The sequence below is a fragment of the Papio anubis genome, chromosome 2, assembly GCF_008728515.1.
Source record: "Papio anubis isolate 15944 chromosome 2, Panubis1.0, whole genome shotgun sequence".
NCBI classification, from domain to species: domain Eukaryota; kingdom Metazoa; phylum Chordata; class Mammalia; order Primates; family Cercopithecidae; genus Papio; species Papio anubis.
The window spans coordinates 88,530,627-88,667,648 of record NC_044977.1 but is presented as its reverse complement, the minus strand read 5'-3'; the positions used below and the strand labels follow the sequence as shown (position 1 = coordinate 88,667,648).

Here is a 137,022-nt window from a genome sequence, read left to right as displayed (position 1 = left end):
ACCTCATTGTGAGCACACCTCAAGTCAGAACTATCCTAAGTCAAAAAAAAAAAAAGGCAAAAAGGTAGCTTAGTGACTCAAGAACCTTGAAGTATGAGGCTATTCTGTTAGAAAAAGATGATTTAACATTAACCACTGAAAATTCCCTTAACCCAGCAGATTTCCTAACAGGGGATCTAAATCTCAATTATCATACAAAGGTCCGACCAGACCTCCAAGGAACTCCTTTCGGGACAGGACAATAGATGGTTCCTTCCGAGTGATTGAGGGAAAAAGACACAATGGGTATTCAGTAAGTGATGAGGAAACTCTTGTAGAAGCAGAGTTAGGAAAATTGCTCAAACCTGCGAGCTGTTTGCACTCAGCCAAGCTTTAAAATACTTACAGAATCAGGAAGGAGCCATCTATATGAATTCTAAGTTAATATGGACTGAACGAGGTCTTATTAATAACAAAGAATAATTGAAATCCCAAACTTACAAGATTTTCAACAAAAGTAAAGTTTGCTAAAAGTTAACAGTGTAACATGTATTATAGTAACTTCTAATCTTGTGGCCTTAGGCAGTCTAGTCCATAGACATGAAGGAAGTTCACTTTGGAAAAGAATGGTTATCATCTTCAAGAAAAAAAAAGCCGGGGGAGGGAGGGAGGATTTATGTAAAAAGGAATGTTATATGATAAATTCTTGTCCTAAAATAAATTAACTGGTTGTTTAAAGAAAGGGATGTTTGCAACAAGTCAGAAAATTGAGGCATGTCGAAGAATTGTCTGTGAAAGTCATGGAAAAAAAATGTTATAATAGGGAATTTGTGCAAGAAATGTTGTATAATTTAAAAGTAATTAGGCCTCCTGAATGTAAAACTATTGAAGAAACAGTTTATGTGCAAGGTGTGTAGGTGTGTAAGGAAAGTAAAATATACCTTTGGTGAAAGGATTATAAGGAGGTATAAGAATGTGGATTTTTACCTACATTAAAAGGTTTAAAATTTTTTTTGTTTTAAAGGTTTAAGCAAGTTTTGAAATGTTAATTGTAAAGGAAGTTCTGCGTGTAAACATATTGGCTAAAGTTAAAGGGGCATCATCCAGTTTTTCTGTGAACTGGACTTTAAAATAAAAGCACAACAGGTTTTTCTTAAAACACTAACCTGCTGTTTAACAAAAATTATAAAAGGTTAAAAAGAGTCTATAAAATTCTTACCTTATAGTCAGACATTAAAAATTGGATAAATATGTCTACAAGGTTTTATTAAAATTAAGTTTAACATTAATAACACACTAATATAAAGGTTAAATTTAGCTTATCTGGTATAAAAGTCATATAGGAAGCTTTGTCAAATATAAAATGGTGTTTGACTTTCTTTGGTCTAAAAACTAATAAAAATAGGTGCTAAAGGAAATTTCTCAGTAAGAAGTTACAAAGGACTATAAAGTCCACTGCTGATGTCCCCACATTTAAAACAAAAGGTCAATTTCTTAGAAATTATATACTTGGTTTATCTTCTATTTTCCTTTCCCTCAAAACAAAAAGTCTTTTAGCACAGGTACCACCCCTAGAATTTCTGGTAAACCAGCACCAGCCTGAGGATCACATTCTCATCAAAGGGTAGAAAGAAGGAAAACTCATAGATATGAGTTCTAAATTTCTCTTCAAAGAATCAGTATGTCAGTATGTTCAATTCTTTGCCTTCTACTTTTAAACTTAACTTCCTTGTAAAGCAACCTTTTTCAATTACCTGCTCCACCCTGACTCATTCTGATTACCTGCTCCACCCTGACTCATTCCGATTACCTGCTCATTCTCCACCCTGACTCATTCCAATTTCCTGCTCCGCCGTAACCATTTTTCCCACCAAACCACTCACCCCTTCACTCTCTTTAAATTAGCCAATCAGAATTAGTTTAGCCTGTGTGTCTAACCCTAGTCAATAGGGGAATGACACAGCAGCAGGGGCCACGTGCGTCAGGGATAAGAACGCCTTCCCCTCCCTTGTCCAAGTGTGTGCTCACCATTGCTCCACCTGTAAGGGTACACCCTTCTATAGAACTACATTGCATTGCTGGGAATTAAAAAGAAAATTTTATATTTGAGTGCTATTTCTTTTGTGGCACTAAAACTTTACTTATAACAGCACCATGCAAAAGACACTAGCCACAAGCACTAGGACATAGGATCAATGACATCCAAGTCAGGGCTCCTCTTACCTCTGCCTTCGACTCTGCTTCTAAGGACAAATGGGTCAGCGTCTCCTTCTGCTGAGGCTCATCTTCTTTTGAGGGCTCCTCTGTCTTTATGGGCTGTTTCTCCTCCTGCAATCAGCATTAGGGGAAAGGCAAGAGTGAGGTTGCTGTCCCTCCGTCTCCATTCAGTATGGCATGCATCCCCAGCTTCTAGGTCTTCTCAGAGTCTTCAGTGTCAGGGGGTCCCTTCACCCTGAGAGATCAATGGGACACCCCTAACAAGCCTGGTGTGTTTGGCTCTTACCATTGGTCACATATGGATTGGTTGTAGATGGTTCAAATCCCCTCACATCTGTGTTCATCCAGCCATGGCATAGGCAGGAAGGGTGGAGGAAAAAAGGCCTGTGATGTCATAATGGCACCTGTGACTCAGGCACCAGATGGTTCCTAACAAGTGAGCCCCCTCCAAGGGAAAGACAAAAGCGCTGCCCATTCTTTTCTGCCAGAAATGGACAAAGCCCTGACTTCAAAGGCAAGATGCCAGAAATCCTGGCCCATTGCTGTAAAGGTTTATAAAAAGCCAGTCATTGGTAATAATATTTAATTGAAAAAACTTGGCCAGGCACGGTGGCTCAGGCCTGTAATCCCAGCACTTTGGGAGGCCAAGGCAGGCAGATCAACTGAGGTCAGGAGTTCGAGATCAGCCTGGCCAACATGGTGAAACCTTGTCTCTACTAAAAATACAAAAATTAGCTGGGTGTGTTGGCTGTCACCTGTAATCCCAGCTACTCAGGAGGCTGAGACAGAATTGCTTGAACCCAGGAAGTGGGGTTTGCAGTGAGCCAGGATCATGCCACTGCACTCTAGGCTGGGCAAGAGAGCAAGACTCCATCTCAAAAAAAAAAAAAAGAAAAGAAAAAACTTAAATAGCCCACTTTAATAATCAATAGGGGATTAACTTAATGGTGCATAGTTCATTCATACTATAAAATACTACATAACTATTAAAAATAATGAATTTGATCTATATTACTAATGAGGAAATATATAAAAATGTATTTATAAGTAAAAAAACTAAAGTTCCTTTTGATCCCACTATGTAAACAAAACTAGGAACATAATTCTACACATAAAATTGAATAATTTATGCCAGAAGTTATTATATGATACACATTTTATGTTGTAAATTAATATAAAGAAGAAAAAAGGTATATATACCAAACTATTACCAATGATTACCTCTGGAGAGGCGAGTTAAATTGCTGACTCATGCCTAACACAGTCCCCAAGGAACCCCATGAGGGTCGAGGACCAGCCTGGACTCCATCTGAGGTTCAAATGGGTTCAAGTGCTCTCCTGTCTTCCTCTGTCCCTGTGGTCTCAAGGCCACAGTCAGATAGACGAGGGGGGCCACTGCACAAGCACAGCCCCTTTCTGCCTGACCTCAGCCTCTGAAAACCCAGCTGGACAGGGTAAATCCCTGAGAGGCACAGCCCCTGGGATCACTGAGGAGTGCACTTGAAATGTAGGGTGAGTGTGGGAGAGGCCAATGTGGATATGTAGGGGGAATGTAGGGAAGAGGAGGAGGCCATTTGAGGCTGGGATGTGAAGTTAATGGGATGAGGGGGTGGGGAACATGTAAATATATTGAAAGATACGGGAAGTTGTGGGTGTGATATGGTTTGGCTCTGTGTCCCCACCCAAATCTCATCTTGAATTGTAACTCCCACAGTTCCCGTGTGTTTGGGAGGAACCCAGTGGGAGGTGACTGAATTGTGGGGGTGGGTCTTTCCTGCATGGTTCTCATGATAGTGAATGAGTCTAATGAAATCTGACGGTTTTAAAAATGGGAGTTTGGGCTGGGTGCAGTGGCTTATGCCTGTAATCCTAGCACTTTGGGAGGCCGAGGCAGGAGGATCATGAGGTCAGGAGATCAAGACCATCCTCACTACCATGGTGAAACCCCGTCTCTACTAAAAATACAAAAAATTAGCCGGGTGTGGTGGTGGGCGCCTGTAGTTCCAGCTACTGGGGAGGCTGAGGCAGGAGAATGGCATGAACCTAGGGGGCAGGGCTTGCAGTGAGCTGAGATTGCACCACTGCCCTCCAGCCTGGGTGACAGAGCAAGACTCCATCTCAAAAAAAAAAAAGGGAGTTTGCCTGCACAAGCTCTCTCTTTGCCTGCTACCATCCATGTAAGACGTGATTTGCTCCTCCTTGCCTTCCACCATGATTGTGAGGCCTCCTCAGTCATGTGGAACTGTAAGTCCAATTAAACCTCTTTCTTTTGTAAATTGCCCAGTCTTTGGTATGTCTTTTCAGCAGTTGAAAATGGACTAATACAGTAAATTGGTACCATTAGGGTGAGGTGTTGCTGAAAAAATACCCAAAAATGTGGAAGCAACTTTGGAACTGGGTAACAGGCAGAGCTTGGAACAGTTTGGAGAGCTCAGAAGAAGATAGTAAAATGTGGGAAAGTTTGGAACTTCCTAGAGACTTGTTGAATGGCTTTTAAAAAAGCCTAATAGTGACATGGACAATAAGGTCCTGGCTGAGGTGGTCTCAGATGGAGACGAGGAGCTTCTTGGGAACTGGACCAAAGGTGACTCTTATGTCGCGAAAAAGAGACTGGCAACATTTTGCCCCTGCCCTAGAGATTTGTGGAACTTTGAACTTGAGAGAGGTGATTTAGAGCATCTGGCAAAATAAATTTCTAAGCAGTAAAGCATTCAAGATGTGACTTGGGTGTTGTTAACAGCATTCAGTTTTATAAGGGAAACAGAGCATAAAAGTTCAAAAAATTTTCAGCCTGACAATGTGATAGAAAAGAAAACCCCGTTTTCTAAGGAGAAATTCAAGCCGACTTCAGACATCTGCATAAGTAATGAGGAGCCGAATGTTAATCCCCAAGACAATGGTGAATATGTCTCCAGGGCATGTCAGAAGGCTTCACAGCAGCCCCCCATCACAAGCCCAGAGGCCCAGGAGGAAATGGTTTCAGTGCTGTGTGCAGCCTAGGGACTTGGTGCCCTGTGTCCCAGCCACTCCAGCCATGGCTGAAAGCAGCCAATGTACAACTTCAGAGGGTGCAAGCCCCAAACCTTGGCAGTTTCCACATGGTGTTGAGCCTCTGAGTGCGCAGAAGTCAAGAATTGGAGCTTGGGAACTTCTGCCTAAATTTCAGAGGATGTATGGAAATGCCTGGATGCCCAGGCAGAAGTTTGCTAGAGGGACTGGGCTCTCATGGAGAACCTCTGCTAGGGCAGTGTGGAAGGGAAATGTAAGGACAGAGCCCCCACACAGAGTCCCTATTGGGGCACCACCTAGTGGAGCTGTGAGAAGAGGGCTACTGTCCTTCAGACCCTGGAATGGTAGATCCAGCTTGCACTGTTTGCCTGGAAAAGCCACAGACACTGGATGCCAGCCCATGAAAGCAGCTGGGAGGGAGGTTGTACCCTGCAAAGCCACATGGGTGGAGCTGCCCAAAACCATGGGAACCTACCTCTTGCATCAGCGTGACCTGGATATCAGACATGGAGTCAAAGTAGATCATTTTGGAGCTTTAAGATTTGACTGCCCCACTAGATTTCCGACTTGCATAGGGCCTGTAGCCCCTTTGTTTGGCCAATTTCTCCCATTTAGAATGGCTGTATTTACCCAATGCCTGTACCCTCAATATATCTAGGAAGTAATTAACTTGCTTTTGATTTTACAGGCTCATAGGCAGAAGGGACTTGCCTTGTCTCAGATGAGACTTTGGACTGTGGACTTTTGAGTTAATGCTGAAATGAGTTGAGACTTGGGGGTACTGTTGGGAAGGCATGATTGGTTTTGAAATGTGAGAACACGAGATTTGGGAAGGGCCAGGAGTGGAATGATATGGTTTGGCCCTGTGTCCCCACCCAAATCTCATCTGGAATTATATATAACTCCCACAGTTCCCACATGTCGTGGGAGGAACCTGGTGGGAGGTTATTGAATTAGGGGGCAGATCTTTCCTGCGCTTTTCTTGTGATAGTGAATGAGTCTCCCGAAATCTGATGGTTTTAAAAAATGGGAGTTTGGGCTGGGCGTGGTGGCTTACACCTGTAATCCCAGCACTTTGGGAGGCCAAGGTGGGTGGATCACCTGAGGTCAGGAGTTCGAGACCAGCCTGGCTAACATGGTGAAACTCTATTTCTATCAAAAATACAAAAAATTAACTGGGCATGGTGGCTCGTGCCTGTAATCCCACTACTCAGGAGGCTGAGACAGGAGAATCGCTTGAACGTGGGAGGTAGAGGTTTACAGTGAGCTGAGATCACACCATTGCACTCCAGCTTGGGCAACAAGAGTAAAATTCTATCCCCCCCCCCAAAAAAAAATGGGGGTTTGCCTACACAAACTCTCTTTGCCTGCTGCTATTCATGTAAGACATGACTTGCTCCTCCTTGCCTTCCGCCAGGATTGTGAGGCTTCCCCAGCCACGTGGAACTGTAAGTTCAATTAACCCTCTTTCTTTTGTAAATCGCCCAGTCTTGGGTATGTCTTTATCAGCAGCCTGAAAATGGACTAATAGAGGGTGTGACAGAGAAGGTGTGATATGTGTTCATTTGAGAAGGATAATAGGATACAGGCCTTTGTTGTAACACTAGTCAGTATTTTACTTCCCCCAACTCCCAACACTCTCCACACCTCCCCTCCGACACACACACACATACTCATGAAAGCCTTGTGCTTCATCATCTGGAAGAATAAACCCCAAACTCCTCACAACCTAAGTAGTGGGTATCAGCTTTTTGAGAGAGAAGAAGACAGAGAAGGCCACGTGCAGTGGCTCACACCTGTAATCCCAGCACTTTGGGAGGCCAAGGCAGATGGATCACTTGCACCCAGGAGTTTGAGACCAGTCGGGGCAATATAACAAAACCCTGTATCTACAAAATATACAAAACTCAGCCAGGCGTGGTGGTGTGCATCTGTAGTCCCAGCTACTTGGGAGACAGAGGTGGGAAAATCACCTGAGCCCAGGGAGGTCGAGGCTGCAGTGAGCCATGATCGCACCATTGCACCCCAACCTGGGCGACAGAGCAAGACCCAGTCTTAAAAAAAAAAAAAGATAGAAAAATTAAATCAAAAATCTAATTACTGATCAGAATATATGGGGTAACTCACATCCTGTGAATAATAAAAAGCCCTGGCAACATCAAGAAAGGAAATGAGACAGTATAAAGGCAGGTCTGGGCATAGAAGGGCTTCCCTCCGGAGTAGCCAGGAGGAGGAAGAAACGCCACTTCATGGGAATGTCAGAGGGCTCCACCTCCAGTTAGGATGCAGAGGGTCACAAAATACTCCCACAGCAACTGCACAATAAGAAAACACCTGACAAACTTAAAACATCACAAAATAGTAGTTATGGAGCATCTAAATAAACTGAATTCTAAAGTGGCTCTATCCCTCTCTAGGTGCACTGAGGTTAGTGGCTGCTTTCATGCCTGTGGATAGGTACCAAATCTCTGGACACAGGGACCCGCAGGAGTAAGCCCGCCATATGCAGTGAAATGCTGTGATGAGGATAAACCAGCTGAACTTTCAATGGCTGCATGCGAGCTGCAAGACAACTTGGAATCTGGAAAAGACACACACACACGCACACACACACACACACACATACAGTGAGTCCTCTGCTGCCATCATTCCTTCCCGTGGGACTTCTGTTGGATCTACAGCAGCACAGGGAGCCAGGGGCTGGCTTGGACAGCAGAGAGAGCTCTTAAGTCTCACAGTGCTAACATTCCACATTTTTGCTGGAGAAAGGAGTCTGAGCCCAGCCTCAAGACATTTGAAACTGAGGGGGATGCAAACCAACTAAAGTGTCAACATAGCCCCAACCTAACTGAACTCCTGATTAGTTGAAAAATGGCCTACCCTAGTCTCTACTGCTTTTATCTAGTGTTTGCACACAATTTTTAAAATGAGACACATGAAGCAGCAGAAAAATGTGACCTGTAATCAAAAGGAAAAAAGCAATAGAAGCAGACTCACAGATGATTCATATGTTAGAATTAGCAAAGACTTTGAAACAACAGAGATTATATAAATATACATATAACAGAAAAATGATTTAGAGGTAAAGGTAGAAAAAAATGAAATAAGAAAATGGAGAATTTGGGCAGACAAATGGAAACTCTAAAGAACAGAATAACAGAAATGCAATTTTTTTTTTCTATTTAAAGAGACAGGGTCTTGTTATATCATCCACCTTGGTCTCTCAAACTCCTGAGCTCAAGAAACACTCCTGCATCAGCCTCCTGAGTAGCAGGGACTACAGGCACGTGCCACCATGCACAGTTCTGAAATTCTAAAACTGAAAAATACAATACCCAAAATGAATAGTTCACTAGAGAAAGTAACAAAAGAAAGGATTATCAAACTCAAAGGCAGGTCAAAAAGTTATACGAACATGATAAACACAAAGAAAACTACATATAGGTACAATAATGAAATTGATAAAAATCAAGGGAAAAGATAATTGTTTCTAAAAAACCAGGTGGTTCACGCCTGCAATCCCAGCACTTTGGGAGGCTGATGTGGGTGGATCACTTGAGGTCAGGAGTTTGAAACCAGCCTGGCCAACATGGTGAAACCCTATCTCTACTAAAAATACAAAAATTAGCTGGGTATGGTGGCATGTGACTATAATCCCAGCTTCTCAGAGGCTGAGGCAGGAGAATCGCTTGAACCTGGAAGGTAGAGGTTGCAGTGAGATGAGATTGCACCACTGCACTCCATCCTTGATGACAGAGTAAGACTCCATCTCAAAAAAAAAAAAAAAAAAGAAAGAAACCAAAGATGGCCGGGTGTGGTGGCTCACACCTGTAATCCCAGCGCTTTGGGAGGCTGAGGCAGGTAGACTACTTGAGGCCAGGAGTTCAAGACCAGCCTGGTCAACATAGCGAAACCCCATCTCTACTAAAAATACAAAAATTAGCCCCGTGTGGTGGTGCATGCCTGTAATCCCTGCTACTTGGGAGGTTGAGGCATGAAAATCACTTGAACCCAGGAGGCAGAGGTTGCAGTGAGCCAACATCGTGCCACTGCACTCCAGCCAGAGTGAGACTCCGTCTCAAAAAACAAACAGCTGGATGCGGTGGCTCACGCCTGTAATCCCAGCACTTTGGGAGGCCGAGGCGGGCAGATCACAAGGTCAGGAGATTGAAACCATCCTGGCTAACATCGTGAAACCCTGTCTCTACTAAAAATACAAAAAAAAATTAGCCGGGTGTGGTGGTGGACGCCTGTAGTCCCAGCTACTCGGGAGGCTGAGGCAGGAGAATGGCGTGAATCTGGGAAGCAGAGCTTGCAGTGAGCCAAGATCTCGCCACTGCACTCCAGCCTGGGCAACAGATCGAGACTCCATCTCAAAAAAAAAAAAAAAAGAAAGAAACCAGAGGAAAAGGTCACATTACATTTAGGGGAAGAAAAATAAACAGTATAGACGACTTGTCATCAGAAACAAAAAGAAATCAGAAAACAAAAAATGGAATGACATTGTAGAGTGCTAAAGAAATGGGAAGAGAAAAATAAGCCAACCTAAAATTCTATACCCAGAGAAAATGTCCTTCAAAAATAAAGATGTAGAAATAAAACTAAAAGTTCTGCTCTTATCATTTCTACTTAACAATACACTAAACGCACTAGTGTATTTATTAACTAGTGTATTAACAATGCACTAGTCCTAGCCAGTGCAATAAAGCCTTTAAATGGCCTTAAAATTCTGTTTAAAGAAAGAAAACTGTGTTATTCACAGCATGCTTATTTGCATTAAAATGTCCCCAAAAATGTACCCAAAAAACCTTACTAGAGCTGATAAAGGAATTCAGCAAATTTGCTAGATATCCATGGTGATGGTGGCACATGTCTATAAATATACTTAAAACCATTGAATTGTACATGTTACATAGGTGAATTGTATGGTATGTGAATTATGTCCCAGTAAAGCTGTTTAAAAAATAAAAGTCATCAAAACATTTTCAAGATACAAGGGTAATATATGAAAACCAACTGCATTTTATTTTATTTATTACTATCATTATTATTATTATTTGAGACGCAGTCTCACTCTGTCGCCCAGGCTGGAGTACAGAGTGCAATGGCATGATTTCGACTCACTGCAACCTCTGCCTTCCAGATTCAAGTGATTCTCCTGCCTCAGCCTCCTGAGTAGCTGGGATTACAGGCACGTGCCACCATGCCTGGCTTATTTTTGTATTTTTAGTGGAGACAGGGTTTCACCATATGGGCCAGGTTGGTCTTGAACTCCTGATCTCAAGTGCTCAGTTCAGCCTTCCAAGGTGCTGGGATTACAGGCATGCCACTGTGCCCAGCCAATCAACTGTATTTTCATACATCAATGGATGATTGGGGAATTCTTGATATAGAACAAAGTTGGCCAGAGGCAGCGGCTCACTCCTGTAATCCCAACACTTTGGAGGCCGAGGCATGCGGATCACTTGAGGCCAGGAGTTGGAGATCAACCTGGGCAATACAGTGAAACTCCGTCTCTACTAAAAATACAAAAAATTAACTGGGCGTGGTGGTGGGCACCTGTAATCCCAGCTACTCAGGGGGCTGAGGCAGGAGAATTGCTTGAACCTGGGAGGGAAAGGTTGCAGTGAGATGGACAGAGCGAAGCTGTCTCAAAAACAAACAAACAAAACAATTAAGAACAAAGTTGAAGGATTTACATTATCTCATTTCAAGACTCACTATAAAGTTACAGTAATCAAAACAGCATGGTATAAGAAGAGACAAACAGATCAATGAAATGGAATAGAAAAGCCAGAAAAAGACTTACACTTATATGGTCTGTTGATTTGTTTAATGTACCAACACAATTCAATGCAGAAGGAAATGCATTTTTCAATTTAAAATAAAAGAATCTTGATCCTTATCTAACACCATAGACACAAATAATAATTCAAGATGGATCATAGCCTAAATGAAACCTCAAACTATAAAACTTCTAGAAGAAATCCTATGAGAACTATTTTGTGCCCAAGAATCAACAAAAACTGTTTTCTTAGCACACAGAAAACACTAAGTATAAAATATTAATAACTTTGCCAGGCATGGTAGCTCATGCCTATAATCCCAGCACTTTGGGAGGCTGAGGTGAGAGGATTTCCTGAGCCCAGGAGTTTGAGACTAGCCCAGACTCAAACATGTTGAGACCTTGTCTCTACAAAAAAAAATTTTTTTAATTAGCCAGGCGTGGTGGCATGCACCTGTATAGTCCCAGCTACTCAGGGAGGCTGAAGTGGGAGGATCACTTGAGCCCAGGGATCAAGGCTGCAATAAGCCATATTTGCACAACTGTGCTCCAGCTTGGATGACAGAGTGAGACCCTGTCTCAAAAAAAAATTTGATAAATTAGACTTTGTCCAAATTAAAACTTCTGTTTATCAAAAGACAGCACTTAAGCTACAATCTGAGGAAAGAATATTCACAATACCTATATCTGGCAAAGGACTCCTACTCAGAATATAAGAACTCTTACAACTCAGTAATAAAAAGCAACCTAATAAAAATGGACAAAAGGCTTAAACCAAAGCTTTATAAAAAAAGATATTCAAGTGGCTTCCAAACACATGAAATTTGCTCAACATCATTAGTTATCAGGGAAAGACAAAATTTAAGCCACCATCATGATGGCCAAAATTAAAGAAAAAAAGAAAAGGAGAATACCAAATGTTGGCAAGGATGTAGAGCAAAAGAAACTCTCATATATTTTTGATAATACAACCAATTTGGAAATTCATTTGGCTATTGCTTTTAAAATTAAACATATACCTACACCCACTCTCTGACTCAGCGATTTCACTCTTAGGTATTTACTTAAGAGAAATGAAAACATATCCACAAAAAGACTTGTACAGGAATGCTCATAGCATATACTCATAATAGTCAAACATTGGCAACAAGTGAAATATCTATAAATAGGATAATGGATACACAAATTGTGGTATATTCATAAAATAAAATACCATTGGGCAATAAATAGCCAAGAATTAATGATACGTGCAATAACATGGGTGAATCTTATCCATGATATTATATTGAGCAAAAAAAGCCAAATGCAAAACAGAACATATTGTATAATTCTATTTATATCAAATTTAAAACATGCAAATTTGTTGTGGTGGCTCATGCCTATAATCCCAGCACTTTGAGAGGCCAAGGATCTCTTGAACCCAGGAGTTTGAGACCTACCTGGGCAACATAGGAAAGCACTGTCTCTACAAAAAATGTTGTTTTTTTTTTTGTTTTTTTTTTTTTTTTTGAGACAGAGTCTCGCTTAGTCGCCCAGGCTGGAGTGCAGTGGCGCGATCTCGGCTCACTGCAAGCTCCGCCTCCCGGGTTCACGCCATTCTCCTGCCTCAGCCTCCCGAGTAGCTGGGACTACAGGCGCCCGCCGCCTCACCCGGCTAATTTTTTGCATTTTTAGTAGAGATGAGGTTTCACCGTGTTAGCCAGGATGGTCTCGATCTCCTGACCTCGTGATCCGCCCGCCTCGGCCTCCCAAAAAAAATGTTTTTAAAAATAATTAACCGAGGATGGGTGTGGTGGCACACGCCTATAATCCCAGCACTTTGGGGGGCCGAGGTGGGTGGGCCACCTGAGGTGAGGAGTTCACAACCAGCCTGACTAACATGGTAAAACCCTGTCTCTACTAAATACAAAAAATTTAGCCAGGCGTGGTGGCACATGCCTGTAATCCAAGCTACTTGGGAGGCTGAGACAGGAGAATCACTTGTACCTGGCAGACGGAGGTTGCAGTGAGCCAAGATCGCACCATTGCATTCCAGCCTGGGCAACAAGAGCAAAACTCCGTCTCAAAAAAAAAAAGGCCGGGCGCGGTGGCTCAAGCCTGTAATCCCAGCACTTTGGGAGGCCGAGACGGGCGGATCACAAGGTCAGGAGATCAAGACCATCATGGCTAACACGGTGAAACCCCGTCTCTACTAAAAATACAAGAAAATTAGCCGGGCGAGATGGCGGGCGCCTGTAGTCCCAGCTACTCGGGAGGCTGAGGCAGGAGAATGGCGTGAACCCGGGGGGGGCGGAGCTTGCAGTGAGCCGAGATCGCGCCACTGCACTCCAGCCTGGGGCACAGAGCAAGACTCCGTCTCAAAAAAAAAAAAAAAAATTTAGCCAAGTGTGGTGGTGTGCACCTGTGGTCCCAGCTACTTGGGAACCTGAGGTGGGAGGATCACTTGAGTCTGGGAGGTTGAGGCTGCAGTGAGCCAGGATCAAGCCGCTGCACTCCAGCCTAGGTGACAGAGCAAAACCCTGTTTTTTAAAAAATGCAAAACTAATATATCATGATAGAAATCATGAACAGTGGACCGGGCGTGGTGGCTCATGCCTGTAATCCCAGCACTTTGGGAGGCCAAGGCGGGCAGGTCACCTGAGGTCAGGAGTTCGAGACCAACCTGACCAATAGGGAGAAACCCCATCTCTACTAAAAGTACTAAATTGGCAGGGCATGGGGGCACATGCCTGTAATCCCAGCTACTCGGGAGGCTGAGGCAGGAGAATGGCTTGAACCTGGGAGGCGGAGGTTGTAGTGAGCCGAGATCGCGCCATTGTACTCCAGCCTGGGCAGCAAGAGCTAAACTCCACCTCAAAAAAAAAAACACCTCAGCTGGGCACAGTGGCTCACACCTGTAATCCTAGCACTATGGGAGGCCAAGGCGGGTGGATCACGAGGTCAGGAGATCAAGACCATACTGGCTAGCATGGAGAAACCCCGTCTCTACTAAAAATACAAAAAAAAATTAGCCGGGTGTGGTGGTGGACGCCTGTAGTCACAGCTACTCGGGAGGCTGAGGCAGGAGAATGGCGTGAACCCAGGAGGCGGAGCTTGCAGTGAGTCGAGATTGTGCCACTGCACTCCAGCCTGGGCGACAGAGCGAGACTCCATCTCAAAAAAAAAAAAAAAAATCTCAAGCAGTGGTTGCCTCTGGGAGTTGAGATTGATTGGAAAGGGATACAAAGGGACTTTCTGGGATGACATGAATGCTTTATATCTTGATGCGGTGTGGATTTGAGGTATATGCATTTGTCAAAACTCATTTAACTTCACATTTAAGATTTCTCCATTTCACTGTACATAAACTATACCTGAGCTTTTTTAAGGAAGGTGAAATAAAGACATTTTCCAAAAAATAAAAGCTGAGATCGTTTATTACCAGCAGACTCACACTGCCAGAATGCTAAAGGAAGGTCCTGGGTGGAAGCTCAGAGCAGCAGGTGGAAATGAAAGCCCCACAATGATGATTATGTGAGCAAACAGAAAAGATCGTCTTTTAAAATTTCTTTGAAACACCATTGAATCCAGTGCTGGCAAGAGGAAGTAAGTACACTATAGATAATCTTTCCTAGTGATTACAATAGAAAACTCTGGACAGAATACAAAATCAACTAGACTCTGAAAAGTAAACAATAGCAGCCAGGCATGGTGGCTTACGCCTGTAATCCTAGCACTTTGGGAGGCCGAGGCAGGCAGATTACCTGAGGTTGGGAGTTCGAGACCAGCCTGACCAACATGAAGAAACCCTGTCTCTACTGAAAATACAAAATTAGCCGGCCATGGTAGCATGCACCTGTAATCCCAGCTACTCAGGAGGCTGAGGCAGGAGAATCCCTTGAACCTGGGAGGTGGGGGTTGCAGTGAGCCAAGATTGTGCCATTGCACTCAGCCTTGGCAACAAGAGCAAAACTCTATCGAAGAAGAAGAAAGAGAAGAAAGAAGAAAGAAGAAGAAGAAGAGGAGGAGGAGGAGGAGGGAGGAGGAGGAGGAGGAGGAGGAGGAGGAGGAGGGAGAAGAAGAAGAAGAAGAAGAAAAGAAGAAGAAGAAGAAGAAGAAGAAGAAGAAGAAGAAGAAGAAGAAGAAGAAGAAGAAGAAGAAGAAGAAGAAGAAGAAGAAGAGGAGGAGGAGGAGGGAGGAGGAGGAGGAGGAGGAAGAAGAAGAAGAAGAAGAAGAAGGAGAGAGAGTAGCAATAGCACACAGATTGGGGAAGAAAGTCAAATGTGAAGAATTATCAGCTCCGGTTTCCAAGTCAAAGTCAAAAACAGCCTAAAATGCAGAACTGCACAAGTGTGAACATAAATAATCCAAAAGAAAGTCCTTATTTTGGATCAGAGGATCAGAAAAAGACACTTCCTCATGCTAGAGAGTATGGACAGCATCCTTCTTCTTCTTTCTTTCTCTTTTTTCTCTTAGCCCTACCCCAAGGCCAGGTTCCGTCACAGAACCGCATTGTCACAGTGGTGGTGCTATGGGCACCTGAAAAATCATCTCCCTGGCTAGAGGAAATGTACAAAGGGACGAGACCCCTGTAGTCCGAAAGAAGTAATTTTTTCTCATTGCTTTTGCCACTTTGCCCTGAAGGCAGCTCTAGTCACATAGAACTGCATGCAAGTGTAGTGGTCTATAACTCTGAGACAAATCTATATTTCTGGCCAGAGGAACCAAGAACATAATTTCTAGGAGTGGAAGAATGAGGCAAGTCCAGAAAATAAGGAAAAAGGAATCCCCTAATTCTGTGTATAACAAACACATGTCTCAGGTTCATGCCTTAGCTGCACATTATAAATCAAAAATAAAATGCTAAGCCCCCAACCACCTGAATGAACCCCTCCTCTTGGCCAAGGGCACTCCAAAGTTAACCTGTAAAACTAGTTCAGGCTATGCTGGAAAGTGGGAGTCAGACATACCTCATTACTATTAATATCAATACAGACCTTAAGACTGATAGACTCTTTAAGTCTGATAAGAAACACATACAATCTATTTTCTCTAAAGCCTGCTACCGGGGGCCTCCATCTGCATCATCAACCCTTGGTCTCTGCAAGCCCTTATAACCCAGACATTCCTTTCTATTGATTCCAAGTCGTTAGATAATAACCAATTGCCAGTCAGAAAATCTTTGAATCTGCCTATGACGTCGAAGCCCCCACTTCCAGTTGTCCCACCTTTGCAGACCATACCAAGGTACATCTTACATGTACTGATTGATGTCTTATGACTCCCTAAAATGTATAAAACCAAGTTGTAGGTCACCCACCTTGGGCACATGTCGTTAGAACTTCCTGAGGCTGTGTCACAGGCATGTCCTTAACCTTGGAAAAATAAACTTCTAAATTGAGACTTCTCTCAGATGCTTTTGGTTTACAGCATCCTTTGAAAAATGAACTACAACAAAAACCACTTCCAAGTCCCAAACTAACCCCTATATAGCAAATGCAAGGGCAGACCCAAACAGCATAGAAAAGGCTTTGAAAGCTGACACTGACATCAGAATTATCATCCGTGGAAAGCAAGACAAAGCCTCTGGCCTTTACGTAACTGATTTGTCTGCTAAAATAAAAACTAAACGTTGTCCAGAGATGTAATATTTAAACTGTCTAGGATGCAATCCAAAATTACTCAATATATGAGGAGCCAGGAACATCTGATTAATTATCAAGGGAAAAGACAATCAGTTCTTGCCATTCCGAAATCACCCAGCTGTTGGAAATATTGAAGACTTTAAAGCAGTTACTGTAACCATTATCCATGAAGCAAAGGTGAACCTTTTTTTTTTTTTTTTTTTTTTTTTTTGAGACAGAGTTTTGCTCTTGTTGCCAGGCTGGAGGCAATGGCTAACTGCTCACTATACTCGCCTCCCAGGTTCAAGTGATTCTCCTGCCTCAGTCTGCTGAGGCTGGGACTACAGGCCACACACATCTACACTTTTTGTATTGTTTTAATAGAGGCAGGGTTTCATCATATTGGTCAGGCTAATCCCTGACGAAGGATCTCACCAGCCTTGGCCTCCCAAACTGCTGGGATTACAGGCGTGAGCCACAGTGCTTGGCCGAACCCTTTTCAAATGAATGGAAAGATAGGAGCCCTCAGCAGAGAAATAAAACAAAACAAAAATATAACCAGGGCCCTGTCCTCCCTCTCCCTCAGGAGGGCAGACGGGTCCACCAAAAATTAAAAAATAAAGAAATATAACTGAATCAAAATTTTAGAACTGTAAAATACAATCAATATCTGACATAAAGAATCCACTGACAGGCTCATTGGCAGAATGCCAATGACAGAAAATCAGTGAATTTGAATATAGAGCAATTGAAATTAACTAATCTGAACAACAGAGAAATAAAAGATTGGAAAAAATAATAAACAGAATGCCAGTGAACTGTGGAACAGTATCAAAAAGCCTAACATTCATGTTATTGAAGACCTAGAAAGAAAGGAGAAAACGTTTAAATAAATAATGGCTAAAAATTTCCCAAATTTTGTAAAAGGCACAAATCTACAGATTTAAGTATCTCAGCAAACACCAAAGGATATACTCCAAGAAAACCATGCCCAGATACATTATAATCAAATTGTTGAAAACCAAAGGCCAAAAAAAAAAAAAAGAAAGAAAGAAAAGAAAAGACAAAACACCTTAAAAGTAGCCAGAGAAAAAATGATGCATTACTTATAGGGAAATAATGATTCAAATGACCGAACTTCTCATCAGAAATCATGGAGACCAGAAGACAGTGGAACAACATCTTTAAAATGCTTCAAGAGAGCTGTCACCCAGAATTCTATATCCAGAAAAAAAAATAGTTTTGAAATAATGGTGATATAAAGACATTCTCAGATGAAGGAAATAAGAGAATTCATTGTCAGCAGAACTATTCCTAAAGAAATGCTAAAGGAAGTTAGGAAGAAGAGAAATAATATCAGAGAGAAACTTGGAACTTCAGTAATGAAGAAAATACAACAGAAATGGTTATCTAGGTAAATATAATAGACTAAAAGTAGTAATCTTTTAAGTTCTTTAGAATATGTTTGATTGCTGTTACAGTATTGTCTGGTGGGCCTTTCAAAATATACAAATGAAAGGCTGGGCGCGGTGGCTCAAGCCTGTAATCCCAGCACTTTGGGAGGCCAAGACGGTGGATCACGCAGGTCAGGAGATCGACCATCCTGGCTAACACGGTGAAACCCTGGGTTCCACTAAAAAATACAAAACTAGCCGGGCTGGCGGCGGGTTTGCATCCCAGCTACTCGGGAGGCTGAGGCAGGGAGAATGGCGGAACCTGGGAGGTGTGGAGCTTGTGTTAGCTGGAGATCCGCCAATGCACTCCAGCCTGGCTTACAGAGCAAGACCGTCTCAAAAAAAAAAAAACAAAATATACAAAAGAAATGCACATGGCAACTATTACATAAGAAGGGAATATAAAGGGACTTTTGTAAGGGAGCCAGGAAGTTTTACGTTACTTTGAAGAGAGAAAGACATCTAATCGACAGGAAGGTATACAGCAAATATATAGTAATCCTGAGAGAAAACACGAAAAAAATACAAAGAGACACATTCAAAAATCCAAAACGTAAATTAAAATGGAACACTAAAACATATTCAAATAACCCAAAAGAAATCAGGAATGGAGAACAGAAGGGGAAATAAATAACAGAGGGAACTCACAGAAAACAAATGATAAACTGTAGTCTTAAATTATATCAATAATAATATTAAATGTAAACAGTCTAAATACGCCAATTAAAAGAGAGGTATTAACAGATTGGCTTTTTTTAAAAAGACAAATTGTGTGCTCTCTATAATAAATCTATTTAAAACATAATTATATAGGCATGTTAAAAGTAAAACAAGTACTTTATGTACAATGAAAATAGTTCGAATTGTAAACTTTATGTGTATTTTACCTCAATAAAAAAATTAAGTAAAAGGATGGGACTTCCATTTCCAGCCAAGATAGAGTAACAGTAACTGGATTTACTCTCCCACCTGAAACAACCAAAAACTACATAAAATCTAGAAAACAATGATTTTTAAGATTCTAGGAACCAGGCAATGAAGGACAGTAATCCCCAAGAGAAAGGAAACAAATGAGAGTTTACTGCCTGGAGAGTTTCCAGGCAACTGTACAGGAAGGGGGAGCCAAAGAAGATATCTCAATGGTAAATAAGCATATGTACAGATACTCAAAATCCTTAGTAATTAGGGAAATGCAGACTAGGACGATAAACTATTATGGCCCACATATTAAAATGCCTACAATTTCAAAGACTTACGCCAAGTGCCAGTAAGGATGTAGAGCAACTTGAACTCTTTAGATGAGAACGAACTCGCATACACTGCTCATGAGAATTAAAAATGGTACAACTGTGCAAAAAAGTTTGACAGTTCTTAAAACATTTTACATATACCTACCATGTAACCCTCCTATTCCAGTCCTAAGTATTTACCCAAGAGAAATGAGAGCATATGTGTACATAAAGACTTGTACACTAATGTCCACAGCAACTTTATTTGTAATAGCCAAAACCTTAAAACAACACAAATGTGAACGCATAAACGTAGTACACCCATTCAATGGGACACTATTCCACAATAAAAAGGAATAAACTATTGATATACGCAGTAACAGGAATTAATATCAAAATAAATTTTGTTTGAAAGTATACAGATGAGGCCAGGTAATCCCAGCACTTTGGGAGGCCAAGGTGGGCAGATTACAAGGTCAGGAGATCAAGACCATCCTGGCCAACATGATGAAACCAGGTCTGTACTAAAAATACAAAAAAAAATTAGCCGGTATTGTGGCACACGCCTATAGTCCCAGCTACTGGGGAGGCTGAGGCAGGAGAATCGCTTGAACCCAGGAGGCAGAGGTTGCACTCAGCTGAGATCGCACCACTGCACTCCAGACTGGCAACAGAACAAGACTCCATCTCAGAAAAAAAAAAAAAAAAAGTATACAGATGAAAAGAGTATATCTAAAACATGTATCACTTCTTTGTGTTGAGAACATTTCAAATCTTTTACATGGAAACAATAAATTCTTTTTTTTTTTTTTTTGAAACAGTCTCACTCTGTCACCCAGCTGGAGAGTGCAGTGGCTTTAATCTTTGGCTCCACTGCAACCTCCGCCTCCCGGTTCAAGCAGCTCTCAGCCTCTGAGAAGGATTACAGGCCTTCACGCCTATAACACCTGGCTAATTTTTGTACTTTAGTAGAGACAGGTTTCGCCCATGTTGGCCAGGGTTGGTCTCAAACTCCTGACCTCAGGTCATCTGCCCACCTCGGCCTCCCAAAGTGCTGGGATTACAGGTGTGAGCCACAGCACCCGGCCACATGCACTAAATTCTTAACTATAGCCACTCCATTATGCTAACATTTTAACTTATTCCTCCTAGCTAACTGCATTTTTGCACCCATTAACCAACCACTCTTCATTCTTCCTCATACCCAACCCTTTCCAGCCTCTGGCAACCATCATTCTACTCACTCCCTCCATGAGATCAATTTTTTTAGCTCCCACATATGAGTGAGAAAATGTAATATTTGTGCCTGGCTTATTTCACTTAACATGTCCTCCAGTTCCATCCGGCTTGCTCCCAAATGTCTGAAGTGATGGATATCCCAATTACCTTGACTTGATCATTACCCATTCTATGCATGTATTAAAATATTATGTGTACCCATAAACATGTACAACTTTTATATATCAGTTATATATATATATCTCCTGTATAATTTCATTCATATAAAATTCTGGAAAAATATAAACTAGTCTAAAATGTCAGAGAGCACATCAGTGATTTCCTGAAGATGGAGGTGGGGCTTCAGGAGGGGTGAGAGGAAGGGATGACCGAGGAGCATGAGGAAATATTCAGGAGTGATGAATTCTAAACAAAGCCCAGGCTGCACACAGTGGCTCAAACCTATAATCCTAATGCTTTGGGAGACCGCAGCAGGTGGATCACTTGAGCCCAGGAGTTCGAGACTAGCTGGGCAACATGGCGAGACCCTGTCTCTATACAAAACAATACAAAAATTAGCCAGGCATGGTAGTGCGTGCCTGCAGTTCCAGCTACTCAGGAGGCAGAAGAATCACCTGAACCCAGGAGGAAGCAGTTGCAGTGAGCTGCACTCCAGCATACACAACAGAGTAAGACTGTCTCAAAAACCAACAAAAGAAAACCACAGCCCAAATCCTAGCAGATTAACATAAATCCTCATACTAAAGGCATATTTACCTCAGTTCCTATTACCTGATACATGCCCAGCTTTTTTTTTTTTTTTTTTTTTTTTTAGAGACAATATCTTGCTCTATCTCCCAGGCTGGAGTGCAGTGGCACAATTATAGCTCACTGCTGACTTGAACTCCTGGGCTCAAGCAATCCTCCCACCTCAGCTGCCTGAGTGGGTAGGACCACAGGCATGCACCACCAGGCCCTGTTGATTTTTTTTTTAGAGATGAGGGTCTCACTATGTTGCCCAGTGACCTCAAGCAATCCTCCCACCTCAGCTTCCCAAAGCACTGGGATTACAGGTAGGAGCCACCACACTCAGTCCATGTCCAGCTTTCAACACAACACTACAAGCATGCTAAAAGGCAAAACATACCACACATACACACAATTTGAAGAGACAAAGCAATCATCAGAATCAAACCCCGATGTAACACAGATATTGAAATTATCAGAAAATTTTAAGTAACCATGATTATTATGTGAAGGGCTCAAATGGAAAAAGTAATGCAAGAATAGATGGGTAATATAAGTAGAGAGATGGAGACCCTAAGAAAGCATCAAAAGGAAAGCTAGAAATTAAAAAACACGGTAACAACAGAAATGAAGAATGTCTTCAGTGGGCTCACCTGTGGCTTGACGTGACTGAGAAAAGAATCAGTGAGCTTGAAAATATGCCAACAGAAACTTCCCAAACTAAAATGCAAAGGGAAAAAAAGACAATGCATCCAAGAACTGAGGGACAATTTCAAAAATGTGTAACATATGTGTCATTGGAATACCTAAAAGAAGAGAGAACAGAGCAGAAGAAATATTTGTAGAAATAATGGCCAAGAACTTTCCAAATTAATGGTAGATACCAAACCATCGATCCCAGAAACCCAGAGAACACCAAACAGGATAAATATCAAAATCTACACTGATGCATATCATATTTAAACTGCAGAAAATCAGCAATCAAGAGGCAAAGTTGAAAAGCCAGGGGAGTGGAGAGGAACACCTTACCTACAGAAGAGCAAAGATAAGAAATACAGCAAACTTCTCATCAGAAACCATCTGAGCAAAGGAGAGTAAAGTGAAGTGTTTGGCGTTGAAAGGAAAAAAAAAAAAATGCTGGGATTACAGGCATGAGCCACTGCACCAGGGCCAGGCACAGACGCTCACACCTGTAATGCCAGCACTCTGGGAGGCCAAGGCAGGAGGATCACTTGAGGCCAGGAGTTTGAGACCAGCCTGATCAACACAGCGAGACCCCATCTCCACAAAAAATAAAAATAAACAAATTAGCTGGGCATGGTGCTGTACACTTCTGGTCCCAACTGAGGTGAAAGGAACTCTTGAGCCCAGGAGTTGCTACAGTGAGCTATGATTGCACCACCTTGGGTGACACGACCTCATCTTAAAAAAAAAAAAAAAAGGAAAAGAAAAGAAATTGACTTTTATGTTTAAAACTTTCTAATAAAGAAAATCCCAGATAAAGATGGTTTTGCTGGCATATTCTACCAAAAATTTAATGAAGAAATAGCACCAATTCTATACGATTTCTTACATAAAATATAACAGAAGGGAATCATTTTCAAATGGCTTTAGACAGCAGAATTACCTTGATATCAAAACCAGACAAAGACATTATAAGAAAATTAAACTATGTTCCTCATGAACATAGAAAAAAAAATCAGCAAAATATTAGCCAATTGAATCTAGCAATACATAGAAAGAATAATACACTACTACCAATGGGGATTATCACGGGAATGCAAGAAGGGTTCTACATTAAAAAAAAAACAATACAATCCATCCTATAAACAGATTAAAGAAAAAAAAACTATATAAGCAGGCTGGGCGCAGTGGCTCACGCCTGTAATCCCAACACTTCGGGAGACCGAAGTAGGCAGATCACTGGAGGTCAAGCATTCAAGACCAGCCTGGCCAACATGGTGAAACCCTTTCTCTACTAAAAATACAAAAATTAGCTGGGCGTGATGGTGGGCACCTGTAATCTCAGCTACTCAGGAGGCTGAGGCAGGAGAATCACTTGAACCTGGGAGGCGGAGGTTGCAGTGAGTCGAGATTGTGCCACTGCATTCCAGCCTGGGCGGCAGAGTGAGAGACCCTGCAAAAAAAAAAAAAAAAAAAAAACCATAAATTGGCCAGGTGCAGTAGCTCACACCTGTAATCCCAGCACTTTGGGAGGCCAAGGCAGGTGGATCACCTGAGGTCAGGAGTTCAAGACCAGCTTGGCCAACATGGTGAAACTCCATCTTCACTAAAAATGCAAAAATTAGCCAGGCGTGGTGGCACATGCCCGTAATCCCAGCTACTCGGGAAGCTGAGACAAGAGAATCACTTAAACCTGGGAGTCAGAGGTTGCAGTGAGCTGAGATCACGCCACTGCACTCTAGCCTGGGTAACAGAGAGAGACTCCTTTTAAAAAAAAAAAAGTATATCAATTGATTCAGAAAAATTATTTGACAAAACTCAACATCAATACATGATAAAAACTCAGTCAGGCACAGTGGCTCACGCCTGTAATTCCAACACTTTGGGAGGCTGAGGTGGGCCGATCATGAGGTCAGGAGTTCAAGACCAGCATGGCCAAGATGGTGAAACCCCATCTCTACTAAAAATACAAAAATTAGCCAAACGTGATGCCAGGTGCCTGTAATCCCAGCTACTTGGGAGGCTGAGGCAGAGAATTGCTTGAACCCAGGAGGCCGAGACTGCAGTGAGCCAAGATCACGCCACTGCACTCCAGCCTGGGCAACAGAACAAGACTGTGTCTCAAAAGGAAAAAAAGGCCTGGCGCAGTGGCTCACGCCTGTAATCCCAGCACTTTGGGAGGCTGAGGCGGGTGGATCACGAGGTCAGGAGATCGAGACCATTCTGGCTAATACGGTGAAACCCCGTCTCTACTAAAAGTACAAAAAATTAGCTGGGCGTGGTGGCGGGTGCCTGTAGTCCCAGCTACTTGGGAGGGTGAGGCAGGAGAATGGTGTGAACCTGGGAGGTGGAGCTTGCAATGAGCCGAGATCGCACCACTGTACTCCAGCCCGGGCGGCAGAGCAAGACTCGTCTAAAAAAAAAAAAAAAAAAAAACCTGGCAGGTAAAATAATTGTTAACGGGGATAAACTAAATGTTCGCTCTTATGATTGGGAACAAGACAATGGGTCCACTCTCACCACTCCTGCTCAAGATTGTACTGGAAGTCTTAGTGCAACAAGGCATGAAAAAGAAATAAAAGCCACACATATTTTTAGTGCAACAAGGCATGAAAAAGAAAGAAAAGCCACACACATTCAAAAAGAAATATAAGTGTCCATATTCACAGTGACTATCTACATAGGAAATCTCAAAGACTCCACCAAAGGCCCTTAAGTGAGTTTAGCAAGATTAAAATAAGGATTTATCTTCATGCTCAAAGAAAAAAAAAGATGTAAGGTTAACATACAAAATTTAATCACATGTCCATATACTTCTATGAATTGTTGGAAACCAAAATTATTTAAAAAATCATTTATAATAGCTTCAAAAATATAATGCTTGGATTTATCTAATCTAATAAAACACATATCTAATAAAACGAGCAGAATACATATTCTGAAATATACAAAATGCTAATGACCAAAATAAAAAGATACAAATAGAAAGATATATCATGTCTATTGATTGGGAGACTCAATATAGCTAAATACTCCCCACATTGGTCCATAAATTAAATGTCATTTGAATCAAAATCCCAGCAGAATTTTAGAAGAGACAAGGTGATTCTAAAATTTATGTAGAAAAGCAAAGGAACTAGAATAGCACAGTTCTGAAGATTAAAAAAAGTTGACTCACATAACTCAATTTTAAGAATTACTATAAAGCTATAGTAATCAAAACAGTATGACATTAGTGAAGATTAGAAACACAGACAAATCGATCACAATAGAATGTCCAGAAATAGATCTCCACAAATATGACTAATTGCTTTTTTTTTCCCACAAAGATGCAAAGGCAATTTAATGGAGAAAGAGTAGTCTTTTTTTTTTTTTTTTTGAGACGGAGTCTTGCTTTGTCACCCAGGCTGGAGTGCAGGGGCACTATCTCGGCTCATTGCCAGCTCTGCCTCCCGGGTTCACACCATTCTCCTGCCTCAGCCTCCCAAGTTGCTGGGACTACAGGTGCCCACCACCACGTCCGGCTAATTTTTTGTATTTTTAGTAGAGGCGGGGTTTCATCATGTTAGCCAGGATGGTCTTGATCTCCTGACCTCGTGATCCGCCTGCCTTGGCCTCCCAGAGTGCTGGGATTACAGGCGTGAGCCACCATGCCTGGCCAAGAGTAGTCTTTTTTTTTTTAAATGGTGTTGGGATAATTGGACATCTATCAGAAAATGTAAAAAGGAGGACTCTCAGCCTAAACTTCATACCTTATAAAAAATTAACCCAAAATGGATTATAGCTGTAAATGTAAAATGTAAAACTTTAAGAAGAACACAAGAGAAAATTTTCCATAATATTGGAAGAAATACTTCTTAGATATAACATTAAAGCATTATCCATGAAAATGAAAGAAAAAATTAATTTACTTCAAAATTTAAAACTTGGGCACAGTGGCTCATGCCTGTAATCCCAGCACTTTGGGAGGCTGAGGCAGGCGGATAAGGTCGGGAGTTCGAGACCAGCCTGACCAACATGGAGAAACCCCATCTCTACTAAAAATACAAAATTAACTAGGCATGGTGGTGCATGCCTGTAATCCCAGCTACTCCAGAGGCTGAGGCAGGAGAATTGCTTGAACCTGGGAGGCAGAAGTTGTGGTGAGCCAAGATCACACCATTGCACTCCAGCCTGGGCAACAAGAGCAAAGCTCTGTCTCAAAAAAAAAAAAAAAAAAAAAAACTTTTGCTCAGTGAAAAAAACCACTAACAGAATATAAAAGCAAGTCACAGAATTGGAGAAAATATATGCAAATCACATTCTAGAAGGGACTTGTATCAAGACTATTACTGTGAATTCTCAAAACTAAATAATAAGTAAACAAACCCAATTAAAAATGGACAAAGGACTTGAACAAACACAGCATCAAAGAGGATATAATGATAGCAAGTGAATGTATTAAAAGATGTTCCATATAATTAGCCATTAGGAAAATGCAAATTAAAACCACAATGAGATATCACTATGCCCCTGTTAGAAATGCTAAAATTAAAAATCCTGGCAACACCAAGAGCTGGCAAGAATGACGAGGAACTGGAACACTCACACACTGCTTGTCGGAATGAGAAAAATACAACCTTGCTGGAAAATGGTTTGGCAGTTTCTTATAAGGTAAACATATACTTATCTAATCGTCCAGCAATCCCACTCCTGGGTATTTGCCCTAGTGAAATTAAACCTTACGCTCACACAAAAGCATGTACACAAAGGTTCACAGCAGTTTTAATTGTAATAGCCAAAAACTGGAAACAACCCAATGTGCTTCAAAGGGTAAATGGATAAACACGAACTGCTGTAATTCCAGCAGTGAAAAGGAACAAGCTGTTGATACCCCCAACCACTTGTACAAACTCAGAGACATTAGGTTGAGTAATAGAAGCCAGTCTCAAAATGTTATATGCTGTATAGTTTCATTTATTTGACATTCTTTTTTTTTTTTTGAGATAGAGTCTCACTCTGTCACCCAGGCTGGAGTGCAGTGGTGCAATCTTGGCTCACTGCAAGCTCCACCTACCGGGTTCACGCCATTCTCCTGCCTCAGCCTCCTGAGTAGCTGGGACTACAGGCCCCCGCCACCACGCCCGGCTAATTTTTTTGTATTTTTTAGTAGAGATGGGGTTTCACCTTGTTAGCCAGGATGGTCTTGATCTCCTGACCTCGTGATCCACCCGCCTCGGTCTTCCAAGGTGCTGGGATTACAGGCATGAGCCACTGCACCCGGCTATTTGACATTCTTAAAAGACAAACAACATAATATTTAAATAAGCAAAGGATTTGAACAGATACTTCACTAAAGAAGATACACAGATGGAAAATAACCACATGAAAGATATCCAACACCATTATCCACTAGGAAATACAAATTAACACTAAAATGAGATACCACCACACATTTATTTAAATGGATAAAATTTAAAATACTGCTAATAAGAAGTGTTACAAAGGATGTGGAGTGACTAGAAGTCTCATAAATTGCTGATGGGGATGCAAAATGGTACAGCTGCTCCAGAAAATAGTTTGGAAGCTTCTTATAAAGTTCAACATATGACCCAGCAATCTGGCTCCTTGGTATTTAACCTAGAGAAGTGAAAAAGTATGTCCACGAATATTGAGAGTAGTTTTTTTTTTTTTTACTTATTTATTTATTTATTTATTTTTGAGACAGAGTCTTACTCTGTCATCCAGGCTGAAGTGCAGTGGTGCCATCTCGGTTCACTGAAACCTCCGCCTCCTGGGTTCACACAATTCTCCTGCCTCAGCCTCCTGAGTAGCTGGGATTACAGGCGCCTGCCACCACATCCAGCTAATTTTCTGTATTTTTAGTAGAGATGGGGTTTCACCATGTTGGCCAGGCTGGTCTCTAACTCCTGACCTCAGGTGATCCACCCGCCTCGGCCTCCCAAAGTACTGGGATTACAGGTGTGAGCCACCGTGCCTGGCTTCATAGTAGCTCTATGTATCATAGTAGCTCTACATAGTATCAAAAATTTGAAACAACCCAAATTTCTATCACAAAATGAATGGATAAACAAACTGGAATCCATTCATACAGCAGAATACCACTCAACTGGAAAAAGGATGTGAAAATGTGAATGAATTTCAAAGACACTATGTTGAGTTGAAAAAGACAGTCTCGGCCGGGCGCGGTGGCTCAAGCCTGTAATCCCAGCACTTTGGGAGGCCGAGACGGGCGGATCACGAGGTCAGGAGATCGAGACCATCCTGGCTAACCCGGTGAAACCCCGTCTCTACTAAAAAATACAGAAAACTAGCCGGGCGAGGTGGTGGGCGCCTGTAGTCTCAGCTACTCAGGAGGCTGAGGCAGGAGAATGGCGTAAACCCGGGGGGGCGGAGCTGGCAGTGAGCTGAGATCCGGCCACTGCACTCCAGCCTGGGCCACAGAGCAAGACTCCGCCTCAAAAAAAAAAAAAAAAGAAAAAGACAGTCTCAAAATGTTACATACTGTTTGATTTCATTCATGTGACATTTTCAAAAAGACAGTTCAGTGGCTGCCAGGGGTTAGGGATGGGGGACGTCTGACCACAAAGGGGTACCAAGTGGATTGTTTTAGGGTAACAGACTATTCTGTATCTTGGTTGTGATGGTGGTTACATGAATCTATGTGTTATGATGTATACTTCACAGAACTGTACATTCCCTAAAAAAAGTCAATTTCAATGCACAATTTTTAAAAATTTAGAACCCCATATGTCACATGAAAGAAGTTTATTGTGTGTAAGTTTTAAAAACAACTCAAAACAATCATGATCCTCTTTTTTTTTTTTGAGACAGAGTTTTGCTCTTGTTGCCCAGGTTGTAGTGCAATGGCACAATCTCGGCTCACCGCAACCTCCCCGTCCCAGGTTCAAGAGATTCTCTTGCCTCAGCCTCCCAAGTAGCTGGAATTACAGGCATGTGCCACCATGCCCAGCTAATTTTGTATTTTTAGTAGAGATGGGGTTTCTCCATGTTGGTCAGGCAGGTCTCAAACTCCCAGCCCCAGGTGATCTGCCCACCTCAGCCTCCCAAAGTGCTGGGATTACAGGCATGAGTTATCCCACCCAGCATGATCCTCTTATTTGGGTCTACACGAGAAGCAAAGAGATGAAGGTCCTTGCACTCCAACAGCACAGGAAAGATCCCACATTTGGAGCCTAGGGTGACTAGAGAGCTGGAGCCCAGAATGGAGGGAAGCCCAGATGGGAAAGAGACCCAGGGGCTGGGGGATTGGTGGATGAGGTGACCCTAGAGGCCAGGTGGGCACTGGGGCCTTGAGTACCACCAAGACCAGCTCAGCCTCTAGCCAGTGGGCAGGGAGGAGGCAACCCAGGGGCTGAGGAGCAGAGGGAGATGCCATCCAAGGGGAGGTTGGAGGATGTGCTGGGTGAGGGAGCTGGGGCAAGCATGGCGGAGTGAGCCTCCTGGAGCCGGGGTAAGGGGTGAAGCACAGGGAGCAAGACAAGGCCACTGAGCACAGAAGTACCAGCATCCTGGGGTACCATTCTCCCATCCCACCCCCACAATTCTCCACCTCCTCTACCAGAGTTTCCCCCAGAGGTTCTCAGTAGGCCCCTTGAGGGAGGGCTGGAAAAGGGAGAAGAAAGCAGGACTCAGTGAGGGTCCCAGTGGGACCAGCCCTCTGCTTGTGCTCCCAGGCCCATGGCCTGCAGAGGAGGGAACGCAGGTCTCCTGGGAATGGGCTGTTCTAAGGCAACCCTCAGCCCCTGCCTCAAGCATTTCTTCTGCAGCAGCCCCAGTCCCATCCCCAGATAAGTGACCCTCACATGCAGCCCCTGGCACAGCAGCCTCCCAGGAGGACCCAGGAGTTTACTTGGTGGATCCTGTACCTTGGGAAGCCCCATGGTCCCCTTTAAAGATCTCTACCTGATCTATATCCACCTGTGGTCCTCACCTGATCTTATACAGTCACCTTTGCTAGCTGGTCTCTTCCTTCATCTGGCTCCTTGCTGGCAGAATCTGAGCATTTCCCTCGTTTGTGTCCCCAGATGCTAAAAAGTGCCAGCACAGAGCAAGTACTAAATAAATGCTCATTGAATGAATGAATATTATAAAGTAAAAGAGGACCAGATGCTTCTGTAAGGAGACCCAAGGCCCTAAAGTCCCAATACCCTTTTCTCCATGCCTAGGGACAGGTCCTGTCACTGTGCTTCCCTGTACCCAGTGTCCCCAGAAAGAGGTGGGGGTGAGCAGGAAGTGACTGGGCTGGGATTGAGGAAACTCCGCATTGGGGAAGGTGGAGTTCAGCACTGGGAACTGGACAGCAGCCAGAAGAGCCAGCACTGGAAAGGTAGGGGTGGGGAAGACAAATGAGGCAGAGACATGGTAGACTAAGAGGGGTTGAGAGAGGCAGGGCATTTAGCTGGCAGCCAACCCCATCCTGCACCAGCTACCCCTCTGTCTAACCTCTGCCTGGGGTTTCTGTCCACACACTTCTCTAGTCAGGAGGCCCTGGAAAGTGGCTCCTTGAGGAAGATTCTCTTGTATTAGGCCTTTGCAAAGATGATTCCAAGACTGGGGGCGCTCTTCCCCCAGATCTTCCCATCATTCAGGTCTCACTGGATGTCACTTCTCCAGAAACCTTACCCAGTCTCTGTCCTCTCACTCTGCTTGACCTCTTCATAACACTAATCATCTGGATTTGCATTGTATCTGCTTATTTACATGCTTTATACCTTCAGAGGGCAGGCTTCTTGAATGTAGGAACTTTTTCTTGTTCATTTCTGTATCCCCATAGCCTAGAACAGGAGCTGGGGCTTCACTGGAACACAACAAAGTTTTGTTGGACAGACGGATGGATGGATGGATCAATGGATGGATGGATGGATCAATGGATGGATGGATGGATCAATGGATGGATGGAGGGATATGTTACAAGGTGCAAGGGATAGTTTTCCAAGAGAAATTGGAGTTACACTTTCAGAAGGAAATGGGAATGAGTACCTGGCAGACCACACAACAGGTATTGAAGACATATTACTGTCACCATCTCCATAAAGTGGCCTCAACCCTTCTTGTTTGTGGAAAGAAGGTGGGCTGCCAGCCCTATTGCCTTCACCTCCCTGATTTCTAGTTTCCCTTTTGAAGTTAGAATTGATGGTAGATTCCCCCAGAATGACAGTGATTTGGGTGGTTCAGAGGTTCAGACCGTACTCCTAGGCCCATTCTCAGGCAGGAGGGAAGAGTGGATACTGGCTGCTCATCTGTCATGCCAACCTCCTAATAGTGGCCAGGGGGCGGCCAGCTACCGTGGCTCATGCCTGTAATCCCAGAACGTTGGGAGGCCAAGGTGGGCAGATCACTTGAGGCCAGGAGTTTGAGACCAGCCTGACCAACATGGTGAAACCTCGTCTCTACTAAAAATACAAAAATTAGCCAGGTCTAGTGGCTCATGCCTATAAACCCAGCTACTCGGGAGGCTGAGGCATGAGAATCACTTGAACCAGGGAGGCAGAGGTTGCAATGAGCCAAGATCTCGCCACCGTACTCCAGCCTGGATGACAGAGCGAGGCCCTGTCTCAAAAAAAAAAAAAAAAAAAAAAAAAAAATCTTGGCCAGTGGGCTAGGGTCTGGCCGTTCATCCCTGACTCTTCCTGCACCATTAATCAGAGTCTGAGGTTGCCCTCTAGCACATCCTCTGCCAAATCAGCAGTAAGAAGAGCCTAGCTCTGGCAGGAGAAAGGCGGAGTGATGTTCTGGACTGGACAGTAGACTATGTGGATTCCCTGCCGAAATGTCCCATTTCTGTGCCCTTCACAAAATGACATGGCAGTCACTCCCATCAGGAGATGAAGTTTCCTTCCCTTGAATCTGGGATGGCCTGCCATTCACTTTGGCCAACTGAATGCAATAGAAGTGCCATATCCAAGCCTAGACCTCTAGATGACTTGCATGCTTCTCTCCTGGCCTGGGCTAGCCTGCTGGAGAATGAGAAATCACATATGGAAGTGAAGTTTTCCCAGTGTGTCCATTGCCAGTCAACCTCCAAACATAGATAAGTCAAGGCCAGCAGAGCTTCAAACACACAACTGACTGCAAAGCCATGGGTAAGCTCAGCTGGGACCAGAAGAAACTCCCAGCTGGGCTCGGCGCAGTGGCTCATGCCTGTAATTCCAATACTTTGGGAGGCTAAGGTGGGCAGATCACCTGAGGTCGCGAGTTCGAGACCAGCCTGACCAACATGGAGAAACCCCGTCTCTACTAAAAATACAAAATTAGCCGGGCATGGTGGCGCATGCCTCTAATCCCAGCTACTCGGGAGGCTGAGGCAGGAGAATCACTTGAACCTGGGAGGCAGAGGTTGCAGTGAGCTGAGATTGCACCATTGCACTCCAGCCTGGGAAACAAGAGCAAGACTCCGTCTCAAAAAACAAAATAAAACAAAACAAAAAAAAACCCCGTTGGCCTACAGATCCATGCACACTAATGATTCTAAACCAGTTTTAGGATGGTTTGCACCCAGCAATAGCTAACAGATGCAGGAGGCAGGGAGAACACCTACTCAATCTCAGCCTGAGAGCTAGGTGGAACGCAACCCTCCCAGAACAGCCAGATTTTGGCTAAAGCGGAGGTGAGGGGAAGGGTCGTGGGAGAGGCTGAAGGCACCATATTTGCTGATAGCAGCTCCTGCTCAAGAATCCAATAGCAACGAAGCCCTGACGGAGCAAGGCTGAGAATAGAAACCATGGGAGAAGTTATCTTCACTTTGAATCTGGAGTCCTTGTTTTCATTTGAAGAGAATGTACTTAGGAAAGGGTTCTCTCGTTCAGCAGCTTCTCTGTGTTGTTTACAGTGTTCTTCAGGTGTTTATGACATTGCTGAGCTCAATTTGAGACGGGACACAGGAGTGAATGAATTCTATCAACATCTCATCTGTAATAGGATTTTTCAGGCTGGGCACAGTGGCTCATGTCTGTAATCCCAACACTTTGGGAGGCCGAAGCAGGTGGATCACCTGAGGTCAGGAGTTCAAGACCAGCCTGGCCAACATGGCAAAACCCCATCCCTACTAAAAATACAAATATTAGTCAGATGTGGTGGCACGCATCTGTAATCCCAGCTACTTGGGAGGCTGAGGCAGGAGAATTGCTTGAACCTGGGAGGCAGAGGTTGCAGTGAGCCGAGATCATGCCACTGCACTCCAGCCTGGGCAACAAGACCAAAACTCTGTCTCAAAAAAAAAAAAAAATGATTTTTCAGAGGCTCAGCCTGAACCTGATCCCTCTGGCCCCAGGTTAACTGCAGGCACAGGTCAGTCTGAGGGGGAGGCCTCGTGAGCATAGGGTCAAGGGAAGCCCTGTGGCTTCATCTCTCAGGGGACCGCACGACTCCTTCACAAGTTCAGGGCCCCATGGGCACAGGGCTTTCCCTTAATACCCCCTTCTCCTTTTTCCTGACAGGAAGGAACCTCACTGTGCCTCTACACCTCCAGTCCACCTCTGCCTCCTCCTCACTGGCTTCACCCCACAGCAGGAGGGAGCTACCCACTCGGTGAAATCAGAGAGAGTGAACATTCCTTTGACTCGCTTGCCTGGCAGGTAGGTCCTGACTGTGATAAGCACTGTAGCCTGGTTCTGACATTCAGACCAAAGACAGAGCTCTTCCCAACTTGGACCCGTCTCCAAACAGTAAGCCCACGGTGCAGGGTCCCACTCACACTCCCACTCCCGACCCCCACACCTCAGAGGCAGTCTGTCCCCTCCAGCTTCCTGACCTGACCTGGGAGAGGAAGCCAAGCCAGTTTGACATGCAGGTCCACTGTCTAAAGCCCAGTCCTGACCCCTGCGCCAGCCCTTACAAGCGATGGCTTCTGAGCTGAGGGGTGAGTAGCTTCTGACCCCAACCACCCAAGAACAGTGGTGGGCAGCAAGCCTGATGAGGTCGTGCAGGACACGCAGGGACCAGGAGCCAGAGCCAGTTGAGGTCTCCATCCCAAGTTCTTTGGAAAAGGATAACAGCCCTCAGGCTAGCAGAGGGGCAGAGCTAGGAGACTGCTGGAGTCCTGTCCCTCCCCAGGCCGCCTCCCACCCAGTCCCTGATGCACTCCCACCCCCACTCCCCCAAGAAGCTACAAGAGACAAGGCCCAAAAGAGGAGGCTTTTAATACAAAGAGGGTGGGGCATGGCCTGGGAAGGACTTAAATAAGGAGGGTAAGAGTGTCAGGAACCAGCAGCTGGGGGTACAGGAACCCTGCGGAGTGGGATGATGCAGACAGAATTCCGAGCCTCTTTGATTCTCCACCATCGGCCAAGCCTGCAGACAGCGCAAGAAGCAGTTGAGACTCGGCCCAGTCTCCACCCCATTTCCACCCAGCTGTCCAGCCTGCACCACCTTACCTGAACCCTCGAGGGCCACACATACCTGTGCTCTTGCCCCACCCCAGCCACTAGGAAGTCCCCAGAGCTGGAGAACTTGAGGCTGTTGATAAAACCCACCTGAGCAGAGAGAGAGACAACACAGACAGACATTAGAATGCCCCTCCACCACCGTGCTCAGTATCACAGTCAAGGGCCTGGCCTTACCAGGCCTGGGTTAAATCCCTGCTCTGCCTCCTGCCACCTGGTGACACAGGCCAGCCCTTCACCTGTTGGGGCCTCAGCCTCCACATCTGCGAGATGGCGGTAAGCAGAGCACGGGGCTAGCAGTGAGTTTGTGAGGATGAAGGAGGCAGTGTACACCAAGTATGGCCTGAGGCTGGCTCCTGGTGGTGGGGCCCTGGAGACCCCATGACTGTCCCCATTGACCTAGACCCTGCATTCTCAGCACACATCACTGACAGATCCTGCCACCCTCCCCCAGGTCACCCGAGTGTGGACAGTAGGGTCCACACGCTCTAGCCTGGCACCCAATCTGGCACCAGCGGTGCAGAACCCATCACAGGGCCAGGTCTCCATGCCTCTGCCCATGCTGCTCCTGACTTGTACCCCAGCACCCTGGACAGGGCCTAGGATAGGAAGGGGAGCAGAGCGGGGAAAGTGAGAAGGGTTCCTGCCAGGCCCAGTGCTACGAGCTGGCCCTGCCCTGAGAAGGTTCCCTTCTGGCAGGAAGACAGACCTTAAAGAGCTAATTCCAGGGGCCTCAGCAGTGTGGCAGAGACAGGCTGAGCATTCAAGCCCACTTACTCACCAGGGGAATGTCGCAGAGAAGGTCAAGCTGCCGGAAGCCTTCCCCACACTGCCAAAGCCGTACGCAGGAGCTGTGGGAGCCTGGGGAGACAAGAACAGTGAGCAACCCCCGCACCGGCCCACCCGGCGACCGCTCCTCCCTGCCTCTCAGGGCACCCACCTGTAGCCACGAGATCTGTGTTGAGGAGGGCTGCCACCGACGATATCCAGAAGGGTTGCTCCAGGCCTGGTTCTCCCCGCAGCCCGTGAGCTTCACGCTGCAGGGCAAGTGGTCGCTTCTTGGAGAGGCCCCACAAGGCCACAGAGCTGTAGACAGGGAGGGAATACAGCAGTGAGGGGGCCAGAGGCAGAAAAGGCCACACGTGTAACACAAAGGATTAATGCTTGAGGGGATGGGTACCCCATTTCCCATGACGTGATTATTATGTACTGCATGCTGTATCAAAACATCTCAAGTACCCCATAAATACATACACCTACTAAGCACCCACAGAAAATTTTTTTTAATTCTAAAAAAAAAGAAAAAAGGCCACATGACAGGAAGGGATCAACAGCACACAGCCCAGACAAGGTCATCTGAGCTCTCTGCCTCAGCATCCTCATCTATGAAAAGAGGTTACAACAGCTCCCCCACTGGGGGTACCCTGAGGCACGCTCAGGGCCCCATGGGCAGCCAGCGCTCGGGAGCCGAAGCCGTGGCCAGAGACATCCAAAGGAGCTCTTACCCATCATCCGCGCCAGACACCATGTGCTCCTCATTGATTAGGTGGATGCAGTCGATGGAGCCCCTGGAGAAAGGGGCTGTGAGGGGCGTGGCCCAAGCCCACCCCCAGCCCACGTAGCCCCCACTGGCACAGCAGGCCACCTTACTGGTGGCCATAGAAGACAAGCTGGGACTCCTCGGGGATCTTCCACACACGTACAGTCCCATCCCGGCCCCCAGCCGTCACACAGCACTCCCGGCTCAAGGCATCCAGAGCAGCCACTGCGTCCTGGTGTCCAAAGCTGGAGGGCCAGACAGAGCAGGATAGGGGTATTGCGTGAACTCAGGCACGCACACTCACACACCCTCTCCCACGCCATCCACACACCCTCTCCCATACACACTCACAGTGTCTCCACGTAGGAGTTCTCCGCCACATTCCACACCTTCACGGAGCGATCGTGGGATGTGCTGTACAGCTGGTGGGTGCCCCTGCGGAATGCCAGCCCCTAAGGGTGCATGGGGAGAGGACAAAGGGGACCTGGACTACAGCAGGCAAGAGACAGTTCAGGCCCAGGGAGGACTTCCCAAAAACCAAGCCATGCAGCACGTCCTGTGAGGCACTTTTGTGCAGCCCGGCTGTATTGCTCAGGTTGGAGTGCAGGGGTGCGATCATAGCTCACTGCGGCCTCCATCTCCTGGGCTCAAATGATCCTCCATCTCGGCCTCCCAAAGTCCTAGGATTATAGGCAAAAGCCACCACATCCCGCCCAGAGACAGCTTCTCAAGGCCCTCCCTGATTCCTGAGCAAGCTCAGCCTGGTCTCCCCCAGCTCCTCTCCATCCCTCTAGACCACTTATGTATTTTACAGCACCACTCACTACCCACTCGCTACCCCAGGATGCAGGTTCCCTGAGGACGGGGACCCCAGAAGCCAGCACTGAACCTAAAACACTAGCATGTGCCCGCTAAAGATCCACTGGGGTAGATCCAGCTCCTCACCGACACTGCATCACGGTGTCCTGTGAAGGTGTACAGATGCTGGCAGCTCTGGGCCTCCCAAATGAGAATGAGCTTGCTGCGGTCACCTGAGGCCTGCAGGAATGAAGACAATGACCACAGGCACCCACCGTGCACCGGACCTCCCACCTGCCCCCAGGGCCAACCTGGCCTTACAAGGTACTTGCCGTCAGAGGAGATGGCCATGCAGAGGACATGGCTGCCGTGGCCAGGGGGTTTTCCCTCGGCACCCTTCTTGGCTCGAGGAATCACATGAAGCTTCCGTCCACTCTCCATGCTCCCTGCCATTGGGGGTGGGGGAGAAGCTACTGGGATGGGGGAATAGGGCTGGTTGGTAACCTCCCTCAAGGGGCAGCATGGAAACAAGAGCCATGGCAAAGGTCCCGGACTCCGCCAGAAGACCTGGCTCAGCCACCATGAGCCTCAGGACAAGCTGCCTCAGTTTCCTCATCTATGAAGAGGGACATTAGTGCCAAACAGCAGCCATGAAGCCCAAAGAAGAGAAGAGATGCACAAGGGCTTTGGGATTGATGGTGGGAGCTCTCCTGTTACTACAGCGGGTGGAGAAGGAACTGCTCAGCCAGCAACAGATGGGAACGCAGGAGGACCAGGCACTCAATCCAAGGACTGCACAGCCTCAAATGTCTTCTAGTCCAACCACCCACCTGCGGCATTAATTCCCATTAAATCATCTTCCTGACTTTGCCAGAAGGTCACTAGGGACAGGGAGCTCATAAGCCCCACTGCTGGGCAGCAGCTTCCACTGTCACCCAGAGAGCACCTCTAGGGCAGCAAACCTGCCTCCAGAGACTTCTCCACTTCAGGGCTCAGCCTGCCGTGCCCACTCCCACTGCCCTGACCAGCCCTCCCGGATTTGCCCTGAGGGCTGCAGCCCCTCCCAGGCACTCACTCACACTTAATGATGGTGCAGTCTTTGGCGGCAGAGAAGATGGCCGAGTCATCGGGGGTGATGACCAAACATGTGATAGAGAGCTGGTGCCCCCGTAAAACACGAATGTCAGCTGAGGCTGGGGCCTGGATCTGGGCAGACAGGTGCTGGGTCACTGTGGCTAGTGGCATAAAGGCACTACCCCACCAACCCCACCACGCAGTGTTGGCCTTTCCTACCCAGGCCAGAAGGAAAACAAGACTCAAGGCTACAAGGACCAGATCCTTACCTGACCGGATAGGCCCAAGTGTCCATCATGTTCCAAAGCAAAGACTCCCACACACTGAGCCCACACTGAGCCACCTGCCCACCAGCCCAGGTGGGGCCCCCAACTCCCTCTAACCTTATACCAAAGTACCATGCCCACTCACCTCCTTTGCCACCGACTTCTGCAGCCGGCCCCTCTGCTCGAGCTGCACAGAGAAGAGATGGATGAGACCCTGGGAGCAGATCAGCTCCACCCCCGCCCTCCCCACCTCTCCCTCCACTTACCACATCCTCCTTCAGGCGCCCTGCCACCTGATCCTCCTCAAATGCACGGGCCTCAGCCTTCTCCTCCTCTGCGCAGGACAGACCAGACCAAGTAAACTGAGGCTGAGACGCCTCTTTCCCCTTCCATCCCACTGCCGCAGGGCTGGGTAATGCAGGAAGCTCCAGCTGCCTCAGCAGAGGGGAGGGCAGGCTGGAGGGTTTCCTCCTGCCTTTACTTATCGGATCAGCCCCCTGCAGGCTCCCCAGGAGGCCCATGAGAGCTCCTGGCCACCCCCACAGAGCAGCCAGCACCGACAGCCCGGGCACCCACTGGAAACCCATGTCAGTCACCCATCAAGTGGCTGGGGTTGCAGCAGAGGGAAGCAGAACAGCACAGGCACAAGCCCTGCCCATGGCTAGCCTGTCCACTGGCTCACCTTGCTGACGGAGCTGCTCTAGGTAGAGCTTGGCCAAGCGCAGCTTCTTTTCCTGTGCAGTTTCCTCCAGCTCTTCCTCCTCCTCTTCAGGCTTCCTTGGAGCTAGGCTTTGGGTAGGAAGGGGCTGGGTCTGAGGGGCTCACCTTGTTCCTCTGGCCGCTAGGATCGTGCCTTCTGAATGCCCGCCCTGCCATCCAACCTTTCCCATTCCCTGCCAGCCCACATGGCCGGTGACTACACAGCAGAAAACTGAAGGATGTGACTCCCCAAACTAAAAGGCCCCACTCAGTGCCCCACGTAGGGGTGGAAACAGACCCAAATCCCAAAGAGATCACTAAAGCCTCTCAACTCTGGGGGAAACAGGAGGCTTCCAAGAGAAACCAGGCTTCCAAAAGAAATCAGGTCACATACAAAGAGTCAGGAATCAACATGCTCGGGCATCTCAACAGCAATATTGAGAACAAGAAGACAAAGGAGCCTCACACACAAACCTCTGGAGGAATACACTGACCCCTAAAATGCCATGCCCAGTCAATCAATCAACGACGACACTGCCAGGTGTGCAAAGTGCCACATAACTTTCTCCCTCTTTCTTAAGAAGGATAGAGGATGTGCTCCCCAAACAAGAGGGTAAACTGGGAAAGAGAAGGGAAGGGATACCAGAAACCAGAGATGTGACACAGAGAGCAGAAAAGATGACACCATCCCCAGACATGACGGGGGCAGTCTGGATCAGATCCATGGATCCACCAGGCAGACACACCAGGACTGTCATCACCACAGCACCATCCTTTACCCTAGGAACAAGGTTTCAAGTGAACCTTGACTGTTTGGGGATTGACCGTTACTGGTGAAGTTACTGCTTTCCCTTCCATGACCCAGCCCTCAGGACCAGCTGAGAGTACTCACTTCACTCAAAGACAGGTCCTGCTGTGACCCGCTCCTGGGAGCTGGGGGTAGGTCATGGGCACTCAGACACACAGAATCCAGGGCAGCCCACTCCCTCTGATCATGTGCCTGCAGACATCTAGTCTCTGTCCACTCCCCTAACTGGGTTTCCCAGGACTCACTCGTAACCCTGCCCCTGACTTCCCCAGAAGGGACCTCGAAAACTCTCAGCAAAGCCAAAGCTGGACCATGCCCCAGAAATAATTCAGTGCCCTGTGCCTGGCAAGCCTTCAGCCAACAGGGCTAGTGCTGCCCTTCCCTTACACAGCCAAGAGACCTGTGTTAACTTCAGAGTTCTACTCAATCTCGCCAAACCAATCAATCTATTGTTGAAGGATTCATACGCATGAGGCAGAATGCTAAAGAAACGCAAAGGAAGACACACTATGATTCCATTTACAGGACATGCTAGAAAATGCATGACTCCAGGGGCAGTGGTTAGCAGAGACTGGGGGGGAGGGAGAGGGGCTGACTACAAAGGAGCAGCAGGAGTTTTGGAGGGTGATAAAACCCTTTATCTTCAGGGTAGCGGTGGTCACAGGACTGTTGTGTGTTTGTCAAAACTCACTGAACTATAACTTTAAAAAGTGAATGGTACTATATGTAAATTATACCTAAATGGAAAATACTAATTTTTTAAAAGAAGAGCAAAGAAACCAAAAAAATGATTAACTCAAGTTAGGAATGACAGTTGGGGTTTCTAAGTTTCTGCAAATGTTCTAGTTCTTAACCTAAGTGGTAAGTGTACAGAGATTCACCAATTTACCACTACTCTCTGTAGTACAAATATATCTCATTCACTCTTCTGTATCTAACACACTTCACAACACAACATTCTAAAAATATTTAAAAGCACTTAGCCCACGCTAGTTTGTCACACACTCACCCACAATAACCTTCAGATTAAGAAAAGTACATTAATGGATGGGTGTGGAGGCTCATGCCTATAATCCCAGCACTCTAGGAGGCTAAGGTGGGTGGATCACTGAGACCAGCCTGGCCAACATGGTGAAACTCCATCTCTACTAAACATACATAATTAGCCAGGCATGGTGGTGCAGGCCTATAATCTCAGCTACTCAGGTGGCTGAGGCAGGAGAATCACTTGAACCTGGGAAGCAGAGGTTACAGTAAGCCAAGATCGCAACACTGCACTCTAGCCTGGGCAACAGAGTGAGACTGCCTCAAAAACAAAAACAAGAAAAGTACATTAAGTCTTTCTGTGAGCAAATTAAGGCAACACGTACTCAATCTTAGAAGTGAGGTTCTAAAGCCAGCTCACAGGGAAGGCACTAGGATTCTCTGGTCCAAGAGCCTCCCACCCACAGGGTCAGGCCTGACCCCTTGCCTGACCCTTCTTTGAAATCCTGCAAGCAACCATACCCATCCCTTGCAGAAATGAGGGAGGCATTCAAAGCCCTCTACAATTTGCATGCACCTATGACCAGCCCTCCTGTTTGTGTGTGTGTGTGTGTTTTTTAGAGACAGGGTCTTGCTCTGTCACCCAGACTGGAGAGCAGCGCATGATCATAGTTCACTGCAGCTTCAACTTCCTGGGAAAGGATCCCCCAACCTTAGCCTCCCAAGTACTTGGGACTACAGGTGCAGACCACCATACCCAGCTAACTTTTTTTATCTTTGTACAGACAAGATCTCGCTATGTTGCCCAGGCTGGTCTCAAACTTCTGACCTCAAGCAATTCTCCCACCTTGGCCTCCCAAAGTGCTTCGATTACAGGCGTGAGTTACCAGGCCCAGCCCCCTTCCATCTTTCCTAGTGCCCATTCTGGCACACTTACACCTCAGACTTTCCTCTGATCCCTGAATGCCTTCCCTACCTCTCCATGACAGACTCCTCTTCATCTCTCAAGACCCTATTTAAATGTCCCTCCTCTGTTCCCAGAACACACAGCTATAAGCTACACATCTCACCACAACCCTGTCTTCACCTGCCTGCCTACCTTTGCTGTTCCCTGAAGGCCTTCCCTACCTCTCCGTGAAAGACTCCTCCTCATCTCTCAAGACACTATTTAAAAGTCCCTCCTCTGTTCCCAGAACACACAACTATAAAATACACACCTCATTACAACACACTCTCTTCACCTGCCTGCCTATCTCTGCATTTCCAACAGTAAAGACAGTGCCTGGCGCGTTAAGAGACGAGGAGTCCAGTAATTGTCAAATTGCAGGAAAACTGGCAAGTGAAGAGGGATGCAAGAAATACTTGACAGCTTTGTTCTGTTTTCCTGCGATTTCACAATCAGTCCAGTCCCTGCCAAAGACTAAGGAGGTCTCAATGGCCTCGGACTGGGGCCTAGGGTCCTTCACACCCAGAGACCTCGCAGAAACGAGACTGCAGGACCAGAAACTAAAGGAAAGAGCCACGATCTCAGAGCCAAGGGCCAGAGTCTTGGGTTCTAGGCTCAGCTCTGCTAGGACTCACTGAGTCTTCCACACACCATGGGCCTCAGTTTTCCCTCCCACTACATGCAAAAGAACAGCTCACCTCTCGCTCTCAGAGTCGCTGGAGATCTCCTCATTCATTTTGCCGCCACCCTTGGATTTGCCTCTGTCCCCCGCAGAGTCGGCCTGGGAATTATACGGTCCTTTCTTTGGTCAGGGGTCCCGACCACCCTGGCATGACCAAGGGCCCCCCCTCGGGTCCCTCAGAACCCCAGGACTGGGAAAGGCCGTGGCTCCCGGGTTAAGCGCACGGCTTTCTAGGATTTGGCCCGCGGAGAGAGGGACGAAGCTGAGTCCAGCAGGGATCCCGGGCGAAGGGCTGGGGAAGGGCCTGGACCTAGGTCCCTTGGATGGGATGACGGTTGTCCCAGTAGCAGGGCTGACCGCAGGCCTCAGAAGCGCCAAGCTCACCTTTCGCCGCCGCTTGCCGGCCCCCGCGCCAGCCCCGGCCCCAGAGGCCGGCTTTCCCCGCTTACGAGCTCCCGCTGTTGCCGACATGCTGCCTACCAAGAGTGTAGCAGCAGCCGCCGGGGAACTCACGTGGCAGCTGAACCCTCCCAGCTCCCCAGCCGCATGGCAAGATCCCGCGTCCTGATAGGCTTCCAGCGTCCGCCGGGCCCCGCCTCCTGCTGCTCCATTGGGTCCTTAGGCAGGCTCTGCCTCGCCCCCAAGCACCCATAGGATGCACGCTTGTGGCCCCGCCTCCTGAAGTTCCTAGGCTCCCGCACCAGGCTCGAGTAGGAAGCCCGTATCTCCCGGGCGCTTCCGGCCTGAAGCTGGCGCTTGCGCTCTGCTTCTGGCCGACTTCGAAGTCGGAGGAAGAGCCTTCTCTGTGTTTGCGCGCCTTGGCCGCTGGGGGGCGCCAGAGACGCGGAGTCCTTTCGCGTTCTAGAGCGTGACTCCTCCCCTCCTTGGGCAGCCCGGCACTAGATCCAGCGGGGATCCAAGCAGCCCCGGGGAGAGGGAGGCTGCGTACCCGGGCCCAAGATCACCGGGCGACTGGCAGATGCGTGCTGCAGGCCCCGGCCACAGGAGCAGCGCTACGGATGCGACTGCCCTGGCCTTGGATATGCCAGATCGAGTGTCCACCCGTCCATGGGACTGGTCGCCTGACTCGGCCTGCCCCAGCCTCTGCTTCACCACACTGGTGGCCAAATAGCCGATGTCTAATTCCCCACACAAGCTCATCCCCGGCCTCTGGCGATTGTTGGGGAATTCCCTCCCTAATTCACTCCTAAGGCTCATGGAGAGTTGCTAGACCTGGGACTGCCCAGGGAGGCGCACACAACCAGGTGAGGTGGCAGCCAAGACCTCTCCCATGTCCCTGCCTTTCTTAGGTGAGTGTTCTATGGTCCTGCCCACAGCCCTCCGCAGGGCAGGACAGGGCAGGGCAAGGCCTGGTGGGAGTGGCCTTTGCCCTCTGGCAGTTCAAGACCACTGATCTGGAGTTCTGGCTCCTCAGAACTCTTGAGTCCATTGGGAAGGACCAGCCTGGCCTTCCCAGCACTGGATTCTAAGCTCCGGAGGATAAATCTGGCCCCAAGAATCCTGCCCCCAGGAGCCTCTGCCCACCCTCCCCCATAGCTCAGTGACTCAGCCCGGCAACCCTGCCAGGGCTGAACTAGCTGACACAGTGGGAGGAGCCCTGAAGTGGAAGACAGAGATCCTCCTTTCACTTTCCCTACCCCTCAGGACACACAGGTGAGCTGGAGAGGGTAGGGAGCCAGGCAGACCCTGTTGACCCGAGTGGGCAGATTGGACAGAGTCCTAATCTTGCACTTGGGACTGGGGAAAGGGGCGTTTCTGAGTGACAAAGAGCCGGGTGTGGTCTGGGACTGGGAATGCCGTCAGGGTGGACAGAGGACGCAGTGGAAGGCCACCGAAGTGCCAGCCTGGGGTGGGGCAAGTTGATGCTGTGCTGGCCCAGGGCGGGGGTGGGGAGTGAGAGTGGGTGGTTAGGGATGAGGAGACCATGGAGGCCTAAGGGCCTCTCTGTGCCCCAGGACAGCCATGGCTCCAAAGCGAAAGTGCTCGGTACAGACTGAGGGCCCTGAGAAGAAGAAGGGCCGGCAGGGGGGAAGGGAGGAGGACCCCTTCCGCTCCACCGCTGAGGCCCTCAAGGCCATGCCCGCAGAGAAACACATAATCCGTGTGGATCCAACATGTCCACTCAGCAGCAACCCTGAGACCCAGGTGAGCTGCAGTCCCCAGTCAGGCCCAGAGCCTGCCCGCTGATAAGCACAAACACACCGAGGCCACTCCCTCAGGGCTCAGTTCTGGTTTTGGAGCCCAAGGCCTCCAGGTAAGCGCCAGAGCAAGGCCATGTTCTCCTGACCCCAGACATCAGGGCTGTGTCCCATCAGGTCCAGGCGGGTCACGTCTGCCCTTCAGACCCCATGCAGGCCTCCCCCAACCACACTTAGGGAAAGGCTCTGACTACATCAGTCTCCTGGGTGCTCACCCATGTCCCCTCAGGGCAGAGCCATGTCCCTCTCAGATTCCCCCATCCAGGGCCCAGTTGTGTGCCCCCGGAACTCCCCACACCCCCATGTCAGGGTTTAGCCATGTCCTCTCACACCGCATCCCCTACCGAAGAGCAGTGACCACCCAAGCTTCCAAGACAGGGTCCCTTGACTCCCACTGCTGTTGGACTCCTGTCCCCATCAGAGCCCTCTCGGTGTGCAGCCAGGCACCCCATCTGACCCCAGCCAGCCTGCCCCCTACCTCCCCTCTGGCCCAGGTGCATGAGGACTACGACTGCACCCTGAACCAGACCAACATCGGGAACAACAACAACAAGTTCTACATCATGCAGCTGCTCCAAGATGGCCAGCACTTCACCTGCTGGAACCGCTGGGGCCGTGTGGTGAGTGCCCTGCCTGCTTTGCACATACTCCCCAGGGTCCCCAAAAGGCCACAGCTACTGAGTGGGGGGACACCCCCAGCTGTCCCGGGGCACTCAGCACAGGGCCTGGCCCAACACACAGGCCAGCAAATGTTGATGGTGGACATACCCCTGAAGGCTGTCGGTTTCAGGGAGAGGTAGGCCAGTCGAAGATCAACCACTTCACAAGGCTAGAAGATGCAAAGAAGGACTTTGAGAAGAAATTTCGGGAAAAGACCAAGAACAAGTGGGAGGAGCGGGACCGCTTTGTGGCTCATCCGGGCAAGTACACACTTATCGAAGTACAGGGAGAGGATGAGGCCCAGGAAGCTGTGGTGAAGGTGAGATGGCCAGGGAAGGTGGTCGGGCCCTGGGCTGAGGGAGGGGACTGGTTGGAGAGTCCCCATTGGTTGGGCTCTGCCACTGCCCAGCTGCGCAGCCTCAGCCACAGAACTCCCCTCTGGCCTCAGGCTGGCTGGTCTCTGTCTGGTGTCACACCCTGCCCAGCTGCTCCTGCCCACATGTGCCCTCTATCTTCAGGTAGATGGAGGCCCAGTGAGGACTGTGGCTAAGCGGGTGCAGCCCTGCTCCCTGGACCCAGCCACGCAGAAGCTCGTCACTAACATCTTCAGCAAGGAGATGTTCAAGAACACCATGGCCCTCATGGACCTGGGTGAGGGGTGAGAGGCAGGCAGAGTGGCAGGGGCTTCAGGGTGGCAGGGCTGTGGGGCTGAGTCTCCCCACTCCCCTGTCCCTCCAGATGTGAAGAAGATGCCCCTGGGAAAGCTGAGCAAGCAACAGATTGCACGGGGCTTCGAGGCCTTGGAGGCTCTGGAGGAGGCCCTGAAAGGCCCCACGGATGGTGGCCAAAGCCTGGAGGAGCTGTCCTCCCACTTTTACACTGTCATCCCGCACAACTTCGGCCGCAGCCGGCCCCCGCCCATCAACTCCCCTGAGCTTCTGCAGGCCAAGAAGGACATGCTGCTGGTGAGGGCTGGCAGGGGTGCGGGCAGGCAGTGGGGCAGTGAACAGACAGCCTAGGCGAGCGAGATGAGGTACAGGTAGCCGAGAAGGCCCACAGGGATGGGTTGCCTGGGCAGGCTGACATACGGGTGGGGAAGGCCAGGCAGACAGATAGGGTGGGAAGGGAGAGGTGGATACACAGTTTGGGTGGCTGCAGTACCAGTTGTGTGAGAGAGGATAGGGCAGTCCAGAGGTCAAGTGGGAAGACAAGCTGCCAGGGCCCATCATCCTAGGTGCTGGCAGACATCGAGCTGGCACAGGCCATGCAGGCAGCCCCTGAGCAGGAGAAGATGGTGGAGGAGGTGCCACACCCCCTGGACCGAGACTACCAACTTCTCAAGTGCCAGCTGCAGCTGCTAGACTCTGGAGCACCTGAGTACAAGGTGAGTTAGGCCCCATAGAGGGGCCAGGCTATCAGTGGGCACCGTCCCTCTGCCCACCTGCCCTTGAGGTGCCCAGAGGAATACTCACCCTCAGCCTTCTCTTCTTGTGTCTCCAGGGCCTGAGGAGGGCTTGGGACTGGGGAAAGAAAAGAGGGTGATTAGCTCCTGAGCCTCCCACCCTGGCAACCAGCTTCTGCTCTCCCCACAGGTGATACAGACCTACCTAGATCAGACTGGCAGCAACTACAGGTGCCCTACTCTTCAACATGTCTGGAAAGTAAACCGAGATGGGGAGGTGAGGGAGGTTCCTCCACCCCCTTCCCCATCATCACTGTGCCTTAGGAAGATGTCCTTGGCTTATCTGCCCCTTAGCAAATCGTTTAGCAACTCTGGTCAGTTTTTGCCGGCCATGAGTGCGTGTGAGTAAGCAGAGGGGCGCTAGGCCTTGGTCACACCTCTGAGCAGCAGGGCAAGGCGCCTGAGTGCTTGGGTGGCAGGACTCCCATTTCTCACTTTCTCTCCACTCAGGAAGACAGATTCCAGGCCCACTCCAAACTGGGTAATCGGAAGCTGCTGTGGCATGGCACCAACACAGCCGTGGTGGCCGCCATCCTCACCAGTGGGCTCCGCATCATGCCACATTCTGGTGGGCGTGTTGGCAGGGGAATCTACTTTGCCTCAGAGAACAGCAAGTCAGCTGGCTATGGTGAGGTGCCCCTCTGGGCCAAGCCCTGGGAGGGTTGGCACTAAGGTGGATTAGACCCAGTCCTTGCCCACTGGAAGCTCATGGTGAATCCAAGAGAGGAATCCTTTAATGGTTAATGACTACAGTGCTCAGTGGGTTGTCCTGGGCTTTGGCGGTGGGGTTCTTAGAGGAAGTGTCTGATGGTCAGGGATGGCTTCCTGGGGGAGGTGATACAGATAGGATGGGTGCACCAACCAGACCTGGGGGGGGGTAAAGGGGGAGCCTTTGAGCCAGGTGTGGTGGCACACACCTGTAGTTCCATCTACTTAGGAGGCTGAGGCAGGAGGAGCGCTTGAGTCCACGAGTTTAAGGCTGCCATGAGCTATGATCACATTCTAGCCTGTGTGACAGAGCCAGACTCCATCTGAAAAAAATAAACATAAAAAAGAGATGTCAAGGCAAGGGGATGGGCAGAGAGGCTGGGAGGATATGAGGATGTGGCAGGTCGGGGCTTCCAAACACTTCCTGATACTGGAGCTCAGAGCAATGCCTAGTGGGGGCAGGGTGGCTTAGGGGCACAGAACGATCGATGAGGCTTTATCCAGAGAGTGATGGCGAGCCCAGCTGGACTTGTCTGTAGCAGGATCCCAGTGGCTACAGCTGTGGAGACAGGGGCAGCAGCCAGAGGCTGAAGGGAGGCCATGCTCTCATCCAGGCTGGAAGTGATGTGTGCCTGGCCCAAGGGCTGGGAGGTGCAGGGGAGGGAGCCCGTGAGAGGTACATGTAGGAGGTGGGACAGGGAGCGTGTGGGAAAGGGTCAATGCTGTCTCCAGTGACTTCTGAGTTTCCGGCCAGGAGTGTCCTCACCAAAATGACCTCCCCAGACCAGCTCCTCAGCCCAGGTTGACCTCATCATTGGAGGCCAGCTGGCCAAGAGAGCAAGGACAAGGGATTCATCCCAGAACAGATGGGGCTGAAGTTCTAGGATGCCTGAGGTCACCAAGAGCAAGGGTCTACCAGGAGGGCAGAGGAGCTTAGGAAAGAGTGGCGGGGTGGAGGGCTCAGGAGAGCCAGGGCGAGGAAGTCCCAGGTAGGGACTGATGAGGTCAGGAGCAAAGTCAGCAGAGCAGGCCAGGGAGAAAAGCCCTTGCCCTGGGTTTGGTCACTGGGAGGCCATTGCTGACCTTGGTGAGGACAGCAGAGGGTGCAGAGGCCTGGCCATAGGGAGCACAGTAAGGTGGAAGGGAGTGGGCCAGGACAAGGAGGGAGTGACGGCTGGAGGAGAGTGAGCCTTTTCTTGCTGGAGCAGCAAAGCCAGAAGGGATAACATCGCAGCAGAGAGCGGCCCCGTGGGTCAGCAGGAGGAAGGCCGAGCTGCCCACTGGTGCCTCCCTGTGTCCTCCAGTTACTGGCATGAACTGTGGGGCCCACCATATCGGCTACATGTTCCTGGGTGAGGTGGCCCTGGGCAGAGAGCACCATATCACCACGGACAACCCCAGCTTGAAGAGCCCACCTCCCGGCTTTGACAGTGTCATTGCCCGAGGCCACACCGAGCCTGGTGAGTCCTCAGAAGCTGGACAGCCCAAGGAGAGAGGTGGGGCCGAGCTAGGGGCTGGGACATTTTCAGGGAGAGGGCTGGGAAGAGGGACAAAAAGAAGCTTCCCTGCAGTCACTCAGTTTGTCATTTGACAAATATCCACTGGTTCAACAAATCATTCCTGGTCATCCCGGAGGGCTTCAAAGAGAGGAGTCTTGACTGAACATTGAAGGACGAGTACGAGTTTCCCAGAGAGAAGTCGGGGCAGACACCGCAGGCAGAAGCCCCAGCCCCTGCAGTGGTTTGGAGGTGGGCAAGGTGGAAATGAGCAGGCGTGCCCTGTGACAGACGTGGAGAGCGTAGGGGGCAGGACTTACTCATAAGGCCAGGGACCAGTGACCCCTGGGCCATCCTGGCCCTTGCTATGCCCTGCAGATCCGACCCAGGACACAGAGCTGGAGCTGGATGGCCAGCGAGTGGTGGTGCCCCAGGGCCAGCCTGTGCCCTGCCCAGAGTTCAGCAGCTCCACATTCTCCCAGAGCGAGTACCTCATCTACCAGGAGAGCCAGTGTCGCCTGCGCTACCTGCTGGAGGTCCGCCTCTGAGTGCCCGCCCTGTCCCCCGGGGTCCTGCAAGGCTGGACCATGATCTTCAATCGTCCTGCACATCTCTGGTACCCCTATGTCACTCCTTTTTTTCAAGAATACAATACGTTGTTGTTAACTATAGTCCCCATGCTGTACAAGATCCCTGAACTTATGCCTCCTGTCTAACTGAAATTTTGTGTTCTTTGACCCACATCTGCCCAGTCCCTCTCCTCCCAGCCCATGGTAACCAGCATTTGACTCTTTACTTGTGTAAGGGCAGCTTTTATAGGTGCCACGTGTAAGTGAGATCATGCAGTGTTTGTCTTTCTGTGCCTGGCTTATTTCGCTTAGCATAATGTGTACCATATTCACCCATGTTTTCACAAATGACAAGATTTCCTCCTTTTTTAAGGCTGAATGGTACTCTGTTATGTATATGCACCACATTACCTCTATCCGTTCATCTATCAGTGGACACCAGGGTGCTTCCATATCTTGGCTATTGTGAATAGTGCTGCAGTGAACTGGGAAAGCAGACATCTCTTGAACATTCTGATTTCATCTCCCTTTGATGTATACCCAGTAGTGGGGTTTCTGGATCCATATCACCCCTTCTTACCAGGCTCCCCTGTGTCCCAGACGTCAATCCCTTCCCTCCAATCCCTGTTAGCCTTGATGTGGCTGTGGCCCCAGAGTCTTGCCTCCTGAAGTGATGGGTGTGGTAGGGGCGTATTACAGGGACACAGATGCAGCAGCCTCCTCAAGGGGCACAGCTGAGAGTGGCTTGGATCCCACATCCACCCAGGCCGTCCATCCTGGCCTGGACTGCATGTCGGAGCCATGTGGTTACCAGCGTAGGCTAAACTGCAGGCATACGCAAGCAGCTTTACTAAACATGGTATTCTCTTGCCCCAACCTCTGCCTATCTGTGCCACAACTGTGCTGGTCTTGGGCCTCCAGCCACACTCCAGGGAGCGGGTGCTCACATCGGTTGATGTGGATCATGCACATACTCCTTGCCCCTCCTGGTCCATAACTGCAACAACCTGCTTCCTCCAATTGAGGCTTCAAGGGGGACCCCCACTGTCAACTCAGAACTATTTGTCATCTGGGGACCCACGTGGTGATTCTGTCCTTTATCCCAGACATTGCCAGGTGAATCAAGCATTCCTCATGTCTTGGCACCAAACATCCCTTTGTGTCTTTTTTTTTTTTTTTTTGAGCCTGGGTCTTACTCTGTCACCCAGGCTGGAGTGCAGTGGTGCAACCACTGCTCACTGCAGCCTCAGCCTCCTCAGGCTCAGGTGATCCTCCCACCTCAGCCTCCAGAGTAGCTGGGACTACAAGTACATGACACCACACCTGGCTAATTTTTGTGTTTTTTGTAGAGACCGAGTTTTGCCATGTTGCCCAGTTTGGTCTCAAACTCCAGGGCTCAGGTGATCCTCCTGCATCTGCCTCCCAAAGTGCTGGGATTACAGGCGTGAGCCACTGCATGCAGCCTCCTTTGTGTCTTAATCTAAATGTTACAAACAAGTTGAGCATATGTGAGAGGGGCACAGCTCTGCAATCATGAAAGGAGGCAGTTCAGGCAGGAATGCCAGTGATCACCAGGCAGGTCATCCTATCCACAGACAAGGGGTGCCATTGCTGGAGCAGGCCAACATCCAGGCTAGGGTTGCACATTGCATTTAGTTGTTGTGTCTCTTTAGTCTCCTTTAATCTGAAAACACTCCTCAGTCTTTTTTTTTTTTTTGAGACGGAGTCTCGCTCTGTCGCCCAGGCTGGAGTGCAGTGGCCTTATCTCGGCTCACTGCAAGCCTCCGCTCTGGGTTCCGCGCCATTCCTCGACCAGCCTCGAGTAGCTGGGACTACAGAAACGCCCTCGCCCGGCTAATTTTTTCTATTTTTTAGTAGAGGCGGGGTTTCACCATGGTCACCAGATCCTGCAAACCTTGTGATCCAGCCAGCCTCGGCCTCCCAGGCTGTGCAGGCGTGAGCCACCATGCGGCCTTTTTTCTGTTATAGCACGACATTACTTGACGCACTCGAAGAATACAGGCCAGTTGTTTTATAGAATGTCTCTCAGTTTAGGTTTTTCTGTAATGCTTTGTGTGATTAGATTTAGGTATTGCATGACAGGAGCGACATAGATGTCAGCCCTTAGGAAATTCCATCTATAGGGGCATGGCTCATTCTTGGTGATGTTAAATAATTTTAATCATCCATTAAGTGATGTCCACTATGTTTTCTCCACTGTGAAGCTGCCATTTCTCCCTTTTGTAATTAATCTGTGGGAAATACTGTTTGGGTGTAAATGTCCTTTCCTCATCACCTTTCACCCACCCCAACTTTTAATATCCATTGATGATAACAATCGCTACCTGAATCAATTTTTGCTTCTAAGATGATTGCAAATGGTAGTCCTAACTCCATCATTCCTTTATATGTATTAGTTTTACATTATCCTTTCTGCTTTATTATCCAGTGTAGACTCATGGATTTGATTTTATTCAGTGAGTTATAATCCATTACTATTCATTAGTTATTTTGATCCTCAAATTGTCTGGTTGGCCAGCACAAGGTCCTTCTGTGTCTAATCATTTTGAGCATCCTTTCTCTCTGGCATCACAAGATGTTCCGGTTCATCTCATTACAAACCTGGAATCAACCCATTTCTCCAAGGAGCCTGGTTCCCTGGAGCAGGGAAATGTTTAGAATCCAAGATCTGGGCAATAGATGTGCTCCTTGGTACTGAGGTGTCATTGCTTTTAAGTCCTTTCAGCAAAGAGCTAAGGTGTGTATATGTGGCTGGGCAGGGGCTCTCACCTGTAATCCCAGCACTTTGGGAAGGCAAAGTGGGAGGATCTCTTGAGCCCAGAGTTCCAAGGCTGCAGTGAGTTATGATTGCAACACTACATTCCAAGCCTGGATGACAGACTGAGACCCTGTCTCTTAAAAATAAAAAAAGGAGGCCGGTAGCAGTGGCTCAAGCCTGTAATTCCAGCACTTTGGGAGGCGAGACAGGGGCCAGGATCCACACGAGGTCAGGAGGTGAGACCATCCTGGCTAACACAGTGAAACCCCGTCTCTACTAAAAAATACAAAAAAACTACCCGAGGTGAGGTGGCCGAGCCTGTAGTCCCAGCTACTCAGGAAGCTGAGGCAGGAGAATGAAGTAAACCCGGGGGCCGAACTGCAGTGAGCTGAGATCCGACCCTGCACTCAGCCCGGTGGCAGAGCGAGACTCCGTCTCAAAATAAATAAATAAATAAATAATAAAAATAAAAAAGGAAAAAAAGAAAGGGGAGAGGGAATATGTATGTGTGAATAAATAACAAACACATCTCTCTATATCTATTTCTGCAGTTCCAGTCAAACACCACAGAGTTCTTCCATTCTTCCCCAATTCCCTATTTCCTTGATTCTCAAACAGTAAGAACCTGGGTTTCCATCAACATCAAAGTATCTACTTATTTGCTCAATCCTACACAAAAAGGAGTTTCAGAATTGCCATACCAATACCCTGTAAAAAAAAAACAAATGTCCTAAATAGAGCTCAAGATGTATCTGATCTTACTCAGTATTTTTTTTTGTCTTTGGACTGAGGGTCCACGGTCAAAGTAACAGTTTGAATACAGGTTCAGTTGTTATTTGGATTGGTTCTTTCTCTTCAATGTAGTTATATTATTCATTTGAAATACAGGTAGGCTCAGCCATTTCTGTCTACATTCTTCTTTGTTACTTTATTGTTTTCAATATGTGGAACATTAACATAGTTTCAAAAGGTCCACTCTATGCAAGGTGTGCTCAGAAGAGTCCTTCTCTCCCCGTTACTCCATTCCTACTCACCTGCTGAAGGGAGCCAGTTTCATTAGTTTCTGGTATATCCTTCCTGTGTGTGTGTGTTTTTTTTTAACTTTGTTTTGTTTTTTGCAAATGTTGCATACACATGCTAACAAAGTGTTTTAATTTTTTATTTATATTGATGATGTTGAAGGGAGCATGAACTCTGCAACCCACCATAGTCCCCACCCCTCCCTGTCGCCTTCCCCAGTCCACTTTTCTTATTTTTTTTTTTTTTTTGGGGCCGGGTCTTGCTCTGTCGCCCAGGCTGGAGTGCCCAGGTGGCGACTCGGCTCACTGCAAGCTCCGCCTCCGGGTTCCGCCATTCTCCTGCCTCAGCCTCCCAAGTAGCTGGGACTGCAGAAGAGCCGCCACTGCGCCCGGCTAATTTTTCCTATTTTAGTAGAGACGGGGTTTCACCATGGTCTCGATCTCCTGACCTGTGATCCACCCGCCTCGGCCTCCCAGTGCTGGGATTACAGGCGTGAGCCACCAGCGCCCGGCTGATCACACTACTCATTGCCTGTTCCCGCCCAGCCTCACTGGGCTCTCTCAGGCCCTGGTAACGCAGGCTGCCCAGACCTGGAGCTACTGGGTGGGACCAAGCTTCAAAATCCAGCTTCACCTCCTACAGGCAAATGCCCAAGTTCAAGTTGTATTCAAGGACAGGAAGGGACACCTGTGTGGACAGAGCTCCAGGAAGCAAGTGACCTGGATTCCAGGTCCAACTCAGCTGTGTGACCTGGGACCCATTTCTCCACTCTCTGGGCAGGCCCTACTTTTCTCATCTGAATAATGGAGAACTTCACTGGAGCCCTTTGAATTCCAACACAAAATTAGTTAAACCAAGAGGTCATGTGCTGTCTTCACCATCTAGATCTGCAGCGATGCTGACCCTGTGTCTGTGAGGGGTGCTAGGGCCACAGGCACAAGTGAGGCTCAGATGAGGTCCCTGCTCTCATGGAGCTTGCATTTTAGTAAAGCAGGCTCTAATCAAATGTATGCATAAATATGAAATACCATAGCAGGTAGGGAAAGTGCTGGGAAGAAAAATAAAGCAGGATAAAAGGATTTGAGTGATGGGAAGGTGGAACAATTTTAGAAAAGATGGTCACAGGCTGGGCACGGTGGCTCATGCCTGTAATCCCAGCACTTTGGGAGGCCGAGGCAGAAGCCGGATCAGGTCAGGAGACTCGAACCATCTATTCTTCTGGTGAAACCCTGACTCTACTAAAAAAAAAAAAAAAAAATTAGCCAAGTGTGGTGGTGGGTGCCCATAGTCCCAACTACTCAGGACACTGAAGCAGGATAATGGTGTGAACCCGGGAGGTGGAGCTTGCAGTGAGCTGAGATCATACCACTGTACTCCAGCCTGGGTGACAGAGTGAGAACCCATCTCAAAAAAAAAAAAAAAAAAAAAAGGCCGAGGTGCAGTGAGAAGCTCCACCCTGTAATCCCAGCACTTTGGGAGGCCGAGGCAGGCAAGATCCGACGAGGTCAGGAGATCGAGACCATCCTGGCTAACACGGTGAAACCTATCTCTCTACTAAAAATACAACAACAAAAAAAAATTAGCCAAGTGTGGTGGTGGGTGCCCATAGTCCCAATTACCCGGCACGCTGAGGCAGGATAATGGAATGAATCCGGGAGGTGGAGCTTGCAGTGAGCTGAGATCGTGCCACTGCACTCCGGCCTGGGTGACAGAGTGAGAACCCATCTCAAAAAAAAAAAGAGGCGGAAGTGGTCACACTGTTATCCAGCACTTTGGGAGGCTGGTAGTGGATCACGAGGTCAGGAGATCGAGACCATCCTGGCTAACACAGTGAAACCCCATCTCTACTAAAAAAATACAAAAAAATTAGCTGGGTGTGGTGGTGGGCGCCTGTAGTCCCAGCTACGCGGGAGGCTGAGGCAGGAGAATGGTGTGAACCCAGGAGATGGAGCTTGCAGTGAGCTGAGATGCGCCACTGCACTCCAGCCTGGGCAACAGAGCAAGACTCCGTCTCAAAAAAAAAAAAAGGATGGTCGCTGAAGGTCCCTCTCAAGCAGAGACCTGAATCACGTGAGGGAGCAAGCCATGGACAGATCTGCAGCAAGGGTGTTCTTGCAATGGAAACAGCAAATGCAAAGAAACTGGCTTGAAGGGCGGAAGGAACACAAGCAGACTGCTGTGGCTAGAAATACTGTGGGCAAGGAGGAGGGTGAGCTCAGAAAGGGGCAGAAAAGGCAGATAAAAGGGCCTGGTTCCCATCACAGAGGAGCCGAGATTCTATTCTGATCTATTCTGATGACGGGAAGCTCTTGGAGGTATGAGAGCTGGGTCATGCCCCCATCTGCTTTGTTTTTAGAGGGATCCACTTCAGCCACTGTGTGGAGAGTGGACTGTAGAGTATATGTCAGTTAACATCCAGTCAGCAAAACAGAAATTACCCTAGGTATTTCAGACAAGGGAAATTTGATACAGGGAAAGAATTGAATGACCAAATGGGGGATGATGAGGCAATCCAAAGATTAGCAACAGCCGGAAGTCACTACCACCCTAAGACTGGAGAGATAAAGGAAGTGAATGGTGTTCTGATGCCCAGAGGCTAGGGTCGCCCTGCAGGAGCCAGAACCACAGAGGGGGCCACCTGAAGGGAGCCCCTGGCTGAGCTTCAGAGGGCAATAAATCCTGGCTTCTTCCCTCCTCCCATCCGCCAGTCTTTTGCTGGTAGCTTTCATTGGCTGAACATACCCAAAGTCAGTTGACAAAGGAGCCTGGGAAATACAGTTCCCAGGAAGGCACTGGGGAAGAAGGGAATGAATCTGTGGGCAAACAAGGCAGATGGCCAGCACAAGGTGCAGGAGCCAAGGCCAGGAGACCAGCTAGAAGGATGCTGAAATGGTCCAGGTGAGAGGTGGTGGTGGCTGGGACCAGTTTGATGGTGATGGTGAGAAATGGCTGGATTCCAGAGACCTCAGCAGTTTGGATATAGGGCGTGGGGGAGAGGGAGGCATCCTGAGATGGAGTTCACTAAGATGGAGAAGATTCTGGGAGGAGCAGGTTGCTGGGGAGGGGTCAAGAGTCATGGTTCTGTTTTGGACATAGGAAGTTTGAGATGCCCATTAGTGAAAGTCCTGGGGGGGAAATGTTGAAAAGGCAGCTGGATACCCAAGAAAAGAGGAAGAGGCTTCAGATACCAGTGCAAGCTATCAGACTATAGATGGGGTTTTGCCATGAAACTGGGTGCCATACCTGGGGGCATATGCCCTACTGGGGTTACACGGCTTTCCATGAGCCAACCACATTGGGGCAGGGAACCCTGCCATTCACTGATTAGTCAGGACTGGGTTTTGTGCCTAATCAGGAAAATGGAGGGTGAGGATCTTGTTCACCCAAACTTCCTGTCCTGAGAATTGGGGAGGGGTGGTTTCCTAAAGAAAATTCAGGGTGTTTAGCCAGGTGTGGTGGTTTGTGCCTGTAGTGCCAGGTACTTGGGAGGCTGAGGTGGGAGGATCGTTTGAGCCTGGGAGGCAGAGATTACAGTGAGCCAAGATTGTGCCACTGCACTCCAGCCTGGGCAACAGAGACCCTGTCTCAAAAAAAAAAAAAAAGAAAAGAAAAAGGAAAGAAAAAATTCAGGGTGCTTTTACCAGAAGGGCACCTGTTTGCTAGCAGCAAAAACAAAAGCAAACAACAGCAACAAAAAACCAAAGAGCATCTGCCTGCTAAGGCCTCCTCTCACTTATCCCACACAGTATCATGGAGCACCTATTCTGTGTGAAGTTAATATTAGCTGAGCACCTACTATGTGCCATGTCCTATGCTTTTCTCTTACTTTTCCAGCCTTCTTTCTTTCCGAGAGAACTAGCCCTCTTGGGGGGCCAGGGCATGCCTAAGGGTCCTCTTGCTTCAGCTTTTGTCTCACTGGTACCTCAGTTTCCCTTTAATATGAGAGCTAAATGCTGTGATTACCCCCATTGATGAGGATGGGGGAAGACAGAAGATGGGGGCTACTTCTCACCACTGAGAAAGGTAGAGCAGACTCTGGCTGACTCCAAAGCCCACACTCTAACCTTCTCAAGTCTAAGCTCCAGGTCTGTGCCTGCTCTGTCCTCCACCCTGCCACCCTAGAGGCACCCCCAGGCACTTCCACAGCAGAGCCTCCAGCCTTCAGCTGGCAGCTGCTAGGACCCAGGGGGCTGGCGCCAGGCCCTGCCCTCCCTTGCCAGCCCTGTGTGGCAACATCAGAGTGACAGCCAGTACCATCTCCGACAGGGGCTGAGTTGCTAGAGCTGGGCTGGGGCAGGGGAGAAAGACAGCAGACTCATCCTTGCACCCCTCCATGGGCCTGGCCAAGCCCCCAAGAGGATGGCAGCCTGGGCGTCGGAGCCACCTCCTGGGCAGCCAATGAGGTGAGGGGCCGGAAGAGCAAGGGACAAGAGGAGCAGGGGACAGATGATGGAAATCCTGCAGCTGTAGGCTCCATTCTGCCATCTACATCCCAGCGCAAGGTGAAGCCTGAGAGCCCAAATGGCAAACTCCACAGGGCTGAATGCCTCAGAAGTCGCAGGCTCGGTGGGGTTGATCCTGGCAGCTGTCGTGGAGGTGGGGGCACTGCTAGGCAACGGCGCGCTGCTGGTAGTGGTGCTGCGCACGCCAGGACTGCGCGACGCGCTCTACCTGGCGCACCTGTGCGTTGTGGACCTGCTGGCGGCCGCGTCCATCATGCCACTGGGCCTGCTGGCCGCACCGCCGCCCGGGCTGGGCCGCGTGCGCCTGGGCCCCGCGCCGTGCCGCGCCGCTCGCTTTCTCTCCGCCGCTCTGCTGCCGGCCTGCACGCTCGGGGTGGCCGCACTTGGTCTGGCACGCTACCGCCTCATAGTGCACCCGCTGCGGCCAGGCTCTCGGCCACCGCCTGTGCTCGTGCTCACCGCCGTGTGGGCCGCGGCTGGGCTGCTGGGCGCGCTCTCCTTGCTCGGGCCGCCGCCCGCACCGCCCCCTGCTCCAGCTCGCTGCTCGGTCCTGGCTGGGGGCCTCGGGCCCTTCCGGCCGCTCTGGGCCCTGCTGGCCTTCGCACTGCCCGCCCTCCTGCTGCTCGGCGCCTACGGCGGCATCTTCGTGGTGGCGCGTCGCGCTGCCCTGAGGCCCCCACGGCCGGCGCGCGGGTCCCGACTCCGCTCGGACTCTCTGGATAGCCGCCTTTCCATCTTGCCGCCCCTCCGGCCTCGCCTGCCCGGGGGCAAGGCGGCCCTGGCCCCAGCGTTAGCCGTGGGCCAATTTGCAGCCTGCTGGCTGCCTTATGGCTGCGCGTGCCTGGCGCCCGCAGCGCGGGCCGCGGAAGCCGAGGCGGCTGTCACCTGGGTCGCCTATTCGGCCTTCGCGGCTCACCCCTTCCTGTATGGGCTGCTGCAGCGCCCCGTGCGCTTGGCACTGGGCCGCCTCTCTCGCCGTGCACTGCCTGGACCTCTGCGGGCCTGCACTACGCAAGCCTGGCACCCGCGGGCACTCTTGCAATGCCTCCAGAGACCCCCAGAGGGCCCTGCCGTAGGCCCTTCTGAGGCTCCAGAACAGACCCCACAGTTGGCAGGAGGGCGGAGCCCCAGCATACCAGGGGCCACCTGAGAGTTCTCTCTCCTGAGCAGGAGAAAGGAGGGTGGTTTCCGTGGGGGCTCATCCAGCCCCTGCACAGGTCACAGCAGGTGCCCTGCTGGACATCTGGCACTGGAACAGGAGGAGAAAGGGTATCTGCAGGCTTTTGAGGCCCACGGACTTCTGAGAGCCAGGAATCCTGGGGTCTGGGCCCAACACTGCATAGCACTGTGCACAGGCCGACCCATCCTTAGGCCTCAGCTTTCCCATCTGCACCCTGCAGCATCTCTAAGGGCCCCTCCAGCATAGGTGGTTTGTGAAACTCACAGGTGGTCCCCAGGCCAAGGTGGGCAGGTGTTACAGAGAAGAGGGCCCTAAGGGCTCACAACCAAAGTGATCCGCCAAGCAGGACAGTATCTGCGTTACAGCCACAGCAGGAAGAACCACTGGAGAGACACTCGGAGGGACTTCCCTGACATCTGCACCAAGGAGAGTCTGGACAAAGCTACTGAAACTCCTCCATCTGCTTCTAAAATGCCCAGAAGACAACTGGACCAGTTTGGTGTTAGAAGTAGGAGGTTGGACGACTTCATCCCCAAAGGGTCCTGAAGCACCAGAACTGGCGTGTGGAAGGGGCCGAGGCCTAACTGAGGTTGGTGGATTCACACATGGGGGTCCTCCAGGACCTCAGCTGCACCCATTTTCTGGAGGTTTTGCTGCCCACAACACCAGTATTTCACAACTTCCTGGTCGCTGAGAATATTTATTCAAAAACAGGGATTGAAAAAACTGTACAGAGTGTCTGCTGCTGAGAACTGGGCCCCTGCCCCATGCCACTCCCCCAGCTACCTGGCAGTGCCCCCTCTTTAGGGTGCCCCCTGACAAGCCCAGCCAGTTCATTCCAGTCAAAAGGGTATCAGTGGAAGCAGCAAGAAATCTGCAGGTGGTGGGGAGAGAAGCCTGGCCCCAGCTACCCCGCTGGGCCCTCCTCCCTGACTCCCAAAAGGATGCAGTAGGCCAGGAAGCCCTAAGGGATGGGGAGTGTGTGAGTGACACCCCCCATGGTGGGGGCACTAGGGAGTCTCCTGGCTGCTCCCTGTATCCAAGCACAGAGCTGAAGAGGTACGCCCCCTGCTCTGGGGCTGCCGCAGCTCAGACCCCTGGGCCAGAAACTGCCCCTACTCTGAGAGAAGGAACTCCCATAGACGGAGGCAGGGTAGGGGGTGCATCCATGCGTCTGGGCGTTAGCGGCGTTTAGGACCCCAGGGTGGAGTCTCCTTGGGCGGGCAGGGTGCGGAGGCAGCCCCCTGCTGGTGGTCCTGCCTGCCCCTGCCTGTACCTCAGCTGGCCTCAGTAGGGGGAGAATTTCTGCCGCTCAGCCTTCTTGCTCCCATTAGCCGCTGCCATCTTGGCAGTGTAGGCCGCCAAGCCCGGCGGCGGCCCTGGGGAAGCAGGTGGTAGAGCCAAGAAGGGCACAGGCTTGAGGCCGATGAAGTTGGAGAGGGAGATGGCATAGGGTGTGCCCAGCAGGCCTGGGGGAGCTGTGGGCAGGGCCGTCAGGGGTGGCGAGAAGGGGGCAGGCAGGTCTGCGGGGGCCGAGCCGGGCGTCCCCCCAGAGGTAGACTTGGCCGTCTCTAGACTGGAGAGAGGGATACAGAGGGGAGACGAAGGGGAAAGTGGGAGTGAGAGAGGGACAATGAGGGCAGAGATGGGTATGAGATTAGATGAAAGGCAAGAAAGAGGCAGTGAACAGAGAACAATCACAGGGGGTGGATGTGTTTGAGGGGAAGATGGGAAATGTGGAAGAGGAAGGGAAGAAAGGACAAGCAGATATAGCATGAGGTGCAGGGAGAAATGGGGTTGCCAGAGACCCAGGGAAAAGAGACAGCAATGGAGAATGAGAGGTGGATATAAAGGGGGGAGATGGGGCAACAGAGGGTGAATTAGGCGAAGACCATGGGGAATTGGGGTAGGGTTAGGAGAGGCAGAGGTCGGGCCCAGACAGAGAGAGGAGGCCAGCTGTCCTCTCCCCACCCCTGCCTTTCTTGGGCACATGAGAACCGTGACCTGCTCCCCTGCTGCCGCCCAGCCCACGCTCACCAGGCAGTGATGAGGTACTGGGCCAGGGCGATGGAGACCGGAGAGCCAGTGATGGTGACATGCCGCTCCCCAGCGCCCTCTGCTTGGTTCCCGATCTTGATGTGTGCCCCTGACATCTGCCGGATCTCGCTGATCTTGCTGCCCTGGCGCCCGATCACACAGCCAATCAGCTAAAGGGAAGACAGAAATCAACCCTGGGTGAGGCGCAGACCCCCAGGCCCCTTACCCACTCTCCAGCCATCCCATCCCCTGCTCACATCGTTGGGAACCAAGAACTCCTGTGAGCTGGTCTGTGTGCCGGGATCCAGTCCTGAGGGGGAGAAGAGGGACTGAGTGTGGTTCTGGACCTTTCCCATGCCACCATTTCCACTCTCCCTGGAAGGGAGGGGGCTGCCCTCTTAGGACCCTCCCCTGCCTCCTTGTGCAGGGGTGGCTCACCTGGCACCACACTGGGTGTGGCAAAGGGGACCGCATGGCTTGAGAGCTGCTGGAGCTTGGTGACCTGTGCCAAAGAGGGGTCAGAGGTCAGAGGAGGCATGGTTCAGGAAGGGGTGCCTGGGGCTATGGGTCACTCACCTCAGCTGGGGTAACAGCCCCATACTGACCCTGGACAGAGAAGCCCTGTGGGGACAAAGTGGGTGAAAAGGGGGTTACTGTGACATTAGGGCAGTTCAGCGACAGTCACTCCTTCCCTGCTCCCTGGACCTCCAATTCCTTCTTCCATCCCCTTCTCCATCTCAATTCCCCTTCTCCAGTAATGTGTCCCACTGCTCCTGTTGTTCCCCTCACCTGGTTGGCAGAGAGAAGGACAGTACCTAGGGAGAGGCTCGGATGGTACGGGATAGTGGCTCCTTTGGGTGGGGACTGGAAGGCATAAACAGGGAGGCTCTGTCAGGACCCTCAGACTCCAATAACCTCTCCAACTGCCCAGTGGCCTCAGGCCCCCACCATGACCCCCAGGGAAATGCACATGATCCCCGGAGCTCATCATCCATCCCTGCAGCCCTGCCCTGCACCACCTGTGGCACAGACATAGGGTTTGGGGTGCCCGACAAGGCAGACCCAGGGCCCACCTCCCGCCCCCCCTCCCTGCCCCAGGGCAGCACCTCCAGGATAACAGCGCAGATCTGGCGCACACACAGGATGATGGCATCAGGCACCCCAGACACCGTAACAGCTCGCTCTGTGGAGTTGGGGAGCAGGTCCCCTGCCACCTGTACCTGGGCACCTGTAGTCTGCAAACAGAGAACAGGGGCCACTTCTAGCTGCTCCCGTAACCCAGAAAAGGGCTGCCTAGGCTCAGAGCTCTCTAGTTGGGAGGACGCCATAAGCCCAACACCCCTCTTGCAACTGCTCCCTTGCCCCGGACTCCCTGTGTGCGGTATCCCTCTCCCCTCACCTCTCGGATCTCCTTGATCTTGGTGCCAGCCTTCCCAATCAGTGAGCCACACTGACTGGCAGGGATGACAAGGCGCAGGGTCACTGGAGGCCTGGAGACATTTCCACCATTTGCAGGAGCAGCACAAAGGTCCTGACAGGGAGACGGTGGGTTGGCCATGCTCGTCCCTGCTACATCCGCCCAGGAGTCAGGAGGGTACCCTTTCCCCAGTCCCACTTCAAGGGAACACTACCCTGGGCTTGACCTCCCCTCCCACCCACAGCCACTATCTGAAGTCGGAGTTGCGTTCCTCCTAGGGAACCACTCTTGGTCTCCTGCCCTGGCCAGCCACGGACCTCATCCAGTTTGAAAGCAATCATGGAGACTGCATGGAAGACAGCCGCTGTAGACCCGGTGATGGTGGTGATGCGTTCGGGGCAGGAGCCCTCGGAGATGGTGATCCGGGCACTGCTCTGCAGATACAGAATGAGCGCCGGGCAGCGGGGCATCTTCCCTGCTCCCTTGCCAGAACTTGTCTGCCTGCCCCACTCACCAAGCCCCAGGCAAGGCTCAAAACTGCCACCCTCTGGGGCACTCACTGGTCAGCCCAGAAGGAGTGGTTCAGGGAGAAAGTGGGGCAGGGATCTCCCCTCCACATCAAGTGCCCTGGGCTCCTCCCCCAGACTCCATCCTCACCTGCTCCCGGATTCGCTTTACAGTCTCACCCTTCTGTGGGAGAAAAAAACAGAATCGCTCTTAACTTAGAGGTCACAGCCTCCTTCCCTGGGCTGAAGCCTCAGCTGGAGGGGGATGTACAGAGCAGAGCTGGGCACCTACCTTCCCAATGATGCTGCCCACTTCCTGCGGACAAGACAAGAGCCGTCAGATGGGTGCCAGTGCCCAGGCCCAGCCCCTCCCCATTGGGATAGCCAGTGAAACCCAGCCCAGCCCAGCCTCACCTCGCCTTGCCCTCCACCTCCCACTCACCTTCCCATGCATCAGCATCCGCAGCGTGAGGGTGATGCTGAGCTCTGGCTCCTCCTCCAGTCCCCCATCCGAGCCGCTCATTCTGTCAGGCGAGGCTGGGGCCACAGCGACCTGCAAGTGTGTCCACGCTGCGACCTGGCCGGCTCTGGCAGGGGCAGCCAAAGAGGGGTTCGAGAGGAGCCCAGTTCACCCTGTCCCTGCCCTTACATGGGGACCCCAGAGCTAGGCTAGTCAAACTCCCGGAGGAAAGAGACTGCATGGACCTTGAGTGCCACACATTCCTCTGACCGGATGCTTATGTGTGTCTCACGAGCTGTGCAAGCCTGGGGAGCCCATTCAACCCTCTGAGCCTCAGCTTCCCCATCTGTAGAAGGGGGATACAAATTCCCATCTCCAAAGAGTGATGAGAATTAAAACAATAAGCACATATATGGTAGGTACCTAGTCTTTCCCTTACCCTGAGACACTAAAATAAATAATTAACTAGGAAGCCTATGGGAGTCCAGAGAGGAGAGCCTCCTCCCTGACCTCTTGGAAGAGGGAACCTCTGTGGATTGGGCCTTGAAGGTGGAGCTCAGGCTGAAAGCTTACTCCATATGAGAGGCACTTGCGTCCAGCAGCCAGAACCTCTACAGAAGAGCAGCTGGGGAGGAAGCTGGAGCAGCCATGGGAAGTCTTGAAGCGAGGGAGGCCTCGGGTGTGGTCAGGTCTTGCCCCTGCCTGGTAAAGGCTTGAGGCAGGGGTTGAGGGGGGAATTGAGGCATACCTCCCACCTACCAGAAGTCACTAGGGCAGAGGCTCACTACAGACACCTCTGGGCAGGGTTCATTCAGCACTGGGCTGCAGTGGGTGGGGCACAGCATGTCAGGGGACTGCCAGTTCTGCACGTTGGTTTCCAATCTCTCTCCTATGTGCTGGAAATGGCCTTGGGAACAGGAGGTAAGAAGTGTCCAGGCTGGCCACATTCCCAGCCTGGAACACTTTCTACTGTACCAGAAACAAGTCACTTGGGCTCTGAGTCTCAATTTCCTCACTCATAAAATGGAGGGAATACCTCTCCCTGGGATTGCGTGATGGGTAAGAAAAGGATTTGGTGGGCTGCGGGAATGTCAAGGCCATTAACTGATGGAGAAAGGTGGAGCCTGAGATTAGCTGCTGGGATTAGCTCAGCAGTCGGCCCTCCCCACCCGACCCTTTTTCATGCCCCGACTTAATCCTGAACCTTAATCCTGCTTGGAAATCCCTCTCCTTAGGCGTCTGTCTCCTGCCAAGGCTCAGCCTTGATGGGGAGCTCACTGGTGGACCAGAACCCTATGGGGAACACAGGGAGTGGGACTAACTGGTGCTAAGTCTGGGTCAAGACCAAGCTCTAACACTGCAAATTCCTCATGCCCAGAAGGGTGTGGGGTGAAGGATGAGTGTGCTGGGCTTGGAACACTCCAGAAGTCTCTGGGCGCCTTCCTCCTCAGCCCCCTGCCCCATCCCGACATGACAGGAAAGGGCATGGAGTTCTGTCTAGCGCCCTCTTCTGAACTCCCCTTGCTAGACAGAGCTTGAGCACAGAAGGTGAAGGGGGCTCCCAGCCTGGCTCCTTCTCAGAAGCCCCAGCAAGCCACCGTATGGCATAAGGTCTTTGTTTCCTCACCTATCCAACGGAGGTGACACCCTGCTCCCCTGGGCGCAGCTGCTCCTCCTTCTATTTGAGTTCTGCCATAGGGACTCCAGAGGGTGGAGATGAGCAGTGGATGCAGGGACTGTGCTCTCCGAGCATCCTGGCCAGCCTCATGCTGGCTGCCCTTGCTAGACATTCCCCCAGCTGCCTGCACTTCCCCCATCAAAGCACTTGTGATGACGTGCTTGGTTTCTGCCTCTCTGGACAGCCAAGCCCAGGAGCCCCTTGGAGCAGGAGCCAAGGCTGCTGCCTTCTCCTTATGTCCCCAGGGCTCAGTTCAGAGCCAGGCCAGAGAAGGTGCTCAGAACATACTGAGCTCAGCTGGAACTCAGCTAACATACTGGTTAGCTGAGCAGATGAATTCACTGCACAGAAGGAGAACCTGATGCCTGGAGAGGATCGGTAACCTGCCCAAGGTCACAGAGAGGTGGGACGTGGTGGGACTAGCATTGCTAGTGTGGGGCTATCCAAAGCCCCACCTGCCTCCCCTTTCAGGCTGCTCCTGTCTGGATCTGTTAGTCCTCTTCGTGGAGGGCAGGCTCCTTCCAAAGTGGGGATTGGGCTTCAGCTGTCTCTGAGACCTTGCCTGGCTAGTAGACAGGGATCCTATTTGGAAAGGACTGACAACTTGTCCAGGGCCTCAGTCTTAAGTTCCAAAATTTTCTGGGATTCAAGGACCCCCCTGGGATGGTAACCAGTGGGAGACCTGATATTGTCCCCAAACCATCTCCACATGACCTCTCGTGGCTCCAGGAAAAATGGGGCAGGAGGGCTGGAACATGGCCAGAACTAGAGCTTTTGCCATGAAAAGATGCCTGGGTCTCCAGCAGAGACCCACCGCCCCAAGTCCAGTGGGTAACTTTGCCCAGGTCCTCACCTAACCTAGACCTTGGTTTACCCACTTGCATTGTGTTTAGGGGCTTGGGGTAGGGAGAGAGTTGCTGGTCTATCTGCGCCCTTCCTATTCTGAGAGACTCTCAAGGTCTTTCCCATCTTTAGGCAAGAACAAGGGGTTCTAACCCATGTCTTCCAAATTATTCTCCTAGGGCCCAAGGAACAAGCAGCCCCATTAGGCATCACTGGCTCCCCCTGCCCTCACTGGGGCTCTAGGGAGTTATTTGTTGCTGCAGCCTGGTGGGCCCTGGGTCTTTGCTGGGCCACCCACGTGGCAGCCACACAACATGCCACAGTGACCTCCAGCTCACCTCCGAGGGTGCCCAGCCCCCTCTGGTCAGCAGGGCTCCCTGGCAGGACACGCCAAGCTCACACCAGGCCTCTGACCTCGGGCATTCCCTCCTGACTCCCAGGCCCCCTCCCCAGCCCCAGTGCCCACTTCTTCTGTCCCTGGCTTTCTGCCACTCAGGCTGGAGGGGGGGGGGGGGGGGGGGGGGCGGTGACAGCTGTGTAAGCGATGGCGGCTGCCCCCTTCCTGCCCCTCCCCCCCAGCTGTCTCTCTCCCATGACAGCTGCCCAATCAAAGGGCTGGGGGCTTAGCCAGCTCCCCCCACATGCAGGGATCAAGTGTCCACCCTGCCTTTGTTCTGGAACAAGAACAATCCGGGGGAGGGGAGGGCTCCTGGGGCCGGGCGATTCAAGTAGACTGGCCCGCCCCTTGGGGGATTCCCTCTGCTCTGTTGGCCAGAATGTCTGGACCAGCTAGGGCCTGTGGACCCACCTGGGCTTCACTCTCCATCTCACATCCCCCTACATCCCCTCAGCACCCCCAGCTCTCCACCTAGCAGCCTCCTTCTCCTATTCCCACTCCCAAAGCAGCCATGCTAGCCACACCCAGTGATGCTGGGGAATGGCTTGGAGCATCCGGGGAGGCAGGGTGTGGTGAGGGTGGAACCTGGGCCTGAGCAGGTCTACATCAAGGGCTCCTAACTCTCCTGCCAAATCCTTTCTCCGGAGATGCTCACTCTCCTAACTAGCCAGGCCTTCATAAGAATTGCCCCAGCGTCCTTGGACACATGTGCCCAGCCTCTTGGCCTCCCAGCCTCCGGGGATGGCCAATCATCTGCAGTTGGGAGAGGAGGAGGGGAGTGGGGAGCCTCAGGTGAGCATCCTGGGGTCCACAAGCTCCAGCCTCTGGCTTCTTGATTCAGATCTGCCACACAGACAAAGTGCCAGGAAGGGAAAGGCAGCTCTGACAAGTTGGCAGGTGCCAGAAATGCTACAGCTTCCATACAGCATCATTAGGCAGCCCCCAGGAGTCTTCGGAACTAAGGCAAACCAAGTCAAGTCCGGGCCCAGGCTTGGCTCCAGGAGAAAGGACACAGCCTCCTCATGGTACCCATCCCCTCACTCTCTCACCTACACTGAGAAAGACCTCCAGCTTCCATTCTTCGTGCTGAAAACTGTATACTTACTCTGCTGCTCAACAGCCACCCATGGCTCCCCAGTGCCCAAAGAATAAAGCCTGAGCTCCACGGACAGACCATTAAGGACCTTCGTGATCCAGCCCCCATCTCTCTTGTCTCATCTCCACCCCATCCTTCACATATGGCAGGCTGCAGAACACACGTAGCACCTCCAGCCCTTCAGGCCTTTATCCAGGCTTACCTCAGCTCAAAACACCCATCCTCCCCACTCTCTGTCAAAATCCTTCTCAAATGTCACCTCCTCTGTGAAGCCCTCCCCAGGCTTCCAAGTCAGATGTGATCACTCAGGCCTCTGTGCCCCTCAAAGATGTTGCTGCAACTCAAAGAAGTCCCCGTTGGGCATTTCTGAGCCCGTCTTTCCACTATACACAGAGCTCCAGAAAGAGGAAATTTGAGACAGGACCAGGGTCAGTGTGCAAGGAGAAGAGTTAAGGTTCGTGGGGCCTGGGGACATTTGGAACCAAAGATGGGGCTAAGGGTCCCGGAGGAGTAATGAGAGTAGAGTGAGAAGACCCAGAGGTGAGGGGCCAGTCACATGGGCAGAGGTAGGACCTACCTGGACAGGATTCCCGGTTCGTTTCTCAGCATCCCCAGCCCTACTTCTGCCGTTTCACCAGGACTAGGAGCTCCCTAGGTATGCTGCTGGGGTGGGGGATTTGGGCTGTGCTTTAGGTTTTCAGAGGGTGGGAGCAGAGTGGGTCTCCTCACGCAAGAGGGGGACTGGAAGAAGAGCTGGGGGGTGGAGTACGTTTCACAGAGTCGAGTTGGGCTCAGCCTGTCACAGCTGGAAAGGCCTCACCAATCACAAGAGGGGCCTGAGGCCCAGAGAGGAAGGGAAATATTTCTAAGGCTACATGGGAGGCAACTGACAGAGCTGGAGAACCCAGGGGTCTACCTGTGCAGTTCAGAGCTCTTTCCTCAAGATGTCAGCGCCACTGGGCAATGGTGATGGAGGCTGGAGGGGCAGCAGTGATGGGAGTAGGGAGGGTGGACAGCCTGTCTGGGGACACAGGGTGGGGCAAGCCAGCCTCCTCGTGGTCTGGGCCTGCCAGGGTGTGTGGGCTGCCTGCTCCCAGCCCCCCACCCTGAGCATGCAAGAAGAACAATCCCCTTGTGTTTGGGCAGCCTGAGCCTGCATGCTGATGAAGGCTAGGGGGTGGGGGCTGGGATGGGGGTGCCCTGGAGGTTGAGGGGGCTCCAGGACCTGGGAAGGCCAGGGAATTTTTTCAGATGGGGAAAGAACAGGGTCCCAGGTACTGGTCCTGAGGCAATGAGGGTGACCCAGGGAACAGGGAGGGCATGAGCTCAGCTCCTAGGGAGTTCATGGGTTTTAAGAGCCTTTGTGGCGGAAGGCGAGCCCCTGGGGACACATGTCCTGCTGGTTCAGCACGAACATGAGCATCCTGGGCTTGGTGGGGAGAAAGGAATGCAACTGGCCCTGGGTGCATCACCTTGGAGACCACTCCCCTGGGTGCTGGGGCCGGGTGGGGCACTGGGTGCCACAGGTCTCAAGATGGCGGGCCAGGGATAGGGGAGAGAGGAGGCGGGCACCTCCCTCTCCTGGCCAGGCAGGCATGAGGGCCAGGTTGAAGTGAGTAGCAGAGCCTCCCACCCCCACCGCCCAGGACCCCAGCCAAGAAGCTAGGTCAGAGCTGAAGGGCTGAAGAGCTATGGGGCAAGAGGGACCACTCTGAGCCCCCAGCTGTCATCTCCATACACCCCTGGCCTGGAAGTCTGTATCTGGCTCCTCCAAGGACTACAGAGGATAGGAAGGGGTGTGTGCCCAGCCAGGAGCTACAGGGGAGTGGCAGATGAGGGCAGAGATGGAGCAGAACCAGAACCCAGGGCAGGAGGCAGATAGAGGAGCAGGCCCAAAGGACAGAAACAGCGAGCGGGATGGGGGCCTCAAATCTGGGATCTAAGGTCCAGGAAGCCCCTCCCTGGTGCCGACAGCGCCTCTGGCAGACCAGCGCCCCCCACCTGTGCAGGTCTCAGCCGTGTGGGACAGGGAACGTGTTCCTCACAGTCTCACAAACCTGGGACCCCAACAGAGGGATCCAGGCGCGGGCTCCCTGACCCCGGGCGAACCCCCAAACTTCGCGGCCCGCCGTGCCCCGCCCGGCCCGCGCCCTACCTCGCTGGGGCTGTCCTGCGGCGGCGGCGGCGGCGGCACGGCGGCTGGGCCGCTCAGTCCCACATTGTCCCCGGGAGAGGCGGCCGCTCACAACTGCGAGTGACATCAGCTGCGAACAATGAGGGGTTTGACAGGCGCGGAGCCCGGCCGGCCCGGAGCCCGGCTCCGCGCCCCCCCCACCCCCCGGCCCGCCCGGCCCGGCCCCTCCCCGCCCCCTCCCCGGATCCGATTACAGAGCGGCGGGCCCGCCCCAGCCGCCCCAGTGCCGCAGCCACCCGCCCCGCCCCGCGCGCCGCGGTGCGCCCCGAGCGGCGGCCGCTTCCAGGAGGGCTCGGGCGACCCTTCCCCTGCCGCTCCCAGAGTCCCGGGGGTTGGGGGTAGGGCCGTCCGGCCTGAAGCGCGATCCCCAGCCATGGCCTTCCCCACGCCGCCCGCGCTGCGCCGGGCTCCGAGCCCCCTCCGCTCCCGCCAGGCCAGTCCTTCCGGCCCGGGCCGCCCGCCCGGCGCCTCTGCCGAGCCCCCTGCACCCCCATCCCCGCCTCGTCCCCGCCAGCCCCGGCTCCGCCTCGCTCCCGGCCCGGGGCCCTCCGAACTCCGGCTGGGACCCCGCGCCCCGCCTAGTTCCTAGCTCTGCTCGCTGCGCGCCATCCTCCGCTCGGGCTCGCGCCCACCAAGACCCGCTCCCCTCAGCCATCCACAGTTGCACTGCCCGGCCCTCGTCCGCGCAGGGCAGGGTGGAGGAGGGGCCTGAGAGCTGTGTGGCCCTGTGCACCCGGTCCTGTGATAACCCCAGATCTACCCCCGGAATTCCTTTTGGGGCTAGGGTAACAAGGAACGGGCTCCGTTGAGTCTTTTACTGGAGAAGGGATACTAGTGGGGGAGAAGCTGAACTGTTCTCAAGTCCCCTGGGCACCCCCCGGCCTCGGGGAAGCAACTATTCCTCCCCCTCTCCTCCATAATCGGCTCAGCCTGGTCCCACTGACCTCCACCTCCCCCCACAGCTGAGTCTCTTGGCACCTGGGTATGTGTGGGTGGGGAGGGGAATCCAATCTCCCTTCCTCTCCATCTGGCCTGGTGGACAAAGGGCAGGGGGACCATCTGGTCCCGCCGGGGTGGGGGAGGGGCCCACAGTGTTGGTCCCGGGGTGGGGGAGGGGCGGCGCTCTTTAGAAGCAGCAGCCGGTGGGGTCTAATTGCATCACTTTATTTCACCGACCTCCACTCTGGCTCCCACCCCCCAAAGCCTCAGAGCAGGAAACAAGCTTGGCTGAGATGCTTCAGGCCTGGTAACCTCCGGAGGTATAGAGCACCCAGAAGGAAGGGTAAAAGCAGGGGGGCAAAGCGGTGGCCCTCCCTTTCTGGGGGTCACTTCTGAGCTGGGGCCCGCTGAAACCTGTGTCCAAAGTAGCTTTCAGGGCTGGCCACACCCTAAGCCTTGCAAAAGGGCCTCCTGCAAGGGCTAGCCCCGTGGGGTCCCCACCTTCCCAGCCAGTGAGGTTAGCATGGTTAGGAGTCCACGTGTGCAAGTGCTTGTGTGAAGGATCATGTATGCATGTGTGTATATGCAAAGCTGTACATGACAATGTGCTTGCCAGTCCAGAGTTACATGTACCTATGCAGTTGCTCTCAAGCGAAGGGTCATATTTGGGAACAAGGATGGCTCTAAACATGTAAGCGTGCATGTGGGCATGTATGTATCTGGGGCCTAACGGGGTGGGGAAGTGGGTGTTGGGGGAAGGGCTGGCCTTCAGGGCATTTGCAGGAGGAGGGGGTGGGAGGGAAAGGCTGGGCAGAGCAGAGGAAGGAATGAAAGCCAGGCAGGAAAGTGGAAGAACAGGAGAAGCTCATGTAATGGATTACCCTCCACCGGATTATGTTCCTTGATTCCTGAGGGTTTTTTCTCTTGATTTTACCCCCTCAGCCTATCACTGCAAGAGAAAGAGGCAGAAAAGACAAACAGACCACAAAAGACAAGAACCCAGACAGACGCACCTGTTGCATGTGCATGAGGCAGAGCCCGTGAGAGAAGAGAGAGCGTGCCAGAGAGAGCTCGGCAGGCAGGCAGCCCACCCCCTGCAGCAATGCTGGGCTTCACTGGAGCCCCTGCAGGAAGTCCAGCAGCCCTGTATGCCACTCCTCTGGTTTGTCCAGGTAACAGGGGTGCCCCGCCCCCTTCATGATCAGCACCCGGTGGTTGGGCAGCTGCTTCAGGTGCTCAAAGCTGGACTGACCCATGGGGTCCTGGTCTCCATATACAATCAGAGCCGGAGTCTGAGAGGAAGGATGGGGCAGAGTCAACAGGGACCTGCCATAGCATCCCCAGCCCTCCCCACCACTTCAGTCTCTCCCTGGGACCACCCCATATAAGGGAAAGAGACAAGCTGTCCCAGTGGGTGGGGGCACATATTGGTATCTGCCCCAGAACACAGTTTAGCACAGGGCTTGGCACAGTAGTCTGCTGAGTAAACCAAAATGGTGGAGTTGGGTGGTCAGTTCCTCCCAGAAGACACCCCTTGGTTACCCAGCCCCCAGATAAGGAAGGTCCAGGGATGCACCCTTCCTTGCTCCTGGCAGGGACACCTCAGCTTCCCACACAAGGGTACCTTCACACTGGCATAGTTGGCAGCATTGATTTTGTCAGTGCAGATGGGGGCCACTGGCACATAGCCGCGTAGCTGGGAGCCAGGGGCCGTGAGGAAGGGCAGGGAGTACATGCCACTCAGTGATGGACTGATCACAACCGGGGGGCCCAGCTCCAAGGCATCCACTACAGCCGCCAGGAAGCTGCCAGGGGCCAGCTCCCCAATAGGCGCAGGGGCTGCTGCTTCCTTGGAGTGCCCCAGACCTGCAGGGATTCAGGTGTGGAAGAGATAAGACAAGGGCAGTGAATGGCAAAACAAGGGAGATGGTTGCTCTCTCCAGGAAGCCCTCCTAGGTCAGTTTCTCTGTGGCCAGGTTCCTATAACACCCAGTGTGCCCACGTTTATTCCTACAGTAGCCTCACTCTATCCTATCTGTGCCAAGCATGAGGCACTTCTCTCCATGTCTGTGCCTGTCTCCCCAGCAGTAAGTGTCCTGGAGAGAATCAGACTCTGAAGCCCAACAAGTCTGGGTCCAGAACTCAATTCTGCATTTATTATCTATGTGACCTTGGGTAGGTCCCCCTCAGCCTTCTCTCAGCTGCTCAGTTTCCCCATCTGTTAAAGGGGGATAACAAAAGTATCTGCCATTTAAGATTGTTGTGAAAATTAACTGCGTGAAAGGCACCTGGCCTTGGATTGGGACAGGAGAGGCTCCTGAAGGACAGCAGCTGAGGGGCAGATTCTGCAGCTCCTCCTCCAGTCATTCAGGCTTCACCAACAAGATTAGCTCCAGACCTTCACCCTGAAGCTCAAGCCAACCCACCATTGGAACCAATCCTGCCTGGGCTGGAGGCTTGCCCCTGAGCCATGAAACCATACCATCCCTGGCCTGAGGGGAGCCATGCTGCTCCTTTCACACCTGGCACCAAGGGTTGGGACCCAGCCGTCTGGGTTATCACAGGCAGTCTGGGCACTGATCCCACCTCCCTAGAACCCAGCTCAGGGCTTTGCATGTGGGATCACAACTGGGGGCCTGGCCACCCACCAGGCCCTGCCTTGTCCCCCAAGGCTCCAGAAGACTCAGATCTCACTCCTTAGGGCTTCCAAAAGCCTATGGTTATGACTCAGTCAAAATACTTTACTTCCAATTGGCTGAGCACCAATTACTCTGTGTCACGTACTAGCCACATACTCACATGGATTATCTCATTCCATTCTCATTAGAGCCAGCCCCAAACATGAGTGTGGTTATCTCCCACTGCAGATGAGGAAACAGCGGCTCAGAGACACTGAGACACTGCCCAGGTAACAGTGAGGAGCAGCTGGGCGGTGAGGACCACATCTGGATCAAGACTGCTCAGAGGCCCTTGCAGTGTGCTTGACCAAACGCTGTCAAGTTCAGGGCCCAGCCTGGCCAGGTCCTCCAGATCCCACCGCCCCCACCTCTAGAGTGGGGAGGGGCTACATGTTATAGGAACCTGGCCCTGTCCCTGATGAGAAGTCCCCAACCCCTGCCCAGAAGCCTGCCCCTTAAGTACCTGGCAGGTCAATGGCCACAGCCTGGTAGCCAGCCTGGGCCAGCCTGTGCAGTGTACCCAGGTTCTGCCAGGTCTCGGAGGAGAAGCGAATACCATGCAGTAGCAGTACAGAGAAGTGAGCTTGCCCACTGCTGGGCCGGGCCTCTCGGAAGAAGAGGGCCTGGCCCTGCACCTGGATGGTGCCCTCGCGCTGCTCCACGCTTGCCGCCATGCCTGCCGCTGCTGTGCTGGTGAAGGGCCTGTGGTCAAAAGCCACAATGATGAGGGGCCACAGAACACCCTGCTCAGGGTGGTGGTCCCACAGGAGCAGCAAGGAAGCCTCCAGTTGGCTTCCAGAACTTTAGGAACATGCTTTGGGGTCAGGAGGACATAGGTGTTATTTCTGCCTCTGCCATTCACTTTAGTGTGTAACCTTGGGCCTCAGCTTTTTGATCTGAAATATGGGAACAATAAAGCCAACCTCAATAATTAAGAATTAAAAGTTTAGACCGGGCGCGGTGGCTCAAGCCTGTAATCCCAGCACTTTGGGAGGCCGAGACGGGCGTATCACGAGGTCAGGAGATCGAGACCATCCTGACTAACACGGTGAAACCCCATCTCTACTAAAAAATACAAAAAAACAAACTAGCCGGGCGAGGTGGCGGGCGCCTGTAGTCCCAGCTACTAGGGAGGCTGAGGCAGGAGAATGGCGTCAACCCGGGAGGCGGAGCTTGCAGTGAGCTGAGATCCGGCCACTGCACTCCAGCCTGAACGGCAGAGCGAGACTCCGTCTCAAAAAAAAAAAAAAATAATAATTAAAAGTTTAAGAAAAATTATCGGCCAGGCACAGTGACTCACGCCTGTAATCCCAGCACTTTGGGAGGCCAAGGCGGGTGGATCACCTGAGGTCAGGAGTTTGAGAGCACCCTGGCCAACATGGTGGAACCCTGTCCCTACTAAAAAAATAAATAAATAAAAAATTAGCCAGGTGTGGTGGCGCGTGCCTGTGGTCCCAGCTACTCAGGAGGCCGAGGCAGGAGAATCGCTTGAACCCGGGAGGCAGAGGTTGCAGTGAGCCAAGATCGCACCACTCTGCTCCAGCCTGGGCGACAGAGTGAGACTCGGTCTCAAAACAAAAAACAAAAAGAGCCAGCTGATGGTCACATGTCACTGCCATTAGGCCAGTGCGGTGGCACACGCCTGTAATCCCAGCACTTTGGGAGGCCGAGGTGGGCAGATCATCTGAGGTTGGGAGTTCGAGACCAGCCTGACAATGTGGAGAAAGAAACCCCATCTCTACTGAAAATACAAAATTAGCCAGCTGTGGTGGTGCATGCCTGTACTCCCAGCTACTAGGGAGGCTGAGGCAGTAGAATTGCTTGAACCCAGGAGGTGGAGGTGCAGTGAGCTGAGAACATGCCATTGCACTCCAGACTGGGCAACAACAGCGAAATTCCATCTCAAAAAAAAAAAAAAAAAAAAACAACAGAAAAAAAAAAAAAAAATTTTCAGTGGGGGTGCCTGCTGTAAAAACTCAGCATGTGGTGGGGCTCCATTACGATTGCTGTTCTTATTCTCATCGTTATTATCCTTTTCTATAAATGGGGATAATTCAGTAGTACTAGCTCATAGGTGGTTGATAGGATTAAATAAGGCCATGCATGTACTATGCCTAGCATGTAGTAAGGACTCAGTGCTCAATTAAGTTACAGGTCATGAGTTGGCAATGCAGGCCAGAGGGAGCCCAAACTGGGGTAAAAAGCCCATTTTATTTTATTTATTTATTTATTTTTATTTTTTTGCGATGGAGTTTCACTCTTGTTGCCCAGGCTGGAGTGCAGTGGCATGATCTCGGCTCACTGCAACCTCCACCTCCCGGATTCAAGCAATTCTCCTGCCTCAGCCTCCCAAGTAGCTGGGTTTACAGGTGCGCATCGCCATGCCCGGCATTTTTTTTTTTTTTTTTTTTTTTTTTTGAGATGGAGTATCCCTCTGTCGCCCAGGCTGGAGTGCCCGTGGCACATCTCCGCTCACTGCAAGCCCCGCCTCCTGGGTTCAGCCTCAGCCTCCAGCCTAGCTGGGACTACAGGCGCCTGCCACCACGCCCGGCTACTTCTTTGTATTTTTTTAGTAGAGACGGGGTTTCACTGTGTTAGCCAGGATGGTCTCGATCTCCTGACCTCGTGATCCGCCTGCCTCGGCCTCCCAAAGTGCTGGGATTACAGGCGTGAGCCACCGCACCCGGCCTAATTTTTGTATTTTTTGGTAGAAACGGGGTTTCGTCATGTTGGCCGGGCTGGTCTGGAACTCCTGACCTCAAGTGATCCGCCCATCTTGGCCTCCCAAAGTGCTGGGATTACAGGCGTGAGCCACCGCGCCGGGACTAAAAGCCCATTTTCTTCTTCTTCTTTTTTTTTTTTTAAGAGAAGTTGTCTCGCTCTGTTGCCCACGTTGGAGCGCAGTGGCGCAATCATGGCTCACTGCAGCCTTGACCTTCCTGGGCTCAAGTGTTTCTTCCGGCATTCACCCCCAGTAGCTGGAACCACAGGCGCGCACCTCCACACCAGAAAGCCCATTTTCTAGAGGCGGAAACCGAAGCGCCCAGTGGGAAAGGCGACCCGCCGGGGACGCGGGGTGCTCAACGCGCTGCCACCTGGGGCCCAACGCGTTGACCTCGCGGTCAGGTTGCTTCCGCGGACCACGGTTCTGGCTCGCTAGGTGTGGGAGGGAGCACGGGGAGGGAATGGTGGCAACCCCCAAGGAGGGGACCCAGGGATCCGAAAAACGAAGACTTGGGGTAGGTGGGGTTGGGTTTTGACTGGAGAGAAGAAAGGGTCACAAGCGCAGGGCGGGTACCTGGGGAGCTGTGTGGACTCGCGCAGACGGGAAGCAGACGCGTACTGGCGGTGAATTGGACCCGGCGGAGGAATGGTGGGGGAAGAGGCCGGTCCCCATCCAGCGGGGGCGGGGACTGGGCCGTGCTCCGGGGCGCCCTCTTGTGGCCACAAGCTCGCAGGGTCCATAGGCTCCGCTCAACTCGTTCTTCTCACAGCTGCGTCAGTTTCCCCAAGCCACTTGGTCCCACATGCCCCAAACGCGGTGCTGAGCATGGTTTCGAACTCCTCAGCGACCTGCCCCACATGGACATGGAGCAGTCTGAGGAGGAAAGTTCCTTCGGGATCGCATCCTTGCTGCTCTCTTCCGGCTCCCCATCCCCCTTATCTCCAGCCAGAACTGCCCAGGGCAAGTTGTTGGCCTGGCACAGAGTTGAGGCCGGACAGGTTTGAGTGCGAGGCTCCGCCATTGTCCAGCCAAGTGGCCTTGATCGTTTTCCCAATGCCTCCGAACCTGTTTCCTTCCTGTAGAGCGGGTCATACGTTGCCAACCTCTGCAGAGTAGCAATAAAGAGTAAACGCCACGCTCTGCACAGCCTCCCAGTGCTGGGCCTGGTTGCCACGCGGAGCCTTGGGCCTGGGACAGGCCAGACGTTGGTAACACATCACCAACCAGGGCAGGCGCCATGAGTAGATGTGAAGGAGCCCAGGGCCGGTCCAGGCTCTGATCGTGGTGTGCGTCGGGGAGGGGTTGGGGTGGAGTGGGTAGGAGTCAGGAAAGTGGCTGGGCCAAGACCTGGAGCTGCTGCATAACAATATCTGACATTTACACAATGAGGCCTCTGCTCCGGACACTGTTCTGAGGCTTGACCCGTCCTTAAGAACCTAGAACAACCCTGTGCTGTGGGTTTTATCCTTAACTCCATTATACAGGCCAGAGAACAGAGCCAGAGTGGAGATGTTCCATTGGGAAGAAGCCACATGGCTCTCCGCCATCCTTCAAGCCAAAAACAATTCCGAAAATCTGGGCAGGGGGCGGGCCAGAGAGCATTTGGGCTCTGCCCCCAGCACCCCCTTCGCGCAGACGACTCGGTAACTGGGCTGTAGGCCCGCGGCTGCGGAGTGCGCAGGCGCGCCTCGGTGGCCGCGGTCCTGGCCTTCTAGAGCCGGAGCGGCCCGCGGAGCTGCGGAGGCAGCCATGGTCGGGGCGCTGTGCGGCTGCTGGTTCCGCCTGGGCGGGGCCCGCCCGCTCATCCCGTTCGGCCCGGTGAGTCTCCCCGGGTACGGAGGCCGGCCGGTGGCCCGGGGGCGGGCCATCTTTACCCCGCCCCTTGCTCCGGGGCAGAGTCCCGTGGAAGAAGCAGATGCTGGGGCTGCGGGTGTGCGTGTGCGCGCGTGTTGTGTGTGCGCGCGTGTTGTGTGTGCGCGCAGGGTCTGCGTGTGTTCTTGGGGGTCTGGGTGTATGTGTACGCTCGTGTGTCTGCGTGGTGTCCGTCAGTGTGTTTCTGCGCGCTTATATTGGTAGGGGGAGTGTGTTCGTTGATGTCTGCCTGCTTGCGTCGGCGTATGTCTTCCCAGTGTATTTCTGTGTGCGTGTGATTTTAAGGGTATGTGTCTACCTGTCTGCGTGTGTGCATTTCTGAGGGTTTATGTGTGTGTCTGCTTTCCTATGCGTGTGCCTTTCTTGTGTGAGTGTGTAGTTTTACGGTTGTGTGTATGACCATGCTTGAGTATTTCTGAGGATCAGCCTGTGGTTTTGAAAGCGTGCACCTCCATCAGTCTCTCTGGCTTCCTGATGCCTGACTGCGTGCGTGATTTAGAGGATACCATTACTAAATGGAAGGGATTGATCGCACACGGGCCAGTGTGTGTGCAAGGAGGCTGCATGTACATGCAGGGAATAGCTTGTGCAAAAGAAAAGCGTGTGGGGGCAAGATTCGTATTTGTGCTTGTGTGCACCTGTGTATTACTGTCAACGCATATTCCAATGACCTAACGCGGGCACAGTTTACCCTGCCCCTCGCATATCCCCCCAGGCGGCCGGCTGCAGGTCCGCTACAATTGCCTAGTACTTCGTAGCACCTTGGGTTGCCAAGGCAACAGCCTAAGCCCCGCCCTTCCCTACTTGGAGGGGCGCGGGGTCGCCCCGAATGGACTACAAGGAAAGGTCCCTCGCGCCGGGTGGGAACCTGGGCTAACGCCCTGTTAGAGACGTGCGTCTGAGGTTGTTCGTGGTCTCGAAGAAAAGAGGAATGCGGTCTTCCTCCACTAGGTCCTGGTTTTCCAGAAACAGCAGAAAGGCTGCTGCTGTGGCCCACAAACCCCCGAAGCCTGGGGATGCAGGCTCAGGAAACGTCCCTAAAACATCCCAGAGGGATGAATAGGACCCAAGACGGGCCCCCGGCTCCTAGCTCGGGCAGATGCCCAATTGGCACTCAACAAAGGTGTGCTGGCCGGGCGCGGTGGCTCACGCCTGTAATCTCAGCACTCTGGGAGGCCGAGGCGGGTGGATCACGAGGTCAGGAGTTCGAGAACAGCCTGAACAACATGGTGAAACCCCGTCTCTACTAAAAAATAGAAAACTTAGCCGGGCACGGTGGCGAGCGCCTGTAATCCCAGCTATTTGGGAGGCTGAGGCAGGAGAATCGCTTGAACCCGGGAGACGGAGGTTGCAGTGAGCCGAGATTGTGCCACTGCACTCTAGCCTGGGCGACAGAGCAAGTCTCTGTCTCAGAAACATAAAAATAAATAAATAAAGATGTATTCGCTGGACTCCGGGAATGAAGCAGGCGTGCTCATCCTAGGCCCAAGAAATGGCAGGAACAGCCCTGATCCAGTCCATGGTATTATCTAAATCTCACAGGAAGCTTAGGAGGGCAGCCACGAGGTTATCCCATTTTACTGACAAACTGAAGACACAAGGCCAGAAGTGGCAGTCTCAAAGGCCTGCCCAATTTGAGTCCTGAGTCCTAAGGGCTGTCCTCTGGGGTGGCAGAGACCCCAGACTGGAGGAGTCCACGAAGCAGGTCATTTGGCCAGAAGCTGTCTGTGTATGGGATGGGGAGTAGCATTCATCTCTCCAAACTCTACGCTGTGTTTTTCATTTCTGGGTGTACCATACTCCTCCCTGGCCCTGCAGCCCCTCACTCCTCAGCATTTTCCTCTATTACAGACATTCACTGTGAGCCTCTTCATAACAGCTGGGTTAGACCGTTAGTTATAATGCGATTGTAAAACGCATTCTGATTTTAGCAGTATTAAATGCAGCGAGATTAAAAGAACCATTTCCAAACATGCCCTTAAGTGGGAGGTCCCTTTGCACGCAGTCTTTCTCCTTTGATGGCCCTCACCACTTTTTCCACCTGCAAGGCTCCAGTTCATCCATCACCTCCCAGCTCCATGGGTTCCTCCTTGGCAAACCAAGTGTGGCCTGGTAGTTAGAAGCCCATTCCTAGGTTCAAACCCCAATTCCCCCACTTGCTACTTGGCACTTTGGGCAAGAGAATGTACCTCTCTGAGCCTCCATTTCCTCACCTGTAAGAGAATTGTAATCACATCTGCTCCCCAGCGTTCTTGGTGGAAAAGAACATTGTATGTAAAGTGCCACACTCAGGGCCTGCTGTCATAAGCGCTTGATGAACGGAAGTGGTTTCAGTTGATCCCATGATGGTGGCGGTCACTGAGCATGCTGTGTGCCAGAGGACACCTCAGATGCACCTCCTCACACTGAGGTATCTGAGCATTTGCCCTGGCATGTGGAGTAGTTGAGCATGAACCCCCAGAACTTTGCCCATAGCAAGGGAAAGGGCAAGGGCTAGAGCTCTTCCTCTGCTGGGGACTCTGGGTGGGTTTTTGGGATGGGATCCAGAGGTCCTTGTAGGGGCTCGGTCCCAACCTCTTTTCCCTCTCCTCTCCTCCTCCAGACTGTGGTACAGACCTCCATGAGCCGGTCCCAGGTAGCCCTGCTGGGCCTGGGTCTGCTGCTCATTTTCCTACTGTATGTGGGGCTGCCAGGCCCCCCAGAGCAGAATTCCTGGTTCTGGGGAGACCCCAATGTCACTGTCCTGGCTGGTCTTACTCCTGGCAACTCCCCCATCTTTTACCGCGAGGTGCTCCCACTCAACCCGGCCCACAGGTAGGTGCTGCCCCAAGGGTCTAGTGGAGGGACTAGGCCCAAGGGGAGTCCCTGTGTGGGACCTCCATTATACTCAGAGTGCTCAGGGCCTGGGAGGGCAATGGGAGAAGCCTAGGAATAAAGAAAGGCGGGCTACACCAGGTCCCCAGGATACACATTCCCACGTGCCTGCAGGGTGGAGGTGGTGCTGCTTCATGGAAAGGCCTTTAACTCTCACACGTGGGAGCAGCTGGGCACACTGCAGCTACTGTCACAGAGGGGCTACCGGGCCGTGGCCCTTGACCTTCCAGGTGAGCACCCCCACCCCTTTGTCTAGGGAAGCCCTAAGGTGTGGCTGGGGGGCAACTGGACCCTAGTGTATGGACAAGCAGTGGCAGGTCACAACGTGAGGAGGCACCATGAAAAAGTCTGTGTTTTCATTTTCTACCATGAAAACTAGTGTGAATTCTAGGTCATGAAGCAAATAAAAACTCTTCACAAGCAGTGTACTTTCTTTTTTTATTTTATTTATATATATTTTTTGAGACAAGAGTCTCGCTTTTTCACCCAGGCTAGAGTATAATGGTGCAATCTCAGCTCACTGCAACCTCCGCCTCCTGGGTTCAAGCGATTCTCCTGCCTTAGCTTCCGAAGTAGCTGGGATTACAGGTGCCTGCCACCACACCCGGCTAATTTTTCTATTTTTAGTGGAGATAGGGTTTCACCATGCTGGCCAGGCTGGTCTTGAACTCCCGACCTCAGGTGATCTGCCCACCTCAGCCTCCCAAAGTGCTGGGATTACAGGTGTGAGCCACTGTGCCCGCCAAGCAGTGTACTTTTTATGACAAACTATATAGGTTTTGTGTTTTTAAGTACACAAATGATTTATGCTATCATTTTTGTCATTAAAAAAATTTTAAAATGTCATCGAATCATAGAGGATAAAAAAAACCTAAAAAATAGCGAAGCACTCGGAGACCGGTGCCGCATTTCTCTCCCTCTCTAAGAAGTTTAGGGGATGCCACACCCTCTTCTGGGTATTCCCACACATAAAGATGCAGATAATATAGAGAATTGTCTGGTAAGGGCTGTAAACATGACTGGTGTCCTGCCTGCTTAGCACATCCATCTGCAGCTTGGTTTTCTCTCCCTACATCATGTCTCAAAGATCATGCCGGTCCCTGCAAACCTCCCTCTCTGTTGTTAACCCTGCAGTGTGTCCCATAGAAGGGATGGACAGGCTTTATCCAGCCATTCCTCTACTGGCGGAATGCTCAAGCAATGTAGTAGCTAAAGCATCCTTGGACATGCTTCTTTGAATATGTAAGCAATAATTTCTCTAGGGTAGCTACTGAGGACAATTGATGGGCCAAAGGACATGGTTTGTTTGTTTGTTTGTTTTAGATGGAGTCTCGCTCTGTCTCCCAGGCTGGAGTGCAGTGGCTCGTACTCGGCTCACTGCAACCTCCACCTCCTGGGTTCAAGTGATTCTCCTACCTCAGCCTCCCGAGTAGTTGGAATTACAGGCGCGCACCACCACGCCCAGCTAATTTTTGTGTTTTTAGTAGAGACAGGGTTTCACCATGTTGATCAGGCTGGTCTCAAACTCCTGACCTTATGATCCACCCACCTTGGCCTCCTAAAATGCTGGGATTACAGGCATGAGCCACTGCGCCCAGCCACCAAGACATGCACTTTTAAATTTCGATAACTACTACCTCATCCTCCAAAAACACTGTATGGATTTATCTTCTCATCTGTCATGTATGAAAGTGCATATTTCCCCATGTCTCCCCCAACACTGGGTGTTATTTCAGTCTTTTTCATTTTGCTAATATTAGATGAATGAAAGATATGCTTTTCTTTTTCCTTTTTTTTTTTTTTTTTTCCTGAGACAGAGTCTCACTCTGTCACCCAGGCTGTAGTGCAGTGGCACCATCTTGGCTTACCGCAACCTCCACCTGCTGGGCTCCAGCAATTCTTCTGCCTCAGCCTCCCAAGAAGCTGGGATTTCAGGCGCCTGCCACCACGCCCAGCTAATTTTTGTGTTTTTTTTTTTTTTTAGTAGAGACAGTTTCTCCATGTTCTCCAGGCTGGTCTCGAACTCCTGACCTCAGGGGATCCGCCTGCCTCGGCCTCCCAAAGTGCTGGGATTACAGGGGTGAGCCACCACACCTGGCCAAGATATGCTTTTCTAACAGGCATATTACATTGCCAAAAAATAGCTTCTGGGCAGTTTTAGGTAGTGTGCGCCAGTGCCACTGGTCCCCAACTTTTTCCCCCACTGTGGTGGGCAGGAAGTCTTGTGCTCCTTCCCATTGCCCCTCAGCTGGTACCTGCTGCTGTTCCTAGGTTTTGGGAACTCGGCACCTTCAAAGGAGGCAAGCACAGAGGCAGGGCGGGCAGCATTGCTGGAGCGGGCGCTGCAGGACCTGGAGGTACAGAATGCCGTGTTGGTGAGCCCCTCGCTGAGTGGCCACTATGCCCTGCCCTTCCTGATGCGAGGCCACCACCAGCTACATGGATTCGTGCCCATTGCACCCACCTCCACCCAGAACTACACCCAGGAACAATTCTGGGCTGTGAAGGTACTGGGAGAAGGATCTCAAAGGTCCTGGCGCCCTGTCTCTGGCTTGGGGGGGTTCAAGACTCAAGTCTTACTTGGCAGGACATGGCCTTATCCCTGATCTTGGAAGGAAGAGTTGGATGGTGTTGGGGAAGGCTTCCTAGGAAGTGGCTTGGGGGTCAGAAACTCATCAGGCCCCAAGATCACAGCCCCCTGCCTTGCCCTGCAGACTCCAACCCTTATCCTGTATGGAGAGCTGGACCACATCCTGGCTCGAGAGTCACTGCGGCAGCTCCGCCACCTGCCCAACCACTCTGTGGTGAAGCTACGCAATGCGGGCCATGCCTGCTACCTCCACAAGCCGCAAGACTTCCACCTTGTCCTGCTTGCCTTCCTTGACCATCTACCTTGAACTAACCCACTCCCAGGTCCCGACCTGGCCTGAGCTTGGACAGTCTGGACCACCACGCTCCCCTGACCAGGGAGACAACCTCTGGGATTGGAGGCCAGAGGCCAGAGGGTCAGACCCAGCCAGGACTTCTCATTTCATCTCACAGACACAATAAAAAAGCATATTTGTCCTGCCTGGGAAGTGACAGGTTCCATTTCCTGGTGTGCTGTGGGAGAGACGGGAGTGGGAGGCAAGTCTGGGACTACTTTGGGCCTGGGAGCTGGAGGGGATGCTCCAGCAGTCTGGGAAGGCTAAGAGTGCGCCACTTCCTAAGTGCCTGGTCTCACCACTGTGTGCCTGAGTTTCCTCATCTATAAAACGGGTATGATGGCAACGCCTAGGTTGGAGGGTGGTTACAGGACTGAATGAGTCTGGATAACTGAGTACTCAGCCACATAAGGCTGGGGAATTGCTGGTGGGAGGCAGGGTGAATTACTGCTGCTGCATGACCACTGGGATTGGTGGGAAATCCAGGGTCTGGACAGCCAAGCTGAGGGAGTCAGGAACCTAGAGGGTGTGGGGAATGCGATTTAAGAATTAGCCAGCATTGGCCGGGCGCGGTGGCTCAAGCCTGTAATCCCAGCACTTTGGGAGGCCGAGACGGGCGGATCACGAGGTCAGGAGATCGAGACCATCCTGGCTAACACGGGTGAAACCCCGGGCTCTCTACTAAAAATATGTGCGGCCAAGCCGGGCGCAGGTATGGCTTCGTAGTCCCAGCTACATGGGAGGGCTGAGGCAGGAGAATGGCGAACCCGGGAGGCGGAGCTTGCAGTGAGCTGAGATCCGGCCACAGCACTCCAGCCTGGCAACAGAGCCAGACTCGGGGTCTCAAAAAAAAAAAAAAAAAAAAACAGACCTAGCCACGCTGTCGGCGCCGTGACTACACCTGTAATCCCAGCACCTTGGGGAGGCCGAGGCTGGTAATCACAAGGTCAGGAGATCGAGACCATCCCCTGGCTAACATGGTGAAACTCGCCTGTACTAAAAAATACAAAAAACTAGCCGGGCTACGTGGCAGGCACCGTAGTTCCAGCTACTCGGGAGGCTGAGGCAGGAGAATGCCATATAAACCTGGAGGCGGAGTCGCAGTGAGCTGAGATCCCGCCACTGCACTCCAGCTCTGGCAATAGAGCCGACTCTGTCTCAAAAAAGAGCCAGCATTATTGGCAATAGTGGCTCATGCCTGTAATCCGAACTTTGGAGGCCGGGCTGGCGGATCAATAAGGTCAAGAGATCCAGACCATCCTGGACTAACATGGTGAATTCCTGTCTCTACTAAAAAAAATACAAAACATTGGGCCGGGCGTGGTGGCAGGTGCCTGTAGTCCCAGCTACCCCGGAGGCTGAGGCAGGAGAATGGTGTGAACCTGGAAGGCGGAGCTTGCAGTGAGCGGAGATCATGCCACTGCTCTCCACCTGGGCAACAGAGCGAGACTCTCTCAAAAAAAAAAAAAAAAAAAAAATTAGCTAGCATTGGGCCCGGCGCAGTGGCTCACGCCTGTAATCGCAGCACTTTGGGAGGCTGAGGTGGGTGGATCACGAGGTCAGGAGATCGAGACCATCCTGGCTAAGGCTCACATGGTGAAAACCCGTCTCTACTAAAAATGCAAAAAATTAGCCAGGCATAGTGCATAGTGGTGAGTGACAGTAGTCCCAGCTACTCGGGAGGCTGAGCCAGGAGAATGGCGTGAACTCGGGAGTTGGAGCTTGCAGTGAGCCAAGATCTCACCATTGTGCTCCAGCCTGGGCGGCAGAGTGAGGCTCCATCTCAGAAAAAAAAAAAAAAAAAAAAATTAGCCAGCATTGGCTGGGCACAGTGACTCACATCTGTAATCCGAACACCTTGGGATGCCGAGGCAGGTAGATCACCTGAGGTCGAGTGTTCAAGACCACCCTGGCCAACATGACAAACCCTGTCTCTACTAAAAATACAAAAATTAGCCTAGCGTGGTGGCACGCACCTGTAGTCCCAGCTACTCTGGAGGCTGAGGCAGGAGAATCACTTGAACCCAGGAGGCAGAGTTTGCAGTGAGCCAAGAACGAGTCACTGCACTCCAGCCTGGGCAACAGAGTGAGACTCCATCTCAAAAAAAATAAATAGCTAAATAATTAGCCAGCATTGTTATGAGTTAAAGTCTATTTGCCCGCATGAATAAATAGATAAATAATTAGCCAGCATTGTTATGAGTTAAAATCTAGTTGCCCACATGACAGAGTGAGACTGTATCAAAAAAATAACTAAATAAAGATTAGCCAGCATTGTTATGAGTTAAAGTCCATTTGCCCTCATGTTATGTGAGAGCAGCCAAGACTTAAACCTCAGGAAAGGTGGGACAGAACCCCTCCCCCCAGCGTGCGTCCTTGGCCTAGAGATTTAAGTCTTTGTCCCTCACCCTTCCCCAAGCTGACTCAGCCCCTGGAGCAGAGGGCAGACCTGGCTGGGAGTACAAAGGGCAGCTGGGGGACAAGTGGGCAACTGCAGCTGTGGCCTGCAGGGAGTCAGTGGTACACCTGTGCCTGTTTAGCCTCCCGCTCCGGTGGCTGCAGAAGAGCCAGTTTCCTCACACTGTCATCCAGGGTCAGAACTGCATCCACTCACAGTGACATCATCACACCGACCCACCATCTCACACTGTCCCATACACAGTCATACCCACTGATAGACTGCACACGCAGTGGCACGCTCACACCGTCACACGTGCTCTTGTCCATGCGTTTATTCCCATTTCTGGCACAGTGTCCGGGGTCGGCATGGCCAGGGGCAGAACCTCGCAGGAAGTGGAGCTCACAGTGTGGGCAGACAGATAATGACCAGTAACTTTCAGTACAAGTGGAGCTGAGGCGCTAGGAGGACCTCCCAGAGGGGCCGAGGCCTGCACAGGGTCCTGCACAGGGGAGCTGTTGCCGAGGAGCGCAGGGGGGCAGGCCGAGGGCTTTGCAGCTCTGCATCTTCAGAGACTCGGGGCGGACCCTTTTCCTCCCGCCCTATCCGGGGGCTGAAGGAGGAGGCGTCCTTAAGGGACGGGACCGTCCTGAGCTCCGGGGGCAGGAGTGGCAGGCCTGTGGTGTGGGGCGGGGCGGGCCTGTCAAGGCGGGGCCAGCCCGGAGCTCGCAGCTCACTGGGCGGCGCTGGCTGCGGCGGCCGCTGCCCGGGGGCGGGATCCTGATCTAAACCTCCAGTAATCCCGCTGAGGCCCGAACCAGAGGCGGGCGGGGACTTCCGCGCCGACGCGGCCGCAAGCGCTGGCACGGCCCTCACTGGCGGTCTTTGGTCTCCGCCCCGACATCCGGCCCGGGGCACGTGGTGGGCGGACGGGGGCGGTCCTGAGCCTGCGACCTCGCAGGCGACCTCGCTGTACCCTAAGTCCAGGCCACAGTCAGGGTCGGGCGCTGGGAGGCGAGCGTGAACTCAGCGACAGGAGAGTGAGGTGGGGCCCCGTGGCTTGGAAGCCGGGCAATTGGGAGGCGTTGGGTTTTTTCCTGTTGTTGTTTTTTGAGGGATGGGGGAGTACAAGTCTTGGTTCAAACCTCGCTGGGCTACTCTGAGCTGTCCTCGAACCTCTCTGAGCCTCTCGGCTTTCTCCTCTGTAAAGTGGGCATTCTGAGCACAAACTTCATGGGGCTCTTTTGGGGGATTAAATAAGGAAATGTGCTGGAAGCAGACAGCCCAGAGTTGAAACAGAATGGGTGCTCCTTAATGGGAAATCCTACCCCTGTGGGAAATCCGGGAGCCGCCGTAGGGACGGGCTGTGTGCAGGAGCGCACCGGGTCCAGGGGCTGGGAGGGGTAGTTAGCCATTCACTTTGCCCCCAGCTCACCACGCGCAGCGCCATGACCAGCAAGGGTCCCGAGGAGGAGCATCCATCAGTGACGCTCTTCCGCCAGTACCTGCGCATCCGCACGGTCCAGCCCAAGCCTGACTATGGTGAGAAGACGGTGCTTCCAGAGCCTGTGACGGGGCCTTACGGACGGAGACTGTGCTCTAAACCAGCCTCCAACACCTGTCACCCAGCTGAGCCCCCCTCTGCTGTCCCAAATGGCTCCCCAACCCCTCCAGTCATTGCCCAAGTAAATAGACTGAGGCAGCCCCTCCAGGTTATGGAGGAATCCTTTCCCCAGACGCTCTGCTGCTGCCCGAGGTTACTCATGGCAGCTGGTTAAAGAAAAACTTCACGTCACTCCCCAGGGCAGGAGTGGTGGGGGAATCCTCAGGCAGCCACAGGGGAAGGAGAAGCCCTCCAGAAGCCCACTGAGGCTGGACAAAGGCCACAGCCCTTAGGGAATCAAGCTTGGTGGTTAGGGCCTGGGAGGTGGCTCCTGCCTTTTATCCCAGCGCTTCAGGAGGTTGAGGCTGGCAGATTGCTTGGGCCCAGGAGTTCAAGACTGGCTTGGGCAACATGGCAAGACTCTGTCTCTACAGAAAAATACAAAAATTAGTCAGGAACGGTGGCGCACCTGTAGTCCCAGCTACTCCGGAGGTTGAGGTGGGAGGATCACTTGAGCCTGGGAAGTCGAGGTTGCAGTGGAGCCGAGATCGCACCGCTTCACTCCAGCCTTGGTGACAGAGTGAGACCCTGTCCCAAAAAAAAAAAAAAACCTTGGTGACTGGGAATTCTGAACGTGGGTCCAAATTCCTCCTCTGTGATTAATCAGCTGAGACATGGTGGGTGAATCACTTCATGTCACTGTGCCATAGTTTCCCATATTTAAGGAAGATAACACCTTCCTCCAACGCTGGACGTCCCCCTGGCCTTCCAGAAAGGGTCACTGAATAGCCAAAAATATCTTTTTTCTTGGGGATGGAAATGCAAGTGTCTCTGAGGGATATGGAGTGTGTTGGGGAGGCAGCAGCCCATTTCTGGGTGTGCTCCCTTCTCCGGGCTGCCTGGGCTGGTGGGAAGCTGTGAGTAGGCAGAAGCAGCCCCAGACACTCTGTGCCTCCAGGAGCTGCTGTGGCCTTCTTTGAGGAGAGAGCCCGCCAGCTGGGCCTGGGCTGTCAGAAAGTGGAGGTGAGCCTGGGGCCCTAAGCAGGGAAGGGAGGTGGGCCTGGGCACTTCCTCACCCTGCTCAGACCACCTCCCCTCCTGACCATCTCCAGGTGGCACCTGGCTATGTGGTGACCGTGTTGACCTGGCCAGGCACCAACCCTGCACTCTCCTCCATCTTGCTCAACTCCCACACGGATGTGGTGCCTGTCTTCAAGGTATGTAAGGGGCTGGGGCGGTGGGCATTGCAGACGTTGGGGACAGACATGATGCACACCCCAGGATCCAGCCTCAGGGAGCGCATGGTCCTGGTTCCAGTCCTGGCACTGACTTTCAACATCCTTATGACATTACACCACTCAAGCAGCCTTCGTCCAGCAACAAGATCTGGGCCAGAGTGGGGTAGGGACTAGGGGGTGGGAAGCAGGAGACAGTGATGGGGGATGGCAATCAGCTGCCTTCTTCAGCCCCCGTCTTTCCTCCCCCACCACTCCACCTGTCACTCCAACCCTATGGTGGGCTCCTAGGGAAGGGCCACTGTTGACCAGAGTGGATTAATGGCTAAATTGGAGGTTTGGGCCCCTCTTCCCATCCCTGCCCCCAGGAACATTGGAGTCACGACCCCTTTGAGGCCTTCAAGGATTCTGAGGGCTACATCTATGCCAGGGGTGCCCAAGACATGAAGTGCGTCAGCATCCAGTGAGTGTCCTCCATTCCCGCTCCTCCACAATGTCCCCACTGGTCTAGTGGATTGACCCAGGACCTGGAGGGGTGATTGGAGAAACTTAAGGCCAAGGGACACCTTGACCCCTTGGACAGGAATTACTACCATGACCATTGCATCGATAGGGAGATGCAGCCCAGAGAGGAGCACGGACTTTCTGGAGTCCCTATCAGGGTGTGGCAGGGTAAAGTCCAGGGCACAGGACTCCAGCCTGCTGGCCCTGCCTGCCGGGCCAGCCTGAGCATCTGGTGGCTCCCCTAGCACCTGGCTTATGCCCCCTCAGGTACCTGGAGGCTGTGAGGAGGCTGAAGGTGGAGGGCCACCGGTTCCCCAGAACCATCCACATGACCTTTGTGCCTGGTAGGAGTGGTTCAGATACCTCTGGGAAAGGGGAGGGTGGGGGTGGGGCAGCCTCCTCATCTCATGGCCCTGCTGCTTTTACAGATGAGGAGGTTGGGGGTCACCAAGGCATGGAGCTGTTCGTGCAGCGGCCTGAGTTCCACGCCCTGAGGGCAGGATTTGCCCTGGATGAGGGTGAGCAGGTTGGCAAGCTGATGAGCAGCCAGGCAGGGAGTAGGAGGCTGCTAGTGGGGACTGGGCTGCTCTACCCTCTGAACCCCCTTTCTCTCCTCAGGCATAGCCAACCCCACTGATGCCTTCACAGTCTTTTATAGTGAGCGGAGTCCCTGGTGTAAGTATGAGCTTGGAGGGAGGGCTCACTCTACAGGTGGGAGGCTAGGCCAGAAAGGGCACGGTCCTATGAAGAGTTGCACAGCAAAAGTTGAGGCCTGAGAAGGCCTCGAACCCAGAGCCTCTGCCTCCCAGCTCTTTCCTATCTGAGCTTCTCTGAGGGCAAGCCCTGACTGGGCAGAAACAAGCTGTACGCTATGGGCCCTGAGCAGGGACAGGACCCTGCCAGAGGAGCCTGGAATGAGGGGGAGACCTGGGTCCACCCCAGGGCAGATTGTTTCTCCAGCCCCTCATGCTGAAGACACTCCCTTCCCCCTACACCTCCCCAGGGGTGCGGGTCACCAGCACTGGGAGGCCAGGCCATGGCTCGCTCTTCATCGAGGACACAGCAGCAGAGAAGCTGGTACGTGGCACCCCGGGAGGGAGTCTGGGAGTTCAGGAAGCTCTATCCTGAGACCACTGTCCCATTTAACTTCATATTCTCGTAGCACAAGGTTGTGAGCTCCATCCTGGCATTCCGGGAGAAGGAATGGCAGAGGTGAGGCAGTCTGGGAAGCGGTGGGGTGGCTCTGGGAGGCGGTACCACAGAGGATAGAGTCTGAGCCACCTCTTTTATCTGTTGCTGCTGCTTCCCTGTCCCCACACCACAGGCTGCAGTCAAACCCCCACCTGAAAGAGGGGGCTGTGACGTCCGTGAACCTGACTAAGCTAGAGGGTGGCGTGGCCTATAACGTGGTACCTGCCACCATGAGCGCCAGCTTTGACTTCCGTGTGGCACCGGATGTGGACTTCAAGGTGCCACCTCCACCTGGGTTTGGAGGAAGGATCCTGGGTCCTAAGTCTTGTCCTAGAGGCCTCTGGAAAGCCTGAGGGATCAGCTCATCTTCCTTCTCTTAGGCTTTTGAGGAGCAGCTGCAGAGCTGGTGCCAGGCAGCTGGCGAGGGGGTCACCTTAGAGTTTGCTCAGGTATGGACTTGGGACATGTGATGGGAGAGTGTGGGAGCTGGGGGAGACCCAAGTGTGCAACAGTGGAGTGTGTGCTTGGTGTGTCTGCATATGTCTGGGCATTTCTTTATCTGTGATAGACACATTTTATTCCAACAAGCATTAGTTTCTAGATGCTACTGTGGGTGCTGGGGAATGCTGTGGGGAATAAAATTAGGCACAGTTCACGCCCCTGTATGGTGAAACAGGGAAATATAAATCAAACATTTATATGCTATTACTTTTTTCTGAGAGAGTCTCACTCCGTCACCCAGGCTGCAGTGCAGTGGCACAATCTGGGCTCACCTCCGCCTCCCGGGTTCAAGCAATTCTCGTGCCTCAGCCTCCAGAGTAGCTGGGATTACAGGCACCTGCCACCACACCCAGCTAATTTTTGCATTTTTAGTAGAGACAGGGTTTCACCGTGTTGGCCAGGCTTGTCTCGAACTCCTGGCCTCCAGTGGTCCACCCACCTTGGCCTCGCAAAGTACTGGGATTACAGGCATGAGCCACTGGGCCCAGCCGTACTTTTATATAATACATGTGGTACAGAAAAAGGTGGCCCCTTGCACTCTGAAAACCTCTAACTGGAGTATCCAACTAGTCTGAGGTCTCGGGGAGCCATCTTGAGGAAGGGGCACTTGGGCTAGGATCTGAAGGATGGCCCAGGAGGTAAGTAGATGGAGGGTGGGAACATCCCAGACCTAGGACATTTGAGGGGCTGAAAGAGGATCTGTGGCCGGACTGGCCACCCAGATGTCTGGGTAGGTGAAGGAGTGGGGGTGGGGAGGTGTTCTGTGCCAGGCACAGCCCACTCTATGGGAAATAGGGCAACATGCCCAGGCCCATGTCCTGATCCTGCCATCCTTCCCGTCCCTCAGAAGTGGATGCACCCCCAAGTGACACCTACTGATGACTCAAACCCCTGGTGGGCAGCTTTTAGCCGGGTCTGCAAGGACATGTGAGCACACTGGCCAGCTCTCCTCACAGCCCAGCCCCCTACTCCTCTCCTTCCTGCTGCCCCCTCCCTTCTCCTGCCTCTCCCCCACCTTCCCTTGCCCCTTCAATTCTTCCCTTTCTCCCTCTCCATTCATCAGGCTCTTTCTCCTATAGGAACCTCTCTCTGGAGCCTGAGATCATGCCTGCTGCCACTGACAGCCGCTTTATCCGTGCGGTGAGCCACTTGCATGGAGTGCCTGGGCAGTGGACTGGGCCTGAGGCTGCCTTTCCCTTAATGGCTCCTCCTCGCCCCTGCAGGTGGGGGTCCCAGCTCTAGGCTTCTCACCCTTGAACCGCACACCTGTGCTACTGCACGACCACGATGAACGGCTGCATGAGGCTGTGTTCCTCCGTGGGGTGGACATATATACACGCCTGCTGCCTGCCCTTGCCAGTGTGCCTGCCCTGCCCAGTGAGAGCTGAGCCCTGGAACTCCTCAACCTTTGCCCCTGGGGCTTCCATCCCAACCAGTGCCAAGGACCTCCTCTTCCCCCTTCCAAATAATAAAGTCTACGGACAGGGCTGTCTCTGAATTACTAACAGCAAGGCACTCGTGGAGCAAGAATTTTCCTTTCCTTGGGGACATGTTACCATCTCCATTTCACAGATGAGGAAACTGAGCCTGGCTGTGAGCACTTCCCCACTACCCCACACTGCTCTGTGCGCCTTGATACAGCACACCCATTCAGTACCATCCAGCCATGTCTGTGCCTAGCAAGAAAGGGCCACAGTTCCTATTTCAGTGGCCACCATACTTAGTTCTGACCTGTCAGAGATTCCATTCCAATCGAAGGGGGATACTAAGGACCTCAGGAACCACTCCCATCTTCCTGGGTGTACATCTGGGATCCTAAGACAGGACCAGAATAGTACCAGCTGGGCACCTGCCAGATGAGGGGCAGGCAGAGGGCCAACGGTGACTGCTGGCCCTTGTCAAAACCTGTACACCCTTGTATTGGCAGCAGGGGCCACAGAGGGGCAGGGGCCCTGGTAGACTAGGCCAGTTCATCTTAGGGGCCTCAGCACCCTGGATCTGTGTGTACAGAGGCCTAGGAAGTGGGTTTCCATGTCAGCCTTGCTAGGACCCCAGGCTTTACCATGAGTAAACTAGTAAACTATGGCCCCAAGAGCAGAGCCTGATCTAGCCAGATCTGCTCTATCCTGTTCTGACTTCCCTGAGCATGGGGCAGGGGAGATGGGTGGGTTGGGGGTGGTTGGATTTTTTGATTCTAGTTGTAGCCAGAAGAGAAGTCCAGAGCCTGGCTGCAGACTGCAGGCTTAGTACTAATAGAAATAACAATGACTCCTGCTCACAGTTGACAAGGAGCCAGGACTTAGACTGTTTTTTTTTTTTTTTTTTTTTGAGGCGGAGTCTTGCTCTGTCGCCCAGGCTGGAGTGCAGTGGCACGACCTCGGCTCACTGCAAGCTCCACCTCCTGGGTTCACGCCATTCTGCCTCAGCCTCCTAAGTAGCTGGGACTAAGGCCCCCGCCACCACACCCAGCTTACTTTTTGTATTTTTAGTAGAGATGGGGTTTCACATCTGCCTCCCGGGTTCAAGGGATTCTCCTGCCTCAGCCTCCCAAGTAGCTGGGACTACATGTCCACGCCACCATGCCTGGCTAATTTTTGTATTTTTAGTAGAGACAGGGTTTCACCAAGTTGAGCAGGATGTTTTCGATCTCTTGTCCTCAGGCGATCTGCCCGCCTCGGCCTCCGAAAGTGCTGCGTTTACAGGCGTGAGCCACCGTACCTGGCCTAGACTGGCTTTCTTTACATTGAACCCGTACAGCAGTCTTGTGATGGATGCCAGGTCCCACTAGCAATGCAGAAACAGGTTTCACTGGCCAGGTGCAGTGGCTCATGCCTGTAATCCTAACACTTTGGGAGGCTGAGGCGGGCGGACTGCCTGAGCTCAGGAGTTCAAGACCCAGCATGGGCAACATGGCAAAACCCCATGTCTACTGAAAATACAAAAAAATTAGCCAGGTGTGGTGGCATGTGCCTATAGTCAGGAGGCTGATTCTAGAGAATCGCCTGAACCCAGGGGATGGAGGTTGCAGTGAGCCGAGATCACGCCACTGCATTCCAGCCTGGACGACAGAGCGAGACTCTCTCAAAAGAATTAAGAAACATGTTCCACTAGCATAGTTTGCCCTAGACAACAGAGCTTGGAGGTGAATGAGTCGAGACTCAAGAACTGGAAATTTGTGCTTCCTGAGCACAAGGCAGATTCCACGTAGAAGCTGGAGGCTGAAGGCAGCAGCTGGGTGTGATCTTAAGCCCAGTTGAAGCCCTGACCTGGCCTCCCCCTCAGACTGGCACTTGGTAAAGGGATCACTTTTTTCATGGCAGGAACACTTGGGACCTCACTTTGGAAGTCATCAACTTGGTGGCCTGTCTGGGCCAAACCACCTTCAGAACACAACCTGCTCCTGCTCCCTTTCAACCCCATGTCTACCTGACACGCCTTGGCAAGGGGCAGTTGGCCTCCCAGAGACTGCCAGGATTACAGTCAAGAGCTAGCAGCCCCAGCCCTGGTTGGGCAACTGAAGCCTCCTAGGGCCCCACATGGACTGCCTAGGATCAAATGCTACCCCCACCCCTTCCCAGCTTCATTATCTTCAATATTTTCTCACCAGTGAAACAAAGATAATCATAATATCTACTTCAGAATTAGGGGATCACATGCCATGGGCTGCACCTGCTGCTGTAGCATAACAGCACCCCTTTTTGAGTTTCTACACTGTCCAAGGCTGGTTTTGAGGATTAAGTGCACCTGGGAAGTGCCCACCTGGTGCCTTCTATAGGAAGCCTCCACAAATGCTTATTTTACTACTTGCTTCACTGACTGCTGAGGATGAAGACCTCTATGTGAAGCAGCTGACTCAGGGGCACAGCAGGGTCAGAACCAGTCATGGGAGTAAAGCAGTGCCACCACCATCTGCCTTCCTGGATCCCTAGCTGTTGGGGAACTAACATAGCCCAGAGCAGTGGATGCTGACCAGGTGCACCGAAAGAACCCAAGTCTGGGACACCTCAGGCCAGAGTGCAGAGCTGCTCAGCGGGGCCCCTTCCCCTCCCTCGGAGTATGCGTTAAGACCTCATGAGGATGTTTATGATTTCTCCCTTTGGGCCAGGCGCACTGGCTCATGCCTGTAATCCCAGCACTTTGGGAGGCTGAGGCAGGCGGATCACGAGGTCAGGAGATCGAGACCATCCTGGCTAACACGGTGAAACCCCATCTCTACTAAAAATACAAAAACAAAATTAGCTGGGTGTGGTGGCAGGTGCCTGTAGTCCGAACCACTTGGGAGGCTGAGGCAGGAGAATGGCGTGAACTGAGGCGGCGGAGCTTGCAGTGAGGTTAGATGGTGTCACTGCAGTCCAGCCTGGATGAGAGGAGACTGTCTCAAAAAAAAAAATTACTCCCTTTGCTCGGCAACTTACACAGTCTAGCAAGCAATGTGCCCGAGCTTCCCAAAAGCCCTCAATCATTTCTCATTCATTAGGTCCTCCTCTTGCACTACACGGCCCCATCTCCTGACTCCCACCCACCCACCACCACCCACAGACTCATGTCTTCTCCCACACCAGCAGATGGAGCAACCAAACCCAGTCCCAGGATCATAGAGGCTAACAAATCCTGCCTCAGGTTTATTTGTACAAAAAGCACAGGAGGACCCCAGCCCCATGCAGATGGCAGCCCAGAGGTGGGGGTGGGGGGTCGCACCAGTCCTTCTGTCCTCACGTTGGCAGACAGAGATACCTACTCTGTAGCCTTTGTAGTGGCCTGGGCACCTTTGGGAACCTGAGCTGGAATTGAAGCTGGAGCTGCAGCCTGGGCCTTGGTTTGATCCTTGGCCTTGGCCTTGGCCTTTGGCCGGCACAGCCGGAGCCCCTTGGCAATGCGAGCACGAGCACGCTTCCCAAGCTTGGGGTGGGCAATGTAGGCAAGTCGATCAAGCTTGCGGCTGACACCCTTTGGGATCTTGGGCTTAACCTCCTTGGGCTTTACGAGGGCCTTGACAGCCTCGGCACGTGCACTCATGGCCTTGGCATTGTTGGCCTGCATCTTCTTTAGGCCCTTCTTGTTGTGCTTCTTGGCAAAGCGCATGTTCCTCAGGAACTTGGGGTCCACCTGAAAAGCAGGAAAGGTACAGGTGGCAGCATGTGGGTCCCCAAGTCTCTCACTGATGCCTCTCTCCATAGGGGTACCCAGTATTCTAAAGACAGCATCAAGTCAACCTCAAATGTGGAAATACCCAACCTCTTGAAACTATTTCCAGAAAAAGGGTACCACCACCCCAGGGAGCCGATACTGCACCTGGGTAATGCTGTACAGACCTCCTTCAAGAACAAAATTACAAGCCGCTTTGCTGCCCTGTCTGCCAAGGTTGCAGGGTTTCAACTTCCTACAGCAAGGGTTCCACCAAGTTTCTTCCTGACATCCCCTCAGGGACACCCCCGCTCCCATCTTTAGAAGAAGGTGTCAATTAAATACCAAGTCTGGTCCAAAAGACTTCTAGCCGAGGCAGAATATGGGGAAACCGAGGCACAGAGTTTGTGATTTTTTTTTTTTTTTTTTTGAGACGGAGTCTTGCTCAGATGCCCAGGCTGGAGTGTGGTGGCACGATCTTGGCTCACTGCAAGCTCCGCCTCCCGGGTTCACGCAATTCTCCTGCCTCAGCCTCCCAAGTAGCTGGGACTACAGGCGTCCGCCACCACGCCCAGCTAAATTTTTGGTTATTTTTAGTAGAGACAGGGTTTCACCGTGTTAGCCAGGATGGTCTCAATCTCCTGACCTCGTGATCCACCCGTCTCAGCCTCCCAAAGTACTGGGATTACAGTCGTGAGCCACCACGCCCGGCCAGAGTTTGTGATTTACTCCACAGAACAGAGAGCAAAAGGGGAGGAACAGACTGGGGACACGCTCAGCCGTCCCCTAGACCCTCCAGCCTTCTTGGCTAATTCTTAGAACTCCCTGACACAGGAAGAGAAGCTGACCCCAAGTACAGCACTGGGTCGGATCGAGGTCATAAGGCTGGTCAGTGTGGGAATGTGCCCTGAACACACTCAGACAAGGCCACTCCTTACCCTAAATGCCACTGCCAAGCAAGGGAGATGGCCAGGAGCAGGTTATGCCCTGACCAGAGGGTTACACTTCAGGCTGGGGAAGACCAAGGAAAGCTTTATTATGGGTCTGGTAGGGTAGAAAAAGGAATTGCAGGCTTTGGCTAGGCCAGTTAGGCTCTGCTCAGGCAGAAGCCAAAGTAAGAGAAAAACTACATGAAAGGCCTTGACTGTGCACCTGGAACCAAGAAAAGACACTTCCACGTGATTCAGCGCACTCACCCCCTTAAGAGATTCGTATCTTTGTGATCGGGGTTTCTTGATACCATTTCTGTGCCATTTTCGGGCTGTGGGAGAAAAAAGGGAATTAAGCCAACAAAGAACTTTCCTCTGATAAAGACCACCCAACATCACAGCTGGCAAGTCTGGGAGAACCAGTGCTTCCTACAGCAGCTACGCTTGAGATATGGGAAACCCTTACTACTAAATGCAAAACACTGTGTATCTCAAGTGGATCTCTAAACCTATAACCCTAAAGTTATTACTGGGTGAAATCAATCAGCCTCAGGCCCACAATGGAAACGTGCCCCTTCATCCCTGCCCCAGTTTGCCTGAACCAGTCCTTGCCAAGGTCTGGGATGTAGACAGGGCCCAAAAAACTTACACTGGTTGTGTGTGGTGTGGTTCTTGGACTTGGCCATGTCTGCACCTAGAAGACAAAAGTGGTGATCAGGGTTAGGGGCTCTCCAGGCTGGGCCACCTCTGCCCACCCGGCCCCCGCCCGACCCATCTGGTGGAACGTGAGACCAGAAGCCAGAAACGAACCTGCAGACAGAATATGTGCAGCCTCCACCAGTCTCGACTTACTCTGCACGACCCGACGCCAGTCCCTGACTCCCAAACCCACGTAATGATGCCCTGAAATCAACTCCTTACCCCCGGAAAGCTGCGTTCCCCAATAAAGTGGCTTTCCCTGCCATTCCCCTCTTAGGACCTAGAAACACCATTCCCACCCCGCAGCCTTCGCTCCCCACAGACAGACAGTCGGTCACCCGTCCTCTCCGCAGCCTGCGCCCCGCCGCCGCTCGTAAGTCGCGGATGGCATCGGATGCCGCGCGGCCAACACTTACCTTTAGCCGCGGCTCCCGAAGCGCCTAGAACCGGAAGAGAAAGGGGCTGCGGTGCAGCACGGGAAATAGGGTCAATAACGCCGGAAAGTACTACTGGAAAGGCTTCCCTCCGCTCTGGGAAGAAAAGTTCCGAGGCCCGGAAGAACCAAGCCGGACGTGGAGGCAGTGCTACGAGCTTGCCTCCGCCCCCTTCAGGCTACCTCTTCACCTCTCTGTTTCTCCAGGACCTGGTTCTTAAGTCTTATTCAAGATCCTGAAAGAGAAAGAAGTCCTTCAGGGATCGATGTTAGGCAAGGAGATCTGTTGTTTATTTTTTTTTTTTTTTTTTTGAGACGGAGTTTCGCTCTTCCACCCAGGCTAGAGTTCAATGGCACGATCTCGGCCCACCGCAACCTCCGCCTTCTACTGCACCTGGCAGTCATTCAGCACCTGGTCCAGCACTTTGGGAAGCCGAGATTGGTGTGGTGGCTACTCCTGCAGGCGGATCATGAGTCAGGATTCGAGACCAACCTGGCTAAAATGGTGAAACCCCTACTAAAAAAAAAAAAAAAAAAAAAAAAAATTAGCCGGGCGTGGTGGCACGCGCCTGTAATCCCAGCTACTCTGGAGGCTGAGGCAGGAGAATTGCTTGAATCTGGGAGGTGGAGGTTGTAGTGAACCAAGATTGCGCCATTGCACTCCAGCCTGGGCTTCAGGGCCCGACTCTGTCTCAAAACAACAACAACAAAAACACACCTCTTTCGTGGAGAAGGAGCAGAGGGGAGGAAGGAGAGAGGCCCTGAGGGAGGACAGTGGGAATGCAGAGGAGTGGACAAGGAAAGAGTAGACTGGACTTGGGACACAGAAGATGAGGGAGAAGGAGGCGGCAAGGATAGCCCCTGTGTCTTTGGCTTGACAGCTGGGTGAATGGTGGGGCTGTTTACAGAGATGGAAGATTGAGTGGGGAGCAGGGGCTTTGTTTTGTTTTGAGGGGGAATGATGAGCCAGATATTTTTGTTGGTTGCATTAAATGTGAGATGCCTGTTGGACATCAGAATTGAGCAAGCACTGCCTCTAACAACTCTGTTGCCCTCTCCACCTCTTCCCCCTATAGTTCATTTTCCACACAGCAGTGGGGCTTGGGGACTTGTTTTAAGATACAAATCAGATCCTGTCCCTTAAATCTGCAAGGACATCCCCTTGCATTGAAGATCAATTCTTTACCCCACTTGACCCTGACAACCGCTCTTTTTCATTTATTTCTCTCCAAACCCATGGCCTTTCTTTTGTGCCACGCACAGATGTGTATTCTGCCTCAGGACCTTTGGACTTGCTATCCCGGCCACCTGGACTGCTCTTCTCCCTGCTTTTTGGATGGTGTGCTCTTTCCTATAGAGGCCTCCCTGGACTCCACTATCTAAAATAGAGAACCTCTGCCTCATCTCATCAGTTATTCTGTGTCCTCTCATGGTTTGCTTTCTTTTCTTTTCCTCTTCTTTCTCTTTTTTTTTTTTTTTTTTTTTAAGACGGAGTCTCACTCTGTCGCCCAGGCTGGAGTGCAGTGGTGTGATCTCGGCTCACTGCAACCTCTGCCTCCTGGGTTCAAGCGATTCTCCTGCCTCAGCCTCCCAAGTAGCTGGGATTACGGGCGCACACCACCACGCCCAGCTAATTTTTATTTTTATTTTTTTTAAAGAATTATTTTTAGTAGAGACAGGTTTTCACCATGTTGGCCAGGCTGATGTTGAACTCCTGACCTCAGGTGATCCGCCCACCTCGGCCTCCCAAAGTGCTGGGATTACAGGCATGAGCCACCGCACCCGGCCATGGTTTGCTTTCTTTATAGAACTTTCCCATACTCTAATTGCATTGTTTACTTACTTGTGTATGTATCCATTATCATAGGAGCCCTGAGTTTGGGACTGATTTGATCACCTTTTCCCACTGCCTAACTCAGCACAGTGTAGATAGAGCAAGAGCTTAATAAACACATGCCCAGTGAACATTCCTGAACAAGCCGGGTTCATGGAGTGACAGACGCATACTGCAGAAGTTTGGGGAGTGAAGGGGAAAGAAGGCTGTGGAGGCAGGACATATGGATGACTCCTTACCGAAGCATTCCTGAGAAAGGGGAGAGATATCTGGCAGGTGTGAGTTGGGAGAATGAAAAGCAGGCTTATATACTGATGGATGACCTGGTGCCAAGAAAGAAACAGCAGAGCCCAGAGGAGAGTGTCTCTGCAGGAACAAAGTCCTTGTGGGGTGCTGAGCACAGGTGGAGAAACTGGTGGGCAGAGGTAGGGACTGCAGGAGATGGGGGTGGTGTGATGCCTGACAGCAAGTCAAGTCTTCAGCTCAGGAAGTGGAAGCGGTAGCTCTGGAGACTGGGACAGGGAAGAGGAGGTCTGACTGCCACACGCTTGAGAAAGAGAAGCCAGGGTAGAGGCTGACAACAGGCAATGACTTTATTTATTTACTTTTATTTTATTTATTTATTTTATTTATTTTGAGACAGAGTTTTGCTCTCATCGCCCAGGCCGGAGTGCAATGGTGCGATGTTGGCTCACTGCAACCTCCACCTCCTGGGTTCAAGCGATTCTATTGCCTCAGCCTCCTGAGTAGCTGGGATTACAGGCACCTGCCACCATGCCCGGCTAATTTTTGCGTTTTTAGTAGAGACGAGGTTTTACCATGTTGGCCATGCTGATCTCGAACTCCTGACCTCAGGTGATCCACACTCCTCAGCCTCCCAAAGTGCTGGGATTACAGGGGTGGGCATGTAATCCATGCCCAGCCTGTGATGACTTTAAAAGAACCAGGCTGCCCTGCTATTCCAGGCCTTCCAGCTGGGGAGCGACTCCCACAGCTCCTAAAAAGTGAGTAGTGACTTGGTTTAGCTAGACTGTTAGGACAGAGGCAGAAAAAGCAGTGAGCAAAAAGTCACGGTCTGATGGGGGAGGCAGATTCAGTGGTGGACGATGGCCATGCAGTACCACTGGGGCTGTGTGAGGGATTGGCCCAGAGTGAAATCCCAGCTATTAGGCAAAGGGGAGTCGGTGACAAGAATGAGGAACTTTGGCTGTGACTTGACCTGTTCAGGAGCCAAAGGGGGCCATGACCTGGAGCCACTGACCTGTCATGCTTTTCTTTTCTTTTTCTTTTTTTTGAGATGGAGTTTTCTTCTTATTGCTCAGGCTAGAGTGCAGTGACCCAATCTCAGTTCACTGCAACCTCTGCCTCCCGGGTTTAAGCGATTCTCCTGGCTCAGCCTCCTGAGTAGGTGGGATTACATGCGCCTGCCATCACACCTGGCTAATTTTTGTAATTTTAGTAGAGATGGGGTTTCACCATGTTGGTCAGGCTGGTCTCGAACTCCTAACCTCAAGTGAGCCACCATGTCCAGCCCCTGTCATGCTTTTCAAAGTGGGATGGATGATAGGGCCATCCATGTCTATAAAGATAGTATTCTTTCTAGGAATAGTTTTCTTTATTTCTCCCTTCTTTCCTTTCTTCCTCCCTCCCTTCCTTCTTTTTCTTCCTCCCTCCCTTTTTCACTCCTTCTCCCTTTCATAAATGGAAACTTACACTATATGAACTCTTCTGTAACCTGATTTTATGCATTTAATCATAAGTTGTGAACATCTTTCTCTGCTCATGAATATCTTTTGTAATCCTAATCTATTTTACATATTTTGAAACATTATTTTGAGAAGAGGTCAATAAATATCACCAGATGTCAAAGGAGTCTCTGGCACACACATACAAAAAGGCAAATAACTACTCGGGAGGCTGAGGCAGGAGAATGGCGGGAACCCGGGAGGCGGAGCTTGCAGTGAGCTGAGATCCGGCCACAGCACTCCAGCCTGGGTGACAGAGCGAGACTCCGTCTCAAAAAAAAAATAAAAATAAAAATAAAAAAGGCAAATAACTTAACCTTTCCTCAGGGTTGACACACTCTCACCCTTCATGAGTGAGTGGTTCTTGCCCCATCTCAAATCTGCCTGGAGGCCGGGGTCCATTTGCCTCCTCCATGGAGTAGCCTTGGGCAGAACCACTATCTGGACCCAGCAAAGCATCAGCCAGGTGTCTCTCAAATGCCTTGGGCACAAGGCAGAGAAAGATGTGAGCCTGGGTGACAAGATAGGGCTGGATAGGGCTGGATGTGATCAGCCCAACCCATGTGACCTGCAAGGGTGTTGTCCAGGCCTTGTCCAGACCCATCACCCAGTTCAATGCCCAAGTAGAATCCCATAGTGTCTCCTCAGCAAAGTGATGGGGTTGGAGACACCTGGGGTTGTTTTTGCAGTTCCTATCATAGTCCCAGGAGTATGTGGGGAGCTGATACATGTTTGAGGAATTAAATGTGCACATTTCACAAATCCAGGAAGATGACAGAATCAGGGTCAAGAGGCCAGCTGGCCTGGAGGGATTTCTCAGAGATAAGAGTCAGCTCTTCTCCTGGACCCAGAGCCTTGCTTGCCAAGCCTCAGTTCCCAGCGTAACATGGGGATAAAAATAGTAATTACCTCCTGGGGCTAAACTGGAAAATTTGAGTAAAGCACTGAACACTATGTTAAGTACACAGTAGGTGCTCAATCATTGTTAGTGCCATCCATGCATCTTCCCCACAAGGCCTCAGGGGAGGGAGACAGGGCTTGGGGAAAGAAAGTCAGTGGCAAGTGGATGCTAAAAATAAGGACAAGATCCAAAGAACAACAAGCGAAAGCCAAGGTGGAGGAAAGTGGCGTTCCTCATGGGGGCTGGGGCCCCTCAGCCTCTGAGGTTCCAGAGAGACAGGACTACCAGTGTTTTCAGGTAAGACGGACTGTGAAGATTATCAGAACCAGGGTGTTTTATCTGGGTGTTTTACCCCCACAAGAGAGAAGTGTGTGTGGGGGGGATGGGCTTTGGAACTTTGGATCTGCTTAGAACTTTCTGAGGGAGGGGCTACCTGATTCTGTGTGTCCCTAGAAGACAGAGCTGTGACTGAGGACAGCAAATGCCAGCTTCATGGACAAGGGACATTTTTGCAATCAGAATTCCCTCCAAACTATGGGCTGCTCCCAGAGGCAGTGAGCTTCCTGATACAAGGGTTGTGCCAGCAGCGACTGAATGACCTGGGGTTGGGGGTTTAAAAATGGATGGAGGGAGCCAGCCATGGTGGCTCACGCCCGTAATCCCAGCACTTTGGGAGGCTGAGGCAGGTGGATCACTTGAGGTCAGGAGTTTGAGACCAGCCTGGCCAACATGATGAAACCCCGTCTCTAGTAAAAATACAAAAAATTAGATGGTTGTGGTGGCGGGCGCCTGTACTCCCAGCTACTCGGGAGGCTGAGGCAGGAGAATGGCGTGAACCCGGGAGGCGGGGCTTGCAGTGAGCTGAGATCCGGCCACTGCACTCCAGCCTGGGCAACAGAGCCAGACTCTGTCTCAAAAAAAAAAAAAAAAAAAAAAGGAATGCAGGGTGGGAAAATAGAGTTAAGTTCACTTCCCGCCAGGAACTTGGGATTCAAAGCTCCTGGTAGAAGGGCGATGGGCTGCATGCAACACCAGGCTGATGCTCCAGTATCTGTCAGAAGAGAGTCAGTTCCAGCAGAAACTGGAAGGTGCGGCCTATTCCTCAGGTCATCGCGCGCACGCCCCTCTCGGCCCCAGGCCTGATCACCCTCTGGGGGCGCACCTGGCCCACCTAGCCCAGGAGTGAGCCGGGATGTGAGCCTATCGTCCGCAAGGGGGCAGAGTGGGATCGCGGATGGAGTCTGGTGCTGCAGCTGGGCTATAGACAGGCACCGTGCCGCTCCCCTCCCGCGGGAGACTCTTGCAGCCTCCCAGGGCTTTCACAGCTGCGCTTCTCAGCACCCTCCACCGCCCCCACCTCCAGATTCAGTGCCTGTCTGTCCATTTTGAACAGGTTCTCTAGGCCGGGTCAGGTCTCCCTCAGCTCCAAGTTCCTGGTGGTGGTGGTGAGGTGTCTTCACCCAGAGAGGGTTCAAGGCAGAGGAAGTAGAGCCCATGGTCATCCCTGGGCACAGCCCATCCTGGCCCACTTTGGAGTTACCCAAGGGCCATGCCTCTTGTGGGTTAAAGGAACAGGCTTTGGCATCAGACAGACTTGGTTTTCGATTCTGATTGCCACTTACCAGCAAAGCGAGTCACCTCTTGGAGCCTCAGCCTCCTGCCACAGTGGAGGCAAGTAACATCAGGGCTGAGCAGGCAGGAAGCCTCCTGGAGCCTCACTGTGCATTCGGGAGGCCTGCAGTTTTGATTGTGAGACCGCACAGCAGCCTTTGGAAGGGGTAGTGTTTTTATCACCCCACTTCACAGATGGGGAGATGGAGTCCTTGGGCATGACTGGCTAGAGGTCCCAAAGCCAAATGGAGAGCTACTGCAGTCCAGACACCTACCAGAATCTGGGGGAGCAAGGGGTGGTTTGTACCCAGTGAGGCCATGGAGGGGCCTTGTGACAGTGACTGCCATGTGATGGGAGAAGCCCGTGGCCTCCATGATCAGTGGATGCCCAGAGTGAGGACGTCCTCTGTGCCAGCCCCTGCCTCTGCCAGACACACCTGCTCCATCCAGAGCAGGCCTAGAAAGGAGGTGGTAGTGTCCTTGGGTGGAGGGCAGGCTACTGCCTGAGCAGGCCTGGGCTGGGGTCAGCTGGCCTCAGGCAGCCAGGGACTGGCCAAGTATAAATGGAAGAGAAGTCCAACAGCACAGAAAACTGACCTGCCAGGAAGGGTGGAAGGGAAGGGACGGGGTAGGTGGGTGACATGAGGGTGTTGGACAGGGCTGGATGGAAGCCCCGAGTACCTCTCCCCACTCCTGTTCCCAGCCACAAAAAGAGGCTACGGAGACTCCCTTTTAACAAAGAGCATCTGAAAAGGAAGAATGAAGCTGAGGGTTGGGAGGGACACCCCTCTCCTTTCCCTCCCCAGCAGGCTCCAGTGGCTCCAGCAATGTCGTTGCCTTGGCAACCACAGCCCCCTTCTAGCTCCCTTTCTCCTTTAACCCCATCCTGCCTGGATGCACCTCTCGCCTGTACCCTCCCTCCCTCCCTTCCCAGCTCAGACTAAAGAGAGGCTTGGTGGGTCAGGGAGAGGGGACTTCTCTGCTCACCAAGCAGTCCTAGGGTTAATGCCCTGGCTGCATCCCAGGACCACCGCTTCCTAGGGATCAGATGGAGGACTCTTTAAGATGGAGACAGGACAGGATGAAATGACCTTTGAAAGAATTATTCTGAATGAACAAGGGAGCTATCTTCTCCCAAAGTTTTCAAGCCCCAAGTCTCCCAGACTTTACTCCCTCCCAGGAGACAGGGGCTATGACCCAGGAACCCCTGGCAGAGTTTAGGGAACCAGCGCTGGAGCAGGGGGTTTGAAGATCATCTAGTTGCCCTCTCTAAGCCTATGGGTGGGGAAACTGAGGTCTAGGAGGAGGATGAATTTACCCAAGGGCACACATAAGGGAGAGTCAGGGAGAGAACCAGAGAGGCCTGAGCCAGGGTAAGGATGGAGGGTGCATTTGCTACTGTTGGCCTGAGGAGTGGCTAGGTACAGAGGGCCACAGGAGGCCTGCACCCCATGGGAAGGCAACTGCTGGCATTTCTTTCATGAGTCCAGAGAAAGCCCCTGGCTGCCCTCACCCACTTCTGTTCCCTGAGAGGTGCCTGCCTCCCTACCATCGGTGTTCCTGGGTTTCCTAAACTTAGTGTTTCAGTAATCCCCTCCCAGGCCCCAGCCAACATAGGGTAAGGAAGGAGAATTAGGTCTGGCCTTGTTTAGGGAGGCACACGAGACTCTAGCAAGAGCAGAGAGGAGTTACGAGTCTGAGAGAGCTGGGATCTTAAAGGTCCCATTGAGAGTGTCCCCTGAGCAAGAACGGCTTGTGGCTGCAGGCAGCGGGTTCCGGCCCAAGGGCAGCCCTGTCCTGACTGTGTCCCTGGCAAGTCACTCAACTTCCCGGGGGCTGCTAAATGGCCCACTCCCACCTCCACGTAAACGAGGTCGGCCACACAGGCTACCAGAGATTCCCCTGAGGCAGCAGACAGAGCTGTGGACAGGTCCTGGGAGGGGGTCCCAGCCCCAAACCTCTTGTATCTGCTGTGTCAGGGCTACTGCCATGATCACTTGGAGCACCTACGGTGTGCAGAGCCGGGGAGGCTGGGAGGGGAGGAAGCTGTGGTCACAGCACCCCTAGATGTAGACCAGAGAGGGCTTCATACAAGCCAGGCCAGAGGGTTCCACAAAGCCTCTGAGGGTTGGAGGAGTACCCTGGGAGCCTTGCTGGAAGATAAGGCAGGCCCTGTGCGATCAGGAGGTGGAGAGAACACAGTGGGCTGGAGAGGGTGAAGGTTGGCATTTGCTCCCATAGCTCTCCCAGCTGATCCGGACCTCCCTGAGCTGTCAGTGTGCCCCTGAAGCCCCCAAGGCCTGGCCCGAAGAGGGTGCCCTCGCCTTTCCTGCACACACCCCTAAATCCTGGGCGCAGGCAGAGAGAGGGGCCTGCTGCTGGGGGTTGAAGTCAGGAGCTTTGCCTTTATTGTGGCTGGTTCTCACCAAACCCTCAGAGTGGCCTCGCCTGTTAATCCCACGTTGCAGAGGAGGAAACAGTCTCAGAAAAGTAAAGCGACTTGCTCATGTTCACCCAGCTTTTTTCCCCTGTCAAAGCCGCTCCTTGAAATTCTCCTGGGCGTGGACACTGCCTGAGACTCTCACACTGATGACAGCTTGGGAAAAGGAAGGGGACGCCTACCGGGAAGAGTGACACTCTGGTGGACAGTGCTGAGGTGTCTGTGGAAGGTGGGGGCAGGTGCTGGGAGACTCAGGCCCACCTCATCCAGCAGGCGTCCCGCTGCAATACTGCATTTGTTAGTCCCTCTTTCTATATCGGCCCCATACCCGCTCAGTAGTTAGCTATTCAAATTCTCAGGCACCCCTTCAGCAGGCAGCCACTGGCGAGGGCTGGGGAGCACAGTCCAGACCTGCCTGGATGCCAGGCAGCCAGGTGACCTTGAGCAGAGACTCAACCCCAAGGCTCAGCTTCCTCATCTGGGAGAGGGGAAGCAGGGCATTACCTGCTTGGCAGGCTGTGGTGGGGATCCAGGGACCTGTTCATTCTGAGCACCTACCAGGGCCTGGCCTGTGGACACTGCTCGCCCACAGGCACTCCTCAGCCCTGGTTAATCCCCCAGCCACCTGCCTACTCCTGTGCATGCCTGTGACTTTGGTCCCCATTTCCCAATAATCCTCAGGGCCAGGTGCTGGCAGTCAGGGGGTCAGGGTTGTCCCCGCCCACCCCGCAGGTCTCCTAGGACAAGGCTCGGGTTGGACAGATGACCAGGCAGGCAAAATGGGGGTCTTTCTCTGCCCTCCCCTATCTCCTCTGGTGGGCAGAGGCTGGTGGGGACAGAGGCAAATAATCCCGCTGGGAGTGGGGATAAGAGAAGGGGATGGCTCTGGGGTGGCCATCCTCCCTGTGGGCAGGGCTGCTGGGGACAGGGTCAGATGAGGTTGGGCTGAGAAGCAGCTGCTGAGCGGTGGCAGTGAGGGACATGTGGGGACCCCCACCACTCCTAACAACGCGGCACCAGTGCCTGGGAGTCAGCAGGTGAGAGGCCCACAGTCCTGGCTCTGCCTGTCTCAGCGCCTGCTGCCTGCCTGGCACAGGGCCCTGCAGCACTGGTTTTAATCGATCACTTTCTTTCCGCTAGCAGCTCCTGGAGGTGCGGGGGCGGCTTCCCCTTGACTCCAATCTCCTGGAGGATGCAGCTTGGCTAAAAATAACTTGAATTGCTGAGCTCCCACCCTGGCGCAGAGGAGGGGCCTGGGCGCTGCGGGGGCGGCACCTGGAGGGAATGTTGCGGCAGCCAGGAGGGGGTTCCCTGACAGGAAATGGAGAAGAGTGAGTGTCGGTAGGTGGGAAGGAGTGCAGCTTGTTGAAGGGAGGCTGGCCCTTTTTCGCTCATTCCTCCAGGCTCAGGCCTGCTCCCTGGGGACAGTGCTTCTAGAGAAAACCTGGGAAAGGGCTGGCCCTGACTCTTGCACTGGCATCACTGAGGGTGAGCGGCCTGGCTGCGGCGGGGGTGCTCCTCCCAGCATAGACACCAGATTTGGAGGAGACTCCCCCTGTAGATGCTCTGGGCAGGAGTCTCCTCCATGCCCTCTCGCAGGGCACCAGAATGCAAGCCATGTTGGGCATCAGGCAGAGGAGTCAGGTCTGGTCTCGTCCTGTTCCTTCTGTGTGACACTGAACTCAACTTCCTTATCTGATAACTGGATACAACTGCAAAATCAAGCATTTACCTCCACCCCCATTCTGCAGGCAGCCTCTCATCTGTCTGGAGCAGCAGCATCAGGCTTCCTGTCACTCCTCACCCCCTTGGTGCCTGCAGAGGGGGCAAGTCCCATGACCACCCTTTAGGGCAGAATGGGTGCTATGTCCAGGTTGGGCAGGCAGGACCTGGGTCTCTCGAGGTACAGCAGTTCAGGTCAGGGAGAGTGGGGACTCCGGGGCCTCATGGAGAGTGGAGGGTGACTTCAGGGCCCAGACAGAAGCCTGGGGTCAGGTGGCATGGTAATAGTCCCAGCTACTTGGGAGGCTGAGGCACAAGAATCACCTGAACCTGGGAGGTGGAGGTCACTGCTGTCCCCCGCCATCCCCATCTTCATACCCCAGGCCAGGCCAGAGCGTGATGCTGCACAAGCAGTTCAAGGGCAGGTCCAGGGCTGCGTGGCGGAAGGGAGACAGCATGGCAGTCCCTTGCATGCACACAGAGGCAGTGGGGACATACTGGTGTGGGCCCAATCCGTCCTGCAGCAGGGAACAGGCTGAGAACCCCTAGCCCCTGCCATTGCCCCAGTTCCCTCATCTGTAAAAGAGGTCTGGGTTAGATGCTCTCTGAAGTTCCTGATAGCATCTGGGGACGATGGAGCATAGCAGCTGCCCTCGGGAAAACAGCAGCAGCTGCGACTTCAGCTTCCCTGCCCTTCACTGAGCACCTCTGGCACTGAGATGCTTTGTGAGGACAGCACTGAGGTTATGCCCCATCACACATGAGGAGACCGCGGCTTAGAAAGGGGGACTTATCTGAGGTCACATGGCTTGGACGTGATGGGCTGATTTTGAACCCAGCACTGTCCAACTGCCATCTGTTTTCCCATTCCATCCTATTCTAAACATAGGGCCTAGGGGACGAGATGTGCTTTTAGGGGTGACTCAAGGAGGGGTGAAGGGCCATGGATCCGATAGAAGTTCCCTACAGCTGCGCCCCCTGCCACACCCTTTCCCACCCCCACCCAGGTTTGGCTCAGGTCACAAGGACCCTCATTCTGGGGCACCAATGGGCCTGGGAAGTGGCTGTACTTGCGGGAGGTCGAGAGGAGAAGAGGGAGTGTGAACCTGCTTGAATAGGAACAGGACCAGTGATAACAATAATGACAATAATTCTTACTCCCCACCCCAGAGACATTTTTAGCAACACTGTTCCTAAGGAGAAACTCCAATATCTGGTGACAGGCAAATTGAGAAATCAGCCACAGCTCCCACAGCAGCATGGGTGAATCCTGAACCATCATGTGAGGTGAAAAAGCAAATTGCAGGAGACTATGTTCAGTTCAAAGCCAAATGTTTAAAGCCCCCCCGAAGTATAACTAAATGATATCGTTTGAGGAGTTCAGGTGTATATGATGATAGATAGAACTATCTACAGCCTAGGAAGTGCTAAACCAAAATTTGCCATACTGGAGGAGAGGCAGGAGCTGGATAGGGAGGCCCACGCGGGGGACCTCACCCATGGACTCTTGCTGTAGGCCCACAGGGTGCCAGGCACTCTTCATGGTGCTGGGGAGATACAGGCACGAGCAAGGCAGACATGAAGCCCAGGCCTTGTGGAGCTTATGGTCTAGCAAGGCAAGTTCCATTCGCATTCTGTGTTGTATGGTAGGTCGCAGGTGTCCACTATACTGTTTTGCATTGTCTGCATTGTCCCTTGCAGATATTCTTTTTTGAGACAGAGTCTCACTCCAGTCGCCAGGCTGGAGTGCAGTGGCGGGATCTCGGCTCACCCAGCTCCCGCCTCCGGGTTTATGCCATTCTCCTGCCTCAGCCTCCTGAGTAGCTGGGACTACAGGCACCTGCCACCTCGCCCGGCTAGTTTGGTTTTTGTATTTTTTAGTAGAGACGGGGTTTCACCGTGTTAGCCAGGATATTCTCGATCTCCTGACCTCATGATCCGCCGATCTCGGCCTCCCAAAGTGCTGGGATTACAGGCTTGAGCCGCCCGGCTTTTTTTTTTTTTTTTTTTTTTTTTTTTTTTGAGACAGAGTCTTGTTCTGTCACCCAGGCTGGAGTGCAGTGGTGTGATCTCAGCTCACTGCATCCTCCCACCTCCTGAGTTCAAGGATTCTCCTGCCTCAGCCTCCCAAGTAACTGGGGTTACAGGCATGCACCACCACACCTGGCTAATTTTTGTATTTTTAGTAGAGTCAGGGTTTCGCCATGTTAGCAGGCTGGTCTTGAACTCCTGACCTAAGGTGATCCACCTGCCTCAGCCTCCCAAAGTGCTGGGATTATAGGTGTGGGCCACCGGGTCCAGACACACATATTTATTTATTTATTTATTTATTTATTTATTTATTTATTTAGAGATGGAGTCTCGCTCTGTCACCGAGGCTGGAGTGCAGTGGCGCATCTCGGCTCACTGCAAGCTCCGCCTCCTGGGTTGATGCCATTCTCCTCCCTCAGCCTCCTGAGTAGCTGGGACTACAGGTGCCTGCCACCATGCCTGGCTAATTTCTTTTTTTTTTTTTTTTTTTTTTTTTGGGGGCCGGAGTCACCAAGCTCTGTCGCCCAGGCTGGAGTGCAGTGGCGGATCTCAGCTCACTGCAAGCCTCAGCCTCCCGGGTTCCGCCATTCTCCTGCCTCAGCCTCCAGAGTAGCTGGGACTGGCCAGCCACCTCGCCCGGCTGTTTTTGTTTTGTTTTTTTTTTTTTTAGTAGAGGCCGAGGGGTTTCACTGTGCTAGCCAGGATGGTCACCGATCTCCTGACCTCATTGATCCGCCCGTCTCGGCCTCCCAAAGTGCTGGGATTACAGGCTTGAGCCACCGCGCCCGGCTAATTTCTTGTATTTTTAGTATTTTAGTAGAGACGAGGTTTCACCGTGTTAGCCAAGATGGTCTCAATCTGACCTCGTGATCCACCCACCTTGGCCTCCCAAAGTGCTGGGATTACAGGTGTGAACCACTGCACCCGGCCTGATATTCTTTTATATTAATCAAATACTGTATTTAGGCCAGGAGTGGTGGCTTGCGACTGTAATCTCAACACTTTGGGAGCCTGAGTCGGGTGGATCGTTTGAGCCTAGGAGTTAGACACCAGCCTTTGCAACATGGCAAAACCCCATCTCTACTAAAAATACAAAAATTTGCCAGGTGTGATGGTACTACATGTCTATAGTCCTAGCTACTTGGGAGGCTGAGGCACAAGAATCACTTGAACCTGGGAGGTGGAGGTCACAGTGAGCCAAGATCGCACCACTGCCCTCCAGCCTGGGCAACAGAGTGAGACTCGGTCTTAAAATATATATATATATATATATATATTTAAATACTACTGTTTTATCTGTTTAAATACTATATATATAATCTGTTTAAATACTATATATACACACACATATATACTATAGTGTATATATACTATATATAGTATATATGTGTATGTTTATATACACTACATGGATGTATACCATATATAGAGTATATATACATGTGTGTATATGTATATAGTATTTGGTATTTAAATAGATTAAATACAAACTTAAGGAATAAACACAAACTTAATTGACCACCTTCTCCCCAGTAAAACATCCCACTCAAGTGGTTGGGTTCTGGGGGCTGAGCTCCTCTCTCTGCTACCACTCATGGATATCCCATCACACTCACCTAGAGGGGGTGCGAATCCCAGATTCCTTCCCCCATCTCAATCTCCCAGCCCAACTGAATGTCCCACAAAGTCATTCTCTCATTCAGCAGCAGGTAAGGGTCAAATATCGCTGGGAGTGCTAGGCTGGAAAGTGGGACAGAGTTCCCTACCTCTGGGAGCACCAAAGCCAGTTGGAAAGATAAAATGCAAGAGAAAGACATGCAGGGTGGCCGGGCGCAGTAGCTCATGCCAGTAATCCCAGCACTTTGGAAGACTTGGGCTGGTGGATCAGTTGAGGTCAGAAGTTTGAGCCTGGCCAACATGATGAAACCCCGTCTCTACTAAAAATACAAAAAAATTAGCTGGGTGTGGTGGCACAAGCCTGTAATCCCAGCTACTCAGGAGGCCAAGGCAGGAGAATCGCTTGAACCAAGGAGTCAGAGGTTTCAGTGAGCCAAAATCAAGCCACTGCACTCCAGCCTGGGCAAAAGAGTGAGACTCCATCTTAAAAAAAAAAAAAAAAAAAAAAGACATGCAGAGCCTGGCAAACATCCCTTTCCTGATTCAGTGCTCTTGCACTATATTAATAGTGACAGAGAGTGCAGGAGATGGGACATAACAATGTATGACCTGTCTCAAACTGTTCATTCCCATCAGAGGCAGGGGAATCAGGAGGGCTTAGTCTGCCATCCATCCATCCAGCCATCTCCCCATCCATCCAACCCTCTATCCATCTGCCCATCCATCCATCCATCCATCCATCCATCCATACATACATACATACATACAACTATCCATACATCTACCCATCCATCCAACCAACCACCTATCTATCTGTAATAGGCAGACTAATGTCCCCCAAAAGATGTCTCCATCCTAATCCTAGAGCCTGTGATTATGTTACTTAACATGGCAAAGGGGGATTAAGGTTGCAGATGGAATTAAGGTTGCTAATCATCTGGTGTTAAAATAGGGAGATTATCTTGGATTATCTGGGTGGGCCCAAGGTAATCACAGAGGTTCTTAAGAGGAAAAGAGGAACCAGAGAGATGGCAGCATGAGAAGGGCTTGGTCTTACATTGCTGGCTTTGAAGATGGAGGAAGGGGCCACAAGACAAGAAAAAATGACAACCCCCAGAAACTGGGAAGGCAAGGAGGACATGGATGCTCCATTAGAGCCTCCAGAATGCAATCCTGCTGACACCTTGATTTTAGTCCAGTGAGACCCCTTTCAGATTTCTGACCTCCAGAACTGTAAGATAATACATTTGTGTTGTTTTAAACCATGAAATTTGTGATAATCTATTACAGCAGCAATAGGAAACTAACACAGCAACTAACCAGCCAGCCCTTCATGCTACCATCCATCCAACCATCCATCCAACCATCCATCCAACCACCCATCCAACCATCCATCCAACAATCCATGTGTCCATTTAACTATCTACCCACCCATTTAATAAATATTCATCGACCTTGTGTCACCTGGCAAGCTGTGAAAGAAAAGTGGCCAAATTCCTGAAGCTCCCCATCCATTGGGAGCAATAGACACAGAATTTCCATCCAGGATCCTCAATGCTATGATGGTAGAATATGAAGCACTTGGGAAGGATTATAGGAGGACCTGTGGCTTGATGGCTTTTGGTGGCAGGAACAAGGAAGGGAGCACTATAAAACAATTGTGAGTCACGTTGATTTTTTTTCTTTTTTCTTTTTTTGAGACAGAGTTTTGCACTTGTCGCCCAGGCGGGAGTGCAGTGGTGCGATCTCTGGTCACTGCAATCTCCGCCTCCCAGGTTCAAGGGATTCTCCTGCCTCAGCCTCCCAAGTAAGTGGGATTACAGGCACCTGCCACCACTCCCAGCTGACTTTTGCATTTTTAGTAGAGATGGGGTTTCACCATGTTGGCCAGGCTGCTCTTGAACTCCTGACCTCAGGTGATCTATCTGCCTTGGCCTCCCAAAGTGCTGGGATTACAGGCGTAAGCCACTGTGCCCAGTCATTTTTTTTCTTTTAATTTTTTTTTTTTTTTTTTTTTTTTGAGACGGAGTTTCTCTCCTGTCACCTAGGCTGGAGTGCAATGGCACTATCTCGGCTCACTGCAACCTCCACCTCCCAGGTTCAAGCAGTTCTCCTGCCTCAGCCTCCTGAGTAGCTGGGATTATAGGTGCCCACCACCACACCCAGCTAATTTTTGTATTTTTAGTACAGACAGGGTTTCACCATGTTGGCCAGGCTGGTCTCGAACTCCTGACCTCAGGTGATCCACCCACCTCAATCTCCCAAAGTGCTGGGATTACAGGCGTGAGCCACCATGCCCAGCCAATTTTTAAAAATTTTAAATAAAAAAAGCCAACAATTGTGAGTCTCTGCAGCCAGCCCCTCACCTGAAGGCTGCCCCTTGAGGCACTGTCCCTTGCTGCCTCTGTCATCACCCCGGGTACCTGGAACTCTTTGCCTTGTTCAAGGAGTAGGGCCAGAGGCCTGGTCCAACCAGGTTTTGTCCTCCTGTTGTGACTTCTACCTTCTGCTCCTCAGCTCAGGCCTCATGCCTGCCATACCTTCTGCGCAGCCCTGGGGCTCTGAGATCCACTCTTGCTCCCAACTAAGCCACCAGCACATCAGTTAGTAGTTAATGGCCATGACACCCACATTCTTGGTACCAGTGAGGAGCAGCTGCTCAAGGGTCAGGCTGAGCCTAGTTCTTGGGCTGTGTGATCTCAGGACTACCCCTGTCTGGGTCTTCACACCCTCATCTGCAGAATGGAAATAATGATAGCTCTTCCTTTCAGGGCTGTAGTCAAGATCAAGAGAACTCATGTTGAAGACCAGCCTGCACAGGCTCTGGCATACAGGAACCCCGCCATCATCACCGGAAGGTGCTAGATTGTTACACTGGGGGATGGGGTTGTTGGCATTTAGCTCCTCCCCACAGGAAAGGACCAGTTTCCTGTCTGTGAGTTGTTGGCTTTGACATGCCGAGCTGTAGCCCTGTGGAGCCTGATCACAGGGGATCCTGCGATCCACTGACCAGAGTTGCCCAGTATCTTGTAGGGCCATGGGCACAGTCCCCCCACCCAGCCCAGCTCATTTCACAATCTTCCAGGAACAGCCTGTACCTTGGCATGGCCCTGAGAAAGAGCAAAGACAGTGTTGCCCATCCTATTCCAACCTTGTCACAGGAAGGATATGTGTCTGGCCATGTCTAGCAGATGTTTCAGGTCAAATGTGTAGCCTAGGATAGCTTCCTGGGCAGCTGGCCCCAGGTTGGGTGTGGGGGAAGGGAGGGCAGAGGTCAACATTGAGAAGGGACAGCAAAAACGGCTCAGGGTAGAATTTCAGACCCTATCTGCCTAGGACAGATTGGGGTAAGGTCTTCCCAAGCTTCTTACAGGATCAGCCGCCATGAGGGTCACCCAGGTACCATGTTGGAGGCCTGCTTAGCCAACCTTGACTAGATGTGACTGGCTCTTCTCTACATACCCAATTGAGACCACAAATCCCAGATGCATGAACCTGCTGGGTTTGGCCCACCCCAAGCCAGGAGGCAGTGTTGTCAGGATGCCACACCATATGGCAGGAACTTGGTGTGCCAGTCTTGGCTCTGTCATTGCTCTCAGGATGTCACTTTACCTCTCCAGGACTCAGTTTCCCCTTCTGGAAAGTGGATCTATACACAGTAGCCCACAATTTGTGGAATGCCTGGGGACTGTGCCCAGAGATCTTTTGAAATTTAATCTCATTGCTCACCTGATTCTGAATACGAAAGTTGAGGCTTCGGAGGAAGCAGGCTACCCGAGCCCATGATCCATGGTGGCAGCTTGTACATAGGTCTGGCTGACTGGGTGCTGGTGCAGAGCTGAACTGGGGCAGCCGCCTGCCGGCTCTGAGACCACTGTGCTGCTGGGCTCAGTCTGTGCCACCCCACCTTCCCCTGGAACAGGTTTTCTACTCAGAAGTTGGCCTTTAAGGATCTCCCACCTGAAGGGCCGAAGCTCCAGATGCTCATTTTTCCCTGACTGGCTTGGGAGCCTGGTGAGGTGTAAGGGACCCCCTGTTTTTCATCCCTGTCTTCACTCTCTCTCCTAGCTGTGTTCTCTGCCCAGCTCTGGATCCTGGAGGTGAGATCAAATGGGAGAATTCTGTTGGCCCAGGCAATGTCATCTTCCTTCAGATGTGTGACACCTTCCTAAGTCTGGCCAGGCAGCAGGGGCAGAAACTCAGGCCCACCTGGAACCTGGTGACCCAGGCTGTTCAGTGGCAGCCAAAGGTAGGGGCACAGACTGGGGGTGTTCATTGTACAGACACCCTTGTATCCTGAAGGGGATCCAGCTGGGATTAGGCTGGATGCCAAATAAGACAGGCAGCATGTGGAAGCCCAGGACCCAGGTTCAAGTCCTACATCCACTAGAGCAGGCTAGGAGAGCTTAGATAAATCACTCATCTGTCCATCCATGAATCAACCACCCACGATCCACACAACACACATTTATAAGGCATCCTCTGTGTGTCAGGCGTCATGAGCAGGTGAAAATCTACCCTCAGAGGTTGCAAAGGTGTAAGCATGGGAACAATCTAATAAGAACAGAGAGATGACAGTAGGGTGTGTGTGCGAGCAGGGTCCTGGTGTTGTGCAGGGTACAGCTTGCCCTAGTGGACAATGATGATGCAGCAGAGGTGGACCCAGAGATGACCAGGCAGTCAGGGCTCTAGGTTAGGTGCACACGTGTGCATGTGTCACAGGACTCTGACTCTCTGGAGGCTGTTGGCAGAAATCTGGAGGCCCCATATCCCTGCAGTAATCGCCACACAGCAAAGTAGTGTGACAGGAAATACCTTGACAGCCGTTGCAATTTACGTTGCAGAGCACAGAGCAGTAGCTCCTGCGACGGTCAGCAAGCCCAGACCAGCAGAAAGGGGTGGAGAGAAGGGGGCTTCACCTGTTCTGCCGTCAGACTCTGCTCCCAGCTTCTGGCCTCAGGCTACCCCAAGCCCTAGGATCCAGTGCGAGCGTTAAAGGCAGTTCACAAAGCCTTCCTGGACTCCTTATCAAGGACAGCTTTGGGAGGGAGTGGGTTGGCAGCAAGGCCTCTAGGGGGCCACCCTGGAGTTAGGCTTAGGGACGAGAGGGTGGTGTAACTTTTTTGTGGCAGCTCTCAAATGCTGGTGTCCAACCTCCCAGTGCAGTCCCATCTCCTGCCTGTCTGTCACCTACCTCATTGTGGTGGCTTCATCTCTGGCTGGGCCAGAATCCCACTGGAAGACCACAGTGGACACCTCTTTGAGGCCCACTCCAACCGACTGGGTGGGGGAACTCAGCTTAGTCTCTTGACCTCTCTGGGCTGGGAGTGCCCTTCTGAGCAGGTACCTTTGGGCTTCCATGTCCCCAAGGGAAACAAAGAAAGGGACTTTCAATCCTAGCACAGAACCAGGAAAGGAAACAGGTCAGGAAGGAGGTGGCCGAGGTACTTCCTGCATGCTGGACCTTGATGACAGGAGGCCCCACATCCCAGATCAGCCTCACTCTAGACTCCAGTGTGTCCACCCCACTCCCTCCTGGGGTAGGGCCCATCTAGCTGCCTCCAGCCAGTTGCCTGGTGCATGGTCGGTGCTTGCAGAGGGAGTGCCCTGCCTCTCTGTCTGTGCTTTCTGCAGGGGAGGATTCACTTTCAAACCCTCACGCGCACTGTTCCCTCTGCCAGGGACAGTGCACACCTCACCTGACCGAGCCTAAAGGTCACTGCCTCTGGGAAGCCTTCCAGGACCACTTTAGTCAGGCCAGGCCCTGCACGCTGGTCTTGCTTTGTCCAGCTCCGTCTCCTCTTCTGAGTGAGGGCACTCCCCAAGGGCAGGCCTGGGCCCCCAGTATCCCCTGGGCTGTGCCGGGGCTCTCAGGAGAGCTTTTAACTTCCTCTTATCTGCCATTCCTACTCCCGAACACAGTCCGCTATCTTTTCCCTGGAGGAGCTGAGCAGGAGGGGAAGCAGCCACTTTACCTCACCAAGACCTCTTGGATGCCCCTTTCTGGGTTTTTGGCCCTCCCCTAGCAGCCATCTTCCCTGAGGGCTACCAGGGCTTCGGGCATCCGTCTCTTCCAGAGCTACCTTCAGCGGGAGAGATCGTGAGCAGGAAGGGAACAGGGCGAGGAAAGGGGGCTGGGGGCTGGGGGCTCCAGGGGAACACCCCTGAAAGACACGCTGCTCCCCAGTTGTCTGTCCCTGCGGCATGCGATGGAGGCTGGGGGTGGGGGAGGGGGGAGATGGCAGGGGCTGGTCCTCGGTCCAAATCCAGGTCACTCCCAGCCTGCTCAGCAGCCGCTCAGTAATTAGGGGCCAGCAGGACGTGGGCAGGCGGGTGGCAGGAAGCCTAATTGTCTGATTTTTCAGGTAATTAACGGGCGGCTGTCTGGCTAGTCCCCACGGGGCCCAGCATCAGCCACCCCATCCCCTGGGTAGCCCTAGCTGCCTAATGAGGCCAATTACTGAGTGGTGCCCAGGTTCTCATTAGCCACCTGGAAAGGTCATGTGGGACTGGCACCAGGGGGCAGGGCTCAGCCAGCCATGGTGGAGGCTGGGCCTCTCCTCCAGAAATTGGGGTGCAGCATGGACTGGTTGCCGGGCTCTGCTGCTGCCTGTTGAGGAGTAGCCAGTCCGACAGCTGGGACTTCCCTCCACAGCTCCCTTTTCAGGACAGTAGCTTTAGGTCAGACACCAGACTCCCTTCCCACCTCCCAGCTATGTGGCCTTGGGTATGCCAAGCCCCTATCTGGCCCTAGGATTCCTGGATCAGAGATGATGGACATAAAGCCCAGTAGGTGCCCCACTCATGGGTGGGCACTCACTTTCCAACAGTGCCAATTCCTGTCCTGACTCTACCTGTGAGGAGCAGGAGGCCAGAGGGGATAGAGACTGAGGTCACCAGCACATCAGGAGCCCACTCTGCAGGGCCCTGGAGGCTGAGGGCAGCAGGGACAGCCCCCTGGTATTCACCCCAGAGGACCTCAGCACCTGGGTGGGGAGTCTTAGGAGGAGTCAGTAGAGGTGGCCAGACGAGGTTGGGGGTGCTCTAGGAATGACTGGTCATCCAGGGCATCTGAGCTGGAGGAGGAGGGGAAGCAGGCAATCCTCAGGAAATGAGGGGATTTGGATACCGTGGTGGAGCCCTCCCCATCCCTGGGTGCTCTGGGACATGTAGGGAAAGAGCCCAGAGTGCCCAGGCTCCTGTCCGAGGCAAGAGCTCGTCTTTTCTTGGTCAACTCTCGACATTTTCGGCCCAGGAAATCGGGGGAGGACTGCATCCTGGGATGTTGAGCTTTTTGGGCTTCTGTGGCTCTTCTGTTTTAAGAATTTTGTGACCTAATTCCATGCTGACAAATTCCATGCTGTTCCGGCTCCTGTAATCGTCAGCTAACGCTACTTTTGGTCCTGCTGCTGGCCTAGAATCTAAGTTAAGAGTTTCCAAAATGTGTCCCCCAGGAGCCCTTGGGTAGAGGCGGAAGCGAGGGGTGAAGGGATGCCTGACCCCACAACTGGAGCAACTTGCCTTTGGTCACTGGGAAAATATTGGTAGCTGCCCCTTCGTGAGCTCTTGCCTTGTGCAGGGAATCCGCCTCTATGGTTGCGTTTTGTCCTCATAAAACCCCAAAAGGAAGATAACATCACAGTCCCATTTCCCAGATGAGGATTCTGAGGTTATTGCAGGCTAAGGCTGAGTAGCTTGCCTCAGGTCTCAGAACTTACAGGAAGAGCCGGGACTTGGATCCAGCTTCCATTCTGAGCCACCAGGAATATGGGTTCCTTAGAAAGAAAACCAGGTGCAGGGTTGGGGATGTGTGTGTCACATTCATTAAAAATTGTTTCCTCCAATCGGGGTGTGGGCGCTGGCCTCTCTGTCCCAGGGGAGCGTGGTTCTAGCCCCAGGTCACCCAAGGGCCCCTGCATCCCACCACGCGGTGTGGTGTCTGTGTGTTTGAGGGCCCATCTGCCTGTTTCCCTTCCCTCTGCTGTGGGCTCTGCTTTGCTCACGGTCCAAACCAATAAGATCCAGCCCAGAAATAGCATATGTTTCCAGCCTCTGCTCCTCCAAGTCATACATCGCCTGGTGTGATGTGTCCCTGTGTCAGCCTGCTTCAAGACTCAGGGCGGGGGTGGCTGAGGAGGGAGTGTGAGGAGCTCGCAGGGCCACCTCCAGGTTGAGAAACTTAGAGGTGAGGAGCCGGGTGAGCCCAGGACACAGCCTCAGAAGGCAAGTGGGGACCACTATTCCCTAGGCCTGGGGCTGGGTTCGGGGCTCAGCCTGGGATGGGAGTCAGAGGTTGATCCTTGAATTCATCCCTGGGCCTAGGAGTTCTGAGACTTTAGAAACTAGCTGGGGCCGGTGGCTGCAGCCTGTAATCTCAGCAGTTTGGGGAGACCAGTGGGTGGATCACCCACCTGAGGTCAGGAGTTCGAGATCTTCAATCACTCCATCACGAAATCCTCCGATCATGATCGTTCCGGGCGTTCGGTCGTCCTTTTTTTTTTTTGCGGGAAGGAAGGAAGGAAAGGGAAGGAAGGAAGGAAGGAAGGAAGGAAGGAAGGAAGGAACGAAGGAAGGAACGAACTAAGGAACTAGAGTAGGGGCCCAGAGGTTTGGGCTTCAGTCTTGTCTAGCAGTCAGAGGTCCAGACTCAGGAGTTAGAGGGCCGGGTTCACTGTTCACAACCTGACAAGGATGAAGGTCCAAGCTCAGTTTGGGGTCAGGGTCAGGACTCAGGCTGGTCCCGAAGGCCATGACTGCATGAGGGAGGTCCCCAAAGACCTAGGAGTCTTCCTATTTTCTGGAGATGACTCAGAGCAGGACTGGTAACAAAGAGATGCCTGAAAAATGGGCTTCTAGGGCTTGGACATGACTCTGCACAGGGTGGTAGCCAGGTGCGGTGGCGGCGCCTACAGTCCCAGCTACTCAGGAAGCTGAGGCAGGAGGATCGCCGGAGCCCAGAAGTTTGAGGTTACAGTAAGCTATGACAGTGTCACTGCACTCCAGCCTGGGTGACAGAGCAAGACTCCGACTCTAGAAAGAAAGCAAAGGGCTTGGACCGAATCTTATTCCCGAAGGCCTCCAGCCCCGGCTGCCTGCCTGCTCTCAGTGTGCTTCCCCTGAAAACCTGGCTGCTCATCTCTGAACTGTGGGTGATCATACCACCCACCTTCACGCCGATCTTGCTCCCTGAGCGTTGCTGATTTCTACCCTCAAGGCTGTAGGCTCGAGGGACCAGAGGTGGCTGAGCTATTAAGTGTGGATGAGTGTTTGAGGTGGGTGTGTGAGACGCCTAGTGTGGATTCGTGCCCTTTCCCTACCTCTATGGCATGGGGGCCTCAGGGGCAGGGCTGAGCCAAGGCTCTAGGTCCCCAGTCACAGCCCAGGGCCCTATCACTTCCCAGGCCACCTGAGCAGGGGACAGGCAGTACTGTCCAGGGAACCTTTTCCAGGCCTCCATTCTGCCAACTGGGTTTTCCCGCCTCTTCTCCATTCTGGGCCCAGGGTGGACAGACATTTGGGGACCAGCCCACACGGCGGCCAGTGGAGGAGCCAGGGTGGAGTAAGCCAGCAGGAATGAGAGGCAGCGGAAAAGGGTGCAAGGGGGAAGCCTTATCACAGGCTTCTCTGTTCTCACCTCCCACGGGGCCTGGTCACAGACCAGCCTCAGGCACCAACCCACAACTGGGGCAAGAGGTCTCCCCTCCCCAGGGGACCACAGGAAGATTCAACCAAGGGAGAAACCAATCCTGTGTGAGGGGCAGAGGGGTGGGGGCTGGAGGAGGAGAGCACCCCTGGGGGACAGCAGTGGTGGAGTTCAGAGCCAGCAAGAAAGGGGTGGACAACAGGGGGATTGCTCTGCTGCCCAGGATGGGAGGCCTCCAGGGTTTGGCTGTCAAAGTCCCGGTCACCTCCTCCAGCTGAGCTATTAATACCCAGCTACGACCCACGCACCCTTGCTGGGAGGACGCCGAGTTCCTCAGGGGGCTAAAAATGGTCTCCCGTGGGGGCAGGCAGGCCCTTCTCCCTCTCTTCTTGTCAGAGGAGCTGAGGCCAAAGGCCAGGCTGGCTTGGAAGGAGACCGGGGCCAGAGTGGAGGTGCAGAGAGAAGAGGGTGGCTGAAGATTCCAGTTGGGAGCAGGAAGGAGCTCAGCCAGTCCAATCCCCATTGCTCAGAGACTCAAGAGGGAGGGGGCTTGCCAGTGGCCTGTTCCAGGAGGGGACCACACCAAGGTCTCCTGACTCCTTGCCCCCATCCAGACTTTCTCCTTTTCCTCAGGTCTTCGTTTGGTCCTCCCCAAGCTGCAGTAGGGCTGGAGACCTGAGGGCTGCCTGTCACCTCCTGCCAGGAGGGGCCTAGAGGGAAAAAGGGGGCTCCAGGGAGACGTTTGGAGCCTCTGGTAGGAGCTGGGCTGCCTAAAGCATAGCCACTTATGTTTCAGTTTCATGTACAAAATCTTGTTTATCCACAGCATTGTCTGAGAAGGGAATTACTGGCAGCGCCATTTTACAGATAACAAAATTGAGGCTCAGTCATCTCCCCAGAGCTTGAGCTGGAAGGAGCCAGGCTGCCTGACTCCAGACCCTACCTTGTGTTGTCTCCTGTTATGAGTTATTGGAAAAGGAGATTTCCTGGTCTGTTTGGGGGGCCCATGAAAAAGGTGTTTCCATCCCTGGTAATCACAGTGTCCGGGCCCACTGAGGGTCATGGACCAAGAATGAGGAGGCTGCACGGGTGCCCTTCTCCTGCGTTGACCAACCCTCCTGCCTGGACTCACCAGCCACTTCTTTCCCCATTCCTGGGGCTCAAGGGCACATCCTCAAGGCCTATGCTGGTCTTATGGCCTCAAGGCCACCCAAGGCCACCTGTTCCCTGCTATGTCCTCTTTTCTCATGGCAGATGCTCTAGGGTCCGGACATAGACCCCAGAAGAGTGCAGACTTGGCCAGCAGATTCCAGACAAGAGAGTGGCTGAGAGAGGTGTCAGCCCCAGAGGCCCCCCTGTGCTGGAAATCCCGACAGCTGCCTGGCTAATAGGTCGTGGGCACTGAGCCCTGACCCTGGGCGGGCAGCAGCCGTGTCAGGTGTCCAGAGAAGTTGGGGGAGGTGATGGCTAGAGCCAGGGCAGTCTGCCTGTGGTTACCAAGACTGTCAACACCTTCTGGGTCGCCAAGGCAGAGTGGGGTGGGGGTCTGGGAGAGGGGTCCTGCCATGGCCTGGAGAGAGAAAGTCTCCAGTCTGGCCTGGAGGTAAGGGTAGAGGCAGCTTCTGCCCTGAGGGTTCTGGGAAGGCTAAAGGAAGTAGGCTGAAGAAGACCTGGCTCCGCCTGAGGAATCTAAGCAGGGAGACAGGGCCCTGGCCTTCGGAGCTGGTAGAGGGGGTTTATTTCCTAATGGCTGGTGGAGACTGGGGTGCTGAGGGATTGTCGCAGACTCACTTCACTTCCCTATCCAGGAAATGAGCCAGCCTAACTCTGCCTGGATTTTCCTCATACCCTGGGGAGGGTTCTTGCCTCTGAGTTGGGGTAGGGAGAGACTAGCCACCCTCAGAGACTGGGTTCCAGAGGAGCCTCTCCCGGGATGTGCCCAGGGTGGCTGCCACCTCCTACCTGCTCCCCTGCCCCACACACATTCGGTTCTCCTAATGTCCTAACATCCACATGCTCTCCTGCTCTGGGGTCACTCTCCAGGCAGTCTTCCTAGATTGATACAGGCTGGGAGGAAACATGTTCCCAACACCCAAAGCAGGCCTGGAGCCCCTCTGCCTGCCCCAGCTCTTAGGAACCCTCCCCAGCAAGGCTTGGCCTGAGGCCGTGGGCCTCCACCTTCCTTCTCCTGTTCTCTTGTGGGTGCTGCCTCTCTTCAGTCTCTGTCCTATACGTCAGCCCTCCGGTTCTCCCTTGTGTCTCTCCGTCTTGTTTCCCTGGGTTTTATCTTTGTCCCTTGGTCTCAGACTCAGACGCGGCTGTGTCTCTGGTTCAGTCTCCATCTCTGCCTCTCTCTGCCTCAGCAGTTGGACTGGTAACTCCCTGTCCCCTCTCTAGCTCTGCCTGGCTCTCTCTTGTCCTGTCTCTGATTATCTCCGCCTCTCTGTCGTTGTGAGTCTGGAACCCTCCCTGCCTGGCCAGGATGCCTGCTCAGACATCTGCTCCAAATGCCACGCACTGGGCCTCATGAAGAGCTTAGGGGACTTGTAGTCCCAGCTCTGACCCAGTACCAAGGGAGCCGCTGTGATTCCCAGGAGGCAGGCGAGGGAGAAACCAGACAGAGGGCCTCGTGCCTGCTCTGCTTGTCCCTTGGGGAGCCTAATGACACTGGGCCTCCCCCTGCTCAGGTCACTGGCCATGCCTCCCCACCCCGGCCAACTCCCAGCACCACATGGCTCATGGTCAACACCCCCACTCCACCCCCCACTGTATCTGTGTGACCCTGGATGAGTTTCTGAGCCTCAGTTTCCTCTTCTACAGAATGGAACCAGTTCCAAGGCCAGCTTCAGCAGGCGTCAGAAGGTTAAATGTCAATGCACATGGCAGACATCTGGCACTGTGCCCAGCCTGCCGTGGTGCTCAGTAGAGTCCCCGTTACCATCCCTGTGGCGGTTATTCCAAAGGATCCCCAGAGCCATGGCTAGTCGGATGGTGGCTGGGTGGAGCCTCTGCTGCTTGTCCCCATGTGCACCCTGCGTCCCACGCCCGTCCTTCCTCTGCTGGGCAGTAGACGCCCCCACAACCTGGGACCTGCCTGTCTTCGGAGCCAGTCTGAATTCTACACAGTGATGCTCACCCAATTAATTTTCACTGGCTTGGGGATATATATATATTTTTTTAAGAAGACATTTTTCCAGGGGGAAAAACACGCAGGAGCTATAATTAGTTGGGAAGAGGAAAGAAGAGCGGAGTGTGTGAATCACCAGCCCCAGTGACAGACTGTTGGAGCTGAGCAGAAGTTTCAAGAGAAGCCACTGGGGTGTGGGTGAGTTGGGGTGGTGTGTCGTGGGGATGGCACGCTGAGGCAGACAGGCTGGGGTCCTTGAACACCAGGTCCGGGGATGGGCACCTTCACCCCTCACCCTGAAGAGCTTTTTTGCCCTGTCTCTCCCTAGACCCTGTCACCCGACACCCTATCCCAGCGTTCAGCTTCCCTGCAGCTCCTGTCTGCCCTGACTGACCCCAGGACCTCTCCCCTCCCCAGCCCTTGCTGACGTAAGCCTAAGCAGAGAGACTAGCACTCAAATGAGGAGAGGGAAACTGTAGAGGATTTGAGCTCCAGGGTTTGGAGACTGTCTAGTCCAACTCCTTATTCATTCATTCATGCATGCATTCATTCACTTAGTCATCAAATACGCAACTACTGCTCTCTGCCTAGCCCACAGCCAAGCAAACTGAGGCCCAGGGAAGTGCCAGGCCTTGCCCAAGGCCATACATCTGTGAGTGGGGCAGCCTCTCTGCCTGTCCGTCATCACTAGCTCTGCTGAGCCAGACTGTGGCCAGGGCTCTGACCACCAAGGTGACCACAACTGGGACCCACTCTCAGAGCCCCTATCCCGATGGGGAGGCAACCAGGTACCTGTTAGAAAAGGAGCCTGGAGTGGACCAGCCTGGTGGACATGGAGGACTTCCCAGGGGAGGAGGAAAAGCAACATGACAGCAGCCGTCATGCTGGGAAGGACCTTACGTGACTCAGTGTGCCTAAGTTCAGGGAGTGGCAGGAATTGGGGTCAGGCTTGCTAGAGAGTGAGGCTTCTCGGGCCATGTCATTACAATACCCATTTTGCCCATGTTTCTCCTGAGCTCTTGCCTGAATGGGCATGACCTACTGGCCAGGGGCACCCTGGGGCAATGCTCACCATGTGGCCTTGGTCCTTGGAGACCCTCCACTGGTTCTTCCTGATGCCAGGAGCACCAGTCAGTCAGTGGACCAGACAGGCAGTGACCAAGGAGTCTGGCCCTGGGTTTCTCCCTCCCTCCCTCTCCCCTGGCTGAGAACCAGCTGCCTGACTCTCTAGGGGCCTCAGCTCAGGCCTCAGGAGGGAGCACACTGGAACAGTGTGGCCTGCAACTGAGAGCAGAGGCCCCAGGTCCCCAAGGAGGGGATGCTTCCTCCCCTGGGAGAGCGTGGCATCATTTGGCACACAGAGAGCTCCCTTCTAACCCCAGACCAAATTAGCCTTCCAAATTATAGGCTGCGTTTCCTCTAAATTGGAGACTGGGTGGGAGAACAGAGGCCCGGCTCTCTTTCCTGCTTCCTGTTCACAGAGGGCCCTCAGTTGGTCTAGTCCCAGATCACAGGACCACATTCAGAAAGAATTCAGGACACACACACCCTCCTGCGCCTCAGTTCAGGGATCTCCAGGTCCCAGACCAGCATCCAGGGCTCAGGGGAAGCCTGTACTCTTCTAGGGTTTGACAACGAGCTTAGAGCCAGCATAGTTCAGATAAGGCCAGCCTAGAGTTCTGAGGTCATTTCTGGGGGAGGTCATTCATTCAGAAAACACTTTCTGGGTACATTCTCTGTGCCAGGTACAGGAGAGAATGAGAAGGTGCACAGGTGGCTGTGGAAATGCCTGGTGAGGTTAGGGAGGGCTTCCTAAAGGAAGAGGCATATACACTGATACCCCAAAAATGAATGTGCCCTTGGTGAGGGGAAGAGAGGGGAAGACAATTATAGGAGGAAGGAGCATTGAATGAAAATCCCAGGAGCAGAAAGTGAGGAAGTGGGCATCAAGAAGTTGTTGGAAACATTGGTTTGTCCAGATTGGGGGGTGGGGAGGAGTGTCAGTCAGCCACAGTGGGAGGATTGCATTTCATCAGGGAGGAGGCCTGTGAGCAGGGGTGAGGGGGTGGGGAGTGCTGTGCAGAAGCAGGGCTGGACCCATTGCCTGACCCAACCGGAGGGCTCTTTGGGATCTCTCACACTGGCCTCCCTTAGGCCCCTTCCACATGGCCTCAGGCCTTTGGAGAAATAATTAAATTTACTTCAAGGAAAACATGGGACATGGGTTTTATTTCATGTGACCTGAAATGAAAGTGGCTTCCTATGTTTTTGCTAATTGGCTTGGGACTTTTTGTGGTTTTCTTTTAGAAGAAAGTTATTCTAGATGTTGAGAATAAATGCAATTATTGTTTGGTGCTGAATGCAGAAATAAAAGGAAAATACCTCCCTGAGCTCACCCACTCCGTGGGGAGGGGAGAGACCTGCACAACGAGGCCCCATAGCCTTGGCAACCACACTAATTGCTCCAGGGCAGGAGAGGGATGACTTTCAGGGCTCAAACGGGACAGAGGATGCTTAGTGGGGAATATTCCTAACGGGGTGGAAGAGAGGAACTGGGAGATCCTCCAGCTTCTGATCTCACTTGCATAACTCTCCAGACAGAGAGCTCACTGCTTACCAACTGCCTGGTAAATTTACCTAGCTGCAGCTGTTGGACAGTCCTTCTTGAGTGAGGTGCTTCTCCCCTCAAACTCCCAGCCAAGGTTTTCTGCATCCTAATCTCTACCCACCCTCTGCCCCCAACTTTTCATCTTTCCCCCCTTGGCCTGAATGGAGTCTGGGGCCAGGGTGGACTCCGTGGGTAGGGCCCTGGGCTTCTGCAGGCTGCATGACACTAGCTGCCCATCTGATCTGTCCTGGGAATATGGCCCCAAATGGCTGAGGTGGGTTCCAGGCTAGAGCCTCCCCAGCTGGCTGCCAGCGTGTGCACGTGAGGAGAGGCACACAGTCTGTTTCCTGGACGCCTGGCCTGTCATCCTGCACATCCTGCCTGGACTGACCAGGTTGAGGACACAAGCCAGTGGGTAGAGGCAAGGCCAGACAATTTCATAGGCATTGACAGACAAGTGGAGCACCCCATTAGTGACCTCCCTTGCTCAGCACACATCTGTTCGGCCCCTGCCACGTGTCTGTCCCTGTGATGGACACTGGGCCCTCAGAAATGAATTAGCCGGGAATCCACATCCTGCCCTCCTAGACCAGGAGCCCTAGGTCTAGACAGGCATGGGGAGACCACAGGGAACAGTATAAAACCTGCAGCCCTGGCCATACCAGCAAAATCAACTCCAGACTTTTGGGAGTAAAATCCTACAGAAGCCACCTTCCACCCAGCAGCCAGAAAGGGACCTCTCAAAATCACCCCAACCCCCTGCTCCTTCTGTATGGCCGGCCATGGCTCCCCAGTGCTGGACCTATGAGGCCCTGTGTGCCCCTGATGCCACCTACCCTCCAGCCTCCTCCCTGGAACTCGACTCCTTCCCTCCCCTTCCGCTGCCCCAAACGCTCTCGGGTTTTCTTGGTCCTTCTGGCAGTCTGGCCCTTGCCCAGGTTTTCCTCTCTGCCTGGAATATGTTCTCTGTCCTTTTCACCTGCTAACTGCTAGTTACTCTTCAGATCCCAGCCCTCTCCCAGGGCAGCTTGCTCAGCCCCCAGACTATGACAGCTCATAGCACCTGCTCCTGTAGCCCCTTGCTCTGCTCCTCATGGAATCTGCAGTGAGAACCTCAACTGTATGATTATTCAATTGGTGTCTGCACCCACTACAAAAAGCAGGCTGTGTTCTCTTGGTCACTGCTGTATCCCATCACCTCACCCCCTGGATGAGCCCTGGAGCACGTGCTTAATGAATATATGTTCAAGCCGGGCGTGGTGGCTCACACCTATAATCCCAGCACTTTGGGAGGCTGAGGTGGGTGGATCACATGAGGTCAGGATTTCGAGACCAGCCTGGCCAACATGGTGAAACCCTGTCTCTACCAAACACACAAACAATAGTCGGGCATGGTGGCGCGCACCTGTAATCCCAGCTCCTTGGCAGAATGGGGTGGGATATATATATATATGTGTGTGTGTGTGTGTGTGTGTGTGTGTGTGTGTGTGTGTGTGTCCAGTGTGGAGTAAATAAATATAAAAACCAGTGTTTCCGCTAGTAGAAATTTAAGGTCAGGATATCAGGCCAATAGCATTGAAAATGCAAGTCCAGGATGGGTACGGTGGCTCACGCCTGTAATCCCAGCACTTTGGGAGGCCGAGGCGGGTGGATTGCCTGAGCTCAGGAGTTCGAGACCAGCCTGGGCAACACGGTGAAACCCCATCTCTACTGAAAATACAAAAAATTAGCCGGGCATGGCGGCATGCACCTGTAGTCCCAGCTACTCAGGAGGCTGAGGCAGCGGAATTGCTTGAACCCAGGAGGTGGAGATTGCAGTGAGCTGAGACTGCACCACAGCACTCCAGCCTGGGCGACAGAGTGGGACTCCATTTCCAAAAAAAATTAGAAGAAAGAAAGAAAATGCGCGTCCATACCCTCATGCTGAGGATGTCAAAGATAGTTACACTCAATCATAAAATGTAACCATCCCTGAGCCAGCCCCAATGTCACTGGCAGAGGCTGGTTCCCAGGCAGCCGGGAAGCTAAGGGAAGCTAACCACAGCAGCAGTAGCACTGACCATGTGTTGGGAGCCACCTGGGCACCAAATGAGTGAGGAAATTTTTTCAATGAAACACATTCGAATGTAAGAATTCAAATGTGTTTGAAAGTATCAAAGCAGGTGTAGCCCAGGTTCACTTATTGACAGCCCTTCCCTCCCTCCCTTCCTTCCTTCCTTCTTCCTTCCTTCGAGTTGGAGTCTCGCTCTGTCACCCAGGCTGGAGTGCAGTGGTGTGATCTCAGCTCACTGCAAGCTCCGCCTACTGGGTTCAAGCCATTCTCCTGACTCTCAGCCTCCCGAGTAGCTGGGACTACAGGCGCCCACCACCACACCCGGCTAATTTTTTGTATTTTTAGTAGAGACGGGGTTTCACCATGTTAGCCAGGATGGTCTTGACATCCTGACCTTGTGATCGGCCTGCCTTGGCCTCCCAAAGTGCTGGGATTACAGGCGTGAGCCACCATGCTTGGGCATTGACAGCCATTTCTTCAGTGCCAACTCTGTGCCAGGGGTTTCCTGGGCACTGAGGTTGTGGACAGACAGACCCTGCCTTTGCCCATCAGGCTGAAGCCAGGAGGCTCAATGGACCTGACCAAAGGGAAGGGAAGACATTTTCTCCTGTGGGAGGTGCGATCTCTGGGCATAGCTGCCGTCTACAACACAGCACAGACTGATCCTGTCCTGCAGGACCCTGAGAGGCTTGGGCCAGCCTGGGGCCCTAGAACCTCCTGTCCCTCTGTTGGGGGCCTGGGCCATCGCCCACGCCATCTGCGGCCAGGATTCAAGCAGCTGCGATAGCAGGTCAGGGCAGAAGGACCCACAGAGACAGGCTGGCAGCTTGCCCTGCTCATGCCTTCCCCTTCCGCAGGGCACCCCTCCGCTGCCAGCCCATGGGATGCAGCCTAAAACCAGCTTCTGCTAAGGTCATGTACGAGTCACGATTCAAAGCAGACCCTCCCTGCTGCCGGGGCACTGCTCAGTGTGTCTCCATGACCCAGACTGCATGATGTGTGTGTGCTGGGTGGGGGTGTGCAGGGGATGGGGGTGCCCTGTGAGGATCGACTCAAGGCAGGACTGAGTCTCCCCATCACACCAAAGTCCCCAAGGGCCCTAACCAGGAACATGATGCAGCCAGCCAGCTTCCCTGGGGCCAAGCCCCCGTCCCCACCTGGCAAGACCCTTGGGTCAGTGGCCCGGGATCTTCAGCGGCCGTGCTGACGTGCCTCAGCCCAAGGCTGCACCCAGCTGTGCCCCATGCAGGCAGGCAGGGCTCTGAAGGATACAGGCAGCTCTTCCTCTGCCAGGACAGTGGGACCATCTATCAGGGAGATAAGCGGTAGCCAGAGGGCAGAGCTGGTGGAAGGAGCTGTCTGGAGGAGATAACCCGGGGTCACTCAACAAAGGGCAGCTCATGGCCCCACTCTCAAGCCACCTAGACCTGGGCTCTGACACCCTGCCCCCATGGCCTGCTGGCCGCAGACATCTGGTTGCCATACCTCGGAGTAAATCCTAAGGCCCTCTGTGCACAGCTTACTCGGGACCTGCGGTCGGCATGGAGTGTGGTTCTTCTTTGTATTCTGTGCCATGGCAGGGCCTCTACTATGGTTCTGTCTCACTCATTTACAGACTTTACAGATGGGGAAACTGAGGCCTGGAAGTGGCTTTGGTCTGCTCTGGTCCAAGGGAGCAGACACAGGGTCCTGACCTCGCCCTCAGCCTCCCAAACATTGGACAGGGAAGAAGCCACATGGCGCTGCATCACTGGGCATTTATTGTGTGTGTCCCCACATGCTGAGGTGCATGGCCCCTGCCCTGTTCCCTCTGCCCTGTGGACCACCAGGTCCTCCTTTCTAAATGGGGACAATGCCCAGAGAGGTGAGGTCACCAGCCCAAGGTCACACCACTAGAAAGTGAGGTTTGAACGCAGGCCTCTTAGAGCTGCATTCAGAGCCTCAGCTGACCAATGAACAGCACTGTCTGCCCAGATGGGCCTCGGGTGCCCAGTAGAGGCCAGAACAAACCCCCAGGGCAGAAAATGGTTAAAAGCTGTCACCCACAAACTGTCAGAAGACCCTGGGCTGATCTGGCCACCCCACCTCTTATTTATTGAGTAGGACCCAATAAATCTGAACAGATTAATAACTCAATATTGAGCAAACACATGGGAATAAATAATACAACCTTTCCCCTTTCTGAGCCCCTGAAGTTGTTCTGGCCAATCTTTAGGGCCTCACACACTGGTCCTGACAGCTCCCTGGGACACACCTGTCCATCATCTGTTGGACTCTCAGGAAGAACCATCAATAATGACAGTGCCACCTGTGGGAGCCAAGAAGAGCCCAAGCCTTGGATCACAGAGACGGGAGGAGGAGGGTGAAGGAGTGAGGAGCCCCTTGGCCTGGACTGGGAGCCAGACTAATCATCACCCTTTGGTGGAGACTTCTGCAGCCCTCACTATCAGGGTCTCTAAGGGCTGGCGTGTTCAGGTATTGAAGGAGGCCGGGGCCAGTCTTGGGGATGAACCCTGGCTTTCTTCTCTCCCCCAACGTCCAGGGCAGTGGACATAACCCAGAAGCAGTTGAGAGCTTTTCTGGAAAGTATTTTCCGGATGAATGGTTGGAAGGGGCACCTTGCGGAGTCTTGGAATTCATCTGGCAGGCAGTGGAGGGATGGGGGCCTTTAAGGGGCCTGGGACCTTTCTGGCCATCATCAGCGTCGGGGGGCTTCTGGGTCCTCTTTAGCCTTGGCCACCCCAGGAAAGGACAAGTGTGTGTAAAAGGAAGAGTCCCTGGGGCCTGGGGAGGGAGCCAGGGAAAAAGATGGTCACTCAGAAAGGAGCCCACAGGCTGTCGGATGGGTGCCAGCCTCACCACCCCAGCCCCTGGGAGGCTTCCACACGGAACGGGTCCTTCTTTGAATCTGGCTGAGGGCCTCCACTTCCACCCAAGGCTGGATTCATGAGAACCTGAGGGTGTGGAAAGGATTTTTGCCACATGACATGGGTTGAGTCACCTCATGCTAACCCAGAGGGGAGATCCAAGCCTCCAGTTCCCCTGAACCAGAGACCAGGCCCAGGCACGCTTCTTAGCAAAGCTCCCACCCTTAGGACCTAGGTGGTTGCTGGCTGCAAGATCCCAGCCAGACCAGGCAGATGACACTACTGACAATAACAGGAACCTGGGGAACAGCACCCTTCTCTTGCTCTGCTCCAGACACTGACTGAGCTTGGCTTCCCAGCACTCCCTCATTTAACTTAATTCTCATGATCCTGGGAGATTTGCCCAATTATTTTCCCCTGTTTTACAGATGAGGAGCTGAGGCCCAGGGGAGTTGAAATACTTGCCCAGAGTCACAGAGCGCCAATAACCCTAGTACCCAGATGCACACTCAGAGGGACTGAGACACTCTGCTCAGCGGTCTCATTGCTCACGAGCACACTCTTTGCAAGAGGGTCTGTGACAGCAGAATCCTTAATGGCAAATCCCTGGGAAACTGGAAATGTCCATGGCAGGTCTTTGCACAGGACCCCATTGAGCCAGACATGGAAGCTGGCACAGAAGGCAACACAAGCTTGTTGCTGGAGGAAAGGCAGCTGCAGCTAGTATAGATCAATCCCACTTATGCAACACGAGTGTCAGAGACAAAAACTGGGGGCGGGGCACGGTGGCTCACACCTGTAATCCCAGCACTCTGGGAGGCCAAGTCAGGGGCATTACCTGAGTCAGAAGTTTGAGACCAGCCTGGGCAACATAGTGAGAACTCATCTCTACAAAAAATAAAACAACAAAAACTTAGCCAGGCATGGGGGCACTCACCTGCAGACCCAGCTACTCTGAAAGCTGAGGTGGGAGGATCGCTGGAGCCCCTTGCTGCAGTGAGCCATGATCACACCACTGCACTCCAGCTTGGGTGACAGAGTAAGACCCTGCCTCAAAACGACAAAAACAAAACCAAAGCTAGGTGGCTTGGGGAGCAGATGGGACACCCCGCTACACGCCCACTGGAGGGTAGCCACAGATAGGGCCCCAGGACCACACTGCCACATATCTGCATGCTTGCATGCACACAGACCCCCCATCCCCCCGGGGGACCCTCCTGGCTTCTCTGCCTGGGCCTCTCTGCCTACCAGGCTGGGATGAAGGGACTGGTGTGCTGGGCCCAGGTCAACAGCAAGGAGTCCTAGCCAGTCCGTGGCAGTCTGGGGGCCTCGGCTCCGCCCTCTCCAGCAGCTCCCTCCTCCTTCCTTCCTCTTTTCTTTTATCCTGCTTGCTCCCACCCCTCTGTCACCTCTGAGAGGTCCCGAGAAGGAGTCCTCAGTGGCACCAGCCACATACATGACATGTCATGCTGTTCAGTCCCACACTGCATTCCTGCCCCCAGCCCGTAGCTGCAACTGGCTGCCCCGTAAAGACAGTTTCCCTCACTCCATCCCTCCTTCACGACCACAGGGTGTGCCTTAGCCTTGCAGAGCCTCAGTTTCTTCATCTGTAAGATGCAGAGAATGCCACACATATCTGGAGAACAGGTGTGTCTCGTGGGCTATTTGTGAAGATGCATTGTACACCCCAGTTTCATTGCCTGAAAGATGGGGAGAAAAATTTCTTCCCATAAAGATGAAAGCATACGAAAGTCTTCGTGCAGAGCTTGCACAGAACAAGGCCTCACTATATGGAAACAGCGCTCTCATGATCACGCTAGGCCCTGCACTGCCCCACCTAAACCTCTGGGGTTCTGGTCTCACACTCCCCATTTTCCTAATGAGGAGTCTGGAGCTTAGTAGGGTTAGCAATGTCCCCAAGGTCACACAGCTGTAGGTGGCGGAGCTGGGGCTCCAACCCAGGGTTGTCCTATACCTGCAGGCTCAACTCCACTGGATGACCTGCTCAGCCCACGTGGAGGGCGTCTGTGGCCCTCACTGGAGGGCAGCCAGTTTTGCACAGGGTTCTTTGTCTGAGCCCACAGAACACCAGGAGAGGAGGCTGAGGCACGCCTGCCTGGCTCTGCGTTCAGCCCTCTGGACAGGGCTCTGAGCCCAAGTGGGTGGCTGGGCAGCTGCCAGCTTGCAGAGAGGGGCTGAGGGCTCTGCAGGAGCTTCTGCTGCCCCTGGCACCACTCTCCCAGGTCCTGGGGTGGGGTGCGGTGGGGGCAGGAGCAGGTGGCCTTGGGTTAACTCACTCTCCTTTTCTTGTGTGAGGACCTCTGAGGCCACAGCACCTCATGCAGTGTGGAGAGACCAACCCGGCCTTGCCTGGAGCAAGCTAGGCTCCGGGCAGATGGTCTCTGCAGCTCAGCTTTGGAATTCCAGGCACATCCTGAGGCTGCAGCAGAGGCTGTGGGGGATAAGCCAGGGCCTGGGCCTGCATGGCTGGGAGAGGCCAGAGCAGACACCCCCAGCACCTGCTGCGGCAGCATGGGGAGTGACCCTGCAAGGTCTCAGGAGGACAGGCGCTGTGAGTCCCTAAGAGGCCTCCACCTGGCCTGCGCCCTTCTCCCTGCTCTCGTGCCTTCAAGGACTCCCTCCCCACTGTTTGTGGGATTATAGCTGAGTTCCTTGGCTGGGTGCCTGAAATCCCCTGTACATCCCAATTTCACTGTCTGAAAGATGGGGAGAATAATTCCTTCCCATGAGGATGAAGTAAGGTGGTATGTGCCTAGAACAGAGCCTGATACACATGAGGGGCTAAACCACACAGGTTCCTCTTCCCTGAGACTTCCGAGTTCCCTGAGACTTCCCTGAGTTCCTCTTACCTGTGACTCCTGACAAATCAGGTATCACAGTTTAAGCTGCCTAGGGTGGTGCACGGTGCTGAATGGATTAAGTACCTTCTCACTGTGCTGCACTCCTTGCCCAGTAGCCTGGCCTGTGTCTCTCTGTTTCTCTGTCACTCTCTCTCTTTCTTTTTTTGAGATAGGGCCTCACTCTGTCTTGCAAGCTGGAGTGCAGTGGTGTGATCATAGCTCACAGCAGCCGTAAACTCCTGGGCCCAAGTGATCCTCCCACCTCAGCCTCCTGAGTAGGTGGGGGTCACCATGCCTGGCTAATATTTTATTTTTTTATTTTTATTTTTTGAGACAGAGTCTAGCTCTGTCGCCAGGCTGGAGTGCAGTGGCACAATCTCGGCTCACTGCAACCTCCTTCTCCTGGGTTCAAGCGATTCTCGTGCCTCAGTCTCCTGAGTAGCTGGGGTTACAAGTACTTGCCACCACACCCAACTAATTGTTGTATTTTTTGTAGAAATAGGGTTTCACCCTGTTGGCCAGGATGGTCTTGATATCTTGACCTCGTGATCCATTTGCCTTGGCCTCCCAAAGTGCTGGGATTAAAGGCATGAGCCACCACGCCCAGTCAATGCTGGGCTAATTTTTTAATTTTTTGTAGAGATAGGGTGTCGCCATATTGCTCAGGCTGGTCTCAAATTCCTGGTTTCAAGCAATCTTCCCTCCTTGGCCTCCTAAAATGCTGGGACTACATACATGAGCCACTGCACCCAGCCACCTCTGTCTCTTGGACTTACAGGGAACACAGGGCAGAAGTTCACTTACCTCCTGCTGGAAAAATAGACTTTGTAGGCAGCAAGGGCTGGAGGCGGGGGGAGGAACAGATGACCCCCCGAGGGCCTAGAGAGGGAGGGGAAGAGGGGGGCCTTGCCTGTGTCCGGCATCCCAGGCTATGCTGTGTTGAGGCCGGGCACTGCCAAAGCCAGGGAGCATGAGGCTGACCCGCCAGGTGTGTTGTCATGGTGCCCTCATGATGCCTAGGGAAGGGCAGCAGTTCAGTCTCACACCCGCTAGAGACTCTTGGAATTCAGCAGGGAGTGGTCAAACAGCACTATGGAGAGTGGAGCCACCTCATACCCACAGGGAGGACAGAGGCCTCCAAAGACCTCCACCTGGGGGCACACAGGGTGCAGGATGCCCATGGATGAAATCTGAGCAGACTCCCTGGAGGAGGGGGCCTCTAGGATGCCCATGTTTGGGCAGAGAGAAGCCTGAGTCCCAGAAAGGTGAAGGATGGACAGGGAAGGTCCATGAATGTGTAACACAGTCCTGGGCAGTGGCCTGGGCACCGTGGGCCACATTCTTTGGGGAGGATGATGGACATGATCCTATGGGAGGGAACAATCTCACTGGGGGAGGCTGGACAACAGCCGCCAGGTCCAATGTGAGCCAGGGAGCCACAGATCAAGTTAGAGGCTAACCCACTCCACTTCTCCCTTCCTTCAAGCTGTGATTTTCTTAGGGCAGATTCCCAGGAATGAGATTGCTGGATTAAAGGTTGTTCATATTTTTAGGCCTTTTGATTCAAGTTGCCAAATGGCCTGCAGAAAGCATCTCCAGATCCCCCGCCGTTGGTGGGTTACGAGGCAGCCAGGGAGAGCTGAGACACCATCCCACCCCCACTTCAGAAGGTCAGTTATACCTGTGGCCTGGGACGAGGCTGCCTGAGCTCCCCCTAGGATAAAAGGACGTGCTGTGACATCATGGCCCACGCCACAGCCTCATGGTCCCTTCTCTGGGCTTCCCTTGCTCCCTCTGTGGGAACATAAGAGTGGGTGAGCCAGCCCTACCCTCGTGGAGTCTTATGGGTGTTCCCATAGACAAACAAGTCCCACAGCACCAGGACAGGGTGGTGGGCACAGCGAAGGCATTTCACTCAGCCTGGGGCTGGGCAGCTTCCTGGAAGCGGCAATGCCAGCCCACGCAGGAGGCAGCCAGCTGGGGACAGGAGGATCAGGACAGGCGGGCCTTGGAGTGGCCTTGT

General features: G+C 52.4%; 9 protein-coding genes across 22 annotated transcripts in view; 4 read left to right on the top strand and 5 right to left on the bottom strand.

Annotated features, from left to right (window-relative positions):
* Nucleotides 1–2,737, bottom strand: part of IQCF1 (IQ motif containing F1) — a 6,809-nt gene extending 4,072 nt beyond the window's left edge. The window contains exons 1-2 of one of the 2 annotated variants that reach the window (XM_009200652.3): nt 2,483–2,737; nt 2,203–2,307 (exon numbers count right to left, since the gene is read on the bottom strand). In XM_009200652.3, the coding sequence (XP_009198916.1) occupies nt 2,203–2,307; nt 2,483–2,485 (108 nt within the window). In that variant the 5' untranslated portion in view covers nt 2,486–2,737. The remainder of the gene's footprint in view (nt 1–2,202; nt 2,308–2,482) is intronic. The other variant, XM_003894343.2, reaches the window with a different exon arrangement.
* A 31,330-nt stretch (nt 2,738–34,067) lies between these two features.
* Nucleotides 34,068–42,672, bottom strand: RRP9 (ribosomal RNA processing 9, U3 small nucleolar RNA binding protein). The gene is made up of 15 exons (XM_003894342.3): nt 42,511–42,672; nt 42,143–42,225; nt 38,690–38,796; nt 38,274–38,341; nt 38,153–38,194; nt 37,747–37,873; nt 36,989–37,113; nt 36,815–36,907; nt 36,221–36,321; nt 35,980–36,114; nt 35,835–35,897; nt 35,270–35,415; nt 35,111–35,190; nt 34,346–34,419; nt 34,068–34,237 (listed from the first exon to the last, which is right to left on the bottom strand). Exons 1-15 carry the CDS (start codon nt 42,595–42,597, stop codon nt 34,144–34,146), a joined length of 1,425 nt encoding a protein of 474 aa, XP_003894391.1. The 5' UTR covers nt 42,598–42,672; the 3' UTR covers nt 34,068–34,143.
* A 340-nt stretch (nt 42,673–43,012) lies between these two features.
* On the top strand, nt 43,013–49,619 carry PARP3 (poly(ADP-ribose) polymerase family member 3). 4 transcript variants are annotated; one of them, XM_009200644.4, is made up of 11 exons: nt 43,013–43,391; nt 44,103–44,292; nt 44,840–44,965; nt 45,136–45,324; nt 45,524–45,656; nt 45,744–45,970; nt 46,240–46,389; nt 46,598–46,684; nt 46,918–47,095; nt 48,480–48,635; nt 49,050–49,619. In XM_009200644.4, the coding sequence occupies exons 2-11, from the start codon at nt 44,110–44,112 to the stop codon at nt 49,217–49,219; spliced, it is 1,599 nt and encodes a 532-aa protein (XP_009198908.1). In that variant the 5' UTR covers nt 43,013–43,391; nt 44,103–44,109; the 3' UTR covers nt 49,220–49,619. The 4 variants fall into 4 exon arrangements, with proteins under 4 accessions (XP_009198908.1, XP_009198907.1, XP_009198911.1 ...); XM_009200643.3 differs by having other exon boundaries at nt 43,013–43,800; XM_009200645.3 differs by lacking the exon at nt 43,013–43,391 and adding an exon at nt 43,421–43,800 and having other exon boundaries at nt 44,108–44,292.
* Nucleotides 49,620–57,136: 7,517 nt separating this feature from the next.
* On the top strand, nt 57,137–59,413 carry GPR62 (G protein-coupled receptor 62). The gene has a single exon (XM_009200635.4). The coding sequence runs from the start codon at nt 57,561–57,563 to the stop codon at nt 58,650–58,652; it is 1,092 nt and encodes a 363-aa protein (XP_009198899.1). The 5' UTR covers nt 57,137–57,560; the 3' UTR covers nt 58,653–59,413.
* On the bottom strand, nt 59,366–69,444 carry PCBP4 (poly(rC) binding protein 4). 7 transcript variants are annotated; one of them, XM_009200637.4, is made up of 14 exons: nt 69,272–69,431; nt 63,676–64,009; nt 63,085–63,229; nt 62,935–62,958; nt 62,794–62,826; nt 62,454–62,570; nt 62,119–62,250; nt 61,826–61,954; nt 61,509–61,583; nt 61,296–61,340; nt 61,158–61,221; nt 60,977–61,029; nt 60,720–60,889; nt 59,366–60,258 (listed from the first exon to the last, which is right to left on the bottom strand). In XM_009200637.4, the coding sequence occupies exons 2-14, from the start codon at nt 63,678–63,680 to the stop codon at nt 59,970–59,972; spliced, it is 1,281 nt and encodes a 426-aa protein (XP_009198901.1). In that variant the 5' UTR covers nt 63,681–64,009; nt 69,272–69,431; the 3' UTR covers nt 59,366–59,969. The 7 variants fall into 7 exon arrangements, with proteins under 7 accessions (XP_009198901.1, XP_009198904.1, XP_009198902.1 ...); XM_009200640.3 differs by having other exon boundaries at nt 63,862–64,009; XM_009200638.4 differs by lacking the exon at nt 63,676–64,009 and having other exon boundaries at nt 69,272–69,444.
* A 1,014-nt stretch (nt 69,445–70,458) lies between these two features.
* On the bottom strand, nt 70,459–76,939 carry ABHD14B (abhydrolase domain containing 14B). Its single transcript, XM_003894340.5, has 4 exons — nt 76,226–76,939; nt 73,391–73,629; nt 71,874–72,115; nt 70,459–71,541 (listed from the first exon to the last, which is right to left on the bottom strand). Exons 1-4 carry the CDS (start codon nt 76,390–76,392, stop codon nt 71,362–71,364), a joined length of 828 nt encoding a protein of 275 aa, XP_003894389.1. The 5' UTR covers nt 76,393–76,939; the 3' UTR covers nt 70,459–71,361.
* Nucleotides 76,940–76,977: 38 nt separating this feature from the next.
* Nucleotides 76,978–83,475, top strand: ABHD14A (abhydrolase domain containing 14A). Of its 3 annotated transcripts, none has more exons than XM_009200631.4 (5): nt 76,978–77,470; nt 80,127–80,338; nt 80,513–80,628; nt 82,670–82,905; nt 83,113–83,475. In XM_009200631.4, exons 1-5 carry the CDS (start codon nt 77,402–77,404, stop codon nt 83,293–83,295), a joined length of 816 nt encoding a protein of 271 aa, XP_009198895.1. In that variant the 5' UTR covers nt 76,978–77,401; the 3' UTR covers nt 83,296–83,475. The 3 variants fall into 3 exon arrangements, with proteins under 3 accessions (XP_009198895.1, XP_021790052.1, XP_021790051.1); XM_021934360.2 differs by having other exon boundaries at nt 77,002–77,470; nt 82,670–82,755; XM_021934359.2 differs by lacking the exon at nt 76,978–77,470 and adding an exon at nt 78,940–79,934.
* A 2,983-nt stretch (nt 83,476–86,458) lies between these two features.
* LOC101019806 (aminoacylase-1) lies at nt 86,459–92,267 on the top strand. 2 transcript variants are annotated; one of them, XM_003894334.3, is made up of 15 exons: nt 86,459–86,765; nt 87,151–87,262; nt 88,282–88,346; nt 88,436–88,540; nt 88,927–89,021; nt 89,330–89,406; nt 89,491–89,580; nt 89,681–89,737; nt 90,066–90,139; nt 90,225–90,274; nt 90,387–90,531; nt 90,634–90,702; nt 91,602–91,681; nt 91,834–91,894; nt 91,978–92,267. In XM_003894334.3, exons 2-15 carry the CDS (start codon nt 87,169–87,171, stop codon nt 92,140–92,142), a joined length of 1,227 nt encoding a protein of 408 aa, XP_003894383.1. In that variant the 5' UTR covers nt 86,459–86,765; nt 87,151–87,168; the 3' UTR covers nt 92,143–92,267. The 2 variants fall into 2 exon arrangements, with proteins under 2 accessions (XP_003894383.1, XP_031519168.1); XM_031663308.1 differs by lacking the exon at nt 89,491–89,580.
* A 3,071-nt stretch (nt 92,268–95,338) lies between these two features.
* RPL29 (ribosomal protein L29) lies at nt 95,339–98,069 on the bottom strand. The gene is made up of 4 exons (XM_009200629.3): nt 97,923–98,069; nt 97,457–97,501; nt 97,075–97,139; nt 95,339–95,860 (listed from the first exon to the last, which is right to left on the bottom strand). The coding sequence occupies exons 2-4, from the start codon at nt 97,491–97,493 to the stop codon at nt 95,489–95,491; spliced, it is 474 nt and encodes a 157-aa protein (XP_009198893.2). The 5' UTR covers nt 97,494–97,501; nt 97,923–98,069; the 3' UTR covers nt 95,339–95,488.
* Between the last annotated feature and the right edge of the window lie 38,953 nt (nt 98,070–137,022).

Excerpts from the sequence above, each read along its gene's own strand:
- GPR62 (XM_009200635.4), top strand. The coding sequence starts at position 57,561 with ATGGCAAACTCCACAGGGCTGAATGCCTCAGAAGTCGCAGGCTCGGTG.
- ABHD14B (XM_003894340.5), bottom strand. The coding sequence starts at position 76,392 with ATGGACCCTGCGAGCTTGTGGCCACAAGAGGGCGCCCCGGAGCACGGC. Across the intron at positions 73,630-76,225 it reads GAGTCCACACAGCTCCCCAG|GCCCTTCACCAGCACAGCAG; the intron begins GTACCCGCCCTG and ends TTTTGACCACAG. Across the intron at positions 71,542-71,873 it reads CCAACTATGCCAGTGTGAAG|ACTCCGGCTCTGATTGTATA; the intron begins GTACCCTTGTGT and ends CCTTCCTCTCAG.
- ABHD14A (XM_009200631.4), top strand. The coding sequence starts at position 77,402 with ATGGTCGGGGCGCTGTGCGGCTGCTGGTTCCGCCTGGGCGGGGCCCGC. Across the intron at positions 80,339-80,512 it reads CCACTCAACCCGGCCCACAG|GGTGGAGGTGGTGCTGCTTC; the intron begins GTAGGTGCTGCC and ends ACGTGCCTGCAG. Across the intron at positions 80,629-82,669 it reads CGTGGCCCTTGACCTTCCAG|GTTTTGGGAACTCGGCACCT; the intron begins GTGAGCACCCCC and ends TGCTGTTCCTAG.
- RPL29 (XM_009200629.3), bottom strand. The coding sequence starts at position 97,493 with ATGGCCAAGTCCAAGAACCACACCACACACAACCAGT. Across the intron at positions 97,140-97,456 it reads CCACACCACACACAACCAGT|CCCGAAAATGGCACAGAAAT; the intron begins GTAAGTTTTTTG and ends TTTCTCCCACAG. Across the intron at positions 95,861-97,074 it reads GATACGAATCTCTTAAGGGG|GTGGACCCCAAGTTCCTGAG; the intron begins GTGAGTGCGCTG and ends CCTGCTTTTCAG.
- PCBP4 (XM_009200637.4), bottom strand. Across the intron at positions 61,222-61,295 it reads GGGCTGTTACCCCAGCTGAG|GTCACCAAGCTCCAGCAGCT; the intron begins GTGAGTGACCCA and ends TCTTTGGCACAG. Across the intron at positions 61,030-61,157 it reads CACACCCAGTGTGGTGCCAG|GACTGGATCCCGGCACACAG; the intron begins GTGAGCCACCCC and ends TCTCCCCCTCAG.
- PARP3 (XM_009200644.4), top strand. The coding sequence starts at position 44,110 with ATGGCTCCAAAGCGAAAGTGCTCGGTACAGACTGAGGGCCCTGAGAAG. Across the intron at positions 44,966-45,135 it reads GGAACCGCTGGGGCCGTGTG|GGAGAGGTAGGCCAGTCGAA; the intron begins GTGAGTGCCCTG and ends TGTCGGTTTCAG. Across the intron at positions 45,325-45,523 it reads CCCAGGAAGCTGTGGTGAAG|GTAGATGGAGGCCCAGTGAG; the intron begins GTGAGATGGCCA and ends CTCTATCTTCAG.
- LOC101019806 (XM_003894334.3), top strand. The coding sequence starts at position 87,169 with ATGACCAGCAAGGGTCCCGAGGAGGAGCATCCATCAGTGACGCTCTTC. Across the intron at positions 88,541-88,926 it reads ATGTGGTGCCTGTCTTCAAG|GAACATTGGAGTCACGACCC; the intron begins GTATGTAAGGGG and ends CCCTGCCCCCAG. Across the intron at positions 89,738-90,065 it reads TAGTGAGCGGAGTCCCTGGT|GGGTGCGGGTCACCAGCACT; the intron begins GTAAGTATGAGC and ends ACACCTCCCCAG.
- RRP9 (XM_003894342.3), bottom strand. The coding sequence starts at position 42,597 with ATGTCGGCAACAGCGGGAGCTCGTAAGCGGGGAAAGCCGGCCTCTGGG. Across the intron at positions 38,797-42,142 it reads AGCGACTCTGAGAGCGAGAG|CCTAGCTCCAAGGAAGCCTG; the intron begins GTGAGCTGTTCT and ends TCCTACCCAAAG. Across the intron at positions 38,342-38,689 it reads AGAGCAGCTCCGTCAGCAAG|AGGAGGAGAAGGCTGAGGCC; the intron begins GTGAGCCAGTGG and ends TGTCCTGCGCAG.